Source organism: Thamnophis sirtalis, unplaced genomic scaffold (genome assembly GCF_051295495.1).
Source record: "Thamnophis sirtalis isolate CommonGarterSnake01/CBP01778 unplaced genomic scaffold, rThaSir2_p1.2 scaffold_2, whole genome shotgun sequence".
Taxonomy (NCBI): Eukaryota; Metazoa; Chordata; class Lepidosauria; order Squamata; family Natricidae; genus Thamnophis; species Thamnophis sirtalis.
Genome location: NW_028261382.1, coordinates 11587690 through 11713768, shown reverse-complemented (window position 1 = coordinate 11713768; position 126079 = coordinate 11587690). Strand labels below are relative to the sequence as shown.

The 126079-nt window shown below is 43.2% G+C and overlaps 3 protein-coding genes across 5 annotated transcripts; 2 read left to right on the top strand and 1 right to left on the bottom strand.

Annotated features, from left to right (window-relative positions):
- The first annotated feature begins 31920 nt into the window (after positions 1-31920).
- ZFAND6 (zinc finger AN1-type containing 6) lies at positions 31921-80444 on the top strand. 3 transcript variants are annotated; one of them, XM_087704279.1, is made up of 7 exons: positions 31921-32005; positions 56284-56453; positions 59545-59656; positions 62682-62782; positions 68878-69095; positions 77325-77438; positions 80245-80444. In XM_087704279.1, the coding sequence occupies exons 2-7, from the start codon at positions 56300-56302 to the stop codon at positions 80362-80364; spliced, it is 819 nt and encodes a 272-aa protein (XP_087560405.1). In that variant the 5' UTR covers positions 31921-32005; positions 56284-56299; the 3' UTR covers positions 80365-80444. The 3 variants fall into 3 exon arrangements, with proteins under 3 accessions (XP_087560405.1, XP_087560404.1, XP_013927898.2); XM_087704278.1 differs by having other exon boundaries at positions 68878-69099; XM_014072423.2 differs by lacking the exon at positions 68878-69095.
- A 7177-nt stretch (positions 80445-87621) lies between these two features.
- On the top strand, positions 87622-112611 carry FAH (fumarylacetoacetate hydrolase). Its single transcript, XM_087704277.1, has 14 exons — positions 87622-87777; positions 92321-92431; positions 94215-94336; positions 96853-96902; positions 99774-99864; positions 100873-100970; positions 101776-101828; positions 105227-105326; positions 107662-107792; positions 109558-109633; positions 110713-110759; positions 110868-110969; positions 111758-111875; positions 112447-112611. The coding sequence occupies exons 1-14, from the start codon at positions 87697-87699 to the stop codon at positions 112521-112523; spliced, it is 1257 nt and encodes a 418-aa protein (XP_087560403.1). The 5' UTR covers positions 87622-87696; the 3' UTR covers positions 112524-112611.
- Positions 112612-117157: 4546 nt separating this feature from the next.
- Positions 117158-122161, bottom strand: CTXND1 (cortexin domain containing 1). Its single transcript, XM_087703635.1, has 2 exons — positions 122012-122161; positions 117158-117759 (listed from the first exon to the last, which is right to left on the bottom strand). Exon 2 carries the CDS (start codon positions 117702-117704, stop codon positions 117525-117527), a length of 180 nt encoding a protein of 59 aa, XP_087559761.1. The 5' UTR covers positions 117705-117759; positions 122012-122161; the 3' UTR covers positions 117158-117524.
- Between the last annotated feature and the right edge of the window lie 3918 nt (positions 122162-126079).

The following is a 126079-nucleotide window of genomic DNA, read 5'->3' as shown; positions in this document are numbered from 1 at the left end:
GCCAATTAGTTTTGCAAGGCCAAATGGATCACAGAGTCAAACAGAGCTTCAGAGTTTGAACCGACCAGAATGAACAAAATTGTTTCCTGCAAAGGCTCATGTCCGTTTGCTCCTATTTTATGTCTAATGGGAGGGGCCAATCACCTCCAAGCCTTACTCCCAAGCCGCCCCTTTTGTCTTAACTGTTCTGGCTGCTCTGCGCATGCGCACACTGGGAATAGGCTTACACTGTTCTTCTGCCTCGCTGATGTCAGACTCCGGAGGCTCCAGAGGGAGCACATCACTACCTGATGGCCTTGGCCCCCTCTCTGCCTCTGACACAGAGCCCTCATCAGAGCCTTCCCCAGACTCCAGGACTGGGCCATGTTCCTCCCCAACCTCCTCACTGTCCGGCAGCCCACAACAATACCAGACAGACAAATGTCAAACAATAAACAACAACCTAATCCAGGAACCACCAAGAACTCTCCCATCAACACTGACAGAGAGCACACTTCTTCTAGCACTGGTGATGGTACCTAGTTAGGTAATGAAACGTCTGCAAGAAAACAACCATGCTCAGAGAGAGCACCAAGGATCCCACAATTCAACCTGAGCTACAAATATTACCTTCTATGGGATTGTATTCTACCATTCTCAGCTAAGTGTTTTTATCCTGGGCTCCCCCCCCCCTGCCCCCCAATTAGGGCTATCATATTTGGGCTGAAAAAAACCAGGCATCCAACAGATGGCAGCAAACATTTTCATATCTCTCTGCTGGTATCTAGCACTCATCTAGATCAGAGGGCGCCAACCTTTCAGACCTCAGGGACCACTAAATTCATAATTTTAAATCCCCCAGGTCACTAATATGGATTTAGAAAAAAAAGATAAATAGTATTTAGTGCAAAAAAAATGCAAATAATTTTTCTGCAGACCACCAAAATTTTCTCGTGGACCACTGGTTGGTTACCGCTGATCTAGATATCAGTAGGCCTATTTCTAATCTCCTTTTTGCTTCTTTATAGGCAGGGCTAGAGAGCTTTCACCCACGGCTGGGATACTGTGTTTCCCCCAAAATAAGACAGGGTCCTATTTTCTTTTGACACCCAAAATAAGCACTTGGCCTTATTTTTGGGGAGGTCTTATTATTTTTAAGGTGTAGGAGGTGGCGAGTGTCATCACCTCATGGCTTCTTCTGTGTTGCAATATTATTGGGGAGGGCTTATTTTGGGGGGAGGGCTTATGTTAGCGCATGCGCTTAAAAGCCTGATTGGGCTTATTATCCGGGAGGTCTTATTTTTAGGGAAACAGGGTAACTCTGTTGAAGGCGTTTAAAAATTTGGGGGAAAGGCTGCCAATTTCCCTGCCTGGCTTTGAGCTCTTTGGAACAAAGTCTAGCTAAGGCCAAAAAATAATGCACATCTTGTCTTTTGTGAAAAAGAAATAAACGTGCATGTATATAAAGGATTGCCCCTTTAAATCCTATCTAGCATCTTTAACTTTTGCCCAAAAGGCAATGGAACTTTTTGTTCTTGCTCATTTTGACACGACCAACCAAATCACCCTTTCTAGTACATATAATTTGATGATTTAATGCCACGGGGGAAGTCCCAGCTTGTCAGAGAGGTAATAGAATAAATTTATGACTATGTAGATAAGTGGGTTGCATCCTGTACTGGAAAAAAGCTGAAATAACAAGAAGTTGGAAATTCCCAGTCTTCCCATTTCATATCGGCTGTTCCCTAAACAGCCCTATCCTCTATTTGCTGAAACATCTACTGGAGCCCTGGTGTCACTTGAATCAATAAGCTGTTGCTCCTGCTGAATTAACACACACACACACACACACACACACACACACACACACACACACACTCTCACACACACTCACAAAAAAGTCAGGAAACCATTGCAAAGGAACAAACTCCAAGAACCATGTTCAGAGATGGTTATGACGTTATCTAGATGGTGATGTCAGTAATGTAGGAGATTGCAAGAGCCCTGGTGATGACGCAGTGCTTAGAAGGCAGTATTGCAGACTGACTCTGCCCACAGCCAGGAGTTCGATTCCGATTGGCTCAAGTTTGACTCAGCCTTCCATCCTTCCGAAGTCAGTAAAATGTGGAGCCAGATTGTTGGGGGCAAGAGGCTGACTCTGTAGACCGCTTAGAGAGGGTTGTAAAGCACTGTGAAGCGATATATAAACCTAAGTGCTATTGCTAAGTGGGAAGGAAGGAAAGAAGGAAGACGAAGGAAGAAAGACCCATGGTGGTGCAGTGGCTAGAATGCAGTGTTGCAGGATAACTCTGTTGCCTACCAGCAAATCACTTCCGAACAGCTCAAGGTTGAATCCGCCTTCCATCCTGCCAAGGTCAGTAAAATGAGGACCCAGATTGTTGGGGGCAATGTGCTGATCCTCTAAACCGGCTGTAAAGCACTCTGAAACAGTACATAAGCCTAAGTGCTGTTGCTATTGCGTCACAATCCTTGGGGGGGGGCGCTGTAGAGTAAATCCAAAGTAGTAAATATGTCTAATTAAAGAAGGGACCCTAAAGGACCATTAAGTTCAGAGCTTAGTTATTAACTGCCTTTCCAGTTATGCTGATGCCTTCAAGTTTAGTAAACTACCCTTAAGGTTTCCGAAGTACAATCAGCCATGACACCAAAGTGAAATATTGTGGTGCTGCTTTTTGTTTGTCGGTTTTGGGGGGGATGTAATAATTATTGTTTGTTATAGAATATTGTACATTTTCAGCCATTGTGGGTGTATGTGGGACTGTTTACAGCTTAATATGAACCCCAGTGGTGCTTTAGATTACAAGCCACAATTAAGCAAAACCAGGTTACTGAATGCTGCATTTGTGATTGAGATTTGGTTTTGGTTCAAGCATACCCTTGCCATAATAATGATGATGATGATATGGGCAGGAGGGGGAGATCATCTGTAATTACTTGCATATGTGGATCATTCATCTGTTTGGCTTTGCAGGGTTTAGGCTGGTCTTGCATTCATAGAATACACCGTATATAATTATAGATATAGATAATCAGAACTGCAGAAAAAAGAACGAATACCAACCTGCCTTCCATCGAGGACCTGTATACTGCACGAGTCAAAAAGAGGGCTGTGAAAATATGTACAGACCCTTCACATCCTGGACATTAATACCCTATAGGGCACTGCACACCAGGAAAAACTAGATACAAGGACAGGTTTTTCCTGAAAGCCATCACTCTGCTAAACAAAGAATTCCCTCAACACAGTCAAGGGTTGATGGAACTAAGTGTGCACTACTATTAATCTGCTCATCATTCCTATCACCCACCTCCTCCCACTTATGACTGTATGACTGTAACTTTGTTGCTTGTATCCTTACGATTTATATTGATTGTTTCCTAGTATGATTTGATTGCTTATTTGTACCCTATGACTAAGTGTTGCACCTTATGATTCGTGACAAAAATATCTTTTCTTTTTATGTACACTGAAAGCATCTGCACCAAAGACAAATTCCTTGTGTGTCCAATCATACTTGGCCAATAAATAATCTATTCTGTTCTGTTCTGTTCTGTTCTGTTCTGTTCTGTTCTGTTCTGTTCTGTTCTGCTCCGCTCCGCTCTGCTCTACTCTACTCTATTCCTTCTCCCATTTTATTCTATTCAGTTCTATTTTAGTCTAGTCTAGTTTAGTCTAATTCTATTCTATTCTAATTTTGTTCTATTCTATTCTATTCCATTCCTTCTCCTATTCTATTTTCTCTTCTCTTCTCTTCTCTTCCCTTACCTCCTCTCCTCTCCTCTCCTACCCTATATCTGATACATATTTCAAGCGAAGAGGAATTTTGGCAGCTAGGTTCTCGTTGTCTTGCAGGAGACTGCCACCTAGCAGTAAATGACAACTTTTCAGGCCAGCGAGAGACACTTCCTCTTAAGAGTAACAAATGTCATTTTTTAAAAACAGGGTATGATGGGGCAATGAACAAAAACATAAGGGGAAAGGAGACGTAGTTTTGCAAACCATGAATGTCTTGCCATAGGGTTGTTGGTTCCTGAGAAACAAGGTAAGTAACTCACAATATAAACGGATTTATATGTCAGGGTGGGTTCCAAGTCACGCCCCCAACGAAAGACTCCGAGGCTTATGTTTCTGCGAAGTCCCATTTTATTAGAGATGTCCTATTGGCACATCTGGGAAAACCCAAATCTGAAAGCTTCCAAGTTTTCCCCACCCAAAAGAAAGTCCAAATCCCTGCCCAGCACCCACATGTCCATTGCATGGTCCAATCAGGCACTGTCCAAAACTGGAGGTGCCTCCCAGTGATACCATCGCAGCTGCAGGGCAAGATGTCCTTGACTCTCTGAGAAATGAATGTTATTTTGACTATATGCCTCCCATACTCTATATCAATGATGGCGAACCAATTATCTTTTGTAACTGTGAAGCTGTTTTCTCCGTCGATCTGCCTGGCATTGCCGAGCATCCAGGACCACCTCCCTTGTCTCCTCGTCACTACTCCAAGGCCTGGCATCAGGAGCACACTCCCTTCAGCTCTCACCACTGCTCCATGCCTCAGGTGCCTCCTGGTGGCCAACCAGCGTCTCTGTGCCCTGCTCGGAGTCAGAACCCTGTCCAGGGTCCTCCACCAGAGCCGACTCATAAGGCCCCTCACTGTCGGAGCTCCAACGGCTCCTGCTGGGCCACAGGTATTTATACCTTCTCTTGGGCTTTGCACTTTAACTTCCTGTTCCTGTGCAAGGTCATGTGTTCTACTGGTTGGCTCTGTAGGTTGTCTGAGCTCTCAGGTTTAATAGTCAAGCAAACAGTAGAACAACTTGCCTCCAGCAGCTGTAAATGCTTCAACCTTGGAAGTTTTTAAGAAGAGGTTGGATAATGATTTGTCTGTAGTGGTGTAGGGTTTTCTGCAGGGGGTTGGACTAGAAGACCTCCAGGATCCCTTCCAGCTCTGTTATTCTATATTCTAAACTAATAGCAGTCGGGTACGCCGAGTCTCCTCTTCCATTCAGACAAGCATTTCACAAAAATTTCCAGAGAGGTGAGATCAGCAAATAGAGAACAGGACAGGCTGAATTCAGCCAATGTGTCAAACCATAGTTTGTTTAACTAGAGTTACTGAGTAAACGTTACGGCCTTTAAACCTCTGCAGGGCACCAGGCCAAGCTGCTTGTGCGACCATCAGATCTGACAGGGAGAGTGTATTCTGGATCTCGCCTATTCACCAAATCATTGTGTAGGAGCTCAGAACTGTGTTTTTCGCCTGCCCTATAGAATTTCTTCCCTTCTGAGATTCAGAAGACTTTTTCTGCATCAATCTGGATCCTTGCACTGGGGCAGAAGATGAACTTGGTGGCTTAAATGTCCCCATTCCACTCTACATTATCACAACAGAGGATTTTCACTGTTGCAACACCCATGGCTGATGTATTGTCCCTTTTCTGGAACAAAATGCTTCCTTCTCTGTTTCCCAATATTGTTCGCGATCAACATCACTCTACAGATGACAACACAATTGAAGGCACCCTGACTCACCTTCCTGTAGACTTATGAAGCAACAGGGCTTACAACTTATACAACACCTTCCACATTTCACAGGTCCTGAAATGACTAGCTGGGATGGCTCTCTCTTTTCATTTGGGGTGGGGGGAGAGCAGGTGGATCAGCTGTTTCTCAATTCACTTTGAGTCACCCAACTATCTTGTGGGCATCATGACTCTTCCAGTAGCTCAGGAAGTGGACAGGACACAAATTCTTCCTTCACAGCTGGATGCTCGATTGTTGCTCTTTTCTTTTAAGGAGGAAGGATGAACTCCTATCTTTTGGGGTTGATTTTTTTTTTTAACAATGTCCTTTGCTGGAAGAAATATCCATCTGGTTCAGTTCCAAGTGGGGAGAAAGACACTGGAAACATGGGGGCTGATTGGAAAGATGGTTTCACGATGAAGCAGAACCACCAAGCGTGTGTGATTCTGGGCAGCTGACCACATGGAGTGGAGAGCGAAGGGTATTTATACCTTATCTTGGGCTTTGCACTTGAACTTCCTGTTCCTGTGCAAGGACATGTGTTCTATTGGCTGTTGTAGGGGTCATAGCTGGCTCTGTAGGTTGTTTGAGCTCTCAGGTTTGATTGAAGTTTGGACTCAGATGCAATGTCCTTAGGAGATTGTGTAATGTGGTGAGCTCTGCTGCTAGTGGGTTAATCCTGTTATGTCCTGAAGGGTCATGTCTCAATCCCATCATCCTGGAGCTGAAGGTCTTTTGTTTTGTAGATAGGATGGTCCAGTCTTTCTTAATGGGCAAAAATATCTGCTGGGGGCTAATAGAATAGAATAGAATGGAATGGAATGGAATAGAATAACAGACCTGGAAGGGACCTTGGAAGTCTTCTAGTCCAACACCCTGCTTAGGCAGGAAACCCTACACCACTTCAGACAAATGGTTATCCAACATCTTCTTTAAAACCTCCAGTGTTGGGGCATTCACAACTTCTGGAGGCAAGCTGTTCCACTGATTAATTGTAATAACTGTCAGGAAATTTCTCCTCAATTCTAAGTTGCTTCTCTCCTTTATTAGTTTCCACCCATTGCTTCTTGTCCTGCCCTCAGGTGCTTTGGAGAATAGTTTGACCCCCCTCTTCTTTGTGGCAGCCCCTGAGATATTGGAAGACTGCTCTCATGTCTCCCCTAGTCCTTCTTTTCATTAAACTAGACCTACCCAGTTCCTGCAACCGTTCTTCATGTTTTAGCCTGCAGTCTCCTAATCATCTGTTGTTCTTCTCTGCACTCTTGCTAGAGTCTCCACATTAAGAAAGGTTGTGGGGAGCGGGGGCTGTCTCTTTCTGTCTCCAAGAGCTTGTTTCTCCATTCCTCCTTTAGGGAAATATAATTTTCTACCTTTTTAATATTTCTCAAACTATTTCATTCTTCTAGGAGAGGGGTGGTCGACTTCCCCCACCTTCTTTGGAGAAATGTCTTTTTCAAGCTTGGTAGCAAACCACGGCAGTGTTCAAAAATGCTTAGCAGAGATACCTAGAATTCACTTTAGGAGTGTTTGTATGTGCCCATTCAAAGGGGAAGAAGGTGTGGTATGGGGAGGGGTGATGGTGAGAGGGTCCATCAGATCAGGGGTAGGCTTCAAAAATTTTAGCAACGGGTTCTCTGCCCAGTTGCTGGGAGGGTGTTGCTATGGTGGTCGTGGCCTAGTCGGCCTTTGACACCACAGTGGGGGGGGGGTTGCCCTCCCTGGGTTCCAGAGGCTTTTCTTGAGTCTTCGGGAAAGCGAAAATGGCTTCTCCAGGCTCCGGAGGCCCTCTGGAGGCCAGAAACAGGCGCATTTCCAGCCTTCCGGAGCTGCTAGTAGACCTGTTTGTCACCCTCCCTGAGTGTCCGGGGGCACCCTGCACTTACCAAAACGGGCCACGTGGGGACTCCTGGGAGGGGAGGGGTGGGGTGGGCGGGAGTGGGAATTGGGGGTTCTCCGAATGGCACGGAATCATAGCTAGAGGTTCTCCCGAACCACTGCGAACCCCCCCCCCCGCTCCAGCAGCCGACCCCTGCATCCGATATGATTCAATGAACTGTGATGATTCAATGAAAGTTTTCCGGGTTTATTAGGAGGAACAGATTGCTGATCTGCTGTTGTTTTTTCTGTAGGCTGAAGTGGGGAGGGGGCCGAGGTCTGCAGACAGTCCAACCCCATCAATCCGGCCATGCTTTCAAGCAGAATGGGAAGGGTTGAGTCTCGCTGTCTAAAAAACACCCATGGAAACTGCTTCTCACCGGTTTGATGAAATAATGGAGGCTTCCAAACAGTTGTGGGTTTCAAAAATTTTTGGAACCTACTCTGTGGGTGTGGCCTCCTTTGTGGGAGTGGCTTGCCGGCCATGTGACCTGGTGGGAGTGGCTTGTGGCCATGTGTTCTCTCTCTCTCTCTCTTTCCTTCCTTTTGTCTCTCTGTCCCTTTTTTATTTTTTCCTTTCATCTCTCACTCTTTTTCTTTCTTTTTTCTTTATTTATTTCTTCCTTTCTTTCTCTTTCTCTCTCTCTCTGCGTCAGTCAGTCAGTCAGTCAGTCAGTCAGTGTGTGTGTGTGTGTGTGGCAGTGGTGGGCTTCAAAAATTTTTGGAACCTCTTCTGTAGATGTGGCCTGCTTTCCAGGTCCACTGGTGGAACCTCTTCTAATCGGTTCGGTAGATTTGACGAACCGGTTCTACCGAATAGGTGCGGACTGGTAGGAACCCACCTCTGCTTCCAAAGGACTTGATGCCCTTGTACATTTCAGACCTCAGTTGGGCCAGACTCCGTGGTGCAACCATCTCCTTGAATATAGTCATTAACTGAGCTGCCAATAACAACCAGTGGAGCCTCTTAGGAAAGCTGGTGCATCGCCAGCTATGAAATCAACAGCCTGTATGGGTATGTGTGTTTGTGTGTGCGTGAAATCACTATTGTGTGGCTCTCCTAAGAACAAATGACTGGCTGTCAAGGTATGTACTGAGATCGTATCTGAGGTATCAGAGAACCCACCCAGAATATAAAAGAATCCTAGCCAGGCTGCTCATGCTGGTGTGATGTAATAATAATTGTAGAAGACAACAAAACAAAGACCTGTGAATAGAAATAGAATGACTATGGCAAAAGAAAACGGAGGCAGCACTGTCGGAAGTTAACATCCGTCCCTCTCCTAGGAAAATGAAATATTTTAGGAAACATTAAAAGGGCAGAATATTTCCCCTAAGAGAGAGGCAGAAACGTAGCCTCCCCCACCTTTGTCAATGGGCCATTAAGTCCCGAGTCAGTCTATTCTACATAACAAGGATCTACCTCCTTCAGCCAGAGCCATAATAGGGATTCCAAAGCCTTTTCATTACAGCATCACCCAGCAAGAGTCAACCAAACTTGGGACTCAGGATAGCCTACAGAGTTGCCCCTGCATGGCCCCATGGTGGCTATTTCATGTCTGATTTTACTCTTACGTTTAATTATTTTAGTTGCACTGGTATACTGAATTTAATTAGTCAATAACCACAAATAACCGTTACTATTAAATCCCAGTCTTTTGCCTTTTTAAATAGACCTTGGTGAGTTTTAGTTCTGAAGGACAATACAATTGCACGAAGATGCATTAAGTTCTGAATATAGGATCAGAATATATTGCAATTAACCAGGCTTACATATTTATGTACAAAGTCTATAAGGTATCTGCATTGTGCATAAACGGACATATGTGCCCAACACATGACTTACAGTAAGTGCTTATTTGCCAAGCAAAATCCTTGACCCAGCCTACATACTTATGATGTTGGGATCAGGATCTGTATTGGGTTCTTTCTGAGCTGGGCTGTTTCCATGCAGATGTTTCCTAATCAAGCTATATAATCTCATCAGTGCATGGGGGAGTAGAGTTTGCTGGCTGTTCATAGCCAGTGCATGCAATGAGGTCATGCAGCCTGGCGTATATCTGCAGAAAACAGCTCAAGAAACACCAAAAAGTCAACCCTGAGCAACGTATATTCTTTTCTGTAGGATCTGTAGACCTCTATCCTTGCAAACTCTAGAAAGAATGCAGAGAAGAACAACAAAGATGATTAGGGGACTCGAGGCTAAAACGTATGAAGAACGGCTGCAGGAACTGGGCATGGCTGGTCTACTGAAGAGAAGGACCAGGGGAGACAGGATAGCAGTCTTCCAATATTTGAGGGGCTACCACAGAGAGAAGGGGAGTCAAGCTATTTTCCCAGGCACCCGAAAGCCAGATAAGGAATAATGGATGGAAACTGATCAAGGAGAGATTCAACCTAGAAATAAGAAGATATTTTCTGACAGTGGGAACAATCAATCAATGGAACGGTTTGTCTTCTGAAGGTGTGGGAGCTTCATCACTGGAGGCTTTCAAGAAGACCAAATAAAATAGACCAAATAAAATAGACCAAATAAGAGAGGTGGACTATATATAAGAAATAACTACATCTCTACAGAAATAGAGCACAACGATGAAAACTATCTTGAATGCATTTGGCTCAATATTAAAGTGAGTGGGAGAATGACATTGCCATAGGTCTATACTACAGGCCACCGAACCAAGCAGACAACTTTGTTTCCCAAAGAGTAGAGAAGGGAACAAGGATCTGAAATGCTATAGGGTTTCCTGCCTAGGCAGGGGGTTGGACTAGAAGACCTCCAAGGTCCCTTCCAACTCTGCTATTGTATTGTATTGTAAGAGATTGGACTGCCATCTGTCCGAAATAAGTACAGGGTCTCCTGCTTGAAGAGCCATGGTGGCGCAGTGGTTAGAGTGCAATACTGCAGGCTACTTCTGCTGACTGCCAGCTGACTGCAGTTCGGCAGTTCAATTCTGACCGGCTCAAGGTTGACTTAGCCTTCCATCCTTCCGAGGTGGATGAAACGAGGGCCCAGATTGTTGAGGGGCAAGAGGCTGACTCTGTAAACCACTTAACGAGGGCTACAAAGCACTGTGAGTAAGTCTTAAGTGCTATTGCTAAATGCTGTTGAGCAGGGGGTTGGGCTAGAAGACCTACAAGGTCCCTTCCCTGTTAAGAAAGACAACAAACATCTGAAAAGGGATTCTCGAGAGAAAGCATTCCCCTTCCCTTTTGTTAAGAGAGGAGGAGGAGGAGGAGGATAAGGAGGGTGACCTCACATTGAGGTCATAAAGCTCTTGCTGACATCACCGGCCTGCTGCTTAAAAGGACATTTGTTCACAAGGCAGCCGCAAGAAAGGAAAGAACGTAAAGCTGACGTGAGGGTAGAAAGATGAAGAGGGAGAAGGGGCGAGGTTATAAGAGGGGGCGTTCTAAAGATTTGATGTCCTCAAATGCCTGACAAACACTTTCTGCCGTCAGCTGTACCATTTGCTCTTAAGGTTTTTTTTTTTATTTCCCCTCCCCACGTTTCAGCAAGTGTGATGTTAAGGATCAACAACCATCCATCTAAGTCCTCTCCTCTATGTTCCTTGTATGTTTGCCTACGAAGCCCTGCCTGCCATGTCTGGTGAATGGTTGATGTGAGAAGGGTGAGTTTTCTCTTATGGAGATCATCAACGTTTCCCTTTGTAGAGGGGAAGAAGGGGGTCACACACAGGTTAAGCTCAAGGAGTGGCCTGCTAGCTTGGGGCCTTGCATGTCCTATGAACACGGTCTTGTAAAACAGAGTCAAAGGTTTAATAAAGGAGAATATTTGTAGCTCAGGGTTAATATGAGGAGTCCTTGGTGCTCTCTGAGATTGTTTTCTTGCAGACGTTTCAACACCCAAACTAGGTAACATAATCAGTGCTAGTTAAAAAGGTTCCCCTTGCACATATCTGCTAGTCTTTCCTGACTCATCTGAACCAGTAGGAACCACCACTGGTTAACCCCCCCCAAAAAAACCAAAGGAAAAGACGATTCAGATTATTTCATAACATGGAAACTATTCTATAAATGGTTAAATGACAGGTATTGAGCTTAGAGGAGTGGAATTAGGTGAACTATTGTTTACATGAGAAAGACAAACAGATGAGTAAATTTTTCTTGACGGTTATGTAATCGATACTATAATGGAAGATAATATGATTGACGTTATTGCATACTTGTTTATATATTACCGCATATTTGTTTACATGTATACTATTATAATGGTGATGAAGATGTTTGTATGTTAACACCTTGGACGCCTAGAGAACGCACTGCTCAACATAGAAAGGAAATGTATGATATAAAACAATAAAAAATATTTCATAAACAAAAAGAGAGTTGCTTGAGAGCGAGATGGGCAGTGTATAAATTTAATAAATAATAAATAAATGCAATGCACCGTATTCCCCCTTTTAGAAGGCCAGCCTCTGTTTTCCTCTTGCTTAATGTGGGCAGGTAAGCCACGTGAAAATCCTATGCAACAACTATTACTAATGTATGCAGAGAGAGATCAGGCTGATAAAATTGCATATATATATATATATATATATATATATATATATATATATATATATATATATATATATATATATATATATAAAATTGCATATATATATATATATATATGGCAATTTTGGAAAGCGATGCTGTAAGAATTCCTGTCTCTTTGGCACCGAGGTGGCACAGTGGTTAAATGCAGCACTGCAGGCTACTTCAGCTGACTGCAGTTCTGCAGTTTGGCTGTTCAAATCCCACCAGGCTCAGGGTTGACTCAGCCTTCCATCCTTCCGAGGGGGGTAAAATGAGGACCCGGATTGTTGTTGGGGGCAATATGCTGACTCTGTAAACTGCTTAGAGGGCTGAAAGCCCTATGAAGCGGTATATAAGTCTACCTGCTATTGCTATTGCTATTATGTTTGATGACTTCTACAAAAGCCAGCAATGATGATAGACCTGAGCCTCAAATTAACATAGGGAAAATCATTACATAAAGCCAGTCAACTTGGCCTTCTCTGCTTGAGAATGTCACTTCAAAATCTCAACCATTGAAAATTTGAGCAACCCTGATTTTGTCTACAGGAAGTCCTTGTTTAGCAACTCTTCACGCTTCATTATGAAGGTAATGAAAGAAAGTAATTGCGCGACCAATTTTTGCAATCACCACCTTTGCAGGTCTCTAAAGCAAAGAGAAGCTTAAATAAGGCCATAAGCACAGTTGCGGTTTCTCTTTCTTTAATGACCAAATGGCTGGCTTCAGTTGTGGCTACTTAACGAGGAAAGCAGGTAGTCCTCAATTTATGACCACAATTGAGCCTAACATTTATGTTGCTACGTGAGAAATTTATTAAGCAGAGACTAACTTGATTTTGCATTTAATAATGGCAGCAAGACTGCTGGTGGCGCAATACTGGAAGAAGGAAGATTTGCCTACTATTCAAGAATGGACATTAAAAGTAACAAACCTAGCAGAGATGGCTAAAATATCGGCATATCTTAAAGATCACTCAAATGAGAGATATAAACTGGAGTGGAGAAGATGGATTGGCTATACTCAAAATAAATATGGGACTAAGAAATTCCAGATAGTTTATGACTGAAGAAACAAGGAATGATATCTGTTTAGAGTTAGCCTAGCAAAGAGGAGTTAAAGCTCAAATGAAAGATGATACTAACTTTCTTTAAGTTTATTTTAGAATATCTTTGTTAAAGATTTATACCCTGTATTGGTTCTGGGAAGTCAGGGGGTGGGGGTGGTGGGGTTTGGGTGGGGAGGGCGGGGGGGGGGGAGGTAAACATTTGTAAAGGTTTTTTTTCTAAAATTTTCAATTAAAAAGCATTGTTAAGTGAGTTTTGCCCCATCGTACAACCCCTGGTCTTGTGTTTGAGGCATGTAAAACACCTCTGTGGGGGGAAAAAAGAGTGGCTTGTTTACAACGGGGTGGCCAACTATTAAACCACAATCATAAATAGTAATTTTCAAGGGATTATCCTCTAATCCTGTGCATCTCTATTCAGAAGGCCTCATCAAATTCAAGGACTTGTTCGGCAGCAAGTTAAAAGGCATCATGAACTGAATCAAATCCGAATGCTTAAAGGCGAGCATCTGAAGGATTTGCAATTCTCCAGCAAGTGCCATCACCTAGGAAGGCAGCTTAAATGCTTGATCACTGGGGTTATATAAAGGGCAAAAACACCATCAATATTCTGAAGTGTTCAGTCGCCTTAATTGCACAACTGCCAAACTGAGTTTAGAATGTTTAGTTTGCCGATAAAGGAGGCATCCTAAAAACAACAACTTGGCAAACAAAACGTAACTTTGGCCAACTTTGTCTGCAAAAACATTTAGCTTTTCCTTTGGGCTGGCTGTATTGTGTGGAGCAAGCCATGCGTGATTTGTAAACGATGAGGAATAGCTTTCTTTGTGCATTGCGGGGATCCTCCTATCTTTTGTTGTGCGACCCATTGTGACCCCATGGACGTTTCTCCAGGTCTTCCTGTCCTCTACCATCCTCTGGAGTCCATTTAAGCTCACACCGACTGCTTTGGTGACTCCATCCAGCCACCTCATTCTCTGCTGTCCCCTTCTTCTTTTGCCCATCGTTCCCAGCATGAGGCTCTTTTCCAGGGAGTCCTTCCTTCTCATTAGGTGGCCAAAGTATTTGTGTTTCATCTTCAGGATCTGGCCTTCTAAAGAGCAGCCAGGGTTGATCTCCTCTAGGACTGACCGGTTAGATGGCCTTGCAGTCCAAGGGACTCGCAGGAGTCTTCTCCAGCACCAGAGTTCAAAGGCCTCAATTCTTTGGCGCTCAGCTTTCATTAGGGTCCAACTTTCACTCGGAATTGGCTAAGATCAAAAGCATGAAGCAGACGGTGCTTCATTAAAGCCTCTCTGTAGGAAACACTTTCTGGGCTTACAAGAAGGTGCAAGGATTCACACGCTCATTCAAGTCACCCTCTCTTCTTCTTGTTAGTTTCGGTTCCCAGCCAGAAGTGGCTTATTCAGTCCCATCCCAGCTTCCTTCTCTCCGTCTGCTCAGCCAATTCCCAGATTGGGTAGGAATACAACTCCCATCGTTTAGATCAGCGCAGATGCTGGTGGTCACAGCACAATTCATCCAGGACCCCAACCCTACCTCGCAGGGTTGGTGTTGCATAGCTCTCCCACCCTTGCAACGTCCCTTCAGCATCCTTTTTCCTTCAGCAAGTCTGCATGGACATCTGATCCTCCCCACCCTTCTACCCTCCAGAAGCTCACCATTGCATCCTTTCTTTTGCAAAAGAAAGAAAGAAAGAAAGAAAGAAAGAAAGAAAGAAAGAAAAGGAAAGATAGAAGGAAAGGGAAAGAAGGGAAGATAGAAGGAAGGGAAATGGAAGGAAAGACAGAAGGGAAGGAAAGGGAAGACAGAAGGGAAGGAAAGGGAAGATAGTAGGGAAGGGAAGATAGAAGGAAAGAAAAGGAAAGATAGAAGGGAAGGGAAGATAGAAAGAAAAGAAAGGAAAGGAAAAGAGAAGGAAAAAATAGAAGGAAGGGAAGGGAAGAAGGAAGAAAGGAAAGGAAAAGAGAAAAAAGGAAAGGAAAAGAAAAGAAAAAGAGAAGGGAGACCAGGAGGCGACGGCGCCGCCTTCTCCCGGGCAGCACGTGTCCGCTTTCGCCCGCCCGCTCGACTCCCGCCAATCAGCGCCCGCCCGCGTCGTTTCTTTCGGGAGGGGCGGGGCTTGAGGAGAGCAGGAAGGGAAATAGGAAGAGCTGCGCGGCGGGGGAGCAGTTGGAGCGGAGACGCGGAGAAGAGCGGCGGCTTGCGCGGCGCGAGACCACCAAGCCCTTCCTACCTCCTTCCCTCCCTCCCTCCGCGGCGGCAACGTCAGGTGAGCCGAGAGCGCCTGCGCGGAGCGAGGTCTTCCTTGCTAGTTTCCTTGTCTGCGCCCCCCCCCCCGGTTCATTCCAAGACGGGCCTTGGGAACCCCCCTTTTTCCCCCATGTCCTTTCACTTTCTCCTTTTCACAGCCCCCACTTTCCAACACGCCCCTCCTCCCGCACGCCCCTCTACCCTCCCCCTTGCATGCACGAGCTTAAACAAGCCGACATTCGCGGTTTCTCCTACACGTGCATGCCCAAACATTGACCCAACTCTCTTCCCCCTTCCTTGCAGAGAGTAAGGAAGGGTTTTTTTGGGGGGGGGGGCAGTGGTCTGCATTGCCCTCTCCGGAGAAAAGGCACACACACACACACACACACAAACCTAAGGGGGGAAGCCCAGGCTCTCTTTCCCCTCTTGTACCCCATAAATGCAATTAAATCTGGAGGTGGGGAGCATCTTACTAGGATCCGCCTAAAATCCTGCTGAGCCACTTGGCTAGAGATGGTGTTTTCGGCGCAAGCAAGAGTGAGTGAAACGGTTTGGGCTGGGGAAGGGGGAAAACTTTCTAACATTGCAGTAAACTAGTTGTAGCTGCTAAAGACCCTTGGTGTGTTATTTCGGTTTTGTGCATTCAGAAGGGAGCAAGAATCGGTTGGGATTGGTTTAATTGGGATGTTGTGCAAAGCCCCTTCGGAAATTCTGGATGCTCCCATCACACAGAGGGTTTAAAGAAGAGACTGACCAACCTCTTGTCTGAAGTGGTATAGGGTCTCCTGCTTGAGCAGGGGGTTGGACTAGAAGGCCTCCAAGGTCCCTTCCAGCTCTATTCTGATTGATTGATTGAAACCAAGGCCCGGTTGTAGTAAATACAGCTTGTGACATAGTAAAGCTGATTCTTCCCCTTGAGGAAGTTTTGTGAGTTGTTGACCTTTAGAAACTTGTGCAAGGGGAGAAATCAATTGCCTACAGATATGTCAGAGTCCAGGCAAGGAAAAAGATAAGGGGATATAAGTTGTCATGTGGCCTGCACACATCGCCAATGGGGGAAATGTTTATATGGGGAGGGGGCTGTTTTGGATTGAGCTGTTCTGAAAGACTCTTCATATAAGGCTAAGTGAGGTCTTCTTTTGTTTTTCCTGATCAAAACCGAGTCTGAAGGAAGTGGGAAGGAGAGAGAGAGGGGTGGAGTTGCACCTGTGAAATTCACCCACTCCGTGGGATGAGTTGGTTTTGCTTCGGTTTTCCTGGACGAAGTTATGGTTGGAGTTCAGTACTGATAAATAAAGCTGGAAGAAAAGACAGGGAAATTGAAGGTTGAAATGGGAAATCGTGCAGAGAAGCGAACTCTTCCCATCCCATAATAGCTTCCTCCAGGGCTGGGAAGGGACGTCTCTGAACTTTGAAGATGGTGAAAACCCAACCGAGGGCCAAGGTGAACCAGAACCATCAGGAGTCCTGCGGGATTGGGCGGCATACAAATGTTATTAAACTTTGAAACTTTTCTCTCTTTTGCAATCTGAAAAATTGTATGAGAGAAAGCCCCATTGTTTTCAGAGGGCTCTGCAAGCAGCATTGAGGCTGCAGGTGTCTCTATGATAAGGGACGGTTGCTTCCATAAAGGTTGAAAAGAACCAGAGGATGGCAGTCCGCAGCCCGATGAAGAGGCAAGAAGGTTGCCATCCTTGGCTACTCCTTTCAACCTTCCAAAAGTGGCCATTCCTTGTTACAAAAGTGGGGAAGGAAAGAAGAGGTTGTGTTTTTTTTTAAGGGCACTAACTCAGATGTGATTTGGGAAGGGACAGAGGATGCAACACTCGGTCCCCAACTAATAAACAAGGTGACGGAAGTGAACTGAATCTTAAATAAGTTGTTGTTGTCCTCAGCTGCCCTGCCCTGGGAGCAGATGAGTCAATCAGGTGACTAACATCCGTGAAGCACTTAGCCATGGATGTGATGGAGAGTTTTGTTTGCAAGGAGCAACTTCACCTGTCCAGGCAGGGCGTGTGATTCCTAAGGGCAACATTTTAGGCCCTGTTGTAGTATCTGTTTGTCCTCTTTCATAGAAGTCTAGAACTGGGAGAGGCCCTGGAGGTTGGCTAAATTCAACCTCAGGGGCCTCTTCAGTGGCTAAGATCAGAAAGGTCGGCAGTTCGGTGGTTCGAATCCCTAGCGCCGCGTAACGGAGCGAGCACCTGTTAACTTGTCCCAGTTTCTGCCAACCTAGCAGTTCGAAAGTATGTAAAAGTGCAAGTAGAAAAATAGGGACCACCTTTGATGGGAAGGTAACAGCGTTCTGTGCCACTTTTAGTCATGCCGGCCACATGACCACAGAGACATCTTCGGCTTTGAAACGAAGCACCAGAAGGCAGGACAAGAAACAATGGATGGAAACTAACCAAGGAAAGAGGCAACCAAGGATTAAGGATAAACTTCCTAACACTAAAGAAAATTAACCAGTATAATAGTTTTTGTCTTCAGAAGTTGCAGATGCTTCATCACTGAAGGTTTTTAAGAAGAGACTGAACAATCACTTGTCTGAAATGTTATAGGCTCTCCTGCTTGAGCAGGGGGCTTGACTGGAAGACCCCCCCCCCCCCCAAGGTCCCTTCCAGCTCTATTCTAATTCCTATTTTATTTTTTATGTATTTCTTTTTAGGTATGTTTGGGATTTGCAGACTTCATGGAAAGAACTATGTCTGTGTTATTTTTTGAATCATATCTTGAGAGATTTATTTTTGACTATGCTGTTGAAGGTGTTTATGATGATCTTTTGGGACAATAAGGTTTTAAGGTACCTTAGAAACAGGCTAGTTTATATTTACATAACATTTGAAGGCCATCAGGTAATATGCAAAAGTCTATATTTGTTGTTGTTTTTTTCTCTGTGGGACTTAACAGTGTTAACAGCAGACAATGTCTCAATTCACACACTGCACTAAGCCTGTAATGAGTTTGATTTAGGCTTAGTATATTGTATGAATCCAGCCATTGTGAGTGTGGAAGTATAATGTATAGCTTGTGCAAAGTAGCCGATTGTGTCTTTTCAACAAAGCATCGAAACAAAGCATGTACTTTGAGCATTGCCATTTTAGTGTCAAAAATGATTATTGTTTGCTATTTTGTCGTCAGGCTGAAAGTCTGGGTATATAGATTTTATTCTGGAAAGGTGCATTGAAGCATATAGAAGTCTTCCAGCATCCCAATAAAACATGCATTTTTAAAAAAAGAATTACAGACATGTCCTCCTGTTCTCCTGAAGCCACTTGTTCGGAATCGCTCCTAAAGTGCTACATATACATTGGTTATTTCACAACTTTGTGGGCTTCAGACAAAAGTCTGGAGGATTCTGCCTTTCAGAAACGAAAGCAGGTGGGAACTCAAAGCAACCTGCATTGTTGACTTCCTGATGTTTCTTTTTAAATGAATGTATTAATGATGATAGTTGCAATGGTGAAAAACCAATGCAAACTAAAAGACAAGTAAAACATGCAAAGGAAAAAAGAAAGTAAGAATAAAGTAAAGAAGAAAAGTATTTTAAAAAGTGATTTCCAAACTTCATCTCAAACCATTTTTGTAATTTATCACCTCTTAATTTGCGACCAATGTTCTCTTCATCTCACGTCCCATTGGTCTTCTAGTCCAATCCCCAACTCAGGCAGGAAACCCTATACCATTTTGGACAAGTGGTATGAGACAAACTTTTACATGAGTTAACATTTGAAAAATAAAGGTAATAAATGTTCTAGTTGTTCCCAACTCTAGGGGCCAGTACTCATCTCCGTTTCAAAGTCGAAGAGCCAACGCTGTCCGAAGAAGTCTCCATGGTCATGTGGCCGGCATGACTAAACGCTGAACGCCGCATGGAACACTGCTACCTTCCCACCAAAGTGGTCCCTGTTTTTCTACTTGCATTTTTAACTACTTTCGAACTGCTAGGTTGGCAGAAGCTGGGACAAGTAACGGGAGCTCACTCCGTTACGCGACACTAAGATTCGAACCGCCGAACTGCCGACCTTTCTGATCAACAAGCTCAGCGTCTTAGTCACCGAGCCACTGCGTTCCTGGTAATTGAAAAAATACTAACAGTTTTAAGTTTCATTCACCATTTTTTAAAAAGAAGGTGTGATTGTGATTTTTGGATGTCACGGTTAGAAGTATCTGGATTTGGAGCTCATGTGGATTCAAATCCACGTTTGGCATATTAAGAAATCTCTTAATTTCCCATGTAAGCATTTGCTCTTGTCTCTCTCTATTTCTGCAGTGGAACCTTAATTGGGACATCCAAACATAGATCAGATTCTTTGTCCCGAGTGACAGTCTAAATTATGGGAGGCCTGGAAAAGTTGCTTTTCGATTGGGATTGCCACACTTCTTTCATTTGCCCTCTTTTAGCTCTCAAAATCCGGAGAGGCCCAGTGGGAGAGTAGAAGGAGAAGAGGGTACTTCATTTCCCTTTACTTGCTAGAGGTAACACAACACAAAAGTACCACAAGAGGTTTGCTGAAGACTCTGGGATGGCTGGTGCACATAATTGTGTTATGCTACTGAGCACAATAGGGATGCGATGGCTCAGTGGCTAAGACGCTGAGCTCGTCGATCAGAAAGGTCACCGGTTCAAATCCCTAGTGCTGCATAATGGGGTGAGGTCCCATTACTTGTCCCAGCTTCTGCCAACCTAGCAGTTCGAAAGCACGTAAAAATGCAAGTAGAAAAATGGGAACCACCTTTGGTGGGAAGGGAACAGCTTTCCGTCTGCCTTCGGCGTTGAGTCATGACCACGGAGAGAGACATCTTCGGACAGCGCTGGCTCTTCAGCTTTGAAATGGAGAGTAGCACCGCCCCCTAGAGTCAGGAACGACTAACACATACGTGCAAGGGGAACCTTTACCTTTACAGGAAGCTATTTGTCTAATGTGTAGTCCAAGTGTGATCCACACTTAATTGTATTTTCAGGAGATTTTTTTCCCAAAGGATTATCTTTCAATACTATTCTCAGGTCATTCGTGTCAGGAGGCATTGTAAGATGTTCTTATTGCTCTACTGGAGTGTTGTCGTTTTTAAAGAGATGTTTACCTGGATTTTTGCCATCTCTTGTCTTAGCTTGGCAAAGGGAACACATGTTTATGGAAAAGGAGCACTTCAAAAAATCTCATGTTGAGATGCCAAATCAGTAGTAGATGAAGCATCACTTAATTAAAACAATCAGTTGGATTTAGACATCAGTTGCTCCTGTGTTGACAAAATAACAGTGTAATGAGATATTTTTATTATTATTCTGAAGCGGCTTAATAAGCTGCTTTGTTATTTGATAGCTGGGTTCATGCATCTTGAGGAAGCAATTTTATTTTTATTCTATTTTATGGGTCACCATGATCTTGCTGGTTTTATCTGCTTTCTCGGTGACGAAAACTAGCAAGTTGGAAGTCAAAGGGAACAACATAGGAGGTGCACGGTTTCATTTCTGGATTTTTAAAAAATTTAATGCTGTTGTTTGTTGAAAAAGCAGGTAAATGTTTGCCTTCCATTTATTTTTCTTCCTGGGTAAGTAGCTGGTTTGAGAAGAGGAAATGGGAAGTTGGGAATAGGTTAGAGCTGTTTTCCGCTAAATTATGCTTATGCCCTCTTTTTAAAAGGTAGAGAAACAAAAAATAATTCTGATTTGTTTTTGGTTGGTTGATCATATCTTACAGTACTTTGTCCTCTCATGGTATGATAACCTGGAGCATAATAATAATAACTGTTTCCAGTTTCTATAATTTAAAAAAACGAAATACTCTACTGAATTGAAACTGCTTAAAATTCGTTCAATATATGCATTTGATTTTTTTTTAAAGCAAGTAATTGTCTCTTAGGGTTAAAATTCAGTTTTTAATACTGCTAGCAAAGTAAAAGTAAATAGGATTGACCTGGCATATGTCAGGTCCCAATATCTATGGGGCTGCCACAAAGGAGAGGGGGTCAACCTGTTCTCCAAAGCATCTTGAAGGCAGGAGAAGCAGCAATAGCAATAGCAATAGCAATTAGACTTATATACCGCTTCATAGGGCTTTCAGCCCTCTCTAAGCGGTTTACAGAGTCAGCATATTGCCCCCAACAGCAATCCGGGTCCTCATTTTACCCACCTCGGAAGGATGGAAGGCTGAGTCAACCCTGAGCCGGTGAGATTTGAACAGCCGAACTGCAGAACTGTAGTCAGCTGAAGTAGCCTGCAGTGCTGCATTTAACCACTGCGCCACCTCGGCTCGGATGGAAGCAACGGATGGAAACCAATCAAGGTGTGAACGAAGGTAGAACTAGAGAGAAATTTCCTGACAGAACAATTAATCAGTGGAACAGCTTATCACCAGAAGTTGTGGGTGCTACAACACTTGGAGAGCCATTTGTCTGAAATAGTACTGGGTCTCCTGCTTGTGCAGGGGGTTGGACTAGAGGACCTCCAAGGGCCTTTCCAACTCTGCTATTCTGTTAAATGAATATGTCATGCTAGATCTGTGTTTACAAGATGATTAATATTTCTTGCCTTGAACTTTTAAAATTGATTTAAATGGTTGCAGTTCAGCAGAACATTCTCTAATCTAATAAGTGTTGTTTTTACAGATCAAGAAATATTTGGAATAGTTTTGAGTTTCTTGAGTGTTATATTTGAACAGTATTGGCTGTCATCCCTCTTACTTTCAGGCTGCTGTGTTGGATAAAATAGTTCGAAATTTCATGATACCCAAGGATTGCGAACACTGATGTGGCACTGAGACCTGTTTAGCTTTGTTTTTAAATGATTTTCCTCACCTTATTCTGTGAGATTGCAAAACAAATTCTCTTTATTAAGTTGTGAGGCCTAAAAAATTATCTTGCACTTGTAAGAACTTTTATGAATGCCATTTAAAATGACCGTGTTTCTTGAAAGACCAAAGCTAAGAATGTAACCTAGACAATTTTTCGAGTTTCACCTGTACCTTACATAGCTATAATGTATATTTTTCCTTGCATCATGACAAGGAGCAGCTGTAAATTGACTCTAAATCTAATTCAGGATGTTTTCTCTTGTCAGATTGCTCTATAAGACAAGTTAATATTTGCAACAGCCCAAATTTTGGTGAAATTGACTCTGAGGTGGAGATCTAATCTAATCTTCTTAAACCTTGCTTCAAATCAAGCCTTTATTATGGTCACGCGGACGGCACTGATAGAAACAAGCTTTTAAAAATGAACATATGTAAGGCTAAAAGTGTATAACAAATATTCAGAGCAGATGGTACATACAGTAGTGGCCAAACTTGTGGAAACCTTTTGGGAAAATGTATTTTTGAGGTTTGATGGCTAATAACACCACTTTTTTTTAGGGGGGGAGGGAGTTCAAGATAATCACATTCCACTGCTGGAATGGCCTGGGAATAGTCCAGCCCTTAACTCCCCAATTGAAAATCTATGGAGCCGACTAAAGAAACTTGTTAGTCAGAAGCGACCCAGCAATAAAACAAAGTTAATAGAAGCAATCATTCAATCTTGGTTTCACATTATAACAGCTGCAGAACTAAAATACTTGGTTTACTCCATGGGAAGACATTGTAAGGCCGTAATTCACGCTAAAGTTTACCCAACTAAATATTAACTGACGTGATAATTTTTGTATATCTCATTTCACTTTTCTTCTTTATAACTGCTATTCTAATAGCAAATCCTTCATAAAAGTTATTGCATTACATTCTTTATTCAATTATCTTTCCATTGATATATAATTTTATGGTACTACTCCCCCCCCCAAAAAAAAGTGGTGTTATTAGCTAGTTTTAGAAAATACACTTTTCCTAAAAGGTTTCCACAATTTTGGCCACTACTGTAGAGAGACAGAGAATTGGGCAAGTCAGATATATATAGATTCAAACAATGGTTGCCCAAGAAAAGTGAGAGATCTCATGCTATCCTCCTGGACATTTTTTTTAGGATAGAATAGATCCCTAGAAGTCATCCAGGATTTCCTGTAGTATGAGAGCAGTGAAAATGCATAAGACCCAAGGGCTCTTTTGACTGAGGGATGTGGAGTTTTTGTAGAGGCAATGCATCTAACTTGATTCATAGTCAAGAAAATGTCAGGAAGGTTGATATCTCCATTGAAAAAAGACCCAAGTGTTGGCAAGGCTGGAAACCAGATCTAGATTTGAAAATAAATCACCCAAAAAATACTTTTAAAGAAAGTTTCAAAGGCTTTTCGGTGAGAGGCTTAAGAAGTGATACTCAGGTGTTCTATTTGCAGCTGGGGAGGGCAGAATGAAGAATTACCGTATTTTTCGGAGTATAAGACGCACCCTTTTCCTTCAAAAAAGAGGCTGAAAATCTGGGTGCATCTTATACACTGAATACAGCATTTTTTCCCTCCCGAACCCCCCCCCCCTTCATTAAAATGGCTGTGCATAGCTTTTAGGAGGCTTTCAGAGAGCTCCTGGGGGTTGGGGACAGCAGAAAACGGGCAAAAACCGGGCCGATCTTTGCTCAATTCCCCCCCCCCCCAACCCCCAGGAGCACTCAATAAGCTTCCCAAAGGCTATCCATGCCCTTTTTTAAATGAAAAACGGGCCCATTTTTGTGAAAAACTGGCCGTATTTTGCTCGTTTTTGCCTTCCCCCAGGAGTACTCTTCAAACCCCCTAAAGGCTACTCATGCCTTTTGGGGGGGGGGGAGAATGGGTCCATTTTTGAAAAAAACAAGCCGCTTTTGGAGATTTGCAGAGTGCAAAAACTTTTGTTGTTGTTTGCCTCTTCAAGACCGTGGTGCGTCTTATCCTCCGAACAATATGGTATGTCTTGTTTAATGGAAAGAATAGCAATAGCAGTTAGACTTATATACCGCTTCATAGGGCTTTCAGCCTTCTCTAAGCGGTTTACAGAATCAGCATATTGCCCCCAACAGTCTGGGTCCTCATTTCACCTACCTCGGAAGGATGGAAGGCTGAGTCAACCTTGAGCCGGTGAGATTTGAACCGCTGAACTGCAGATAACAGTCAGCTGAAGTGGCCTGCAGTACTGCACCCTAACCACTGCGCCACCAGGGGAGACATGATAGCAGTCTTCCAATATCTCAGGGGTTGCCCCAAAGAAGAGGGAGTCAAAGCTATTCTCCAAAAGCACCTGAAGGCTGAACAAGAAGCAATGGGTGGAAACTAGTTAAGGAGAGACCCAATGTAGAACTAAGGAGAAAACACTGGAGTTTTAAGAAGAGATTGGACAACTATGTGTCTGAAATGGTATAGGGCCGTGATGGCAAACCTATGGCAGGTATGCTGCAGGTGGCATGCGGAATCCTCTCTGCAGGCACGCAAGAAGGTTTTGCTCCATTGCTCATGCGAGCATACCCCCCGCCGGCTAGCTGATTTCTGCCAAGCATGTACGGGGCTGGGGCACATGTGGAGATGCACGTGCATGCATAGTGGCGGGGGGGGGGGGGAAGCATGCATGTGTAGGCGCTGTGGTGCACACTTTTGTGGTCCCAGAGGGCTTCAGGGAGGCCTGCTAGTCCCAAAATGAGGTGTAGAGTGGGGGGGGGGTGCAGCGCCCCCCTCCTGCAACCCATTTTTGGTTGCCTTTGCTAGGCCCAAAACGGGTGCTCGGAGGTGTCACGTGTGCATGCACAGGGGGGCACGGTGTTTGTGTGTGTATTGTGCACACATTGCATTATGGGTGTGGGGTTAAGATTCGGACAAAAAGTTTAGCCATCCCTGGTCTAGGGTTTCCTACTTGAGCACGGGATTGGACTAGAAGACCTCCAAGGTCCTTTCCAACTCTTATTATTCTGCTTTGTTTGCCTCAGAAGTTGTGGGTGCTCCCATCACTGGAGGCTTTCAAGAAGCGGTTGGACAGCCATTCGTCCAGAACGGTTATGGGATCTCCTGCTTGAGTGGGGGGGGTTGGACAAGATGACCTCCAAGAACCCTTCCAACCTTGTTATTCTACATTCTGTGATGTTTGCCATCAACTGCTTTTTTTAAAAGTTACATTGCTTAAAGGGGTCTTTTAAAAACAGTAAGAGACACATCCTCCTTTTTGCATTGATGCTGCAGTTTTTGTCAGCTGTGCCCTTGTGGGTGGTTGTTTTATTTATCCAGAAAAAAGGAGCTACATTTTCTGATGCAGTTACAGCAGTTTTATTCCTCATAAATTTAAGTGTAGAAAACTCTCTATTCCATTTGCCAGTATGTCAGTGTGCTCTTAACATACCAGCCAGATTTTGGCACGGCCTTCTTAAATCTCCTTTTTCCTTCATCTGTACAGAACCAAGAGGTCAGTTTTGGAAACGTCCCTTCCTTGATCATTCAGCTGCCAAAACCACTTGGGGCATCTTCATTCTTTGCTCCAAGCAAAAGAGCAGCTGACTGGAGCAAAAGGAGAGGAAGGGAATAAAGATATCTGTGTCACAATTTGGGAGAAGACAGCTGCTGTTGCTGCTTGTCATAGTTCTCCGAATCCACTGGCTAATGAAATTAAAGAGCAAACAGACTCATTCCTTTGCCCGGTTAGATTTCTGTTAACCGACAAGAGTTTTAGTTGGTGCTTTGAAAAACAAACTTAAGAGCTGGGATACCAAACAGCCTGGTGTTTCTCCATAGCAGAGGAGCTAGCCTGCAAAGGGGTCTTTGGTGGTCTCTGAGATTGCTCGTTTCCTTGCAGACATTTCATTACCCAAACTAGGTAACATCATCAGTGCTAGAAGGGAGTGGGGTTTGCAGAGAGGAAGAGTAGGAGGAGGAAGAAGAAGATGATGATGATGACTATGGGGTCTTTGGTGCTCTCTGAGCTTGCTTGTTTTCTTGCAGACGTTTTATTATCCAACTAGGTAACATCATCAGTGCTAGAAGGAAGTGGGGTTTGTGGAGAGGAAGAGGAGGAGGAGGAGGAAGAAGAAGATGATGACTGTGGGGTCTTTGGTGCTCTCTGAGCTTGCTTGTTTTCTTGCAGACGTTTCATTATCCAACTAGGTAACATCATCAGTGCTAGAAGGAAGTGGGGTTTGTGGAGAGGAAGAGGAGGAGGAGGAGGAAGAAGATGATGATGACTGTGGGGTCTTTGGTGCTCTCTGAGCTTGCTTGTTTTCTTGCAGACGTTTCATTATCCAACTAGGTAACATCATCAGTGCTAGAAGGAAGTGGGGTTTGTGGAGAGGAAGAGGAGGAGGAGGAGGAAGAAGAAGATGATGACTGTGGGGTCTTTGGTGCTCTCTGAGCTTGCTTGTTTTCTTGCAGACGTTTCATTATCCAACTAGGTAACATCATCAGTGCTAGAAGGAAGTGGGGTTTGTGGAGAGGAAGAGGAGGAGGAGGAGGAAGAAGATGATGATGACTGTGGGGTCTTTGGTGCTCTCTGAGCTTGCTTGTTTTCTTGCAGACGTTTCATTATCCAACTAGGTAACATCATCAGTGCTAGAAGGAAGTGGGGTTTGTGGAGAGGAAGAGGAGGTGGAGGACAAAAAAGACTCCTTGGTGCTCTCTGAGTTTGCTTGTTTTCTTGCAAGCGTTTCATTACCCAACTAGGTGACATCATCAGTGCTAGAAGGGAGTGGGGTTTGCAGAGAGGAAGAGGAGGAGGAAGAAGAAGATGATGACTGTGGGATTTTTGGTGCTCTCTGAGCTTGCTTGTTTTCTTGCAGACGTTTCATTATCCAACTAGGTAACATCATCAGTGCTAGAAGGAAGTGGGGTTTGTGGAGTGGAGGAGGAGGAGGAGGAAGAAAACTGTAGGGCTCTTGATGCTCTCTTGAGCTTGTTTGTTTTCTTGCAGATGTTTCATTACCCAACTAGGTAACATCATCAGTGCTAGAAGGGAGTGGGGTTTGCAGAGAGGAGGAGGAGGAGGAGGAAGAAGAAGACGACTGTAGGGCTCTTGGTGTTCTCTGAGCTTAGTTGTTTTCTTGCAGACATTTCATTACCCAAACTAGATAACATCATCAGTGCAAAACATATTCCCTTCTAGCACTGATGATGACACCTTGTGTGGTAATGAGACATCTGCAAGAAAACAACCAAGCTCAGAGGGCACCCAGAAACCCTCCTTCCACCCTCTGAGCTACAAATCTTCTTTATTGAAACTAACCTGTCTTTTTATCTGTGCAATGGTCAAGCTAAATGTAAACCTGGTCAAATACAGGTAGCCCTCAACTTACGACCACGATAGTAACCAGGATTTCTGTTGCTAAGCAATGACGTTGTGAAGTGAATCACACCTGATTTTACGACACATTTTGCCACAGTTAAGCAAATCCTGCATGAAAAATAAAAGGAATAATAGCAAGGTGTGGCATACAAAAGGGCATTGCCCTCTGATTTGATTCAGCCCATCAGGACAGATGTGAGGGGTTGATCCCAACCTATACTCGATCCAGTTCCCCCTTCTACTTTAATTTGCTTAAGTTTTTTTTTTAATGCAGTTGAAAAGGAAGTTTCACTGAAAAAGAGGAATGGATGGAGCCAAATTATTGTTCCCAGAACAGTAAGAACAAAATTGGCAAATGCATAAAAGAAGACATTTGACTAAATAAACTGTCCTTAATTTACAATGTCAGAAATCTTTGGCTACTGGAATTGTGCAATGAATGTCAGATTTCTGGATATTTTTAGTCTACAGTATGGCAGAATTTCCTGAAAGACGAGTCATGTTTTCCTATGAAGAATATAATGGCCGTTTCTGAAGAGATGACCCTGAATTTAACACAAACTCATGGCAGTGGAGGCCAATGGGAGAAAAAACAAAAACTTCTTGCATTACTTCAGTTTCAGTCAATTTAAGATGAATATTTAAAGGTAGTGTGGGAAGTTATCATCCAGCCCTCTCCCAGAAAAATGAAATATCCTAGGAAATATTGAAAAGGCAGAATATTTCTCTGGATGTGAAAAGAAGCATGTTTTAAAAGACAGAATAGTTGCCTGTAGCTTCTTGCCCACCCCCACTTTGTCAATAGGCCCATTAAGACTAGCCAGACTAGCCCACTTTACATAATAAAGACTTCAGCAGCAGCTACAGAAAGGCATGATTGGCCTTTTACTCAACTCTCCACATGGCATCTGAGAACTCATCTATGGATTCAAAACAGCCTAGAGAGTAGCCCCCTGCATGGCACCATGGGAGTCTGACAACCAATCAGAATACATTTCTTACACAGGAACAGGAAACAGAGAGGTGGGTCTAAACAGGGTATAAAAAAACTAGCAAGCCCCTTCCTCACCCCTTCTCTTCTTCTCCACCTACATTGAAACATGTGATCACCTTTTCTGTACAGGGCTCAAGCCATGTGGCCCTGTCCAACAATAAACCATCTTTCCAAGCAGCCTCCATGTCTGCAGTGTCTTCTTCCCCACTTGGAGCTGAACCCAGAAGGACATTTCTTTCAACAGTAGATTATGTGCAAGGGAAATTGAATTATTTTCAGATAAATGCAGTATCTTCATTGGTTGTTAGTTGCAAAGTCGTGTCCGACCCATCACAGCCCCATGGACAACGTTCCTCCAGGCCTTCCTGTCCTCTACCATCTTCTGGAGTCCATTTAAGCTCATGCCTACTGCTTCATTAACTCCATCCAGCCACCTCATTCTCTGTCGTCCCCTTCTCCTCCATCGTTCCCACCATGAGGCTCTTCTCCAGCGAGTCCTTCCTTCTCATTAGGTGGCCAAAGTATTTGAGTTTCCTCTTCAGGATCCGGCCTTCTAAAGAGCAGTCAGGGTTGATCTCCTGTAGGACTGACCAGTTGGATGGCCTAGCAGTCCAAGGGACTCGCAGGAGTCTTCTCCAGCACCAGAGTTCAAAGGCCTCAATTCTTTGGTGCTCAGCCTTCCTTATGGTCCAACTTTCACAGCCATCTATTGCAACTGGGAAAACCATAGCCTTAACTATACACACTTTTGTTGGCAGGGTGATGTCTCTGCTTTTTAGTATGCTGTCTAGATTTGCCATAACTTTCCTCCCCAAGAGCAAGCGTCTTTTAATTTCTTGGCTGCAGTCCCCTCTGCGGTGATCTTGGAGCCCAGGAAAATAAAATCTGTCACTTCCCCATCTATTTGCCAGGAATTGAGCGGGCCGGATGCCATGATATGTCATATCTTCATAGAAATACGATAAAGCATGTTAAGACACCATCACTGAAGAAATTTAACCCATTTAAATTTTTACCTTCCCATGCTGTCAAATGGAACTTTCTAACTCAAATTGTCTCATTTTTTTTGGTCTTTCTCCCAATTATTTTGCTGCCAAACTCCCAGGCTTAATTTTGTTTCTTAGGCATTTCCCTCCCAAAAAGTTTTTGGATGCGATTCATGTCCCTTCATTATGTCCTAAGCAATAAAAGTAGACATTGAGGTCCATTAAGGAAGCTGTTTTCTTTAGTTATCTGATTCCTTTTTAATGTGTTGATGATGTAGTAACATTTAGGAGTTCTCTTCAAACTGAAGATGCAAACAAAAGTCGAAACTTCTGAAAAGCTGCACAAATAAGGCATTTTTCGTTTTAGTTATTTTAAAAAAGTAGGCTCCGTGTGGAGCCAATTAGAATATTGCTGTACATTTGTAAAAAAAAATTTTTTTTTAAAACTAAAACATGAAAATGAAAAACAGCGCTGAGGTTAAAAGGCAGTTTATTTCGTTTTCACACCTTTCTCAGGAAGTAACTTTTTAATAGAATACAATGCTTTTAATAGACTAGAATGCAATGCTTTTAATAAAATTGTAAAGTACCCGGAAATGGAAAACATCCAAATGGTTTTAAAAGGCTGTGAACTAATCCTTAAATTTTGACTTTGCTTGTCTTACGAATGATTATTTCCTAAGAATGATTCCTTTAAATAAGAACCCTTTTTTTTCTCGGTGATGTTTGTTGGCATAATTCCTACCTCTTTCTTCCTTATAACAAACTTGGGAGGTTAGTCAGTCCGCGAAATGGGACTGGATTAAGGTCACTGAGTGTGCTCCACCATTAAGTTGAAATTTCACCCTGGTTCACAACTGTGAAAAAAACCAACCAATTATCTTTGTTGCTGTTGTTGTTAGTTGGGAAGTCGTGTCCGATCCATCGCGGCCCCGTGGACAACATTCCTCCAGGCCTTCCTGTCCTCTACCATCCGCTGGAGTCCATTTAAGCTCACGCCAATTGCTTCGGTGGCTCCATCCAGTCACCTCCTTCTCTGTTGTCCCCTTCTTCTTTTGCCCTCCATCCTTCCCAGCATTAGCTCTTCTCCAGGGAGTCTTTCCTTCTCCTTAGGTGGCCACAGTATTTGAGCTTTGCCTTTTTGTTGTTGTGTGCCGAAAGTGTGCACGATACCCCCCTGCGTGCCCCACCCCCTCCTCATGCACTCGTGACCACCTGTGCCCCGTTCCTAGTAGCGCTCCTGGGACCAAAAACAGGCCACAGGGGGGACTTCCCCCAAACTCCCCTCCCCGTGTGCATCCATTCCCCCCTCCCTCCATATGCATGTGCACATGTCTCCTGCATACGCCCTCTCATGCATGAGTGGCAGAGACCCAAAACTCAGCTGGCCAGCGGGAGGCACGCGTGCATGCACAGGGCTGCTAAGCTGGGGCGATGACTCACCTGTGGCCCGCATGCCATCGGTTCGCCATCACAGCTATAGTTTGTCCTCAGCTTACAACAGTCCTTTTAATGACCGCTTGAAGTGACAGGATTACAGAAAAAGTGACATGATCACACTTAAAAACCATTGCAAGTGATCAAAATTCAGAGACTTAGCAACTGACTCTTAATTATGACCGTTGCAGTGTCCCGGGGTCCTATGATACATTTTTGCGACCGTCTGCCCGGCGAAGTGAACAGGGGAAGCCAGATTCACTTAACAACTGTGGTGCTCACTTAACGGCTGCAGTGATTCCCTTAGCAATGGCGACAAGGAAAGTCGTAAAATGTGCTTGTTTTACAACCGGGTAAATGCCTGAGATCCTGATGGACTGTATTGTGTTTTTTTTTTCTCTCTCTCAGCTGTATGGAAAATAACAACTTGAAATAGTGTATTTTTTTTTAGTGGAAAGGAACAATCACCTTGCTGGTTGACACCTCCTCTCCCCCCGGGGTAGAGACGTTGAAAACAGCATGGGTGGTGCTTCACAATTTTGAAAATGGGGAAAAGTTGATCTTGTCTTTTAAAATAAACAAGAGTAGAGGCGGTAAATCAATTGCCTTGCATATGGTGTGTTTGTTTTTTGCAATGTGCAAAACTTTGCCTAACAGCCAGCTTCATCATAACAGGCTGACTTCAAATCACACATGTTTATTTCAGGTGACTTCACCTTTGACACAAGCGCCTTAACAACTTCACGGAAGTTTCCCCAAAAACAATCACTAACTTGTCTTTTTCCTTTCGTTTGCCCCTCCGCCCGGCCTGCTTTGCCTATGGGTGTCGCCCGTTGTGTGTTCTGAACAGCCGTTTCCCTATAAAAGTTGCCCTCTTTTTTCTTTTTTTGCCCTGCTGGTTTTCCTGCACTGTCTCTTTAAGAAACCAGCCTGTTCAGCATTGCCTTAACCTGCTGAACCTATCTTGCTAGCAAGGGAAAAGTTCTTTAAATAATAGATATTAGCCTTTACCAATTAGGATTATAAGCTTTGCAAACAGGGTGGAGTTTTCCCAGTTTGGCCAGTCATGTTGCAGAAAGGTGGAGCTTGTTGCAAAAGGATAGGCTGCACTGGAGTTACAGCTTCCAGTGAAGTTAATCTGGGGTGAAGCAAACAGGAAAAAAAAAATTGTGCAGAATTGTTGGGTAGGCTTGGTTCTTTTTTATGTTGTTGTCGTTCGTTCGATTACTTGTTTGTGTCCCACTCGCGGGGGGACCCCTGCGTTTCTGGCTGCCTGTAGCTTCGCTGCTCTCCCGTTGCTTTGGCAGGCTGTGAAAATTAATAGGGGGAGAAGCCGAACAAAAGGGATCTTTTGGAACAGGAAATCAGGTGCCCAGAAACAAACTTTTGTTTTCCCCCTGGGGAAACTTCCTTAAAAAAGAGAGAGAAAAAGTTGAGTCGGGGAGAGGAGAGAGTTGAGTTTTGCGGTGTTGCAAAACTAACAGGTCTGTTATGGGATGACAGGGCAGCTCTCGGATCTGTGCTTTTTAAAGCGTTTCACTTTTTGGGGGGGGGAATCTGGTGGGGTTGTTTTTTGGGGGGTGGGGTGGGATTGGGTGGGATGGGGGCTTTCTTTCCAGAGGGCTGTAAAGTGAAACTCTTCCTAGGGGCTGTTGTTGTTTGTTGTTTCAGCTGGCCTGGGGAATCTTTTGGCCAAAACAAACCTGGAGAGAGTTGAAATAACAGAATTTGTGGAGCGCTTTTGGGGGTTTGTAAACAGCTCGAGTTGTGAACCCAGCTGGGCTGGGGTCATTTCTCCTTTCAAGGCTGATTTCTTTAACGGAGATGGAATAGGAGACCTCCCTTCCTTCAGGTGTATCATTTGGGGTGTTGGCTTTGAAACCTGTACAGGAGTGGGGGAGCTCGGTGAGAATAGCAGGAAATTGCAAGAGGGGGGAAAAAAAGAATATAGAGTGTCTTACTTGAGAGGTGGAGATGTGCAGCTTGGTGGCTGGGCTTAAGTCAGACGATAAAAACTGTTATCTTTTGCTTGGAAATTACCTATCCCTTACAGGTAGTCCTCAACTTATAACCACTTCGTTTAGCGACCCTTCAAAGTTCCCCCAAAAGTGACTTTTCGATTGGTTTTCACACTTCACAACTTTTGTGATATCCTTGTGGTTCATGCGGTCAAAATCCAGGCAATGTATTTATGGCATTTTCCCAGGGTCACATGATAACCGTTGGTCATCTTCCCAGCTGGCTTCTGACTGGTCAAATCCATGGGACGGGTGGGCAGAGCCAGAGTCACTTAATGACCGCACAATTCACTTAACAACGGTTGCGATTTGCTTCACCGTGGCTAAAAAAAAAAAAGAGAGAGAGAGCTGCCACATGGGGCAAAACTCCCCCAACGCCTGCTTTGTTTAGCAACAGTTGTTGTCGTTAAGTTGAGGACTGCCTGTGCTCTTTTGAGTAAAGCTGCCTAATTTGGAAGCGGCAGGAATGTGTAAGAGGATCTACCACCGTGTGAGAAGGAAGTTGCCGGCTTTTTTTCATGCCAGAACAAATGTGTTGTCACGTTTTCACGAAATGGCCTATATTTCAGCTTGCATCAGCCTTGTCTTCTCTGGGATAAAAGTCAGGGATTTGGGCAAGGAAGGGAGATGCCAGCTGTTTGGAGCAAATGTTTTTTTTTTTAAAAAAAATATCTGGGACGGTATCTGGAGGCCATGAAAAGGACCAGCTGTCCTTCAGTTGCCTACCCCAAGGTAAGGAAGTATTAGTGTTGGTGGCAACGGGACATGTTGACAATCAGATCTGAAGAGGGTGGGGCCTTAAGCCGGTGTTTTCCACTCTCTAAGAGGCCTCCCAGTGAAGTCAGTGGAAGATCCCAACGATATTCCTTTAATTCAAGTGATTTTATGATTTGGCAAAGGACGAGGTGGCTCAGTGGCTAAGACACTGAGCTTATCAATCAGAAAGGTCGGCAGTTCATGATGAAATGCTAACACCTAACACTTACAATGATGAAATGAACTAGTTAATTAGTTAAATTTTGAGTACTGTGTATAAGACAAAGTAATAATAGCTATAGTCAAATAAATGATTAATAATAATGATAATAAGGCATTTATATATACTAGATTGATAATATGAAATTTTATGCAAACTGTAAGTGAGGATGATGGAGGTGACGTTGAAAAACCTTTTTATAAAAGATAAACAATTCTATACAGAATAGAATAGAAAGATGTAATATCATTGGATGATTTCAGGATGATGTAATGAAATGCCATAATATAAATTTACTTCAAATTTAATATGTTTCATATAAAAAGGATATGATAATAGCTATGCTTAATGGATGTTTAACAATTATTACAATTTGTATACATGCATATTAGATTGATGATACTAATAATGGGAAAAACATGGAATTGAAAATTATTAGAGAATGTTATCAATGCTAAAATAATAGAATGATTTAGAATAGGATATAAAAATTCTTTATCATTGGATATATTGAAGATGATATAATGAATCATTATAGTATAAATTGATACATATTTAGAATACCTTGTTTAAAATGGAGAAACAATAGTGATAATCAAACAAATGAAGTATAATAATAATGTATACAAAGATATTTGATTGACAATATGTGAATTTTGATAAAGCTCAAGTGATGACTATGGAAAGGACGCAGAAATACCTTGTAACCAATCAACACACTGTATGCAGTTGAAGAGGTTTTTATGTTATATGTTTTGCGTGTTTGTGTTTGTTTGAAAATAAAATTAATTAGATAGATAGATAGATAGATAGATAGATAGATAGATAGATAGATAGATAGATAGATTTTACAACCCCCGGTATGCCCAAATATGGGAGGAATTTATTTATTTATTTATCAGCACAAATATAACATAGATAGATAGATAGATAGATAGATAGATAGATAGATAGATAGATAGATAGATAGATAGATAGATAGATGATAGATAGATAGATAGATAGATAGATAGATAGATAGATAGATAGATAGAAAGGTCAGCAGTTCAGTGGTTCGAATCCCTAGCGCCGCATAATTGAGTGAGCTCCTGTTACTTGTCCCAGCTTCTGCCAACCTAGCAGTTCGAAAGCACGTAAAAAAATGAAAGTAGAAAAAATAGAGACCACCTTTGGTGGGAAGATAACAGCGTTCTGTGCGCCTTCGGTGTTTACTCCTGCCGGCCACATGACCACGGAGACATCTTCGGATAGCGCTGGCTCTTTGGGAACGACTAGCACATATGTCCGAGGGGATCCTTTACCTATGATTTGACAGATAGGACGGGAAGAAAAAAGCCTCTGCTATGTATGGCTTTGGAGTTGCCCTCTCTGCAAAAGCGAGGCCTGGATAGATAAGCAAGCAGCAATGCTCGAAAATTTCCCTCCAGGCGCTGTTGACTTTATCCAACGAATTGGACAGAATAGAAATTGGCTGACTTCTTCCATTCCAGCATACCTTTCCTCTTTTTTTTGGAATCAACGTTTCAAACCTTCGATGCCCTGGGTGAAATGGTTCTTTTGTGTGTTCTGATAAGGAATTTCTCTGTATGTTTTAACGCACATGTTTGAACAGTTCAGGTTTTAGCGGTGGGGATGCCAAGCGGTAACAACAACAATAATGATGATAATAATGGTACGCTTCAGCGGTTGGTGAATGCATGAAGTTGCACGTAGGGGTACTTTGCTCTCCCCCACCTTCCCCCAGGACATTCTTAGGGTGGATTCTCTGGGTAGGATCTACATTAGCAAAGATCTCGTTCTTGTAAGCATTAGATGAAGTGATAAACCTTCAGCTGGGCTACATTCCAGTTGTATGGGTTGTGTGCAGGGGAAGCAGATGTCTTACAGCTGATTTTTTTTTTAAAAAAAGTGGATTTCAATTTGCTGTTATCTTAATTTTTTTATATGGCTGGGGAATTCTGGGAGCTTGTTTGTCAAACATGTACAAGGTAACAGGTGTAAGTATGAACGTGTACACGAACAAAGGAAGTAGATACATATAAATGGGGACAGTAGGACAGGAAGGCACGCTGGTGCGCTTATGCACGCCGCCTTTATGGACCTCTTAGGAATGGGGTGAGGTCCATGGTAGACAGTTTGAGGTTGAAGTTATGGGGGTTTGAGGCTGTAACAACGGAGTCAGGTAGAGCATTCCAGGCGTTGACCACTCTGTTGCTGAAGTCGTGTTTTCTGCAATCGAGTTTGGAGCAGTTTCCCTTGAGTTTGTATCGATTGTTTTTGCCCGTGTATTATTGAGGTTAAAGCTGAAGCAGTCATTGACAGGTAGGACGTTGTAGCAGACAATTTTGTGTACTATGATTAGGTTGGATCTCGGGCGGCGCAGTTCCAGATTGTCCAAGCCCAAAATTTCGAGCCTGGTAGCATAGGGAATTCTATTGTGAGCAGAGGAATAGAGGACTCTTTCCGTGAAATACCTCTGGACCCGCTCAATTGTATTAATGTCCGATATACGGTGTGGATTCCAGGCAGACAAGCTGTATTCGAGAATTGGTCTGGCAAAGGTTTTGTATGCCCTACTTAACAGTTCAATGTTACGGGAGAAGAAGCTTCGCAAAATAAGGTTAACAACTCTTAATGCCTTTTTGGCAGTGCTGTTACAGTGAGCCCACGTCTTAAAAGTTCCTGACGTTGAGAAACAGTGTTGTATTTCATTAATAAAGGAGTTGTCGCCCAACCCACCCTTCCATCTAATATAATGATACTTGGCTTATTCATCTCTTCAGAGATATGCAGGTAGTCCTCAACCTACAGCCATCCATTTAGCGACCGTTCAAAGTTACAGTGGCATGAAACAAATTACTTAGGACTGGTTCCTTACACTTAACGACCCTTGAAGCTTCCCTGTGTGATTTGGAATTGGGATGCTTGGCAACTGGTGTGTATTTACAATGGTTTCAGCATCCTGGGGTCTGAAAAGTATTGTAAAATTAGGCGCGACTCACTTCACAACCTCCTTGCTTAGCAACAGAAATTGTGGTCCCAAGTAAGTTGAGGACAAACTATAATATAGAACAGTGTTTCTCAACCTTGGCAACTTGAAGATGTCCGGACTTCAACTCCCAGAATTCCCCAGCCAGCATTCGCTGGCTGGGGAATTCTGGGAGTTGAAGTCCGGACATCTTCAAGTTGCCAAGGTTGAGAAACACTGATATAGAGGATGAGGTGAAGGAGTCAGAGTTAACCCTTTCCTCTCTTCATTGAAGTTCTTTGAACCCGTGGTTATTGCTCTCATCCTAATCTAATTAGTGGTGCCTATGGAGCTGAGAGAAGAAGGAAGGAGACTCACCGATGTTGATTTGGGTCCTTTTGAAGAATGGAAGGATAGATGGAACTTAAGAATAGTATTGGGCAGCTTCTGTGTTCACAGAACCTTCCTCTTCGCACTTGGCAAACCACTTACAAAGCAGAAAAACAAAGTTGGAAGGGACTTTGGAGGTCTTTCTAGTCCAACCCCATCTGCTCAGGCAGGAGACCCTATACCATTTCAGACAAAAGATTGTCCAATCTCTTCTTTAAAACTTCCAGTATTGGAGCACCCACAACTTCTAGAGGCAATACGTTCCACTGGTGAATTGTTCTCACTGTCAGGAATTCTCCTTAGTTCTAAGTTGCTTCTCTCCTTGATGAATTTCCACCCATTGCTTCTTGTCCTACCCTCAGGTGCTTTGGAGAATAGTTTGACTTCCTCTTCTTTATGACAGCCCCTTAGATATTGGAACACTGCTGTCATGTCACTCCTGGTCCTTCTTTTCATTAAACTAGACATATCAAATTCCTGCGACTGTTCATTGTATGTTATAGCCTGCAGCCCCCTAATTATCTTTCTTGCTCTTCTCTGCACTCTTTCTAGAGTCTCGGCATCTTTTTTTATATCGTGGCGACCAAAACTGGATGCAATATTCCAAGTGTGGCCTTACCAAGGCATTATAAAGTAATATTAACACTTCACGTGATCTTGATTCTATCCCTCTGTTAATGCAGGAGCCTCTACCTGTGCAAGAAATCTGACAAGTCCATTTTTTAAAAGTATATACGATGGCAAATTCATCACATTTATAGATGGGCAGTTGAGGAAGGAGAAAAAGTTGAACAAAATAGAATAAGCAAACACAGTATAATGCATTTATTGTTGGGTTTTTATTTGCTGAAGAAGAGGAATTCAAATGACTTACTGCTCCAAGTTTTCAAGAGTAATTTAGTTCTCTGCAAACAGTTTAAGAATTGGAGAAGAAAACTGCAAATAGGCTTTGCTATCTTATTCCAGCCATTCAGAGGCATGTATGGAAAATGAAGATTGCTTACACAGGGTTCAAAAAAAGCACTCACGTGCTTGAATTTAGCCATTGTGGTTTTCAAACCCTAGCTTATGACTTAGCCTTTCATCAGACCGAATTGTGTGTTGTTCAGAAATAACCCAGTTCAATTTGTTTATCTGGTAAACCACAATTAAATGGTAGCTTAGAATAGGGACACGGTGGCTCAGTGGATAAGACGCTGAGCTTCTTGTCGAGTGAAAGGTTGGCAGTTAGGCAGTTCGAATTCCTAGCGCCACGTAACGGAGGGAGCTCCCATGACTTGTCCCAGCTTCTGCCAACCTAGAAGCTCGAAATCATGTAAAAATGCAAGTAGAAAAATAGGGACCACCTTTGGTGGGAAGGTAACAGCGTTCCGTGCGCCTTCGGTGTTTAGTCATGCCGGGCACATGATCACAGAGACGTCTTTGGACAGCGCTGGCTCTTCAGCTTTGAAACGGAGATGAGCACCACCCCATAGAACGACTAGCACATATGTGCGAGGGGAACCTTTACCTTTAGAATAGTGTATGAGCCGAGGTGGCGCAGTGGTTAAATGCAGCACTGCAGGCTACTTCAGCTGACTGCAGTTCTGTAGTTCGGCTGTTCAAATCTCACCGGCTCAGGGTTGACTCAGCCTTCCATCCTTCCGAGGTGGGTAAAATGAGGACCCGGATTGTTGTTGGGGGCAATATGCTGACTCTGTAAACCGCTTAGAGAGGGCTGAAAGCTCTATGAAGCGGTATATAAGTCTAACTGCTATTGCTATTGTATAAAGCTTGTCATTTTTTTGATGTTCTGACATCTTGTTCAAAATATGAAATATGTACAATTTAAGACACACATGTACAAAACTGGACAAGCTAACATCAGTTCAGTTTCTGGGGCTTGTTCCAGCCCCTCCATCTGTGAAACTAATAAAATCCTGATGCAATATTTTGTTCCACTTTGGTCAGACTTGATCACATTCCAATTCCTTTAATAACTACCAAATAGTTAGTAGTGGCAGGGAAACCATCTCAACAAGTCCCGTGGCTTCCTTTTTAGTAGAACGCTTTAAAACAAGCTGCCCTTGTATGCCCTCTCTTCAATTTTCCCAAACTTTGAATTATTTAAAGTGGAGGGAAGCTGTCAAGTTTCTGATTTGTAGCCCCGATAATTTCCTGTAGTCTAATACATATCACAAAGCTTATCTTGTACTCAGAATAACAGAACAGAGGAACAGAATTGGAAGGGACCTTGGAGGTCTTCTAGTCCAACCACGTGCTCAAGCAGGAAACCCTATACCATTTCAGACAAATGGTTGTCCAATCTCTTCTTGAAATCTTTCAGTGTTGGAGCATTTACAACTTCTGGAGGCACTGATTAATTGTTCCCACTGTTAGGAAATTTCTCTTAGTTCTAGATTGCTTCTCTCCTTGATTAGTTTCCACCCATTGCTTCTTGTCCTACCCTCAGGCGCCTTGGAGAATAGCTTGACTCCCTCTTCTTTGTGGTAACCCCTGAGATATTGGAAGACTGCTATCATGTCTCCCCTGGTCCTTCTTTCTATTAAACTAGACATCCCCAGTTCCTGCAACCGTTCTTCATATGTTTTAGTCTCCAGTCCCCTAATCATCTTTGTTGCTCTTTTCTGCAGTCTTTCCAGAATCTCAACATCATGCTTATAATATGGTCACCAAAACTGCATGTATTTTTATCCAAAACTGGATACAAGTAGTCCTCGACGTATGACAGTTCATTTAGTGACCATTCAAAGTTAATGGCCGTTAACAGTTCATTTAGTGAATTTAACGGCACTGAAATGTGACTTATCACTGTTTTTCACACTTACGACCCTTACATATCCCCAAGGCCATCACATGATCAACATTTAGACGCTTGGCAAGTGACTCATATTTATTTATGACAGTTGCAGTGTCCTGGGCTCATGTGATCCCCTTTTGTGACCTTCTGACGGGTGAAGTCAATGGGGAAGCCAGTAACACACACACACCCTCACCGAAAGAAGACTCCGAAGCTTGAGGTTCCTCAAAGTTCCATTTGATTAGTGATGTCATTTTGGCACATCTGGGAAAACCCGAATATGAAAGTTTCCAGGAATTCACCATCCGAACGAAAGCCCAACCCCTGCACCCACATGTCCATCGCATGGTCCAATCAGGCACCATCCAAAATTGGAGATGCCTCCCAATCACCTCATCACAGCTGCAGGTCAAGACGTCCTTGACTCTCTGAGAAAGGAATGTTATTTAGGCTACCGTATTTTTCGGAGTATAAGACACATCGTAGTATAAGACGCACCAAGGTTTTTGGAGAGCCAAATTTAAAAAAAGTTTTTGCACTCTGAAAACCTCCCAAAAATGGGCCCTTCCCCCCCCCCAAAAAGGGCATGGATAGCCTTTAGGAGGCTTGTAGAGTGCTCCTGGGGGGGTGGGGGCAAAAACGAGCAAAAATCAGCCTGTTTGTTTTGCTCATTTCTGCCCTCCCCAACCCCCAGGAGCTGTCTGAAAGCCTCCATAAGGCTATGCATGGCCATTTTGGTGAAGGGGGCGGGGTTTCAGCAGGCAAAAAGTTCTGTATTCAGTGTATAAGACGCACCCAATTTTTCAGCCCCTTTTTTGAGAGACAAATGTGTGTCTTATACTCCGAAAAATATGGTATATATCTCCCATACATCATATAATTTCCCCCCTCCCATTTCCCACAGTAAAAAATGTGGCAGGCCTGAAATCCCAAAGGTAACAGATGGCTTCCAGATCCGACAAAATATATTTATTTATTTATCAGCACAAATGCAACATATATATATATATATGTGTGTGTTTTATTTGTGCTGATAAATAAATAAAGGGAGACCAGTATAGATCTATTTCAAGCTATTTAGCTCTCATCAGCTAGCCTTGTGATGAGCCGATTGACAGATGATGGAAGCAGTTAGCTTCCTCCCATAATTGGGGCTTACCAGGAGTTGTGACACTAAAAATATAAATGTATATGTGTGTGTGTGTGTGTGTGTGTGTATATATATATGTTTTTTTATTTGTGCTGATAAATAAATAAAGGGAGACTAGTATAGATCTATTTCAAGCTATTTAGCTCTCATCAGCTAGCCATACCCTTACTGGGATTTGAACCTGGGCTATATTACATCCTAGGCAAACTTCTTAGCCATTAGGCCACAGGCTCTTATCCGTTATCAGTGAAGCCAGGGTGAAAGATATCTATTAGATTTTTTTTTTTTTACAACCCCTGGTAAGCCCCAATTATGGGAGGAAGCTAACTGCTTCCATCATCTGTCTATCGGCTCGTCACAAGAGTCCATCACGACAGGAACCCAATATTTTTACTGTTGCCTTTGTTATATTTGTGTTTTTTTATTTGTAAAATAAATAAAATAAAAATAAAAAACACAAATATAACAAAGGCAACAGTAAAAATATTGGGTTAGCTTCCTCCCATAATTGTGGCTTACCAGGGGTTGTAAAAAAAATAAATCTAATTTATATATATATATATATATATATATATATATATATATATATATATATATATATATATATATATATATATATATATATATATATATATATATATATATATATATATATATATATAAGGGGGGGGGGCTTTCTGCCTGGATGGCTCCCAGAGTGAGTCGATAGACAGAAAAGGGAAGCAGTATGCTCCCTCCCGTATTTTGGCATACCAGGGGTTGTGACAACATACCTATTTCCCTGGCATAGCTGATAAAGGAGGAGAGCCTGTGGCTTAGTGGGCAAATATAACTGCCTAATATGTAATACAGCCCAGGTTCGATTCCCAGTAAGGGTATGGCTAGCTGATGAGAGCTAAATAGCTTGAAATAGATCTATACTAGTCTCCCTTTATTTATTTTATCAGCACAAATGCAACACACACAAACACACACACACACACACATTCATCATTAGACATTAATTATGTTGAGGCCAGTTTCCAGAGGGGTCACCTTATCTGTCTGTTGCAAAAAAAACAAAGAGTCTTGGGGCTGTTTAAAAAGCGAGCATGCTGCTTATGGCATGTGCTTTCATTGTTATATCCTGGGAAAACAGAGTGGCTGTCCTAAGCTTAGTATTGTAGAAATCAACAGCTAATTGAAATTCCCAGGGGATCATTGCAGTTTGCATATGCCAGAAAGTAGGTGTTGATTTTGGCTAAAACCGGTCTACAAATTAAGGATTTTTTTTTTTTTTTTTTTTTTTTTTTTTTTTTTTGCTGTGGAGGTATTGTGAGAGTTGATCCAAAATTACACAAGCCCTACACCAAGGATACCCACTTGTGTACATTAGTTAAACAAATTAAGGCAGGATACAGACATAATCTTACAGACAAATAGGTCTGCAAAGAGCTAAGATGTTTCTTTTATTGAAATTTCATATCCTCCTACATCCCAAGGGCCCCAAGCAGCTGACAGCAGTTTTCTAAATATTGACAGATGGTCCTTGAGAGGCTTGCAAAATAAAATAGTCCAAGAGCATAAAAGAACGCAATGCTAAACCTGTAAAATGTAGGAATCTGTTAAGAAAGGATAGTTTTAAAAATTGGGAAGTCTGTATTCCACTATTGGCCCCTAAAACTTATAAAGATAGTGTCCCACAGGTGCGTTTTAAAAAGGGCAACTGGAGTTTCTTTGTCCTTGAAGATGTTTATAGTTTATAGTTTATAGTTTATAGTTAGTTTATTTATTTGTATGCCGCCCTTTTCCCTGAGGGGACTCAGGGCGGCTCACAAGTTAGGGGAAGGGGAGGACAAAACAAGTTATGAACATAAAACAATACATTGTTAAAAGAAAACACAACTATCATACCATTCGGGTGGGGTTAGGATCTTTAGCCCCAGGCCTGCTGGGACAGCCAGATTTTAAGGGCAGTGCGGAAGGTCTGGAGGGTGGTGAGGGTACGAATCCCCACGGGGAGTTCGTTCCAGAGGGTCGGAGCAGCCACCGAGAAGGCTCTCCTCCGGGTAGTTGCCAGATGACATTGGCTCGTTGATGGAATTCGGAGGAGGCCTAATCTATGCGATCTAATCGGTCTAGTGGAGGTAATTATGTTTCGCTTATGTTTCGCTTCTCATCGAAGAAGTTTCTTAAGTTCTGACTTTAGAATGGAAGAAGCTTCCTGGATGAGGAGTGAAAGGTCTTTAAGGAAAAATAAGAAAATCCAGTTGCCTTTTGAAAAAGCGCCTTTGGGACAACCGTGGCCTGGATGATTGACAGCCTCCATAAAAATAAAGACAGTGCTGTTTGTCGAAGCACTGTAGTTTTAGCTGACCTTGGCCGGTTTGAAGAAAGCTAAGTAGGGTCAGATCTGGCTGGCATTTTAATAGGAGACTAGGAAATTCCAGAATTAGAGTCTTAAATGGGTGGTTGAAAAAAAAACTTTCTGGAAGGAGGCCGTAACCCCTCCTATCTGAATGATTACTAAGAAAAACCACACATCGATGTCCAAGGTAGCCTTCGGAGTCAAGGAGAATCTTTTATCAGTGAAATGCTCTTTTCTTTTAAAAATGTTAAAGACTTGAGTGAGGAAAACAGCTCAGTTCCAAATTACAATGTCAACCTCTTGCCCCCAACAATCTGGATCCTCATTTTACTAACCTCAGAAGGATGGAAGGCTGAGTCAGCCTTGAACCATTCAAAATTAAACTGCTGGTAATCGGCAGAATTATCTTGCAATACTGCCTTGTAACCACTGTGCCACCAGGGCCCTCCCTCCCTCCATCCCTTCCTCCCTCCCTCCCTCCCTCCCTCCCTCCCTCCCTCCCTCCCTTCCTTCCTTCCTTCCTTCCTTCCTCCCACTTAGCAATAGTGCTTAGACTTATATACCGCTTCACAGTGCTTTACAGCCCTCTCTAAGGGGTTTAATGAGTCAGCCTCTTGCCCCCAACAATCTGGGTTTATTTACCCACCTCGGAAAGATGGAAGGCTGAGTCAACCTTGAGCCAGTCAGGATCAAACTCCAGACTGTGGTCAGAGTTAGCCTGCAATAACTGCATTCTTACCACTGCATCACGTGGCGGATGCGGTAATGATGGTTTGTTTCGCTGAAACAACAGACATCCATTGGGACTGAGTGTAGAGCACAGTTCCATTTCTGCTTAAAACCCAACGGCTCTGCGTTGTCCGGGCTGTCCTTAAATCAGCTGCTGACTTTTTTGCAGCTTCGCTTTCCAGCTTGTGAAAAGGGGATCGCGATGGTCATCGCAGGATGGTGGGAGGAGGAAATAATGGTTTGAGAGTCTTACTTTGCCTGTAGAGAATGCTGGGTGTTGGAAGAATTGCAAAAACGCTGCTATCAGCAAGCAGAGTAATGTAGTAAAGCAGTTGCAGAGTACTGCCTGTGGATGAGTGGGAGGTCACAGTGCCCTGCGTTGAAATTATTTCCTTTAACATCTAGAGAGATTAGCCCAAGGTCTGCAACTGAGGTTTTTTTTCAAAGTTTGCTCCATCAAAGGACCACGTTTTAAATTCTTATTAAGGAACCCCAAAGTTTCAGGATGAGGCTTTCCAAACTTTTGTCATTGGAATTTGCCAGGGGAGAGCTGCATGTCTGCTAAATTGAAGGTGATTATAGCTTTTTATAAAGTAGCTTATAGCTTTTTTTTAAAGGAGCTAAGATGCTGAGCTCGTCAATCAGAACGGTTGGCAGTTCGGCAGTTCAAATCCCTAGCGCTGCGTAAGGGAGTGAGCTCCCGTTACTTGTCCCAGATTCTGCCAACCTAGCAGTTCGAAAGCATGTAAAAAATGCAAATAGAAAAATAGGGACCACCTTTGCTGGGAAGGTAACAGCGTTCCGTGCTCCTTCGGCGTTTAGTCATGCCGGCAACATGACCCCAGAGAAACGGAGATGAGCACCGCCACCTAGAGTTGGGAACGACTAGCACATATGTGCGAGGGGAACCTTTACCTTTCTGGCTTTTTATAGCTTTCCTCCCCAAACCTTATCACAGCATGTGATAAAGGTTTCATAAACAGCCTGTACTAAATAAAATAAAGCTGGACTCCACCGTTGCTTCGGAAACACCCTATTCGGTAGCCTTAAAACGTTTTCTGCTAGAAGTCCAGGTTGTTACTAAAGCCAGTAGTAACATGATCAAGCTTCTTCGTCTGTTAAGAATCTCAAACCTGCTTTTAACGCATCATTATTATTTTTTAATTCAGTGTGAGCAGCCCCCTCTTTTCTTAACAGTGTGTGGATGGAGAAAGGTGGCAGTGCGGTTTCGTTTGCTTCTCCTCGTATCGGCAGGCCTTGCTTATCTTGTTTTTCCAGAATTTTGCATGTTTAGAAATGCAGAAGCAAACGTCTCTTTGGCTGGTGTATTGCAAAAAAGAAGGAGCGGATTCTTCCCCCACTCCCTCTGGCTTCCTAAGCTAGTTTTGGACCGCCTTTGCTGAATGTTTGAAATCTTGAACTTTGTTTGCAGATCAAAGCGCAGGGATTCTTGGAGTTGCTAGGAGAACGACCAGGCCCCTTGGAGTGTGGCTGTACTTTGCCAAAACAAACCGCCCAGGCTAAACGCACAGTTCCTTTTGCTAGAACAAGGTGATGTTGTTGTTAGTTGCGAAGTTGTGTCCGACCCCTCGCGACCCCATAGACAACGTTCCTCCAGGTCTTCCTGTCCTCTACCATCCTCTGGAGTCCATTTAGCTCACTGCCATTACTTCGGTGAGTCCACCCAACCACCTCATTCTCTCTCGTCCCATTCTTCTTTTGCCCTCAATCTTTCCCAGCATTAGGCGCTTCTCCAGTGAGTCCTTCCTCCTTCTCATTAAGGTGGCCAAAGTACTTGAGTTCAATCTTCAGGATCTGGCCTTCTAAAGAGCAGTCAGGGTTGATGTCCTCTAGGACTGACCGGTTGGATCACCTTGCAGTCCAAGGGACTCACAGGAGTCTTCTCCAGCACTCTAGTTCAAAGGCCTCAATTCTTTGGTGCTCAGCCTTTCTTATGGTCCAACCTTCACAGCCATCCATTGCAACTGGGAAAACCATAGCCTTGACTATATGCAACTTTTGTTGGCAGGGGGATGTCTCTGCTTTTTAGTATGCTGTCTAGATTTGCCATAACTTTCCTCCCCAGGAGCAAGCGTCTTTTAATTTCTTGGCTGCAGTCCCCATCTGCGGTGATTTTGGAGCCCAGGAAAGTAAAATCTGTCGCTACCTCCATTTCTTCCCCATCTATTTGCCAGCAATTGAGAGGGCCAGATGCCATGATCTTAGTTTTCTTAATGTTGAGTTTCAAGCCAACTTTTGCACTCTCCTCCTTCACCCGCATCAAGAGGCTCTTTAGTTCCTCTTCGCTTTCTGCCATTACAGTGGTATCATCTGCAAACTGAGGTGGTTGATATTTAATTCCAAGGTAATGGCTTCAAATAGTGAGAACTGAACTATACAAAGGGCAAGGTAGTCTAGTAATTAAAATGTTCCCTTGTTCACTGGAAGATTGGCCATTCGAGACCCAAGCACCATGTCGCACGGTGAGTTCCCATTCACATTTTGGATGGCAAATTCAAAATGTCACTCTCTTTCTGGCTTGGATTGATGTTTTTCAGGAAAAAAATGTTTCAGCTGCTTAAGGAGCAGAAGAAGAAAGTTGTCATTCTTTTTATTGAACTATGTGATTATTTATTTATTGAACTAAGTGATTAACAAATACCATATAACTACATTAACCTAAATCCAACATGCGTAGTGGGAAACAAGACCCACTAAACAGTAAGTAAAGAAACAAGTACTGTACATATTCTTATCACAGATGTAAAAAATAAAATTGTTATTGAGGGAAATCATAAAATCCATCCATATTTAGCAATAGCAATAGCAGTTAGACTTATATACCGCTTCATAGGGCTTTCAGCCCTCTCTAAGCGGTTTACAGAGTCAGCATATTGCCCCCAACAACAATCTGGGTCCTCATTTTACCCACCTCAGAAGGATGGAAGGCTGAGTCAACCTTGAGCCGGTGAGATTTGAACAGCCGAACTGCAGAACTGCAGTCAGCTGAAGTAGCCTGCAGTGCTGCATTTAACCACTGCGCCACCTTGGCTCTTGGATCTTTTATCATATTTGATAAAATTGTGCTCCTACCCTCTGATGTCTCATTATTTAATGTTGTGGTTTTTTCCTAATGTGGCAATTGAAGAGATAGTAACGTTGCTGCGGTACCAAAGTTTCTTTTTTCAGTAAAAACATTGATGGAGACTTTACAATGTATTAAGATTTTCTTTAAATAAATCACTAAAGTTTGTTTCAGGTTTTTTTTTTTATCTGACCCCTCTGAGGTTTCCACCACAAATGCGCGTATGACAAAAGCGCGTGTGTCTAAAGCGCGGTGACAAAACCGCGCTGTCAAAACCGTGGAGACGAATGAGCGCTGAAGTGCGCCGACAACAGCGCGCCGACAGAAGCGCGCTGTAACATAACCCTAAACCTAACCCTAAACCTAACCCTAAACCTTACCTTAACTTAAATTGCACTTCTGTCGGCGTGCTGTTGTCGGCGCGCTTTTGACATCGTGGTTTTAGTGCCGCGGTTTTGTCGGCGCACTTTTGACGTTCGCGGTTATGTCGTGCCACGCTTCTGAGGGTTGAAAAGCTCCAAGATAGCTTTCTGTACTGCAAATACTACTCTCTTTTTGGCAAATAGCCTTTTTAATTTGGTGTGAAGCTTTACAAATATGTTCCATTTAACTATAAATGTATGCATATTTGCTTTGTTGGCTGCTCAACTGCCAGGTCCTCAAGGCAGTTTACAGAAAGGGTGCAAGGCACATCATGATAGTGAGCTACATAAATAAAACAATGAAGCAGCCATGAGGACAGAACTGAAAACACACAATGGTATGATGGGTTCATAAATGCTCCTAGCCCAATGCCTTTCCCAAAATTCAGGTTTTTAAAGCTTCCCTAGAGCACTATCTGTGTCTCTGTATCTATCTATCTATCTATCTATCTATCTATCTATCTATCTATCTATCATCATCATCATCATCATCATCTATCTCTATAGCTATTATTTGTCTCTCTAATCAATATTTATAGCTACATTATATTGCCAAAAGTATTCACTCACCTATCCACATAATCAGAATCAGTTGTGAATGAATACTTTTAGCAATATAGTGTATCTGTTAATCATCTATATCTCATCTGTCTAATCTGTATCATCTATAACTTGTCTATCTGGATATCTAGCAATCATCTATCATCATCTGTCTCTAATCAATATAGCTATTTGTTAATCATTTATATCTATCTATCTATCTATCATCTATTATCATCTGCCTCTCTAATCAATATAGCTATCTGTTAATCATTTATATCTATCTATTATCATCTGCCTCTCTAATCAATATAGCTATCTGTTAATCATTTATATCATCTATCTATCTATCATCATCCTCCTCTCTAATCAATATAGCTACCTGTTAATCATATCTATCTATCTATCTATCTATCTATCTATCTATCTATCTATCTATCTATCTATCTATCTATCTATCTATCTATCTATTATCATCTGCCCCTCTAATCAATATAACTATCTGTTAATCATTTATATCTATCTATTATCATCTGCCTCTCTAATCAATAGAGCTATCTGTTAATCATTTATATCTATCTATTATCATCTGCCTCTCTAATCAATATAGCTATCTGTTAATCATTTATATCTATCTATCTGTCTGTCTATCTATCTATCTATCTATCTATCTATCTATCTATCTATCTATCTATCTATCTATCTATCTATTATCATCTGCCTCTAATCAATATAGCTATCTGTTAATCATCTATCTTTTCTGTCTGTCTAATTATATCATCTATATCTGTCTGTGAGTTCTGGTCCTGCCTTTGCATGAAATATAGTTGGGTGACTTTGAGCCATTCACTCTCTTTCAGCCCAATCCACTTTGCAGGGTTGTCGTCGTGGGGAAAATAGGAGGTGGGAGTATATAAGTTCATTGCCTTGAGTTATCTATAAAGTAATAAAGGCAGGATAAAAAAAAATAATGAATGAAATAAGATACGCTGAAGAAAAATCAACATATGAGCTATATCTGTAGATATATCTTCTAGAGAATATGGAAAAAATACTAATAAAGTGAATTCAGCAGGATATTTTTGCGTCTTAGACTTAGACTCCAACCTTGGCAAGTAGTGTTGTGATTGCACCTCTCAGAATTAAACACAAATGTTTCTGGAAAACCTAATTTTTGAAGCGTAAAATTGCACTGAATTGCATTCCCATGCTTCTATAGAACACATTCTTAGGCAAAGTGTTATTTGATATACTGGATGAATCCAAAACTAAAACTGAAGTTCTAGGTTACAAAACTAGTTTTCCCCTTTAGAAAATTGAATTAAATTACTCCTTAACCACAGTGTGCCAAACGAGTTTTACATTTTTCCAGTTTTTACGGTATCGGGAAATGATTTCCCCCGCCCCCCCCCCTTTCTGTTCCTACTGTCCCTTTTACTACAGTAGTAACTTCTCTGCTTCCTTTTAGTCTGACGTGGCATCTTGCCGTTTTTTCTTTCTTTCTTTCTGCAGATGACTAATTTGACGTTTTGCCAACTCATGTGAAACCTTTGACCTAGTTGGACTGCCTCTTGATGTCACCAAGTTATTGTAGAACTTCCTCTCCCCTGCTTATCTTAATTTTGTTTTTATTTGTAGAGGTGCTATCTTTCTTCATCATTAAGTAGTCTATGCATCGGCCCAAGCCTTGCCAATATCTGTAATTAAGTATTGGTTGGATGCTGTTTACCAGATGATTGATCTTGGAGTAAATTCATATTGCATGATTTAAATAATTGTTCATCCTTGGATTTTTATACTGTGCTTTAAATGCTGATATTAAAGGCTAATTTACAGAATTCTTTATTGGCCAAGTGTGATTGGACACACAAGGAATTTGTCTTTGGTGCATATGCTCTCAGTGTACATAAAATAAAATAGGCTACTAATAGGCAATCAAATTACACTAGGAAACAAAGTTTTAAAGATACAAGCAACATGGTTATAGTCATGTGGGAAGAGAGATACTGGGAAGGAAGAGAATAATAATAATAATACAGTCTTGTTTGTTTGTTTTGTTTTGTTTGTTTTATTGGGATTTATATGCCGCCCTTTTCCCTGAGGGGACTCAGGGCGGCTTACAACCACAGGGGAGGGGGGTGCAAGGTCAAAAACAAAACAATATGTGCACAAAGAAAAAAATAATAAAACACAACTTTCATTCAGCGATCAAACACTCGGGCGGGTAATTGGAAACCTATCCCCAGGCCTGCTGGGAGAGCCAGATCTTGAGGGCTGCGCGGAAGGTCTGGATAGTGGTGAGGGTACGGATCTCCATGGGGAGCTCGTTCCACAGGGTCGGGGCAGCAACAGAAAAGGCTCTCCTCCGTGTGGTCGCCAGTCGACATTGACTGGCAGATGGAATTCGGAGGAGGCCCAGTCTGTGCGATCTAATTGGTCGATTTAGGGAGGTAATCGGCAGAAGGCGGTCTCTCAAGTACCCAGACCCGCTACCATGGAGTGCTTTAAAGATGGTCATCAGTATCCTGAAGCGCACCCGGAGACCAACAGGCAGCCAATGCAGCTCGCGGAGGACAGGTGTAACGTGGGCGAACCGCGGTGCGCCCACTATCACTCGCGCGGCTGCATTTTGGACTAGCTGCAGTCGCCGGATGCACTTCAGGGGCAACCCCATGTAGAGCCCATTGCAGTATTCCAGTCTAGAGATCACAAGGGCTCGAGTGACTGTTGTGAGAGCCCCCCGGTCTAGGTAGGGCCGCAACTGGCGGACCAGGCGAACCTGGGCAAATGCCCCCCTGGTCACAGCTGACAGCTGGTGATCGAAAGTCAGCTGTGGGTCCAGGAGGACTCCTAAGTTGCGGACCCTATCTTAGTATGTAATATGACAGTGTTGTGGGAATTAGTTCAGGGGTGAAATGCTACTGGTAGTAAAAAAAAAGGATCCCGAGGAGCTGAGCTGCGCGATCGTCGGAAGCTTTTCCCCCACTTTTTAAAGCGTTTTTTTCCTGCCCATTCCCCCAAACCGCTAGGAAAAAAGTGCTTTAAAAAGTGGGGGGGGGGGAAAGCTTCCGACGATCGTGCGGCTCACAGCTAATCGACACGATCATCAGAAGCTCTTCCCCCCTCAACCCCGTTTTGTAAAGCATTTTTTTTTCTTGCCGGTTTGGGCGAATAGGCAGGGAAAAAAATGCTTTAAAAAGTGGGGGGAGGGAGGTTCCATGGCAATCAGCTGTCCCGTGCGATCATGGGGACCTTTCCCCCCAGTTTTTAAAGAATTTTTTTACCACCTATTTGCCCAAACCGTAGTTAAAAAAATATTTTAAAAAGTGGGGGGGGGAAAAGGTTCCCACGATCACATGGCAAAACTAAAACTTTTTTTTTTCACTTCTTAAAGTATTTTTTACTACCCATCCGGGCGAATAGGTAGTAAAAAATGCTTTAAAATTTTTTAAAAGTTCGCCACATCCACCTAGTCACATGACCCGCCTACCAAGCCATGCCCAGAAAACCAGCAAAACTTTTTACATTTCACCACTGAATTAGTTGTTTAGCCGAGTGATGGTGTTTGGGGAAAAAAACACTCCTTCTGTCCAGTTGTTCTGGTGTGCAGTGCCCTAGAGTGTTGTTTTGAGGGTAGAAGTTGAAACCATTTACGTCCAGGATGTGAGGGGTCTGTAGATATTTTCACAGCCCTCTTTTTGACTCGTGCAGTGTGCTGGTCCTCCATGAAAGGCAGGTTGGTAGCCATTGCTTTTTCTGCCGTTCGAATTATCCTCTGAAGTCTGTGACTGTCTTGTTGGGTTGCAGAACCAAACCAGACAGTGATGGAGGTGCAGATGGCAGACTCAATAATTCCTCTGTAGAAGTGAGTCAGCAGCTCTTACCCTTATATGAAATAAGTCTACTCAGCTAGCATGAAGCTTGAACTTAGGTTGAGTTGAAACAAGCTAATTTTTAATCATGATGACTAAGTGATTTTTTTAGCGTGTTTTTTTTTTTTGGAGAAAATTAGAGATTCATTTAATCAGAAGAAGAAAAAATCACATCTTTTCCCTTGGGCTTGGTCCATATTGAAAGCTCGGCTTTGTTTTTATTAATCTTACAAGGTCAGGAGAACGTGGGATAAAGTTGCCATTCAGTTTTTTTTGTTTGCTTTGAATGTATCTTCTTGGGTCATTCTTTTATTTTTGTCCTTTTGTTTTTGTGTATGGCAAACTGTTCATGTTTGTTTTTGTTTTATGTTAATCTTGTGTTTGCTTGAAAACGTGTTAATGAGAACCATCTGTTAAAAACAAATCGTGATTTATGCAGTTGACTTGGTATAGGGGTGGTTATTTGGTCTCTTGTTTGTTTGCTTGTTTCTCCATTAATGTATTAATTGGTAAGCATTATTTTAATCTACCTGTAAACTCAAATAGCTGTCAGTTTTCCTCCCCAGCATCCTTCTCCACAAGTACCTCCATGTCAGGAAGTGTTTTTCTCACTCTTGTTAAATGAGAATGTGAAAATCCAAAAACGTATTTACTTACTTACTTACTTACTTACTTACTTACTTACTTACTTACTTACTTACTTATTTACTTATTTATTTATTTATTAGACTTATATACCGCTTCATAGAGCTATCAGCCCTCTCTAAGCGGTTTACAGATTTTTAGCAAATTGAGTCAGCAAATTGCCTCCACAGTCTGGGTCCTCATTTCACCCACCTCGGAAGGATGGAAGGCTGAGTCAACCTTGAGCTGGTGAGATTTGAACCGCTGAACTGCAGATAACAGTCAGCTGAAGTGGCCTGCAGTACTGCACCCTAATCACTGCGCCATCTCGGCTCCTAAACTTCTAACTTCTAGCTGTTGGACTTTTGAGACCTTCATATATCCTTGTACTTGAGAGACCGCCTCCTGCCGATTACCTCCTTGCGACCTATTAGATCGCACAGATTAGGCCTCCTCCGAGTTCCATCCGCCAGTCAGTGTCGACTGGCAACTACACGGAGGAGAGCCTTTTCAGTAGTAGCTCCGACCCTTTGGAACGATCTCCCCGTGGAGATTCGTACCCTCACCACCGTCCAGACCTTCCGCACAGCCCTCAAGACCTGGCTATCCCGTCAGGCCTGGGGATAAAGATCGTAATCCGTCCCCACCCGAATGATGAATGAATGTTGTGTACTATTTTTACTTATGTATTGTTTTATGTCTTATTGTCTTGTACTCCCCTCCCTATATATTGTAAGCCGCCCTGAGTCCCCTCAGGGAAAAGGGCGGCCTATAAATAATAAAACCATAAACCATAAAACCATTTTGCCCTCTAGAATAGTGTAGAGGTGAGGATGCAGATCAGTTGAACATTGAAACACACAGTGCTTCCTTAATTGGTAAAAGGTTTTTGTTTTTGTTTTAAAAAGGATGTGGTTGCAACTTTTGGATATCTTAGAATTATATCGCAGAGGTGATAAGAAGGCAAGTGCTATCCAAAATTGTGAGCCATATCATACTTCCCTTGGTATTCACTAACTTTCCCGCCCCACCTCAAATTTTAAGGATAATTTTTTAAAAATCAACTCTTGGTCACTGCATGGACATGTTCCTGCTATTAATATAGAAGTGGCTTTTCATTTCTTTCAGATTTTACTAACTCCCAAGCAGTCCCTAGGTCCGTGAAGCTATGGCACGCATGCAGAAGTGGCACACAGAGCCATCTCTCTGGGCACTGCAGCCATCAGCTGTTGTTCTTCTGGGTTCCGGTGCCAGCCAGTTGGTATTCGCGCAAGCAAGCGCCAAAACCAGAAGTCCAGCTGACTAGCATGCATGCCCATGCCGGAAACCAGAAGCTCAGCTTCCCGGCGCGCGCATGCACACCGGGGAACTGTTCTTCCAGTTTCCGGTGCTCCCCCCGTGCATGCGCGTGCGAGCGCTCCCATTTCGGCACTCGGTGCTGAACAGGTTTGCCAACACTGCCCTAGGTTAAAAATGTCCAGATTAAGGTCTGTAGAGATTCTCAGTCATCCAGGTTGTCCCAAAGGTGCTTTTTCAAAAGGCAACTGGACTTTTGTTTTTCCTGGAAGAAAAACTTTCACTTCTCATGCAGGAAGTTTCTTCAGTTCTGAAGAAGTATTTTTACTGAAGTTTTACCCAAGGATTAACCGGTTGTCCAGATTAAGGGTTAAGGCCTTAATCTGGATTTCGCTTGTCAGAAGGTTGCAAAAGGGGATCAGACCCAACACCTTTCCCCCATCTCCTCCCTCTTATGACTGCAGGACTGTAAATTTGTTGCTTGTATCCTTACAATTTATATTGATATTGATTGTTTCCTGATTGCTTATTTGTACCCTGTGACTATAATTAATTGTTGCACCTTATGATTCTGTTCTACTCTACTTTACTCTATTCACTGCTGGAACACTTCAACCATCATAAAATATGAGACAGTTGCAAAGTATCTAAATTTCGATCCCATGACGGTGGGGATGCTGCAATGGTCGTAAGTGTGAAAAATGGTCACAAGTCACTTTTTTTCAGTGTTGGTCAAAACAGCCTCTGAGCAGATGACAGCCATCAGAAATGTGAAGTAACTTCTCTACCTCCATCCCACCAAAGGCTGTTTTTCCTTAACGATAAGAAGCAAATCCTGAATACTTTTGCAATCTAACAACCTCGAGTCGTTCTTCACTTAGTTGAAGCTGTTTCTTGATTGACTTTTCATTACCGCTAAATTCAAAGAATTGAATGAAAATAATCTGTTAAGGCCACGGAGAGTGCAGATAATGTCTTTGGAGCCATTAGTCTGATTGATGAGTCCCAAGATTCATCCTCCAGCTAGGAGAAATCGAGATCTAGTTGAACTTGTACGGAATCCGGTTTTTCTTGTTACGCCGTTCTCTTTCGGCTCTTTCTTCCTGTTTTGGTACATTGGGTAAGATGGAAACCCGTTTCTTCTGTGGCTCTTACTGGTTTTGCACCAGTTGCTCCAGTTTCAGAATGTTGATCTTCAGGGTATGGTTTTGATATGGTAAGACAAGGGATTCAGAGCTATCAATGATGAAACAAGTAAGGTTCTACATTTAGGCAAGAAAAACAAAATGCACAAGCACAGTATATGTGGTACCTTGCTCAATAGTAGTAACTGTGAGAGGGATCTTGGAGTCCTAGTGGACAATCATTTAAATATGAGCCAGCTGTGTGCAGCAGCTGTCAAAAAAGCCAACACAGTTCTAGACTACATAAACAGAGGGATAGAATCAAGATCACATGAAGTGTTAATACCACTTTATAATGCCTCGTTAAGGCCACACTTGGAATACTGCATTCAGTTTTGGTCGCCACAATGTAAAAAAGATGTTGAGACTCTAGAAAGAGTGCAGAGAAAGATGATTAGGGGACTGGAGGCTGAAACATGAAGAACGGTTGCATGAACTGGGTATGTCTAGTTTAATGAAATGTAGGACTAGGGAGACATGATAGCAGTCTTCCAATATATCAGGGGTTGCCACAAAGAAGAGGGAGTCAAGCTATTCTCCAAAGCACCTGAGGGCAGGACAAGAAGCAATGGATGGAAACTAATCAAGGAGAGAAGCAATTTAGGAGAAATTTCCTGACAGAACAATTAATCAGTGGAACAACTTGCCTCCAGAAGTTGTGAATGCTCCAACACTGGAAGTTTTTAAGAAGAGATTGGACAACCATTTGTCTGAAGTGGTGTAGGGTTTCCTGTCTAGGCAGAGGGTTGGACTAGAAGACCTCCATGGTCCCTTCCAACTCTCTTATTCTATTCTATCCTGTGATCCTTACTTGCCTAGCTTTAGATGAAGAGTTGCAGGCAGAAAACTCCTGGTTTATTAATCCATGCCAAGGCTGGTTGTATACACTTTTTGTCAGTCTCCAAGGAAGGAACATGTCATTCTAACCTCTTGGTGTAAAAAAAAATATGGCCAATTTGTTGAATATGGTTGGGGTTGGGCTATTTGGAGTCCTATTTAGCAGTTTGAAAAGACTGAAGTTGACCTGTACTTGCTGAAATCATTCATCCCTTATTTCTCAGGTCACGAGAAAATATTATGGCTCAAGAAACTAATCATAGCCAAGTGCCTATGCTATGTTCTACTGGATGTGGATTTTATGGAAACCCCCGTACAAATGGCATGTGTTCGGTATGCTACAAAGAACACCTTCAACGGCAGAATGGTAGTAATGGTAGAATTAGCCCTTCAGGTAAGTGTGACACAACAAAGGCCTTTGAATTAATGTGTTGTTTCCTTCCTAGAGGTAGAATCTGGGAGCAAAGTGGAATAGAGACCAACCATTGGACAAAGTGGGATGGTGTCCTTAGAGGCTAGAAGAGGGGAAAGGTGTTAAGGGTTCAAGGCTCTCCAATTTATGCTCGGCCTTCCCTTGATGGAAAATTTCAACCAAATTGATTAGGGGGCTAGAATAATTGGTTCCTGCTTATATGCCTTATTCTGGGTGGTCTTCGGTTTCCATAAAAACTCAGCACTGGCCCCATCAGCTATGGGATTCTGGAGGTGATGTCTTTGGATCAGGATGTTGCCCGGATGTCTTTGCATTGGGACATTTCTCTCTATCAAAATGAGGGTAAGAAATGATGCAGAATATCACAGAGTTGCTGTAGATAAATGTATGGATGACAATGGGGTTTCATCACAAAACCGCGGTAGACGAAAGCGTGGTCGACGAAAGCGCGTATGTGATGTCATCACAGCGCGACGAAAAAGATAGAAAAATGTAAAAATAAAGCGAAAACCTTACCCTAACCCCCCCAAACCTAAACCTAAACCTAACCCTAACCCTAACCCTTAACCTAACCCTAAACCTAACCCTTAACCTAACGAAAAACCTAACGCTAACCCTTAACCTAACGCTAAACGTAACGCTAACGCTCTAAACCTAACCCTAACCCTTAACCTAACCCTAAACCTAACCCTTACCTTTATGTGAATCGGCTTGCTGTAATTTAATTTTTATTTCAATTTTTCGATCTTTTTCGTCACGCTGTGATGACGTCACATACGCGCTTTCGTCGACCGCACTTTTGTGGAATGCGGTTTTGACGGGTCACGTGACAATGGATAGAATGAATTGTTTCCCCTTCTGTTGTGACGTAAGAACCCTATTAGAATTGAGCTTGGTGGGATTCAATTCTGTTAAAGAGATGCCTTCTTTAAAAAATAAAAAAATCCTCATGCCTCCATGAAAACCACTCTCCTGTAGTGGTTAACGTGTTGGCATTGGAGCAAAAGATCCAGATTCAAATCCCTTCTCATCCATGTTGACCTCTTAGATTTTGAGATGTCTCTTCTACTAGTCTCTTGTCATTATTACGCTGTGAGCAGGGTTGAAGCACCCGATTCAGCTTCTGCTGAGTTAGCTTCTGTAAATGAAGGGAAGGCACCATCTCACCCCCATCCATAGCTACCTAATATCCTGGGGCTGGTTGGGGTTTTCACTGCACTGTATGTGGAAAATGGAGCTGATGGACAACCTGTTTCCTGCTTTGATCAGAAGCCATGGAAAGCGGGAAGGAAGAGAATCTCAACCGTGATGAATTGTGTGGGTCGTCCCAAGTCCTACATTTAGGATATGATTCAGCTTTAAATGTGGCCTTCTGCACAAATCACATTACCCCCACGGCCTTTTCCAGTATAATTGAAGCCTGATTTCGGTGGCTTGTTTACGTTAACCCAACTCTGATCAATGTGCCTTTGTCAGCAGAAGCTTGCACAACTTAGCTGGAAAAGGGGAGGCATAAATAACTTGAGGAAAGGAAAAACCGGCGATGCTCAGTTGACAGCTGCAGTGGAGTCAACACAGAATTGCAGATGTTCTCATTATAGGGGTAGTTGACTTGCCAAGTTGTGGGTTGTTGCTTAAGGTAACCACAGCATAGGAGCCTATCATGGCAGAGATACTAATGTATTTCAGCGATTTGGTTTTTGTTTAAGACATATTGCAGGGGGTCTTTTCGCTGAATGAGGGTGGTTGACCTTCCCATCCTTAGGAACCTTCTCCCCCCCCCCCCCAAAGCCAAAACAACAACAAAAACAAGGACAAAATCTTGCACCTTCTAGCTATTGTGTTTCCCCCAAAATAAGTACTTGTACTTGTACTTGACGCCTCTTCACCCATCGTGGGTATAGGTGACTTCCATGGAAATTTGACGCCACTGTATCCGTTTGAAGTGACGCAGAGTGGCGATCCATGGAAGCTGTTTCGGCTGGATATACCCAAGGGGACGCCAGTCCCAAGGGTCGACAGAGCCCGATTGGTGGGAACGGGGGGCACCACGTGAAGGCCGGGTTGTCGTTTGATAGTTGAGAGGCTTTGCAATAAGCGTTGCAATGTATATTTTGCGCATCAACTATCCTTGCCCGCCCTGGGTCTTATATTGCTTTTTGCTCCAAAAAGATGCATTGGGGCTTATTTTTCTGGCTAGGTCTTATTGTTTGGGGGGATACATTACTAATTGAATCCATCTGGCTTATTTTGGTGGTAGGGCTTATATTACAAGCATCCTGAAAAACCATGCTAGGGTTTATTTTCCATTTGGGTCTTATTTTCGGGAAAACAGCGTACCTCTTTGAAATGCAGCCTAGGTTAGCCTGCTGCAAATCGGAATAGATTTGTCTTGCCAAACATATTGGCATCTTAATTTGATAACTTTGGAATGGGTAACATTGCCCAATCTACTACAGTTTGAAACCTTTGCAAGCCACTCTGCCAACCCCAAGGAGATATAGGTAACGTTGGCAGTAAGCAGAATCCTGACATAATGAGAAGCTGTTTTGACATGATTTGAAGCAGAGCCTAGGTTGGCTAGATTAGCCTGCTGCTAATCGGAATAGATTTATCTTGCACAAAAAATGTTGGCATCTTAATTTGATGACTTCGGAATAGGTAACATTGTCCAATCTACCCTGTTTCCCTGAAAATAAGGCCTCCCCGTATAATAAGCCCAATCAGGCTTTTGAGCACATGCGCTAAAATAAACCCTCCCCTGAAAATAAGCCCTCCCCGAAAATATTGCAACACAGCAGCAGCCAAGAGGTGACAACGCTCACCGCCTCCTGCGTCTCAAAAGTAATAAGATCTCCCCGGAAATAAGGGCGTGCTTATTTTGGGGGTCAAAAGAAAATACGGCCCTGTCTTATTTTCGGGAAAACACAGTACTACCTTTTGAAACTTTTGCAAGCCACTCCACCAACTCCAAGAAGAGAGGTAATGATGACAGTGAGCAGAATCTTGACATAATGAAAGGCTGTTTTGACATGAGTGTCTCTTCTTCTAGCAACTTCAGTTAACAGCCTAACTGAATCTTTACCAGTTCAATGCACTGACGGCAGCATTCAGGACGTTCCTTCAACTCTAGATTCTACACCTGTACCAGCTACACAGCTAAGGTAATATTACTGGGGTGCCGCTAGAAATTTGTTGAATGTTTTTTGTTGGAGGTACGATCTGCAAAGTACGTGGTCCAGGATGATCTTCCTAATGGTTCACTGACAAATGCGCGCTTGACAAAAGCGTGCCGCCAAAACCGCAGGGAGAAAACCACGAGTTTGAAATCTCGCCAACGAATGAGCGCAGAAGCGCGCCGACAACAGCGCGCCGACAGAAGCGCGCTCTAAACCTAACCCTAAACCTAACCCTTACCCTAACCCTTACCTTAACTGTAATCGCGCTTCTGTCGGCGCGCCTTTGTGGGCGCGCTGTCGATGTCGTGGTTTTATCGCCACGATTTTGTCAGCGCTCTGTTGTCAGGCGTGCATTTGTCAGGTCACGCTTCCTAATTGTTCCTGATAGACTCCTGCTTGTCTATATAATTTTAGGGTGTCTGCTGTCCAGACTCGCTTGTTGAGATGGATAGCTATAGAAATCAGATAGCAATAGCAATAACACTTAGACTTATATACCACTTCATAGTGCTTTACCTAGCAATAACACTTGGACTTATATACCACTTTACAGTGTTTTACTTCCCTCTCTGAGCAGTTTTACAGAGTCAGCCTCTTGCTCCCAACAATTTGGGTCCTCATTTTACTGATCTCAGAAGGATGAAAGGCTGAATCAACCTTGAGCTGGTCAGGATCGAACTGCTGGCAGTAGGCAGAGTTAACTTACAATAGCAATAGCACTTAGCCTTATATACCACTTCATAGTGCTTTACATAGCAATAACACGTAGACATATACTGCTTTACAATCCTCTCTAAGTAGTTTACAGAGTCAGCCTATTTGCCCCCAACAATCCGGGTCCTCATTTTACCCACCTCGGAAGGACGGAAGGCTGAGTCAACCTGGAGCCTGATAAGATTTGATCTGCCGAATTGCAGGCAGCCAGCAGGCAGCAGAAGTAGCCTGCAGTACCGCACTCTAAGCACTGCGCGGCCGTGGCTCATCATGTAAATATTATTAACATAGGAGTATTATTAAAGCAGGAGTGAGGTGGTTCTTACTCTACCTGCCCATAACGTTTAATAAAGACTAAGCAATTGGGCAGCGTAATGCTTTGAACTTTAGTCGGGATGATTTCCTTTGCAAAGTCAGTTTGGGGGAGGAATTAAAAGGCTGGATAGAAACTGGGAGACACTGATTTCTAGGCCTCCCTTAGGCATGAAAGCCAGCTGGGTAACTTTACACCAGCCAACCAAACCCAACTCACAGGGAGGATATAGGGAAATGAGGAAGGAAGGGCAAGTATTATGTGCACCTCCTTGAGCAGTAGAAAATAAAAGGCGGGATATAAATCTAGGGGTTAAAAAAAAATACGCACAACCTCACTCTGGGGAAGCAGCCAGATCTGTTCCTTCTTTAATAAATAAATATAGCAAATTGTGCAAACCATCCAACATTTGGACATTTTCGCCCAAGCATTTTGTTGATCCCGGGAAGGATCAGGCGAAGCTGTGCACCTAAAAATCTTTATGGTTGATATCTTAGCTTTTCTTTGTAACCTTTCAATAGGTACTGTAGCAATAACAACAGCACTTAGGCTTACATACCACTCTGTAGTGCTTTTACAGCCCCCTCTAAGTGGTTTCAGAGTCAGCTTCTTGCCCCCAACAGTCTGGGTCTTCGTTTTACCCACCTCGGAAGGATGGGAAGTTGATTCAACCTTGAGCTTGTCAGGATCGAACTCCTGGCTGTGGGCAGAGTTTGCCTGCAATACTGCATTCTAACCACTACGCCAAGTGGGGCATATTTAATTTGTCTTGCATTGCTTAGCGTTTATGGTGTTCTCTTCCTTCTGCCCCATTCTGAGGATCTTGCCATTCTTCTCTCTAACGCAGTGTTTCTCAACCTTAGCAACTTTAAGTCCTGTGGACTTCAACTCCCAGAATCCCCCAGCCAGCACAGCTGGCTGGGGAATTCTGGGAGTTGAAGTCCACAGGACTTAAAGTCGCCAAGGTTGAGAAACACTGCTCTAGCGATCCTGCAGGTGGGTGGGTGGGTGGGGATCACAACTGCAAGCTTCTGTGAAGGAAGCCAGATTGAAACACTGGCTGGCTTGATGAACTTCATGGTTGAGGAGGGGTTTGAATTGCAATCTCTGTGATGCATAACCTCAACTCCCCCTGCATGCACTTTTAATAAACCATTGAAATGATAGATCTTAGTAGATTTCTCTGATTATTTTCCTAAATGGGGCAACTTGCTGGAGCCAACTTGCCATGACCAACTTGCCACGGGACAATTTAACAATTCTGCTTAATTATTTAAAGTAAATTTAAAAGTATTTTAATTGTTGCCATTCACATTTTATTCTCTCCCTCCTTTTGCATCCTTCCTTCAATGATTCTATCCCACTATTTCTTTGATATTAGTGTAATTGTTGTTCCGTAGCAAGTTGGCCATGGCAAGTTGGCCACGGTGGGTTGGCCATTGTGAATTGTTATAGCAATAGCAGACTCATATACCGCTTCACGGTGCTTCACAGCCCTCTCTAAGCGGTTTACAGAGTCAGCCTCTTGCCCCCAACAATCTGGGTCCTCATTTTACCCATCTTGGAAGGATGGAAGGCTGAGTCAACCTTGAACTCGTCAGGATCGAACTGCCAAACTTCTGTCAGTTGGCAGAATTAGCCTTTAATACTGTATTCTAATCAGTCCTTCCCACTTAACAATAGCACTTAGACTTATATACCACTTTACAGTGCTTTACAGCCCTCTCTAAGCAGTTTACAGAGTCAGCCTCTTGCCCTCAACAATCTGGGTCCTCATTTTACCCATCTTGGAAGGATGGAAGGCTGAGTCAACCTTGAGTCTGGTGGGATTCGAACTGCCAAACTGCAGGCAGCTGGCAGCCGGCAGAAGTAGCCGGCAGTACTGCACTGTAACCACTGCGCCACTGCAGCTCATTATTTACCCTTTTCCTATGTAGCGGGAAATGGTCACCCTTTCTAAAGCAACCTTTTCTTCTCTCCCAGCCCCGTATCCAGCCCATCGTCCCTTTTAGCAGAATCTGTGGCAACATGCGAAGTGGAAAGTTCAGACATCATGGATAAACCTCAAGGAGAAGACGTACAAGGTTAGCACGAAGGGGACCTCGGAATGCCGTTGGCTTCTCTTTTCATTTTGGGGGTGCTTTTCTTCCTCGTTCAATCGCGCACACTTTGCCCCAAAAGCAACACAAGGAAAAGCTTGTTCACTTGCTTTAGGACTGGCAATTGGATCATTCTGCAAAGCTGCTTGTTCAAAATCTGCCACCAGCAGATTTTGGTGATTTGACTCAGAGTTGTGGTAAGAAATGTGTCAGCGTTCCAAATAACATCCAAAAGTAAATCAGAGCCCAAGGCAAAATATCGCTCTAAGTTCCAATTTATTAAGAGAGACATGTTGGCACATCTGTGGAAACCCGAATCTGAAAGCTTCTGGGTTTCCCCACCCAGTTGAGAGTTCAAGATCTTGCCTCCACGCCCACAAGTCCGTCACATGGTCTAATCTTCTACCGCCATGCTGGCAGCTTCCACCCATCCAGTTCCGGTCAGGTGCGGCGGTGCAGAGACAAAGGATGACCTTGGCTTTTTAGAAAGGAAAGTTTTATTTTGACAACATCACATTCTACTCCTTACTATCCCCCCTCCCAGTTCCCCACTAATGAAACAGCATAGTAGGATAGACTATTAGTGTGGCAGGCCGAAGATCCCAAAAGGAACCGGCTGCAGGCATGACAGAATGTCCTTCTGGAGTTGCCATAATAGCGCTCTGTAGCAGGGCCCCCCAACTCCTTTGCCACTGCCGAGCCCTGTCCTATTCAGAATTGGACGACGCGAGTGGTTGGCCGGAGTGCATGCATGCAGTTCAACTTGTGCAAGCAGCGGGCGGGCTGGCAGGCACTCACTTGCATGCGTGCCAGCCCACCACTCACACAAGGATTGTGTGCACATGTGCGCTGGCCCACTGCTCATGCGGCTCAATTCAAAGGTGTGGCATTGCTACTCTGTACTAAAGAGCATTTGAACCGTGGCACGACAAAACCGCGGTCCACTAAAGCGCGCCCGATTAAACCGCGTCGCTGACGTCATCAGCAGCGCGACAACAGCGACCGCGGAGAAAGAAGGGCGCTTTAAAAAGCGCTTTGAAAGCAAGCCGATTCAAGTTAAGGTAAGGGTTAGGTTTAGGGTTAGGATTAGGGTTAGGTTTGGGGTTAGGTTTAGGGTTAGGTTAAGGGTTAGGTTTAGGGTTCGGTTTAGCGGGGTTAGGTTTAGGGGTTAATTTTAGCTTTAGCGCTCACAGCGTGCTTTTTTCGTCGTGCTGTGATGACGTCAGGTACGCGGTTTCGTCGAGCGTGCTTTAGTCGAACGCGGTTTTGTGGTGGAACCCATTTGAACATCCTTATGGTTTTAATCCCAGAAGGTAATATTATTGGAGTTGGTTGTTTTTAGTGTTTCCACCTCCCCCCGAGTAATAATTCTCTATTGGCAGAATGTGACACTGGTTCTCTATGGAGATACAGGAACAAAAAATAAATTGCAGAATTTGAACCCCATGTGGTCTAGTGATTAAGGGACGAGTCTAGCAAGTGTGGAAACCGTGAGTTCTAGTCTCGCCTTAGCCATGAAAGCCAGCTGAGTTGCTTTGGGCCAGTTATTCTTTCTCAGTCCAACTAATCTCACAGAGATGGTGTTATTTTAGGGAAAATAGAAGGAGGAAGGTGTGTTGGATATGTTCGCTGCCTTGAGTTATTTGTGGAAGGAAGGAAGGAAGGAAGGAAGGAAGGAAGGAAGGAAGGAAGGAAGGAAGGAAGGAAGGAAGGAAGGAGAAAAAAAGGAGAGAAAGAAAGAATTAATTAATTTGGAGGGGGGGATAAATAGGCTTTGTGACCAAAAGCAACATATGGTTTAGATTTTACCAAAGTTAATAGTTGTATAACTACTTCTAGTCAGGGGCTAGAATCGCTGGGGCTCCAGCTTTCAGTCTTCTGGTGGCTTAGGAGTATGATGACCATATATCCTTCATTATAAAGTAAAGTCCTTTATTTCAGAAAGCTTTAGCTTTATTTACTTTTTTAAAGGTCACTGTATTATCCTTTATTTTCGTCACTTAACTTTTCGAATACAAATGCTGTCACTTCAGGCACCATCTTTTTGCAGAAATCTCTTTCAATTCTTGCTTTACATAACTTTTATGCTTTGAAAGCATTTTTATTGGAACGTGTCTTTCTCTAATGCTTTTTTTTGGCTCCGTTCTTGAATTTTCCTTTGTAAAAGCCAAGATATAAATATAACAGATTAGACAGACAGACAGACAGACAGACAGACAGACAGACAGGCACTGCATTCCCCCCCCCCCTTTCTGACAATGTAATCTGACTATGTGGTAGCAACTCTTAGAGTCTCCTCTGAAGTTTGAGGGCTCGAGCTAAACATTTCTTCTATAGCAGTGATGGCTAAATGTTTTGTTGTTGCGTGCCACATGTCACCGTGCCTCATTTTGGGCCTAGTAAACCTCCCAGCCTCCTGGGAGCAAAAACAGGGCACGTGAGGAGCGCACTCTCCCCTGCATCCCGTTTTGGGCCTAGTAGGCGTCGCAGCAGCCTCCTGGGAGCAAAAATGGGGCACGTGGGATCCTGTGCTCCCCCCCCCCCCGCAGATGTGCACATGACCCCCTGGCACATGTGTGCATGCCTCCTGCATACGTCCAAAAATCAGCTGGCTGGCAGGACGCACGCACATATGTGATAGAGCTGAGCTGGGCGAAAGCTGGCATGCTTGCAGAGAGGAGTTTGCGTGCCACCTGTGGCATAGGTTCGCCATCACGATTCTATGGTATGATGAGCATGATATGACAAGATGTGAAATAGAGGTAAACCGATGATACAGAATTTTGTTTTCCGTTCCAATATTCGTAATTCATGGAAACTGATTTAGGAAAACAGCACGTTTTGTGACAAAGGGAATGCTTGGAGCCTCACCGCCTTCCCATTGGATAGGATATTCATGTACAGTAAGAGGATTTGGGAGTGTCAAAGGGAAACAACCACTTTCCATCTCAATACAATACAATAGCAGAGTTGGAAGGGACCTTGGAGGTCTTCAACCCCCTGCCTAGGCAGGAAACCCTATACTACTTCAGACAAATGGCTGTCCAACATCTTCTTGAAGACTTCCAGTGTTGGGGCATTCACAACTTCCCGGAGGCAAGCTGTTCCACTGATTAATTGTTCTAACTGTCAGGAAATTTCTCCTCAGTTCTAAATTGATTCTCTCCTTGATTAGTTTCCACCCATTGCTTCTTGTTCTACCCTCAGGTGCCTTGGAGAATAGCTTGACTCCCTCTTCTTTGTGGCAACCCCTGAGATATTAGAACACTGCTATCATGTCTTCCCTTGTCCTTCTTTTCATTAAACTAGACATACCCAGTTCCTGCAACCGTTCTTCATATGTTTTAGTCTCCAGTCCCCTAATCATCTTTGTTGCTCTTCTCTGCACTCTTTATAGAGTCTCTACATCTTTTCTACATCGTGGGGACCAAAACTGAATGCAGAATTCCAAGTGTGGCCTTACCAAGGCATCTCAAACGAACCCATGTTTCCCTGTGCCAATCAGAAAAGGGGGGGAGGGAAATATGCAAATTAGAGGCTTCCCAACATCTGTAGGACAAAACTGATTCAGCAGCAACGACATCATACAGAAGACAGTGTTCTGACCCCCCTTCTCCGTCCAGGAACGAAAGCCACAAGCAAACGTAAATAAGAATACTTTTAATCAGTCCAGACTCTCGTTGGCTGCAAGCCCAAAAGAAACAAAGAGATAAGCACTGTGACAGTAATTCTTACAAACCTAGGCAATGCAAACAAGCTCTCACAGCAAACCACTTCTCCAAGTTGGTTTCTCTGACTCGTGAACGTTGACTCCTGCAAAAACAGGGCGTGGCACAAACAGTCTCTTTTATAATCAGGAGAGGATCTTAATCAGCATCAGCTAAGCGCAATCATCTCCTACAATTACGCAGTTGTTCCTTCCGCCGAGTAGCCCTTCGACGGCGTGCATCCTGAAACAACTCACAAGTGTTTTCCTGAACACTCCCTCTGATCCAAGGCTCTGCCGCCACCTGGTGGCTAACCAGTCTCTCCTCGCCCTGCTCGGAGTCGGCACCCTGTCCAGGGTCCTCCACCTCCTCCAGGGCCAACTCATAAGACCCCTCGCTGTCAGAGTCTGGCGGCAGCTCCAACGGCTCCTTCCGGGCCACAACAGATAGGCAGAGAGAAATCTTGGACTCTCCCAAGTTTTTTCTTGACCTCTTTGGATTCTAACGAAAGGATGTGCGTATTCATTTAGGCAGCAAAACACTGTATGTGAGCATCCCCATGGAGAGCATGTGACGCATTTGCTCCATGGAACCACTTTGGAAAACATCTGTTAGTTTAAAACATTGCTCAAGAGGATCAGACCTGAACAATTCTTGGGTAGGACACAGCCATAGAAAACCTTAGGATTGTATTGATAAACATGATAGAAGAAGACAGTGCCCCCCACCCATATGGACATGGCTATGTGCTTTGAGGTCCATTGGAGTTGGGTGACTTATTAATGCAAATAAATAAATAATCACTAGGAGTCAACCCTTGACTCAAAGGGATCCTTATCTTGTATGTAAAGAACAGTTGCAGGAACTGGGTATGTCTGGTCTTATGAAAAGAAGGACTAGGGGTGACATGCTAGCAGTCTTCCAATATTTGAGGGTCTGCTACAAAGAAGAGGGACTCACGCTGTTCTCAAGCCCCTGAGGGCAGGACAAGAAGCAATGGGTGGAAACTAATCAAGGAAAGAAGCAACTTAGAACTAAGGAGTTAAATCAGTGGAAAAAACTTGCCTCCAGAAGTTGTGAATGCCCCAACACTGGAAGTCTTTAAGATGATGTTGGATGGCCATTTGTCTGAAGTGGCGGAGGGTTTTCTGCCTGAGCAGGGGGTAGGACTAGAAGATCTCCAAGGTCCCTTCTAACTCTGTTATTCTATATTCTATACCTTGGTTGTAAACAGTTTCAGCCTAGCTTTGAATGGCTGAGTATGCAGGTTTGTTATCTTATGCAGTTTTATCTTCCAAGAGGACTCCAGATCTTAAAAGCACCTGTCCTGTCAATCAGAGGCATTCTGCTACAGTCCTCAACTTACAACACTTCATTTAGTGACTTTTAGAACTTACAACAGCACTGACAAAAGTACTTACGACCGCTTTTTTAAAAAAAGATACTTTCAACCGTTGCAGTATCTCCATGGTTATGGGATCAAAATGTGAACTAACTCGTTTATACGACGGTTGCAGTATCCTGGGGTTGTGTGATCCCCTTTGTTGACCTTCCAACATGCAGAGTCAATCTGGAGGAAGCCAGATTCACTTCACAACCATGTTGCTAACTTAACAACTGCAGCGATTCACTTAACAACGATGGCAAGAAAGTCGTAAAATGGGAGAAAGTCCGCTTAACAACTGTCTCGCTTAGCAATGGAAAATTCAGGACTCTCTTGTGGTCGGAGGTTGAAGACCCCCCTGTACTTCCCTGTTAAGCATTCTTTCAATGGACTTATGTTTGTTACAGAAGAATTCTGAATTTGTCATTATTTGGCAAAGCAAGGGAAATTAATCTGGTGGAGTTAAAGAAGTGATGGGGAAAAATAGGACTACATGGAGGGGTAACAACTTCGGGTGAACTTTTCTCCTTTTGTTATAAATCAGTGTTTCTCAACCTTGGTGACTTTAAGTCCTGTGGACTTCAACTCCCAGAATTCCCCAGCCAGCTATGCAGCTATGCTGGCTGGGGGATTCTGGGAGTTGAAGTCCACAGGACTTAAAGTCACCAAGGTTGAGAAACACTGTTATAAATACTGTTATTATCTTCCTTCTACCACAGCAGGGCTAAAATTGCCCCCCATTGCTAAAACAGTCCCTCCTTACTACCAATTTTACCTCCCCTGTTATCTGATGTGTCTCTAGAACTCATTAACTTTATGTTTCACAGACCTTGAATCCAATTGTTTGGGGGGCTGGGGGGATGTTAACAATAAACAAAATTGTTTTTAAAACTGTGCATGCCGCATGTTTTGTTTTTTAAAAAAAACTAATCTAAAGAAAACAAAACACAAAACACATACCTAAAACACATATCCCGTTGAATAAATAGAACCAACATCAGTGGAGCTTGCCGAGACAATTTCAATAGACAGTACCGGAGACGAATTTTCGATGGATAACTCAGATTTACCTGACCCTACCAGGGGCTCAGAAACAGAATGCGATTATGACGTGAACCTAGACAATAATGTAGATGGCCCCGATTTCCTGAAGGAGACCTCAAGAGCCAAAACGAAGAGCTGTGATTCAGATTTAACACTAACCACAGTAGGTAAGTGGGTTTCCTTGTTCAGTTTGCAGGCTATCTAGCCGTGCTTCCCAAGCAGTGTGCTAGATTGCATTAACTTGTCACAAAAATGGTTGAAGTGTGTCTGGAAATGTCCTTCCAGGGCCCCATTTTTGTGTCGTCATCGTCCTCCTCCTCCTCCTCCACCCCCCAGATGTTCACATCGATAACCAAATCCAGCAGCAAAGTCTTAATTTTGGAGTGGTGCATTTTGTTGAGCTCTTTCAGTAAAGCCAAGGCTAAAATGAACCTCCATTAGTGGCTTATCTCTATGTATGTCACTTTCGTGGCACGACAAAACCGCGCTTGACTAAGCCGCGCCCAATTAAACCGCGTCGCTGACGTCATCAACAGGGCGACAACAGTGAGTGCGGAGAAAGAAGGGCGCTTTAAATAGTGCTTTGAAAGCAAGCCGATTCAACTTAAGGTAAGGGTTAGGTTAGGGTTAGCTTTAGGGTTAGGTTAAGGGTTAGGGTTAGGGTTAGGTTAAGGGTAAGGGTTAGGTTTAGAGTTAGGTTAAGGGTTAGGTTTAGGATTAGGTTTAGGATTAGGATTAGGTTTAGGGGTTAATTTTAGGTTTAGTGTTTACAGCGTGCTTCTGTCTCCGTGCTGTTGTCGCCCTGTTGATGACGTCAGCTACGCGGTTTCGTCGAGCGCGCTTTAGTCGAACGCGGTTTTGTGGTGGAACCTGTCACTTTTGCCTTAGATCAAGGGGTCGGCAACCTTAAAAGAATCAAAGAGCCATTTGGACCCATTTCCCACAGAAAAGAAAACACCAGGAAGCATAAAACCCCTTTGACATGTAAAAGGAGGATAACGCTGCATATATCGGGGTTTTATTTTACCTTTATGTTATGTATAAAAGAAACTATAGCATGTATGAAATCAATGAACTGATACAGAGAAAACACCTTTTTTATTTCTGCATACAACAAAAACATTTTGAACTCCGGAAAAAAAGTTGGGTCGAAAAGCTCAATAAATAGCATGCTGGCAGGTGTCACACATTGTTGTGATGCATATTTTGAGTGACAGAGCCGCAGCAGAGGGATGAAAGAGCCACAGGTTGCAGACTCCTGACTTAGATGGTGCCTGAAGTCCACCTGCGTTGGAAAGTGGCCACCCAAAATGTTAACCTTCCCCCCCCCCCCAAAACAAGGTCACTAAGTTATTCCTCCTCTGAATTCTTGAGGATTGCTGTTTAAATGTGGCTTTTAAAATTTACCAGATAAGAGCTTCTATGAGCAGAGTTGACCTTCAAGAAGCATTCTGGAGGACGTGTTCCAAAAAATAAGATAGGTTCAGGCCAAAACTAAATGTAATTTACTTTAAACTTAATTAAAAATGTAATACAATTACTGTTAACCGGTACTATTGATAGCCACATTTGACTGACCTTGGCTAATCTCCCAAAAACACTCATCCGGGGCTGAACGTGGCTAGTATTTCAGCAAGGGACACATCACAGAATCACTAAGCTGGAGACATGACTAGGTGAAACAAATGGTAAAGGAGTCCTTGCGGGTTTTGTTTCGCTAGTTGTTACCAACTACCCTGTTTTCCCCAAAATAAGACCTCCCCGGATAATAAACCCAATCAGGCTTTTGCGCACATGCGCTAAAATAAGCCCTCCCCTGAAAATATTGCAACACAGCAGCCGCCATGAGGTGACTACACTCGCCGCTTTCTGCACCTCAAAAATAATAAGACCTCCCCAATAAGCTAAGGGCTTATTTCAGGGGGGGATGTCAAAAGAAAATTAGACCCTGTCTTATTTTTGGGGAAACGCGGTATAAGGGGGCAGTGCTTATTTCTGTTTCTGCCATTGAGACTGCGCTGTCTGAAGACACTTCCATGGGTCATGTGGCCAGGCATGATGTCATGGAACATGGTTCACCGACAAATGCACGCTCAACAAAAGCGTGCCAACGAAACCATGGGGAGAAAAGCGCGAGTTCGAAATCCCGCCGAAGAATGAACACAGAAGCGCGCCGACAACTGCGCGCCGACAGAAGCGCGCTCTAAACCTAACCCTAAAGGTAACCCTAAACCTAACCCTAAACCTAACCCTGAACCTAACCCTTACCCTTATCCTCACCCTGAACCTAACCCTAAACTTAACCCTAACCCTTACCCTTACCCTTACCCTTATCCTAACCCTTAACTTAACCGGTTCACCGACCCTTACCTTAACTGTAATGGCGCTTCTGTCGGCACTCTTTTGTGAGCGCACCTTTGTGGGCGCGCTGTCAACGTCGCGGTTTTATCGCCGTGGTTTTGACGGCGCGGTTTTGACGGGTAACGATGGAACATGACATCACGGAATGCTGTTACCTTCCCACCGAAGTGGTACCTATTTATCTACTCCCATTTGCCTGCTTTTGAACTGCTAGCTTGGCAGGAACTGAGGCAAGGACGGGAACTTGGCGCTTGGGTCTCAAACATGGGCTGCCCGCTTTCCAGCCGGCAAGGTCCAAAATCTTAAAAACTGAGCCACCAGTGCCGTCTCAGCATGATTAAGAAGTCAATACTTAGTCCAGTCGTGCTTCTGCATCATTGCCAAAATAACAAAATAGACGATCCACCCATCCACCAGGAGTTGGGCTGAACTCAAAGGAAACGTTATCTTTGCTTTGAGGATTCCCTACCGCCGTTCCCAATTTTCCCTTCCCTTCCCTTAAAAACAACAACATTTTGGAAGGGGTTTATCAACCCAGAGGGCCTCGATTGCACACTCATATCCTAGAGCTGCTGAAGAATTTGTTCGCCTAATTGTGATTGAAATATCTATTCCATCTGGGGGTTGGATAGAGTAGTTGTGCTCCAGATTTCACATTTTTGGGAAGCCCTGGTTGATACATTTGATAAAATGGAGCTTAGGACCATCTCACTGTGAGAACGGAGAACATGGAGTCTCCTTACATCAAGGCAGAAAGCATTTGTTAAGTCTTCCGGAGCCAATTGGAGAAAATCAGAAAGGGTAAAACTTACCTAATTGGCGCCCATTCTTATCAAGTGATATCAGACCCAAACATAAAATATTTTCTCACCTCTTTTCCTTTCTTTTCCACGCTCTTTTGCCAGACTGATTCTCCGCTTGCAGATGTGTCTCCCTAACCGTGCTTCTGCCGCCACTTGATTCGTGCATGCCCTTTGTACAAGTAGTCCTCGGCTTACGACAGTTCGCTTAGCGACCGTTTGAAGTTACAACGGCACTGGGAAGAAAGTGCCTGGCGGCCATTTTTCACACTTAATGACCGTTGCGGCATCCCCGTGGTCAGGTTGATTTACCTTCGGATGCTTGACAGCTGACTCACATTTGAGCCGTCCAGAGTCCCTAGGGAGTGGGCGGCATACAAATCTTATTAAAGTCTTATGATTAAAGTTTTATGACGGTTGCATGGTCCCAGGGGACCCCGTTATCCCCTTTTGCGACCACCCGTCGAGCAAAGCCAATGGGGGAAACCAGACTCGCTTAACCAACTGCGTTACTAATTTAACAACTGCAGTGATTCCCTTAACAAGCGTGGCGAGAAAAGTCACAAAACGGGGCAAAATCCACTTGACAAAATTTGTCACTTAGCCACATGAATTTTGGGCATTCGTTGTGGTCGTAAGCCGAGGATTACCTGTAGTTTACTAATGGCTGCCCTGAACTCTGGGTTGCCAATGAATGTGTGCCAGTTTCCCCCCCTCCCCCTTTCCACACCGTTGCTTGTGTATTTCCCATGTCATAATTCTTCTCTAATCTCCTTTTTTTCCCATGTTTCTACTTGCAGCCTTTCGACTTCATGCGGTTTCGCAAAGAACAAAAGGGTTTTCAGGCAGAATTAACGATAAGCGTGACCTTAAATGAACGCTTATTTCTACAGAGTCTTTCATTGTCAACTAAGAAGTTTGCTGTCAGGGGCATTGTTGTATGACGATGCGCGTGTGAGAGAAAACCATTGTGTCCATCTTGTCATAATTGAAGACGTACTTTTGGGCCATTAATTTTTGTGCACATAAGGAGGGAACTGTAACCAAGTACTAGCCTGCCATTGTGAGATTTAGCAACAGCGCTTAGACTTATATCCCGCTTCCGAGTGCTTTTACAGCCCCCTCTAATCAGTTTGCAGAGTCAGCATCTTGCCTCCAACAATCTGGGTCCTCCTTTTTCCCGACCTCAGAAGGATGGAAGGCTGAATCAACCTTGAGCCTGGTGAGATTTATACTGCCAAATTGCAGGCAGCCGGCAGTCGGCAGAAGTAGCCTGCAGTACTGCGCTCTAACCACTGCGCCACCGTGGCTCATTTAATCTTGTTGTTGTGGCGAGCTATCTTCCATTCCCCATATCACAGCGTTACAAAGGTCTCCCGTTGGGTCAGCCACCAGAGGACCAAGGCAGATACTCATAAAACCATGGAAGGGATAACCAGGAAAGACTTTGGGCTTATCTAAGGCACAATCCAATCCAAATTGGACTGTCAAATCCATGATTTCGTGCAGGAATCTTGCAACCATAGCAGATCCTTTAGGCCAAGGGTGTCAAACTCACCGGCTGTCGTCCCCCCGGCCCAGTTTAACAAAGGGGGGGAAGTCCCAATATGTCAGGTGACGTTGCCGTGACGATGCGTGTTGAGATTGATATTGCTAAATGCAGGAGAGAGGTCTTATCATCTCCCCACTTTTAATTCAGGTTGCTAGTGATTAAATTGTGAGCCTTCTGGAGGTTTAAGTATGTGGTTTACAGACCGTTCTCAGTTATAAGGTGTTTATTTTGTGTGTGTGTGTCCGCGTGTGGTTTTTTTTTTATGCTCCCGCCCTTGTTTTGCTCTCATTCTATGCAACTTTTCTTCAGACTCTTGGCTAATATATCAAATGTCACGAATGTTATTTGCCATCACCTGGTCTAACCTGAAGCTGTCATACACATCTATGAAACCAGTTTTTGTTTTTCTCTGTCGGTCAAGAGGTTACTCTTATCACAGTGGCCCTCAACCCTTTTGGCATCAGGGACCGGTTCCATGGGGAGAGGTTTTCCTGCAGACCAGATCCATGCCTGTATCCTGTGAATGGGGCTTCACTTGTTTGTGCGGACCAGTCTGGCACTCCCCGGCCCGGTGGTGGTTCATGGTCTAGGACAGTGTTTCTCAACCTTGTCAACTTGAAGATGTCTGGACTTCAACTCCCAGAATTCCCCAGCCTGCGAATGCTGGCTGGGGAATTCTGGGAGTTGAAGTCCAGACATCTTCAAGTTGACAAGGTTGAGAAACACTGGTCTAGAAGCTGGGGACCGCTGCTGTAGCACGCCTGTCCCTTGCAGACTCTGATTGTGAGCCTTCCATTAGTCTATTGCCATGATGGCGAATCTATGGGACGCGTGCCCAAAGTGGCTTGGGGAGCTGTGTCGCCTAGCACGCGTGGCATCGTCCGTTCCTCTTCTGGGTTCTAGCATGCACGCGTGTGACGGTCAGCTGGCCTTTGTGCATGCAGTCCTAGTCCTAGAAACTGGAAGAGCTGGTCTTCTGGCATGCATGGACGTGCCAGTCATTTTCCGGTGCATGCGTGCCCCCGGGCAGCTCCTCTTCCAGGTAGCGGCCCAGACGAGTGCGTGAAGCAAAGGCGCGCACGCTCCCTTTTCAGCACTCAGCACCGTAAAGGTTCACCATCACTGGTTTATTGTGTTGAGATGGTTATTTTGGGGTGACTATTCTATCGAAACTAGTCCATGGGATTTTTCTGCGTGTGTTAGTTCCTCTGGAATGTTGTCTTGTTTTGGTGCTTTAATATCTCTTTCCTCCCTGGTAGAATGATTTACGGTCTGGATCCACACATTGCATCGATCCATCCTGTGTAAACCTGGTCATGCTTGTTCTGTATGTTGCTTACTAATCCTTGGTATAATTAGATGTTGGATACAGGGTTTCCAATTAAGCAGTCAACAAGATGCCACTTGTAGCTTCTCAGTTAGTTCTTAGCTCTTTTGCATACCATGTTGGCTTGTCCTGGAATTGTCGGTTTGTGTATAACTGTGTGAATCCATGTTGGAACAGTCCTTTCTTGAAATCCTTTCCTGTAGCTCATTTATGTGAGCAGTCAGAGAAAATAACGACAGTCACCTTGTGAAGCCATGATGGGGTTGGGTTGGAATTGGGTTGGATTGGACTTTTCTTATACTTCCAAAGTGAGAGCAGGGTTCATTCTGAGGACAGATGTTAAGAACTCCTTAAGGGATGAAATGAGCATCTTAAACACCTGCAAGAAAGAGAGAAGAAGGGGATAAAAATTTAAGAAGCAATCAGAAGTCTGAAGCCCACAGTGCCTCCAGAGGGCATTTTGGGGGATCCAAAATTAGACCTTCTAATTTGTTTGAATAATTTCAGTTGTTGGTTGACCCCTAAAAAGGTTCATATTTTATTTTGAGTAAGCTACCTTGAGTATCACATGCATAGCAAGGTAGAGTATGAACTAATGAGGATAATGAATAATTGTTTTTTCTAGCAATGTCATAGATACATTCCCTTGTATGCAGAATATGGGTCCTTTCCAGAGGTGGGTTTCTACCAGTTCGCACCGTTTCGGGTGAACCGGTAGGTGTATTTTAGCCTTGGTCGCAGAACCAGCTGCGACCCAGGCTGGCCACGCCCCTGAACCGGTTCCCTGGTTGCTGCTGCCATTGCCGGCATGTTTTTTTAGAACTTTTTTCATGTTCTGCGCATGCAGACAATTTACAGAACAATTTACAGTCAACTGTGCACGCGTGAAGTGAAGTGGCAGCAACTCACCCCTGGTCCTTTCATTTAGCTGCAGTGCTTTTGGAGATGTGCTTTTATCCCCCAAAAACCTGTGTGCTGTGTTCAGAAACCCTTGCGGTGAGAAGGAAAGTAACAGGTTTTTCATGAGGATGGCTTAGCAACCTTTGCCAGCAACGAGTGCTGAAAATACCTACAGTTTTCTTCACTTGTGGGTTACACACAGCTTGCTATTGGTTTGGATTTGGGTTCCTTCTTGGAATTTGGGTTCCTTTTTTGGATTTGGGTAGCAAAACAACGGTGTGTGTGTTTGTGTTGTGTTTGTGCTGATAAATAAATAAAGGGAGACTAGTATAGATCTTAATGGCTTAATGGTTAACACATCTGCCTAAGATGCAATACAGCACAGGTTTTAATCCCAGTAAGGGTATGGCTAGCTGATGAGAGCTAAATAGCTTGAAATAGATCTATACTAGTCTCCCTTTATTTATTTATCAGCACAAATACAACACAAATGTAACAAAGGCAACAGTAAAAATATTGGGTTTCTGTCTGGATGGTCTCTTGTGACGAGCTGATAGACAGAGAATGGAAGCAGTAAAGTTCCTCCAATATTTGGGCATACCAGGGGTTGTGACTCTAAATACATACATACATACATACATACATACATACATACATACATACATACACATGCATACATACACACACAGACACACACATACATACATACATACATATTGCATTTGTGCTGATATATATATATATATATATATATATATATATATATATATATATATATATATATATATATATATATATATAACATAACATAAGTGTTATATGACATAACACTTAAATCATTTCCTTGGCTCAGCTGATAAGGGAGGACAGCTTGTGGCTTAGAGGCTAATACAACTGCCTAACATATAAAAACAGCCCAGGTTCGAATCCCAGTAAGAGTATGGCTAGCTGATGAGAGCTAAATAGCTTGAAATAGATTTATACTAGTCTCCCTTTATTTATTTATCAGCAAAATGCAAAACACACACACCTTGATGGGCTGTTTACTGGTAATCTGAAAAGTTGAGTGAATTCACTGTTTCAATTCTTCTCTCTCAATATTATCTTTATTTTACAATGTCCTTAGACCAACAGGAGGCCTTTTTGTCTCTGGGGTGTATTCTGAAGAAAATGTGCGGCCCCCATTCACAGTAAAAAAAAATGGATTTTCTTACACATTACAGAGGATTAGATTAGATGATCCCTGAGATTCTTCCCAGCTCTACAGTTCTAAACAGGATGTTGAATGGTTCATAGGGGGAAAATGGAGTTAGATGGTTATGATTGAATGGCAGAGGTTCCAAGGTCCATTTCTTGGAATTAAGACTCCCAAGGCTTTGGATTTGAACTGTGCTGAGCTGGCTTCCAATGTCCGGGCTAATGTCCTGATCTTTTCCCATCTTTTCTCTTTAGCTTCAGCATCAGATAGTGCAGAACCTTCCTCAGAAGAACAAGGCAAATCATTTGACAAACCCAAACAGAAAAAAACTCGTTGTTTTATGTGCAGAAAGAAGGTTGGTCTTACTGGTAAGTTCTCTTGGATTCAATCATTTGGAAGTTTGAATTGAACATTGAGTTCTAAAACTGGGATGATAATTCACAGAATAGAATAGATGATTGATCTATTGATCTATGATCATGATTTATCACATAGTTTTTATGTACAATGAGAGCTTATGAACCAATGACAAATTCCTTGTGTGTCCAGTCACACTTGGCCAATAAAGAATTCTACTCTACTCTACTCTACTCTACTCTACTCTACTCTAATCTAATCTAATCTACTCTACATTCTACTCTACTCTACTCTACTCTACTCTACATTCTATTCTATTGGGTTCTATTCCTTCTCTTATTCTATTCTACTCTTTCTCTTATTCTATTCTACTCTACTACTACTCTATATTCTATTCCTTCTCCTATTCTATTCCTTTTCTTATTCTATTCTACTCTACTTCTACTTTACATTCTATTCTATTCTATTCTTCACATAATAATTGATTGATTAGTGAATAGGCGGTATCAGAATAAAAACCGCAAAATGTACAACAATAATAAAAGAATATATTAGAAAATACAGTAAATGGTGTAACTAAAACCATTTTTTTCAACATGTTACTCCTAAATTTACCCCACTCAGATCTCTGTATGTTGTTCTCAATTATGCCCTTTGGTTCAGATAAAATGTATTATATGTAATTTGGGGCTTCTGACCACACATGAAATATGTTTTAATGTAAAGGATCCCATTAGACCATATGTCTAATCTGTGATCGAGATATTGATCTCTCTTTCTTATACAGTAACATTTCAATAATGCATTGTCTTAGGTCCTCTTATCTCTGGAGCTCCATAAATACAATCATGTCCATCGTAAGGGTCTTGGTTAAATATTATCCATTAAATATTATCCATTGTGTCCAGCACAATTGTGTCCACATACAATCTGCCACTTTTGTAGCTTTGGAGTTCCCTGGAATAAGAAGAGGGCATATTTTAAATAAGTAGTTTTGGGGAGAAGCAGGCTTAGTGTCAGGGGTCCAAGTAACACCCGTAACGAAAGAAGATTCTGAGGCTTGAGGTCCCTCAAAATTCCATTTTATTAAAGATGTCATATTGGCACATCTGGGAAAACCCGAATCTGAAAGTACCCAGGTTTTCCCCACCCAAAAGAAAGTTGAAGTCCCTGCCCAGCACCCCACATGCCCATTACATGGCCCAATCAGGCACCGTCCCAACTGGAGTGGCCTCCCAGTCACACCACTCCAGGTGCAGGGCAACATGTCCTTGATTCTCTGAGAAAGGAATGTTATTTTGACTAAACCCCCACATACTCCATACAATCCCCCCTCCACTTAACTATAACACCAAAGGTCTATGTTAAATGACAGAGGCTTCTGGCTAACATTTCATCCTTAAGGGCACAAGACTACCTTAAGCACAAAGCCAGCTGGGTAATCTAGGTTGGGCCAGTCACTTTCTCAAGGCCTAGGAAGGAGGCAGTGGCAAGCTACGGGTAGTCCTCGACTTACAACCAGGGGTGGGTTGCTCCTAGTGGTGGGTTTCAAAAATTGTTCGAACTTACTCTGTGGGTGTGGCCTCCTTTGTGGGAGTGGCTTGCTGCCCATGTGACCGGATGGGAGTGGCTTGCCGCCCATGTGACCGGATATGAAGATACCGACGACACTTGTCAGAACCACCTTAAATTACCTCACACACAGCACTGGCATGCATAAGAATATGATGTAAACTTGTTTTTTAAAAGGCATCTTTGGTTTGTGTTAAAACAACTTCAACACACGGAATGTTCTGATTGCACCACAAACACAGTAGTCATCCTTACCTTTCACAGAGGCACTGAGTTTTATAAATATGAGCATGATAGTGTAGAATAATCATATCCAAGGACCAGTGGTGGGTTTCAAAAAATTTTGGAACCTCTTCTGTAGGTGTGGCCTGCTTTCCGGGTCCACTGGTGGAACCTCTTCTAACCGGTTCGGTAGATTTGACAAACCGGTTCTACCGAATAGGTGCGAACTGGTAGGAACCCACCTCTGGTTGCTCCCGGCACCACTGCTGGTTTGGCGTGCAAAAAATTGGTGCAGTGGTTAGAGTGCAGTACTGCAGGCTACTTCTGCTGACTGCAATTTGGCAGGTTGAATCAAGGTTGACGCAGCCTTCCAACTTTCCAAGGTGGGTAAAATGAGAAGGGAAAGGAGGGAAGGAAGGAGAAAAGAAAGAGAAGAAAGGGGGGTAGGAAGGAGGGAGGGAAGCAAGGAGGGAAGGAAGGAGAAAAGGAGAGAAGGAAGGAGAGAAGAAAGGAGGGAAGGAAGGAGGGAAGGAAGGAGAGAATGTAGGAGAGAAGGAAGGGGGGAAGGAAGGAGGAAAGGAAGGGGGAAAGGAAGGAGAGAAGGAGAAAAGAAAGGAGGGAAGGAAGGAGGGAAGGAAGGAGAGAAGGAGGGAAGGGGAAGGAGGGAGGGAAGGGGAGTAGGAGAGAAGAAACGAGGGAAGGAAAGAGTGAGGGAGGGAAGAAGAAGTAGGACCGTTGTAAGATAAGATGGATCTATGGGATGTTAAGAAAGCAATCTTCAAGTATATTGTCCACTGTAGGGAAAAATTGTTATAAATACATATTATTAATAACAGTTATGATATCATATAATTGTGAATGTATATATGAAATTGATAAAATAAATTTTTTTTTAAAAAAAAGAGGACCCAGATTGTTGGGGGCAATAAGCTTGGAGAGGGCTATGAAGCACTCACTGTGAAGCAGTATATACCGTAAGTCTAAGGGCTATTGCTATTTCATCTTTTGTTCTTTTCTTTCCAGGGTTTGAATGCCGGTGTGGAAACGTTTACTGCGCTGCTCACCGTTACTCAGATGTCCACAGTTGCTCTTACAATTACAAAGCTGACGCAGCTGAGAAGATCAGAAAAGAGAATCCTGTAGTTGTTGGGGAAAAGATTCAGAAGATTTGAACTGCTCCTGTAGCTGGAATATTAAAATGTTTGACCATCTGCAGATGAAAATTGACTTGAGCTTTTTCCTCCCCCTTTCACACACAAGTCTTTCATTTTTCTGGCCCACCCCTGGTAGACCTCAAGAGGACAAGTGTCTCAAATCATGCATGTCATGCAGAATCATAGAATCCCCCCCCCCCACACACACACACGCTTCTTTTAGCACACAACAAACCTTTCTTTTATGGTCCTTTGTTTTTAGTTCCTACAGATGAAGACATAAACTCTACACAACCCATCCACTAGGAAGGTGGGCCTTTGGAAACTGATGGATACCATGGCTATAAAAGTATTATCATCTTTTTTAAAAAAAAAAAAATTGAGTGCAGAGGGCTTTTTCAAAGTTACGTTGGAGGGCATCCGTGCTTTTCCCACTTCTCATATTAAATGTGCATGCATTAACCCAAGACACTTCATTTTTCATTTTGTATATAGCTTTCCTTTCTCTCTCTCTCCCTCTCCCTCTCTCTCTCTCTCTCTCTCTCTCCCTCCCTCCCTCTCTCTCTCTCTGTCTCTCTCTGTCTCTCTCTCTCTCTGTGTCTCTCTCTGCAGCACAATTTCCCTCCTCTATTTCCCCCCCTCTTTGGTAATGCCTTGTATGGCACAACTAGCAATCAATAACTGAATGTATTTAATCATTAAGGCTGCTTGGTTTCCCCTCCCCCTTTAACAAAAATTTATACACACGTTATCATAATAGCTTGTTTGCACCCGCTATCTATTTATGTATGCATCGTTCGTTTTCGGAGCGTGTCAAGAGAGTGCTGAGGTTTTAAAGGCGTGTGTGACTTTTTTGCTCTTCGAGATTCTTTTCCACGTTGTTGGTCGTTTTTTTTGTTTTTTTTCCTTTCCCCTTCTTTGGTTTTTGTTTTTATTATTTTATTTTTCTTCGTTTTTCTCCGGCGTGCATGTTGAGAGTTTGCCTGCTCGCAGATCTTCTCGGGAATTGTGTGCTAATGGGTTCTTTTAACGTGCACCAATACAAAGAATGAAGAACTTTTTAAGTGTATTGTATTTATGTTCACCCACGTCTTTAACTTTGATTAAAATAAAATTTTTAAAAATTTGGGACGGAGGAGAGGCGGTTGGTGCTTTTTTGGGGGTGTTGCTGGTTTTATTCTTTTGGTTTTTTTTGTGAGAAGTTAAAAGAGGCGCATGTATCCATTTGGGAAAAGGGTGTGATAAAGAGAAATGGGATGCAGGTCATCGCACTCCAGAAAAAGCGAATTCGATTTGATTGATAATGTCGGTATTGATTGAACCCACCCTGAAGAGAGCCTATTTAAATATTGGACTGAAAACAGGTGAGTCTGGGTTCAGGTGACAGAAAGACACCGGTTAACCTGCAACGGTTTTCAGCCGTTTAACAAGATGAGTTGACTTCTTTTTAATCAAGAGAAGAACAGAAAAAGAGGAATTTAGAATGGATATGTAACCTGCCCTCCCCTTGGAAACCAATAGACTCTCACCATGTTAAAAACTTACACAGGTGGTCCTCGACTTAACAACTTTTCGTTTAGTGGCCAGAGTTACAATGGCATGGAAAAAAGTGACTTGTGATCCTTTTTTTTTTAGTCTTACGACCATTGAGCCAAGGTGGCGCAGTGGTTAAATGCAGCACTGCAGGCTACTTCAGCTGACTGCAGTTCAGCAGTTCGGCTGTTCAAATCCCACCAGGCTCAAGGTTGACTCAGCCTTCCATCCTTCCGAGGTGGGTAAAATGAGGACCCGGATTGTTGTTGGGGGCAATATGCTGACTCTGTAAACCGCTTAGAGAGGGCTGAAAGCCCTATGAAGCGGTATATAAGTCTAACTATTGCTATTGCTATTGTAGCATCCCCGTGGTCACACAATCAAAATTCGGACACATGGCAACTGGTTCGTCTTTATGACAGTGGCTGCCTCCCAGTCGTGCGATAACTTTTTGCGACCACCTAAGCAAAGTCAACAAGGAACTCCAATGCCCTTAAGCGTGTTGCTAACAACTGCGATGACTCACTTAACAACTGTGGCAAGCAAGGTGGTAAAATGGGACAAAGGTCAGCCATCTCTCTTAGCCGCAAAAATGTGTTTGATTGTGGTAAGTCAAGAACTACCCATAGGTAGAAACAATGTGGTTAATAGGAAGGACTACAGCATTGGACAGAGTTTGGACAGCCCTTCATGGTATTGGACCTGGGTACTTGAGAGACCGCCTACTGCCAATTACCTCCACTAGACCAATTAGATCCCACAGACTAGGCCTCCTCCGAATTCCATCCGCCGGCCAGTGTCGACTGGCAACTACCCGGAGGAGGGCCTTCTCTGTGGCTGCTCCGACCCTCTGGAACAAGCTCCCCATGGAGATTCTAACCCTCACCACCCTCCATTCCTTCCGCATCGCCCTTAAAGCCTGGCTGTTCCGACAGGCCTGGGGCTAAAGATTCGCTGCCCCTTATCTTGAATGGTATGATTGTTGTGCTTTTGTATTGTATTGTTCTGTATTGTTGTTAAACTGTTTGTATTCCCCCTTCCCTTTTTGAGCTGTGAGCCGCCCTGAGTCCCCTCAGGGAAAAGGGCGGCATACAAATGAAATAAAACTCAAACTCAGTTTGCAACCTGCTTTTACAACGTCGGTGCAGGAGTTGAAATACTAACTAGAGGAAAACCCCTTCCTTTAGGATTACCCAGTAGTATCCTTATTTGTTCTCTCCCCCCGCCCCCCAGTTGCATTTCTGCACTGAAAGAGCACGTGGGATAGGTGCAGATTTGATTTATTCCGCCTTCAGTCTCTTTCCCTGCTTTTGTAGACATCCCACCTCTGGAGAGGAATGCCTCTTGGGTTTTCCTGTCTTAAGCATGAAGTAACAAAGACAGAATTCTCTGTTTTTGGAGTTTGAAAGTCATTGAATGCCATCCTCGGAGGGAGAAAGTTCCAAAGTCCAGCGCATTTTATTTCTTGTGAAAGAAAGTCACCGTGGAACCAAGCTGATGCACTCGACAATATTCTCCCAAGCTTTTCCCCCCGAAGAGTTTGCCATGGAGTGCAGCGGTCACCAACTAACTGGTGGTCTGCGAGAAAATTTTGGTCATCCACAGAAAAATTATTTGCATTTTTTATATTATGCTAAATACTATTTGTCTTTTTTTTTTTAAAAAAAAATCATGTTAGTGGTTTGCGGGATTTAAAATTGTGAATTTGGTGGTCCCTGAAGTCCAAAAGATTGGTGACCCCTGATCTAGTGATTTTTAATCCAGGCGTGTCTTCTGGAATGAAAACGAAGTTTGCTCCAATATTCTATTCAGGCAGCCTTTTGAGTAGATCTGCAACATCAGGTGCGTGGCACGACAAAACCACGCTCAACTAAAGCGCGCCCGATTAAACCGCGTCACTGACGTCATCAACAGGGCGACAACAGCGAGCGCGGAGAAAGAAGGGCGTTTTAAATAGCGCTTTGAAAGCAAGCCGATTCAAGTTAAGGTTAGGGTTAGGGTTAGGTTAGGGTTAGGTTAAGGGTTAGGTTTAGGGTTAGGTTAAGGGTTAGGATTAGGTTTAGCGTTAGGTTAAGGGTTAGGTTTAGGGTTAGGTTAAGGGTTAGGTTTAGGATTAGGTTTAGGGGGGTTAGGTTTAGGTTTAGGGGTTAATTTTAGGTTTAGCGTTTACAGCGTGCTTTTTTCTCCGCGCAGTTGTCGCGCTGTGATGATGTCAGCTACGCGCTTTCGTCGAGCTCCCTTTAGTCGAACACGGTTTTGTGGTGGAACCCAGGTGTGGTGCTTGCTTTATATAGGAAGTCCTCGGTTTGCAACCGTTTGTGACTGTTCAACATTACAACAGCACCGAGAAATGTGAAGGATGGCCATTTTTCATAGTTACGACCTTGGCAGCATCCCCAGGGTCTCGTAATCAAAATTCAGCCGCTTGGCAACTGATTCATGTTTATGACCGTTTCCCCAAGGTCATGCTTCCCTTTTGCAACCTGACAAAAGTCAAGGAGGAAGCCAGATTCACTTAGCAACTGTGCTTCTAATCAACTGTAGCGACGCAAGAAAGGCCATAAAGTGGGGGTCAAGCTCACTTAACAACACAAATTGGGGGCTCAGTTGTCGTAAGTCGAGGACTACCTGTATTCTATAATGAACAGCCCAGGCCGTAAGTGCGTTGTTGAATTTGAACTTGTTTGTAATAAAGGGGAATCAAATTGCGTAAGGACTTCCTAGAAGTCATGAATTATTATGTTTTATTCCGTGACCCGTCAAAACCGCGGTCCACTAAAGCGCGCCCGATTAAAGCGTGTACCTGACGTCATCAGCAGCGCGACAAATACGACCGTGGAGAAAAAAGGGTGCTTTAAGAAGCGCTTTTAAAGCAAGCCGATTCACATAAGGGTTAGGGTTAGGTTTAGGGTTACGTTAAGCGTTAGGGTTAGGGTTAGGTTAAGGGTTAGCGTTAAGTTAAGGGTTAGGGTTAGGGTTAGGGTTAGGGTTACGTTAAGCGTTAGGGTTAGGTTAAGGGTTAGCGTTAAGTTAAGGGTTAGGTTTAGGGTTAGGTTTAGGGTTACGTTAAGCGTTAGGGTTAGGGTTAGGTTAAGGGTTAGCGTTAAGTTAAGGGTTAGGTTTAGGGTTAGGTTTAGGGTTACGTTAAGCGTTAGGGTTAGGGTTAGGTTAAGGGTTAGCGTTAAGTTAAGGGTTAGGTTTAGGGTTAGGTTTAGGGTTATGTTAAGCGTTAGGGTTAGGGTTAGGTTAAGGGTTAGCGTTAAGTTAAGGGTTAGGTTTAGGGTTAGGTTAAGGGTTAGGGTTAGGTTTAGATTTACGCGTTAATTTTAAGTTTACCGCTCATAGCGTGCTGTTTTCGTCGCTCTGTGATGACGTCACGTACGCGCTTTTGTCGAGCGCGCTTTAGTCTACCGTGGTTTTGTGGTGGAACCGTTTTATTCTATTTTTAGAAATGCATATTTGTAAGGAAATTATAGTCCTTCGACTAACAAGGATTCAAGAATGACGTAGGATTGACTGTGTATGTCTCTCTGTGTGTATTGAGTTATATGTTGTAAAAATGCTGTATTTTCATCGACAACATTTCTAAGCAGCCCAGTCGGAGAGGTTCCTGTATAATATGCCACAAAGAAAGCTATCTGCATGTACCAAAGAAAAAAAAAGTTGCATTTCACAGCAAGTCTTCATATAATGGGTTTGCTTCTAGCTTAGGTTAGGCTGGGTGAGCTGAATCGTTTCTTGTTTGTAAAGTTTTATTAATGGCTTTGCATTGTTTGTTTAAAACGTTAAACCGTCCAATAGCTGAAGAGCTCTGAGATTAAGAAACACAATCGGGCAAAGCTCATTCTATGTCCTCCCCGAGGTCACCTGGCCTTCGGTAACAATGAGGGAGCAAAGAACAAACCCAGGCTTTTAGAACAAGCCATCCCTCCAGGAGGATAGAGAAATTTCCTGACAGTTAGAACAATTAATCAGTGGAACAGCTTGCCTCCAGAAGTTGTGAATGCCCCAACACTGGAAGTCTTTAAGAAGATGTTGGATAGCCATTTGTCTGAAACGGTATAGGGTTTCCTGCCTGGGCAGGGGGTTGGACTGGAAGACCTCCAAGGTCCCTTCCAACTCTGCTATTGTATTGTATTGTATTACTGTATCACTCAGCTGGAATGAAGCAGCCTCTAGAAAGAATGGGTTGAATCTTGTTTTATTAGCCATCATTCAGTCCATTACACTACATTCAGTTTTGGTCGCCACAATGTCAAAAAGATGTGGTGGAGACTCTAGAAAGAGGACAGAGAAGAGCTTTTCAGAAAGGTGGGACTGGAGGCTAAAACATATGAAGAATGGTTGCAGGAACTGGGTATGTCTAGTTTGATGAAAAGAAGGACTACGGAGACATGATAACAATCTTCCAATATCTTAAGGGCTGCCCCAAAGAAGAGGGAGTCAAGCTATTCTCCAAAGCACCTGAGGGTAGAACAAGAAGCAATGGGTGGAAACTAGTCAAGGAGAGAAGCAATTTTTGTACTGTAGCATTACAAAAAGTTAAGTTCCTTCAACAAAGTTTATTGACAGTTTGAAATGGAGGGAAGGATTTATTGTTAAAGTCCTATGCTGCCCATCTCACTAATCTAGCAGCTCTGGGCTGGATTATTTTATTTTATTTTATTTTTATTTATTTCATTTAGTTTGTCAAACATGTACAAGATAATATGTGCAAGTATAAAGGTGAACATGGACAAAGGAAATGAGTACAAAAAAATGGGGACAGTGGGACAGGGATGGTAGGCACATTGGTGTGTTTATGCATGCCCTCTTTTCGGGCCTCTTAGGAATGGGGTAAGGACCACAGTAGACAGTTTTGAGTTTGAAGCTGTGAAGGTTTGAGGATATAACAACGGAGTCAGGTAGAGCATTCCAGGCGTTGACCACTCTGTTGGCTGAAGTCGTATTTTCTGCAATCGAGTTTGGAGAGATTTACCTTGAGTTTGTATCGATTGTTTGCCCGCGTATTATTGAGGTTGAAGCTGAAGGAATCATTGCCGATTACCTCCCAAAGACCCATTAGATCCCACAGACTAGGCCTCCTCCGAATTCCATCTGCCGGCCAATGCCGGCTGTCAACTACCCGGAGGAGGGCCTTCTCTGTGGCTGCTCCGGCCCTCTGGAACGATCTCCCCGTGGAGATTCGGACCCTCACTACCCTTCAGGCTTTCCGTAAAGCCGTTAAGACCTGGCTGTTCCAGCAGGCCTGGGGCTGCTGAGTTCCATCCCCACTCGAACTGGTGTGCTTGTTGAGACCTTTTAAATTGGTTTTGTATTGTTGTTTGTTTTTGTTGCCTTCCCTTTTGTATTGTTCCCCACCCCCTTCCCTTCGGTTTTGTTAGCCGCCCTGAGTCCCTCGGGAATAGGGTGGCATACAAGTTGAATAAAACCTCTAAACCTCTAAACATTGACAGGTGGGACGTATCTCTCAGCCATTACAAATCCTCATTTTTTGATTTCTCTAGAATGAATCTGCTGGGGAAGGATTTAGAAAGAATTTGAATGAAATAGGGAGGGAGGGAGGGAGGCTACAGCTGGAGCTGCTGTTACGTCTTGTGCAAATCTGGCACTGTTTAACTTCCTGGTTTTGTAGACTGCAAATTCAGTGAGGGTGGGATAGGAGAAACGAGGCTGATTGGCTGTTTCGTATTGAAGAATAGGAGGGGCCCACCAGGGATTTAGCAACACAAGCAACATCTGCAAAACTCTCTCTTTCTCTCCGTGGTGCCTGAAAGATCAAAGCAGCATGTCTTTTATTAAAGTGGGCGAGAATTCCCATTTCCCCATTCAAAACCTGCCCTATGGAATCTTTTCCACACAAGACGAGGTAAGCAAACAAATTACTTTTTTTTTTTTTAACTTTTGAGTTCATCTCTATTTGTTTTCCTTTTGTGTCTCTTGATCCCGATGGGTCCTAGGGATCCAGTTCAGGCACTTTGCCTTGGGAAATTGCAACACTGCTAAGTCTTAACAATCAGGCGAGACACTCATCAACCCTGCCATTGATTCTAAGGGAACGTGCTTGTGAAAAATAACTTTTAAAAACCCACCAAAGAGATACTAATTTCCATAACTTTGTTGAGGTGTGGTAAAGGGAAAGGTTCCCCTCACACATATGTGCTAGTCGTTCCCGACTCTAGGGGGCGGTGCTCATCTCCGTTTCAAAGCCAAAGAAGAGCCAGCGCTGTCCAAAGATGTCTTCGTGGTCGTAGCCAGCATGACTAAACGCCAAAGGTGCACGGAGCTGTTACCCTCCCACCAATTTCCTATTTTTCTACTTGCATTTTTTACGTGCTTTCAAACTGCTAGGTTGGCAGGAATTCAAACGGATGAACTGCCAACCTTTCTGATTGGCAAGCTCAGCATCTTAGCCACTGAGCCACCATGTCTCTCATTGTGCGTGTGGTAGTCGTGGCTAAATAATAATTGGAATCAGAGGTGGGTTCCTACCAGTTTGCACCTATTCGGTAGAACCGGTTCATCAAATCTACCGAACCGGTTAGAAGAGGTTCCACCAGTGGACCCGGAAACCAGGCCACACCTACAGAAGAGGTTCCAAAATTTTTTGAAACCCACCACTGACACACAGACACACACACACAGACACACACACACAGAGACTGACTGACACAGAGAGAGAGAGAAAGAAAGAAAGAAAGAAAGAAAGAAAGAAAGAAAGAAAGAAAGAAAGAAAGAAAGAAAGAAAGAAAGAAAGAAAGAAAAAGAGAGAGATGAAAGAAAAAAAGAAAAAAGGGACAGAGAGACAAAAGGAAGGAAAAAGAGAGAGAGAGAGAGAGAGAGAACACATGGCCGACAAGCCACTCCCACAAAGGAGGCCACACCCACAGAGTAGGTTCCAAAAGTTTTTGAAACCCACCACTGATTGGAATAGTCCCAAAGATGTTAATTGGTTGAGGATGTCAAGTCTAGGCCTAGTATAAGGAGAAACATTCTGACAGTGGGAGCAATTAATGGAATAGCTTGCCTCCTGGGGTTATGAATGCTCCATCACTGGGGGGTTTGGGTTGAATTTATATTTACTGACAAAGAAATGAAGGGAGACTAGTATAGATCTATTTGAAGCTATTTAGCTTTTTTCAGCTATCCATACCCTTCTGGGATTCGAACCTGGGCTAATTACGGAAGCACTATGCTCCGTCCCATATTTGGGTAGACCAGGCTGCCTTGATTGACTGGTCGCACCAGAAAAAACACTCCATCACTGGAGGTTTTCAAAAAGAGACTGGGCAACCATTTGGCTGGGATGGTATAAGTCTCCTGCCTTGAGCAGGGGGTTGGACTAGAAGACCTCAGAGGGTCTCTTCCAGCCCTATGATTCTAGGACTCTAGCGTCATGGAGAGCTTTTCAGAAAGGTGTGCTTCAGTCTCTCCTCCTTGCAGTCTCTCCCCCTTCCCCTGCGTTCAAAGTGTTAATTCATAGTTTCCAGCTGTAGGTTTTCTGCAGAGGGTTGACATCTCTTTCCCACCTTCTCTTAACTGCTTTCTAAGCTTGGCCAATTTGTTCATAAAATACAGGTAGTCCTCAATTTACAACAGTCTACTTCATGACTATTCAACATTACAATAGCAATGAAAAAAAGTGACCATTTTCCACTCTTGGGACCATTGCATCATCCCCATGATTACAGGATTTACATTTGGATGCTTGGGGGCTGGTTCCTCTTTATGACCGTCGTAGTGTCCCGAGGTCAATGCGATCCCCTTTTGCGACCTTCCGAGAACCCTAATTTGTGTAAATTTTAAATCTACTATTCCTCTCTGACGATAACAACTGGCCAGCCATAAAGTTCTTAAAGTGAGGGGCTAACATGGGGAAAATTTTAGCTTCTTGGAGGGCCACCAAAATCAGTAGTGCCAGAGACATTGAATTCTACATCCCAAGTTATACATTAACTTTCCTGTTTGCTGAAGCTTCAGAGGGACAAGCATCCAAGGGATGAGATTTTTCCATTTTTAAAAAAACATTTTATGCTCTCCGACCCCAATTCTCGCTCTCTCTCTCTGTATTTATTTTTGCCAGAACATTTTTATCTTTTTTTATTCTCTTATATACCATTTTAAGTATACATTCACATAATTATTTTTCTTCTTTATATTTATCATTCTTATACATTTGTTATTCCATTTTATAGGTTATAATATAGGTATACAGTTTGGGTTGCTTTGTTTACCATCCCTTCTTCCTGTTGTAACACCACCTTATTTTCCCTTTCTTTTCTCCCTCCATCCCTTCTCTGCTTTCCTCCTTCCTCCTCTCCTTTCCCTTCCTTCTTCCCTTTCTACTCCTACTCTTCCTTTTCCTACCGTCTCTCCTTCTCTTCCTCTCCCTACCATCCTCCTCTCCTTATCTCTTTCTTCTTTCCTCCATCTTTCTTTCATTCTCTCTTCCTTTCTCTCTTCCTTTTCTATTATTATAGATGTCTCTTTCGGGTCTCAGTTTATGTTTGCTTGGGATGGTATTTTGGCAAACCCAAATATAATTGGTATCTTTTCTTGTTCCCTTACCTTCGCTAATCTATCCTAATTATATTTCCCCCTCCTCTTTATATCTCTCTATTATATATATACTTATGTATTTAATCTTTTCTTTTCTGTTTCCCCATTCTCCCCCCCACCTTTTCTCTAAGAGTGCATCGCCTGGGTTCTGTATCTCCTTCCTACTTTCTCTTCTAGTTTGCTTTCTCTAGCCCATCATGTATTTCTCTGTATTTATTTTTGATGGGAGTCATCTGCAGGGAAACAGAATGAGGTTTTCTTTTTCTTTTTTTAATATATTTTTATTCTTTTTTAAACAAAACAACACATACAAAACAAAGCAAGAGCAGAACAAAAAACAATTTTCCTCCATTTCATCAAGCATGTCATTTGGTTACAGGTTTTTGTGCATCAATTCTTAAGCTCAGGGTTAACATCACTGGTTTACATTAAACATAACTGAGTATTTCGCTGTCATTGGGCGTTATGTATTCAAATTACCATTAATATTTTTTCATTTATAACATTCCTTATTTCCTTAAATTCATAATTATCTATCAAATAACAGTGAGTCTTTAAAGTATTATAGTGTCACCTATCTCTAAGGGGGGGAAAGCGAAGAATAGAACGAAGGATTCCCATTAATTTATAACATACATTCATATTTTCAATTGACCATAATGTCACCAATCATCCCATTATTAATTATTAATCCATATAGTGGTTAAGCATTTCAATTCATGTATATATCAATTGTTCCTTACATCATCATTGATCTGTGTAATATACAAAGATCTTTCTCATCTTTCTAACATGGTCACTACATACAATTATACCAAGGTGTTCAAATCATCCCATTCTTATACATTAAAATCATTATTGTACTTTATATATCATGTGAATAGTACTCTATATCATAGCAAGAAAAGAAGAAAAAAAAATTATTGCAACATAAGTAAACAATTTCATTCCTAGGTTTTTTTTATCTAGCCATTGGTAAAACAAGTCCCATACTTTATAATATTGATTTTCAATGCCCCCCTCTCCTTCTCCCCCAATTTACTTTTTTTTACTTACTTACTTACTTACTTACTTACTTACTTACTTACTTACTTACTTACTTACTTACTTTCTTACTGAAAATGTGTTTTTTATTTTCCATTTTTCATTTTCATACAGTCACATATATACTGTGCATAACGGGGGCCATATAACATTAAACAATAAACACAGCCATTCCTCTTGTCAGCAATACCCCCCAAAATAGAAACCCAATATACCTCTTCCAATACACCTCTTTTTTTAATTTACTTACTTACTTACTTTCTTATTAGTTGTCAAATATGTACATAATAGTAGATATAAGTATAAACATGGACATGGACAAAGGAAATGAATACAAATACTTGGGGACAGTAGGATAGGGACATTTGGCACCAGAGGTGGGTTCTACCAATTCAGACCGGTTCCGATGAATAGGTAATAACTTGGCGGCCTGGGTCACTGGAACCAGCAGTGACCCAGGCCTGCCACACCCCCAAACCAATTCTCTTGATGGTGCCATGGGTGCTGCTATCTTGTTTTTCGCTTCCGAAGCATATTTTTAGTACTGGGGGGGGGGGCACATCTCTGAGCGAACCGGCAGTAGCAGCAGCCGGAACCCACCCCTGGTAGGCACACTGGTGCGCTTATTCCCACCCTCTTTACGGACCTCTTAGGAATGGGGGGGAGATCCACGGTAGACCGTTTAAGGTGGAAGCTGTGAGGGTTTGAGGTTGTAACAACGAGCTATGGATAATCAAGATTACTTTGGTAGGCCTGAATAGCAGCTGAGAAACTTCTGCTTCTTCTGTACATTTCTCTTTCTCTTGTAGCCCAGACACAGGATTGGAGTAGCCATTGGTGATCAGGTGCTGGACCTCAGTTCTGTTAAACATCTGTTTGATGGGCCTGTCCTTTCCAAGCAACACCATGTCTTTGAGCAGGTATTGAGGGTTGTTTTTTTTTAAGGAGAACTGTCTTACAGAAGGTCATCTTCAGTCGAATTTAAACTAATGGTGGGTTTCTTAGATTTTTACGGGCTCGCTGGCATATTGCTTCTTCTGAAAACCATAGTAGTCGAAACAGAGGGGTTAGCTATTAAACAAGTTAAATTTTGGTACCAGGGTTAATTTTGAAGATCAATAGAAGAGTCCACCTGCAAAGGTTGTGGGCTGGTCACCTTCTAGAGGTTTTAACAAAGAGGCTGGGGAACTCTTAAGGATGGATTGATGGGTCTTCCTTCGTATTGCAGAAGGTCAGACAAGATGCTTGCCATTCCTTTTAATTCTATAATCCTTTGATTCCGTGAGTAAGTTCAACATTTATGCTAGGCCTTCAGGTCAAGGTGTTGTCCAGGAATCTGGAAGTTAATGTTCATAATCTGAAGGATGATTGTATTGGAGAGAGTTAAGTAGAACTTTAGTAGGCAGTGGTGTACTTCTATATATTTGGATTCTCGATTTAGCAATCTTAGGTGACACCCTGTAAAAAACACAGTACTTATGAGTTAGGTCAGTGAAATAGCTGGTCACCAGGTCCATGTTTGACTCCAAGGAAGACGGGAGAAATGGTGATTGGGATAATTTCAGTTTTTTCTCAACAATAAAATAGGATAGGATAGGATAGGATAGGATAGGACAGTGTTTTTCAACCTTGGCAACTTGAAGATGTCCGGACTTCAACTCCCAGAATTCCCCAGCCAGCATTCGCTGGCTGGGGAATTCTGGGAGTTGAAGTCCAGACATCTTCAAGTTGCCAAGGTTGAGAAACACTGGGATAGGATAGGATAGGATAGGATAGGATAGGATAGGATAGGATAGGATAGAAATAGAATAGGGTAGGGTGGGTGGGGTAGGGTGGAGTGGAGTAGAATAGAATAGAATAGAATAGAATAGAATAGAATAGAATAGAATAGAATAGAATAGAATAGAATAGAATAGAAATATTTATTGGTCAAGTGTGATTAGACACACAAGGAATTTCTCCTTGGTGCCTATGCTCTCAGTGTACATGAGGAGAATTCATCAAAAATAAAAAGATACAACACTTTGTGATAGTCAAGGTTACTAATAAGCTATCAAAGTGTACTAGAAAACAAATAAAACAATATAAGTTGAAAGATACAAGCAACATGGTTATAGTCATAAGTGGGGAGAGATAGATACCAGGAAGGAAGAGAAGACTGATATTAATACAGTCTTAGTAAATTATTGACAGAAGAGAACAAGGTAGAATGGAGGACTGTATTCTAAGAAACAACAAGCTTCAACCCATGGGTTCATTGTAGAAAAGCTAACGAAGACTTTACAAAAGAATTCCAGTGACTGCTCTTTATAGTGGAACCAAACGTTACATTTTGGTATCCTTTTCTCCTGCCCCTGCAGGTAAAGAGCTCCGAGTCCCTCTCTTTTGAGTGGGGGAGACAGCTGGCATCTATCTTTTGTTCTAAAGACTGTTTGATGTAGTATCAAGCTCTTGAGAGAACTGACTGAGATGGAGACTCAGGGCCCACTGAATGTGTGCCTTCCACAAAGAGTCCTTAAGCTACATTCTGCATGCATGGCTAGCAAAGTGACCCATCATGGTTTCCCATTAGTGTTGGGGTGGACAAATGGCTTCCAGGTTGCACACCAGGTGGGACCTGGGACCCTCTTAGTGGCTTGCTGTCCATATCCTGTATCAGAGCCCTGGAAAGACATGATTTCTCTCCTTTTACCTTCGTTGCAGTCAACTCTCAATGCTTTCATGGCATTGGGCTGGGAAGCTTGGACGGAGGCCAGATCATGGCTGCAAAAGATTCTCTCTGACAAAGAGCCAACACTCAGAGATAACGCAGAGTTACGCAAAAGGTACTTCAATACAGAACTAGAGTGTCCCTTTGGTGAATGTATGAGTGATGTGCAATTTAGTGGGAGTGCAGTGACAATTGTTTCCAAAATAGAATAGAATAGAATAGAATTTTATTATTTGTATGCCGCCCTTCTCCGGGAGGACTCAGGGCGGCGAACAATTCAAGGGGGAAAAGGGGAACATAAAAAAACAAAATACAAATAATAAAAGTAAACAACAGTCGCACAACCATACATGTCGAGAGGGGAGGGAACTCATCACCCCCAGGCCTGCCGGCAAAGCCAGGTTTTGACGGCTTTTCGGAAGGCCTGGAGAGAGGTGAGGGTCCGAATCCCTGCGGGGAGTTCATTCCAGAGGGCCGGAGCTGCCACAGAGAAGGCCCTCTCCCGGGTAATAGCCAGATGGCATTGGCTGGTAGATGGCACCCGGAGGAGGCCAACCCTGTGAGATCTAATGGGTCTGTGGGAGGTAATTGGCAGCAGGCGGTCTCTCAAGTACAAATGTTAGAATCAAAGAGATAGCTTGTAAGTTAGCCCTTAAACAGCAATTCACTGGACAAGGTAACAATCTGATCCACTGTTCAATTGACTTATTGACTATCGACTTTTGCCATTAATCAACCCACTTGATTTCTGACTGTGTGTAAAGAATAAGTAAGATGACCTTGATGGAGATATGCAGCTTCTATTAGTTAGGCACAACATTAGCAGATTTGCAATGATGTCAGCCCTACTAAGTAGACCAGATATCAACTCCACAGGAGGGCTTAAACTGCTCTTATTGAGATTGATCATTATAAGAGAATCTTGCAAATTTGATTTTATTGTGCCTTCCCCTTTCTTATACTCCACTGAATTAGGGCAGCATCTGCCTAAGTCACTTCTTGGTGTTATCTCATAGTTCTTCTCGACTGTGGTATAAAAAGCAAAAAAAATATAAAAGCAAAAAGATCTGATAAGGTCAGAAAAAAAACACAATATACTATACATGTATTAAATATTATCAATCACTATATAATTCATGGCAAATAGATGGGGAAGAAATGGAGGTAGTGACAGATTTTATTTTCCTGGGCTCCAAGATCACCGCAGATGGGGACTGCAGCCAAGAAATTAAAAGACGCTGCTCCTGGGGAGGAAAGCTATGGCAAATCTAGACAGCATACTAAAAACCAGAGACATCACCCTGACAACAAAAGTGTGTATAGCCAAGGCTATGGTTTTCCCAGTTGCAATGTATGGCTGAGAAAGTTGGACCATAAGGAAGGCTGAGCATCAAGGAATGGAGGCCTTTGAACTCTGGTGCTGGAGAAGACTCCTGCGAGTCCCTTGGACTGCAAGGCGATCAAACCGGTCATTCCTAGAGGAGATCAATCCTGACTGCTCTTTAGAAGGCCAGATCCTGAAGATGAAACTCAAATCCTTTGGCCACCTAATGAGAAGGAAGGACTCACTGGAGAAGAGCCTCATGCTGGGAAAGATTGAGGGCAAAATAAGGGGACGGCAGAGAAGGAGGTGGCTGGATGGAGTCACCGAAGCAGTAGGTGTGAGCTTAAATGGACTCCGGAGAATGGTAGACGACAGGAAGGCCAGAAGTCCATGGGACCGTGATGGTTCGGACATGACTTTGCAACTAACTAAGAACAAGAGCAATATAATTTAAGAAACAAATGAGAGATTTGGAAATGTGGACATTAACTATTGATCTGTGGAATCCTGGGTGCCCTCTGAGCTTAATTGTTTTTTTTGCAGATGTTTTCTTACCCAACTCGGTAACATTATCAATGCTAGAGGGAGTGAGGTTTGCCTTCTAGCATTAGTGCTGTTACTTAGTTGGGTAACATCTGCAAGAAAACCACCAAGCTCAGAGGGCACCCAGGACTCCACAATTCAACCCTGAGCTACAAATATTGTCTTATCTTGGAAGAAGATATTTATGCTTTAAAAGACAAGGAAACTTTGAAGACATTCAGCCTGGTAGTTCCAAATCAGGGCTATCAAACTCACGCGACATATCAAGACTTTTCCCCCCTTCGCTAAACTGGGTGGGGACGGGGCCAGCAGGTGAGACATTGTCAGAATATTCATGAACTGTAATAGGACGTAGCAACAGGTCAGCCAATGGGAACTATTTGGTGACTGAGAGCCATGCCAGACAGCTCAGAGCCTGGGCGTGGCTTACCTATGTAGCTCTAAGTCTGTGCAAGAGAACTAATCCAGTCTGCTCTCTGAATTGAAACGGAAAACTGTCTTTTCTACCACGTTGGAATAACCTGCTGTTGGTATTGTACATTTATTCGTGTGTTATTATGTACATAAAGAAGTTAATGAATCCTGCTGAATCAGTTAGCTGTGTGTGCTTTCTGGATCTGATTTTTGCAACAAACTCTGATACACATCCATTTGACACCCCTGGCCTAAATTCTTGCATTGGTGGTAGAGATTGAAGGACATTTCAGAAGAGTTGTTTCTTGAGAATAAAATATTTGTCCTGCTTCCTTTCCTTTCTTCCCCAGAGCATTTATATCTCAAGCGTCTGCAATCATGCATCTCCCAGCTGAAATTGGTAAGTTCTTGGAAGGTAGAGCCTCTCTATAGTTCGTAATGACATAGGAGCGAGGTGATCAGATTCTGAAATCTGCCATTAAACTCTTTTATTGTTTGTTTGTTTGTTTTTTATTAGTTTTGTATGCCGCCCACTCCCGAAGGACTCCGGGCGGCTTACAACAAAACAGGGAAAGGGGAATAAATAAGACAATACAATTTTTTTTTAAAATGCACAACATTCACAATTGAAGCGGGGCTGGATATTTCAACAGCCCCCAGCCTGTCGGAACAGCCAGGACTTAGTAGCTTTATGGAAGGCCGGGAGGGTAGTAAGGGTCCAGATCTCCACAGGGAGCTCGTTCCAGAGGGCTGGAGCAGCAAGAGAGAAGGCTCTCCCCCGGGGGATCGCCAGCCGACACTGGCTGGCAGATGGAACCCAGAGAAGGCCAAGCCTTTAATAATAGAAAGGGTAAAAACTACTTCCCTGGGCATAAATGAAGACTTGAACCTCGTCTTATTCTTGTAGGGCTAACGTTTGGCTTGCAGGAAAACTACTGGAGTGTTGTGTCCAGGAATGGAGGGCTGCTTCTCAGATCTGAATTAATAAAACCAGATTTGAAGGTGGCAAAAATGGTGCGCCTTCCTGCATAGCTTTTAAAGTCAGTAATATCAATCCAAAAAGGGATGCGGTAGCTCAGTGGCTAAGATGCTGAGCTTGCCGATCAGAAAGGTTGGCAGTCGGCGGTTCGAATCCCTAGCGCCGCATAACGGAGTGAGCTCCCGTGACTTGTCCCAGCTTCTGCCAACCTAGCAGTTCGAAAGCACATAAAAAATGCAAGTAGAAAAATAGGGACCACCTTTGCTAGGAAGGTAACAGCGTGCCCCTTTGGCATTTAGTCATGCCGGCCACATGACCACAGAGACGTCTTCGGACAGTGCTGGCTCTTCGGCTTTGAATCGGAGATGAGCACCGCCCCCTAGAGTTGGGAATGACTAGCACATATGCACGAGGGGAACCTTTACCTTTAATATCAATCAAACAGAAGAGAATTGGGCTGGGCGGGGAGTGGAAGTGGGGCTGGACATAGATGCAAACATAAACACAAATATAAGAATAAGCAAGAGGTTCCACTGAAGAACAGCAGAGGGCAGTAGAAGAATTGTCTTTATCAAAAGTTCCTTTAAAAGCAAACAAAGGTAATCCTCAATTTACAAACACAATTGATTTCCAAAATTTATATTAAGTGAGACATCTGTTCCGGGAGTTTTGCCCCCATTTTATAACTTTTCTTGCCGCCTTTGTTAAGTGAATCACTGAGATTGATAAGTAAGTAACCAGGTTGTTAAGTGAATCTGGGTCCCCCATGGACTTTGCTTGTCAGAAGGTCTCCCGAGGGGAATCACGTGACCTTGGGACACAACAACGGTCATAAGTATGAACCCCTTGCCAAGCATCTGAATTTTGATCACGTGACCCTGGGGAGGCTGCAAAAGTTGTAACTGAAAAACAGCCGTAAGTCACTATTTTCGGTGCTCTTGTAACTTTGAACAGTCACTAAACTGTTGCAAATCAAGGACTACCAATACATGTCGGTCATTGGAGAAGGGGGGGGGAATTCAAATTTATTTTAAGACATTGATTGATTGATTGATTGGCCAAAACCTCCCTGCTGTCTGTCTGTATCTGGAAGTCCCATAGGATCCTAGCTTTCTTATTTTCCACAAACGTTTGCAGGATCTATCATCTGCCTGCCTGCCTATCTCTATCATCGATCTATGTATGTATGTATGTATGTATGTATGTATGTATGTATGTATGTATGTATGTATCTGCCTGCCTGCCTGTCTACCTACCTATCTCTACTATCTATCTATCTATCTATCTATCTATCTATCTATCTATCTATCTATCTATCTATCTATCTATCTATCTATCTATCATCTATCTATCTATCTCTATCATCTATTTATCTATCTGTCTGCTTATCTCCCTACCCATCCCATGTATTTATCTCTGTCTGCCTATCTACCTACCTACCTCTACCATCTATCTGCCTGCCTGCCTGCCTGCCTGCCTGCCTGCCTGCCTGCCTGCCTGCCTGCCTGCCTACCTACCTACCTACCTACCTACCTACCTACCTACCTACCTACCTACCAGGGGTGGGTTTCTCGCCCCGTTCCAACCGGTTCGGTTGGAACGGGGCCAGTGGCGTCCTCGTGCACGCGTGCGGCGCACGCATGCATATTAGCATCTGTGTGATGCTCCAGCTGCTCCTGGAGGATCGCGCAGGCGCTGTATGCGTCCTGCGCATGCGTGGAAGCGCAGAACTTGTCAAAACTGGGTAAGGAGCGCGGGCAGGCAGGTGGGCCAGTCGCCGTTCCCAGAAGTTACTTACTTCTGGGTTCGCCGACCAACCAGTTCGCAGGGACCGCCGCGAACCGGTTGAAACCCACCCCTGCTACTTACCTCTCATGTATCTGCCTACCTACCTATCTCTACCATCTATCTGTCTGCCTGCCTGCCTGCCTACCAACCTACCTACCATGTTTCCCGAAAATAAGACAGGGTCTTATTTTCTTTTGACTCCCCAAAATAAGCGCTTGGCCTTATTTTCGGGTGGTCTTATTATTTTTGAGATGCAGGAGGAAGCGAGCATAGTCACCTCATGGCTTCTGCTCTGTTGCAATATTTTCAGGGAGGGTTTATTTTTGGGGAGGGCTTATTTTAGTGCATGTGCTGAAAAGCTCTATTGGGCTTATTATCCGGGGAGATCTTATTTTCAGGGAAACAGGGTATCTATCTTATCTACATTCATTCATTCATTCATTCATTCATTCATTCATTCATTCATTCATTCATTCACTCATTTATTATTTCTTTCCCTTCTAGGAGATTACACAGATTTCTACTCTTCTCGCCAACATGCAACCAACGTCGGGGTGATGTTTAGAGGGAAGGAGAATGCGCTAATGCCCAACTGGTCAGTAACTCTCCTTCTTTCTCTGAACAAGAAGATACAGTGGACCTAATTTATTGGCTTGATTGGGGTGAATATCTGCAGTGATTTATTGTCTGCCTTTGAGGTGCTGCAATTTTTGAGGGGGTTGGTCTTTGGTTGGAGCCAGAACAAAAATTGGAATGAGTTTGGTGCAATTATGTAATTCAGACTTAATTGAATGGAGGCTGCATTATTGTTCTGAAAATGTCAGCTGGGTGGCAATTTGCTGTCCAATTTGTGGATCACAAAAATAAATCCAAGAATGAATAAATAAATAAATTTTAGGGTTTTGTGGTCCGCAAATTGGGTAGCTTGAACTAGTTATCTATTGCAGGACCCAATAGTTATCCATCAGTTTGCCTCCTAATGGTTATGGAGTGACCCGCAGCAAAATCCTTTAACAAGCATCCCAGAAAACATTGAAAGCAACAGAGCGTATAAAAACTGCAGTGCTGTTCCGTAAGCAGGACTAGAAGACCTCCAAGGTCCCTTCCAATTCTGTTATTCCATCCTATAATTTGGATATTTCCTTTAAACTGCAGTCCCTCCCCATTGAATTTGGAAGGGCAACAAAGAGAAGTCCATTATCATCCGGGCAAGAGATTGTTCTACAACAAAGGCAAGAATTGGTTTTGTGTACAACCTTCCTTGCCGCAGTTGTTAAGCGAATCACTGCCGTTATTAAGTTAGTAACAAAGTTGTTAAGTGAATCTGGCTTCCCCCATTGACTTTCCTTGTCTGAACATCGTAAAAGTGGATTTCATGATCCTGCATGTCATAAATGTGAGTCAATTGCGTCCAAATTTTGACCACGGGGATGCTGGAAGGGTCGTAAGTGTGAAAAATGGCCCTAAGTCATTTTTTCCAGGGCCGATGTAACTTTGGACAGTCACTAAATCAAGCGTTGTAACTGGAGGACTGACTGTATCCCTCCGGAGATTAGAAGCGAGATGTGCTTTTAACACATGAGTAACACACGTGTCTTCCAAGGTTGCACCTGCCAGTTGGATACCACGGACGGGCTTCTTCTGTCGTCATCTCTGGGACCCCAATCAAAAGACCGGTGGGCCAAATGTGTCCTAATGAAAGTGAGTCTTTTAGGTCTCTACTTGCAAATTTCAACACTTACCGTAGGAGTATAAGACGCATCTTTCTCCCCCCCCCTAAAAGACAGTGAAGATTTGGGTGCATCTTATACACTGAATATAGCCCCACCCACCCACTGACCCCAACCTTTTGGCCTCTGCCTCCCAGTAATCCACCTCCTTGCCGCAAACGGGGCTTGCGGAGGCTGCAATAGGCTATAGCAATCCCTGCAGCCTGAAACAGCTGATGATCAGGAGAAACTGAAAGTGAAACTTGCTCCAGGAGGCAGAGGCAGATTTTTTTTTTCTTGTGCTAATCAGGCTGTTTGCTGCAAGGAAGTAAGTCAACAACTATAAATGCCTATAGAATGTTCATATCTTTAGACTTATTTTTTAAAGACTGCTTTATTATTATTCTGGACAACTTAACAAAATGAAGAAGCTTTTAAAAATAAATGCTTGATCTGAAGAGGCCCAGTGCCTCTTGTTTTAAAAAGTGCTCTTCTTTTAAATAGCAGAGAATAATAACTATACTCCCAGAAAGCACATCAAAATTTAACAGCCTCTGTACAAGTAGAGTCTGAAATATAACACTACAAACAGAGTATATTGTCTGTACTGTTTGCTGTTTGTTGCAAGGAGACAAATTGCTGGGAGGCAGAGGTAGATATTTCCCGCTTGTTTTTCTTCCCCAAAGCTAGGTGCGTCTTATACTTCGGAGCGTCTTATACTCCGAAAAATACAGTAATTGTTCTTGCTTTAATGAAAAAAAACACCCCCACATTTATGAATTCTGTTTAAATCGCAGGTAAGAGCCCGCTTGTCGCTGCTTCTAAACGTTTGGACATTGAATTAGAAATGGTGAGGTTGTATTTTCTTACAGGTTCTTCATTCTTCTTTCGTTGCCACTATCTACATCCCTTTTTGCATTTAGAAATGAAAAAAGAAATACGTTTCTATCGTACCTTTCGGTTAATACACACACAGCAGAGGTGGGTTGCTCCTGGTTTGGGCCATTTCGGTCGAACCGGTAGCGGAATTCAGGCCTGGGTCGCAGAACCAGCAGCGACCCAGGCCTGCCACGCCCCCAAACCAGTTCCCTTGCTGCTGCTGGACCACCGCCATTTTGGTTTTTAGAGACTGCACGTGCGCAGTTCCCTGTAAATTGTTCTGTGCATGTGCAAAGAGCAATCTACATTGAACAGCACGCACATGCGCAGCGTGTAAATATAAATATAAATCCTATAAACAAACAAACAAACAAGAGTTGCGCGTGGGTTGCGAACCGGGAGTAAAACCGGCAGCAATCCGCCCCTGATGCACAGATAGACATAGACACAAGTGCACACATGGCTACAACTTGATCTAAATTAATCAAAGCAAGAAGAGCATTTTGTAAACACGGCAATTTAAAGCAGCGGGAGAACAAAAGTCATTCACTCAGGCGCAAAATAAAATTATATAGTCATTTTCTGGATCCTCCTTTGTATAATTTGCAGTGGAGTGGAGAGGTGTTTGGAACAGAAAAAGGGATTCCAGAAATGCCAAGACCTGGATAATTGATTTAGGGCTGTTTCTGGAGCTGACTAGGCAGGGATTAAAAGAAGAGGATCATAATACACATAATATATCTTCATTATTCCATTCTTGCCTGTGGAGGTTTCTGATCAAGAATTCTCAAGAGCCTGAAGAGATTCTCAGTCATCCAGGTAGTCCCAAAAGTGCTTTTTCAAAACTTTCTGGTTTTTTCTTTGAAGATGTTTTGCTTCTCATCGCATTGATGGATGATCTCTGGAGAGCCAGAGATGAAGGACGTTCCTCCATCCTGGTCCTCCTTGACCTCTCAGCGGCTTTCGATACCATCGACCATGGTATCCTTCTGCGACGACTGCGGGAGGTGGGAGTGGGAGGCACCGTGTTACGGTGGTTCTCCTCCTACCTCTCGGACAGGTCACAGTCGGTGTTAGTGGGGGGGCAGAGATCGTCCCCTAGGCCCCTAAATTATGGGGTGCCTCAGGGCTCGGTCTTATCCCCCCTACTATTCAACATCTACATGAAACCGCTGGGAGAGATCATCCGCAGGCACGGGATTAGATACCATCAATATGCGGACGATACTCAATTGTATCTGTCCGCCCCGTGCCAACTCAATGAAGCGGTAGACGTGATGAGCCGGGGCCTTGAGGCCGTTATGGACTGGATGAGGGTTAACAAGCTTGTGCTCAACCCAGAAAAGACCGAGTGGCTGTTGTGTTTTCCTCCCAAAGATTTGGCTACTATTCCACCAATCAGGCTGGGGGGTCAAATTTTATACCCCTCAGAGAGGGTTCGCAACTTGGGAGTCCTCCTGGATCCACAGCTGTCATTTGACCACCACTTAACGGCTGTGACCAGGGGGGCATTCGCCCAGGTTCGCCTGGTGCGCCAGTTGCGACCCTACCTGAATCGGGAGGCTCTCACAACAGTCACTCGGGCCCTTGTGACCTCTAGGCTGGAATACTGCAATGTGCTCTACATGGGGCTGCCCTTGAGGAGCATCCGGCGACTTCAGCTAGTGCAGAATGCAGCCGCGCGAGTGATTGCGGGTGCACCCCGATTCACCCGCATAACACCTATCCTCCGCGAGCTGCGCTGGCTACCTGTTGATCTCCGGATGCGCTTCAAGGTGCTATTAATCACCCATAAAGCCCTACATGGCGGTGGATCTGGATACTTGAGAGACCGCCTTCTGCCAATTACATCCCTGCGACCGATAAGATCTCATAGATTAGGCCTCCTCCGTATCCCATCGGCCAGCCAGTGTCGGCTGGCAACTACAAGGAGGAGGGCCTTCTCAGCAGTAGCCCCGACCCTTTGGAACGAGCTCCCCGTGGAGATTCGTACCCTCTCCACCGTCCAAGCCTTCCGCATAGCCTTGAAGAACTGGCTCGCCCGTCAGGCCTGGGGATAGGATAGTTACCCCTCCCGAATGATGAATGTATGTTGCTTGCTATTTTATTACATGTTTCTGTCTTAATGTCTGTATTCCCCCTTCCCAGTTTTGTGTGAGCCGCCCTGAGTCCCCTCAGGGAAAAGGGCGGCCTACAAATACTAATAAAATTCTAAAATTCTAAAATTCTAAAATTCATCCAAGAAGCTTCTATAATGGGGAATGGAAAGATTTATATTCCTTGCAGACAGCTGGACATTTGCATCCTTTTAGAGGGTCACTGAAGCACTTGGAGGTTTATCTGTATCAGGATTTCCAGAGGAAAAATTGCGGACTACAGGAACCATTAGCACCACTCAGGTGACTCTGAGGACACAGACATACCTCCAAGTGGCCTCAATGACTCTCTAAAAGGATGCAAATGTCCAGCTCTCTGCAAGGAATATAAATCCTTCCATCCATCACTATCCTGTCAGAGCTGAAGAAACTTCTTGGATGAGAAGTGAAACATCTTCAAAGAAAAAGAGTGCAGAGAAGAGCAACAAAGATGATGAGGGGACTGGAGGCTAAAACATATGAAGAACGGTTCATATGCAGGAATTGAGTATGTCTAGTTTAATGAAAAGAAGGACTAGGGGAGACAAGATAGCAGTCTTCCAATATCTCAGGGGCTGCCCCAAAGAAGAGGGAGTCAAGCTATTCTCCAAAGCACCCGAGGGCAGGACAAAAATAAATGGGTGGAAACTAATCAAGGAAAGAAGCAGTCTAGAACTAAGGAGAAATTTCCTGACAATTAGAACAATAGCAGTAGACTTATATACCGCTTCATAGGGCTTTCAGCCCTCTCTAAGCGGTTTACAGAGAGTCAACATATTGCCCCCAACAATCTGGGTCCTCATTTTACCCACCTCGGAAGGATGGAAGGCTGAGTCAACCCTGAGCCGGTGAGATTTGAACCGCTGAACTGCTGATCTAGCAGTAGCCTGCAGTGCTGCATTTAACCACTGCGCCACCTTGGCTCTATTAATCAATGGAACAACTTGCCTCCAGAAGTTGTGAATGCTCCAACACTGAAAGGTTTTAAGATGTGGATAACCTTATGTCTGAAGTGGTGTAGGGTTTCCTGCCTAAGGAGGGGGTTGGATTAGAAGACCTCCAAGGTCCCTTCCAACTCTGTTATTCTACTCTAAAAATCAAGAAAGTCCAGTTGCCTCCTGAAAAAGCACCTTTGGGACAATTCTCAAAAGCCCTTTTGTTTTATCGCCAGGTCAGTTGTCTGAACATATGCTTTTCTAATATGCCTGATAAAGTTTCCTTCTACCTTTTCCAGGCATTTTTTGTAGGACCTGGAAACACGCTGGGAGTGCCCATCCCCATTGGTGAAGCTCACAAACACATCTTTGGAATGGTACTCATGAACGACTGGAGCGGTAATGCACCATTAATCGTATTCCTTTGATGGTAGATTATAGGCCAGTGGTTCCCAAACCTGGCAACTTTAAGACTTGTGGACTTCAACTCCCAGAATTCTCCAGCCAGCAGAGCTCTGCTGGCTAGAGAATTCTGGGAGTTGAAGTCCACAAGTCTTAAAGTTGCCAAGTTTGGGAACCACTGCTATAGGCCAACATAAGTTCCATCTGCCGGTCAATGCCGACTGGCAACTACGCGGAGGAGAGCCTTCTCGGTGGCAGCTCCGACCCTATGGAACGATCTCCCCGTGGAGATTCGTACCCTCACCACCCTCCAGACCTTCCGCACAGCCCTCAGAATCTGGCTATCCCGTCAGGCCTGGGGCTAAGACTGTAACCCGCCCAAATGGTATGAATGTTGTGTTTTTAATTATGTCTTATGTCTTATATGTTAAAAGTTTGTTTCCCCCTCCCCCTTGGGTTGTGAGCCGCCCTGAGTCCCCCCAGGGAAAAGGGCGGCATATAAATAAAGTTCTACAAAATAAACTTCTACAATAAGGCAGACCTCGCAAAATTTGCTCCAGATTTGACTGATGTCAAATCAGTCAATTATTTGGTTATCCAGATCTGGCTGGAAGGTGTGCGGCAACATCAATGTTTAAATAAACCACAGAACAAAGTGTAACAAAAGACCCAACTTTTATAACTGCCAGATGGAGGTAGAAGTTACTGTAGACACTAATTCCTTTGACATCTTCTCTTTTTTAAAAAAAAATACAATATTTTATTTTAAAAAAAATCTTCTGGAACAGAGAATGGGGTAGGTACCAGGAAAGATAACTAGAGACACAATTCTTTTATCTGTGTGAAGAGTTCAGTTTCAGTTTCAGTTTCAGTTTATTTGTATGCCGCCCTTTTCCCTGGGGGGACTCAGGGCGGCTCACAGTTCAAAGGGGGGGGGGGAAAGGACAAACAATTTACAACATGAAGATACTACATCATTTAAGAACACACAACAGTCATACAATTCGAGTGGGGTTAGAGTCTTTAACCCCAGGCCAGCCGGGACAGCCAGATTTTAAGGGTGGCGCGGAAGGTCTGGAGGGTGGTGAGGGTCCGAATCTCCACAGGGAGTTCGTTCCAGAGGGTCGGAGCAGCCACCGAGAAGGCTCTCCTCCGGGTAGTTGCCAGTCTACACTGGCTGGCTGATGGAATTCGGAGGAGGCCTAATCTATGCGATCTTATCGGTCTAGTGGAGGTAATTGGCAGTAGGCGGTCTCTCAAGTAATGAGTAATTAATGAATGAATTAATTAATGAGCTAATGAATAATTGCCCAGGAAATTTCAGTAACATTTTAATAGCATAGGATACTGAGACATTTAATTTGGGTGTTATAGAATTTCTGCGTATAATTGCCATTCACCGTGTTCAGTTCAAATACCAAGCTATTATCTTGACTGAAGATTTTTAGGTAACGCTTGGCTTTTAAAATGATGGGCTAGCTAGCAATCATGTAGATAGATAGGACTTAGTATCTTCTAAAAACTAACAGAATAACAGAGTTGGAAGGGACCTTGGAGGACTTCTAATCCAACCCCCTGCTTAGGCAGGAGACCCTATATCATATCAGAAAAATGGTTACCCAATCTCTTCTTAAGAACCTCCAGGACTGGCATACCCACAACTTCTGGTGGCAAGTCGTTCCACTGATTAACTGAATCTATGCCATCAGAAGCAAGCATTTGTGAGATTCCCGTGGGTCGACCATGAGGCCAATGTTGAGAAAAGACAGGAGACGAACTTTCTCGAGATGGAGTGACCCAGATTGGGGGTCTGAGAGCCTCTTTTATTGAGATAGGACAAAGGCAGGAGGAGCAATAGCATGTGGTTAAAAACAGCATGTAAAAGTACAATTTCTAATCTACTGCTCAGTCTATATATGGTCAAATCCTGGACGTCAATGGTAGGGCACATCTCAGAATGTTATGTTATGCACTATCAGGATGTTACGGAGTTTTAGGAGTTTGTTTTCTCCTGTGTGATTCAGTGTGACTCTGCAGGCCCTAGTATGAACTAGGCCATGGAGGACACACACCTGCACAAGGAACATTCCCAGATTAAGTGGAACCACTTCCTAGGTATCCATGCAGAGAGTTGGAAATCTTCAAACATTGTAACGTTATGTACTGCTCTCCGTGTGAATCCATGTTCGTTTTCTTTTTCTGGTGTGATGGATTTATGGAGCTCAGAACTCAGTTGCTCACAAAAAAAAATATCAGAGTTTTTAGATGCAATTGTGATGTGGAGATGATTTCATCCAGAAGGTTTCTCTGCTTTTTTTCCCCCTTCCTTTAGCTCGTGACATTCAGAAGTGGGAATATGTCCCCCTGGGTCCATTCCTGGGCAAGAGTTTTGGCACCACTATCTCTCCATGGGTTGTCACTATGGAAGCTCTGATGCCCTTTGCACTGCCAAATCCTATCCAGGTTGGTACAAAGCAGTGGTGGGTTTTGGGGTGGTATGCCCCGGTATGGGATACCGGTGGCAGCTGCTCCTAGCTGCCACCGTACCGGAACGCTGTTTCCGTTGGGCCCACCGACCTGCCCTCGTTTCTTACCTCTTTGTAAGCTAGCAGGCGTACGGCGCCTGCACGATGCTCCGCTGAGCAGCTGGAGTGTCACAGGGTGGTGGGTGCTCAGCATACTGGTTGCGACAGGATCCATAGCATATCACTGGTACAAAGTGTAAACACAGGACATGCCATTGTGAACTTAAAGTAGTCAAGATACCAGACCCTACCACTTTAGGAGGGATGCTCTCTCCCCATAATTCAGTTTAGCTTCATACAGATAGTAATCCAAAATGTGTTCATACATAATACATGCGCACGATACGGTGGAGGTTTCGATATTCCATAATCATTAAGATTAAAACTATTAACATGTAAGTAATAGTGTGATATGGGGACGCGGTGGCTCAATGGCTAAGACGCTGAGCCTGTTGATCAGAAAGTCGGCAGTTCAGCAGTTTGAATCCCTAGTGCCATCTAACGGAGTAAGCTCCCGTTACTTGTCCCAGCTTCTGGCAACCTAGCAGTTCGAAAGCATATTTAAAATGTAAGTAGAAAAATAGGAACCACCTTTGGTGGGAAGGTAACAGTGCTCCATGTGCCTTTGACATTTAGTCGTGCTGGCTACATGACCACGGAGACATCTTCGGACAGCACTGGCTCTTCAGCTTTGAAACGGAGATGAGCACCACCCCCTAGAGTCGGGAACGACTAGCACATATGTGCGAGGGGAACCTTTACCTTTACCTTAATAGTGTGATATGAGTTGCAGCATTTTTTCTTTCTCTAATGTTAGTCTTAACTTTGGATGGAAAATTAAATAATTCTCTGCTTGAAATATTAACATCCTAAATTATAATTATTACTGACAAACCTTTAATGTAGTGCTGTGCTTTCAGTATCTTAAGCTTGTTAAACAATAGAAGGCTAATTATTTATAATAGTTTTATTGTCAGACAAAGAATCAGGACCACCTTTTATGTTTTAGTTAAGCTGATTTATTGCTCATGTTAAGAATCTAGTTAATGGGTCAGCACTCAATTGGCACTCGATAAGGGCAACTGGAATTCAAGAGGGTGTGGAGTTGGATCGCTTGTGGGAATGTAATGATTCCAGGCTGATTCCTCTCTTGACTCCACCTCAGACTCTGTCTGTCCTTCTTTTATATTTATATCACTTTATAACACACAGTATATCAAATATGAAGCAATAGTTATATCACTTCACTGAAACAATCTGACGTATCAAGAGTTACAACAACAATATAATTAAAGGGAAAAGAGGTGTTGGGTTGGATTCTGCTTCTGAGTGTTGCATGAACCATTAGAAGTCCAACTCCTAAAGTTGACATAGTAGGGAAAGTGGGGAGCACATTCCACGTATACTTTGGGCTAGACGGATCTCAGATTACCGCAGCAGACTTGGGAGGGGTGCACCTCATTGGGGAATGTGATTTATGACTCAGACTGAGAGGAGGGAAGGAACGGGAGTAAAGTTCAGCTATATTTCAAATAAGCTAAGATCTGACTGTACAAAACAGGCATTGCCCAAATGCTCCTAATAAATGACCGGTTTCTCTTTTGAAATTTGATTCGAGGCTCGTGAATCAATTAGGGCATTTAATGGAAACCTGACATCCAGTTTACTATTAGAGAGAGTGATGTTTCTTTTATTATTTCAAGGATCCCAAGCCCCTGCCTTACCTATTTGATGACCAGCCGTATACTTTTGACATAAATCTCTTCGTTGCTATAAAAGGTATGTACGCTGTGGTTCCAAGTCGATGTACAACTTGGGGAGCTCCAAAGGAGCAAATTCATGAAACCAAGATAATGACATGTGACTTGACAATGTCTTTAGTCTATGTAGTTTCTTGTTGAAAATGGGGGAGGGGGGAAATGTCCTCTATCCAAGCTGTTGATTTGACCTCAGAGATTAGGATTCTTGCTTGGAGCTATCTCCACCCTGTTACTACTTAGATCAGTGGCTCTGGAGCCGCATGTGGCTCTTTCATCCCTCTGCTGCGGCTCCCTGTTGCTGGTCGGCTCCACAATGGATAGGACTTTCAGTTAGAACAGGTAGAAGAAAAAAGGGACACTGTGCTAGGAGGAGACTCGACAGTGGGGGAACCGGACTTCTGGTCGGCTCCAGAATTGAATGGGGGGGGGCCTTCTGTTTTTGACCTTTGTGTCTATTTGAGTGTTTACGTTTGCTGACCTCTGACCTAGATGTATGCCAGCCCTTTGATGTAATTCAGACAAGTAGCACAAACCATTATCATCACTAACACTGCTTTTATTGTAGGGTTACAATAATAGAATTTTGCAAGTCTGAAAATGTTTCTCCCCACCTTTCCTTTTAATTCCTAGACAACTAGGGAGTGTCTTTTCTGGGGTGGTTCCCATGCCCCTTTTCCTTCTCTGGGCTGGGATTCCTTTTGCATGATGATGAAGGAGTCACAGTGAAGGAAAATATTATAGCGCAGGGTTGAAATGAGGGGTCCTTGGTGCTTTCCGAGCTTGGTTGTTTTCTTTTAGACATTTCATTACCCAACTAGGTAGCATCATCAGTACCAGCTGGTTGACTGTGGCGCTTCCTCTTGTCTCCCAAGTTAATCCCCACACACCAATACACTATTTTAGGCAGTACGTGAATTTCAGATGAAAGTCAACAGAAGGGAGTGCCCTGTACGTATGAAGGGAAAAACACCCTGAAGATAGAATTAATTTGTGCTTATGCAGATTAAAGTTCCCTGGTTTGTGTGTTTGATCATTTTCAAAATGTGGGGAAGGCACAGACTTTCTTTACTTTCCTTAATAATATTTGCTTGCTTTTAGGAGATGGTATGAGCAAGCCGGCAAATATTTGTAGGTCAAACTTTAAGGTAAGAGGAAAAGTTGTTATAATCTAATTTCTCACATCACCTATGGAAAACTGATGTACAGTATGTTCATATGTCTCTATGGCTATCATTCTCTTTCTTGATACATAGCATATGTATTGGACCATGAAGCAACAGCTAACTCACCATACCGTTAACGGTTGCAACCTCAAACCTGGAGATCTTTTGGCCTCTGGAACTATTAGTGGCCCAGTAAGTATTGAATTGATCATATGGTTATCCAAATATTTGCATTAAAATTTTAAACCTGCCGTGAGGAATCTAACCGTCATAGCAATAAAGCCAACCAGGTTTTAAAGCTAGTTCAAAATGCGTTTCAATAGATCCTTTCTAATCTCCAGATTGGGGCATAGCAGAACTTGGGAATCACAGCATTAAGAATTGGATTGTCTTCTGCTCCTTTCAAGTATAGTAGAGAAAGAGAGAAAGTGCCAGCAGAATTGCCTCCCTTGTTATGACTATAGTTGTACATCAAGGCCTTAGACAGTGGTATATCAAGGAAAGATGGCACCATGGGACATGTAGTCCTCCATTTCCAGTATCCCCAGTTGCAGTATATATGTAGCAACAGCCATTGCTGTAGATCCTGCTGTACCTTTTATCAAGATTGGATTCTTGCTAATTTTCCACTTTCTGCTTTGAGAAAATAACATAAAGGATGGAAGATAGAAAAAAAAAACTGATAGGCTACCAGGAGAAGTAGAATTTAGATATAGCTTAATTCGAATTCTTCTTGGCAGCTTTTATTCTATCATGATTCTGAGATTTTATGTGCTTTAGCTAAAAATAACAACACCAAAAGTTCTCTTGGCTCTCTCTCATCTTCCAGAGAATAAAATATTAAATTATGGTGAAGGATTGACAGCAGTTTTGTTCTTCAAATCTCAGAGCAGCCTTCATTTCTGCAAAACAGAGGCCAGGGCAATAGTTACAGAGTCCATTGATGCTCCGTTTTCTTGTTCCGATTTCTGCTTTTGAAGGAACCTGAGAATTTTGGGTCCATGTTGGAACTGTCCTGGAATGGGACAAAAAGTATCGATCTCGGGCAAGGTCAGTCCCGAACATTTCTGCAGGATGGAGATGAGGTCATTATGACAGGTAAGCAGATGTGAATGTAGGCCGTGAAAACAGCTGTGCACCTGTAGCCTGGGCTGCTTTGGAGACTGGATTACTGTAACGCGCTCTACATGGGGCTGCCCCTGAAGAGTGTTCGAAGACTTCAGTTAGTCCAGAATGCAGCCGCGCGAGCGATAGTGGGCGTACCTAGGTACACCCACGTTACACCTATCCTCCGTGAGCTTTTAATGTTGTTTTTTATTTTTTGTATGTCCCCCCCCCCTTCCTTTTTTACTTGTAAGCCGCCCTGAGTCTCTTGAGAGTGGGCGGCATACAAACTAATTAATTAATTAAATAAATAAATAAATAAATAAATAAATAAATAAATAAGGCCTAGAAGAGAAGAAACATCTGGATGGGAAGTCACAAGCTGATGTGAAATCTTAGGAGTTGTTTATTCATTAATATGGATGTTAATTAATGGGAACTCTGGAGGGTGTCCTTGAGATATTTGGGGAAATGAGATTTTAACAGGGGCCTCCATCTGGATATGGAGTGGATCTGTTTTCATGTTGCAAGATTGAATCTGGGTTCTTTCTTTCTTTTCTTTCAGGGTATTGTCAGGGAAAAGGTCACAGGATTGGTTTTGGTGAATGTTCTGGAAAAATCCTTCCTGCCAGAACGATCTAAGAGGGTGTCCTTGACATATCATACAAAATGGAGACGTTTGGAGATATTTCTACCATTGTTTGACATAAAGAAACATACATCAGTTACAGTTTTTGCTCTCTCGCGCTCTCTCTTTAGTCAATTTTTTTGGGGGCACTTACAGATTTCTGATTTCCAGATATTTTCTTGGCAAATATATTTTAGGAATACAACAGTCATTGTGTTCTTTTTTTCAAAAGGCAACTGGACTTTCTTAGTTTTTTTTTTCCGTGGAAGCGTTTCGCTTCTCATCCAACTGAAGAAGCTTTTTGGATGATCAGCGAAACATCTTCAAGGGAGAACAAAGAAAATCCGGTTGCCTTTTGAAAAAAGCACTTTTGGTGCAACCATGATCTGGATGACTGAGAATCTCCATAAACCACAGCAATTGTGCATCAGCGTTGCACTTAGGTCTGGTTTCGTAACTTTCTTTCTAAAGAATTCTATCAAGCTACTGTACATGGAGAGACGTGAATTCATCTTTAGCCATGTAAGCTAGCTAAAAAAAAATGTAGGTATTGAATAGTTCTATAAAGCATTGCATTATTTTTCTATTCTTGTCCCAGATGTATTGCTGTCCAGATATAAACCAGTCAGTTAGGGTTAGTCAAGCATCAGGTGAACATTTTACTCATCCTGATTTATATTCTGATAAATCTTTTAAGTGTCGTAGAATTGCTTTCGTTCGCCGGGTTCTGTCACACACAAATTGTGTATCGTTGCAATCACAAAATGGCTGCCATGGTGGGCGTGGCCAATGGCGAAATACCCATTTCCCAAAATGGAATCCATGCCCACAGGATGCTGTTTATCATCTGAATGAGATTTTTGCTGGCTCTCAAAGACTTTCCTGCCCATACATTTGAAACTGAAGGGTAGTTTGCGTCTTTTGTCTTTCTGTTCTTCAATGAGAGGCATCCCATCGTTTCTAGGGCTTCTGCAAATCTCTGTTCAGGGATTCCCACCTTTTAACCATGAAATAAATAAAGGAGATCCATTCTTTTGGATGTAATGCAAAGGGCCACGACTTCAATTCAGAGTGTTCTAGAATTACCTCCAGACATTTACAAACCAAGTATCTTTGCATCCCTTGATAGGGCCTTCTTTTTTTAAAAAAAATAAAAAATAAACAGAGAGCACCAAAGCAAAGATCTCTACAAGTGGCCTGCAGAGCTGGCAGCAGATTCAGACAGTAAGGAGGTTGGAGAGGAACATGGGCCAGTCCTGGAATCTGGGGAAGGCTCTGGCGAGGGCTCTGTGTCGGAGGCAGAGAGGGGGCAAGAGCCGTATGCCAGCTATCAGCTGCCTTCAGAGTCAGACATCAGTGAGGCAGACGAACAGCTGGAGCCTGTTCCCTGTGTGTGCATGTGCAGAGTTTGCCAGACAAAGGGAGCAGCTAAAGAATGGGTCGACTTGGGAGTAAGAGCACAGGTGGATGTTGAATGGCCCCTCCCAGAGGAAATAAAAGAAGAGTGAAAAGGTAGTGGAGATTGCAGGAGACAATTAGTTCGTTTAATTGGTTCGTGACTCTCCAAGACTCCTTGCCAAGTTCTGCAGATATCGGCCTGGCAGCTCTCCAAGCCAGATGAGGTCTGTGACTGTAAATCCTCCCTTGAAAGACTTCGCTGTATATGTGAGTAGAATTCACAGTAAATTAATCAAAGGGTTTTTTGTCAGGACAAGGAGTTTGCTTCATGCTCTTGGGAAGCCTCAATCAGAGCAAGTTCTCTGAATCTAGAAGCCACTTTTCTGCACGGATTGAACAATGATGTGTGTGTATGTGTGTCAGTGGACAGTGGGCTTCATACCCCTCCTTTCTTTTTGCACAATTGTGCTAAGGTGTAAAAATGGGCTAATCCAGCAAATCAAACTAAGGGCATCGTCCAACTGTCCTCATGAGATCAAAAGTCAGAATTTGGACCTGATCCTTGAATCAGAGTGTCAAACTCTCTCTTTATTGCAGAGGCAATAAAACAAGACTAATAGGCAGGATGGAAGGCCGAGCTGCAATTTTTAAGAGTGCAAATTTCTGCCTGGCTCTTTGATTGATTTTTCTAAATTATGCCAAAGAAATAAAACGAATCTTCCTATCCGGGGGCATTTGTTTGGATAATTCCCTGGCCCTCCTGCAATAATGAACAGAACTGCATATGGATGGGACAGACCTGAAGTTCAATTCATAAAAAGCATGAAAGCTCTTCTCAGCCAAGTTGAGCAATAGCACTTAGCAATAGCACTTAAGACTTCTTTACCACTTCACAGTGCTTTACAGCCCTCTCTAAGCAGTTTACAGAGGCAGCCTATTGTCCCCAACAATCTGGGTCCTCATTTTACCCACCTTGGAAGGATGAAGGCTGAGTCAACCTTAAGTATGGTGGGATTCGAACTGCTGGCAGTGGACAGAGGGAAGGAAGGGAAGGGAGGGAGGAAGGAAGGAAGGAAGGAAGACAAGGGCCTTCTCTGTGGCTGCTCTGACCCTCTGGAACGAACTCCCCGTGGAGATTCGTACCCTCACCACCCTCCAGGCCTTCCGCATAGCCCTTAAAACCTGGCTGTTCTGACAGGCCTGGGGCTAAAGACTTGCAGCCCCACTTCGAATGGTATGATTGTTGTGTTTTTTTAACTGTGTATGGTCTTTATGTTTTGTAACTTTGTCTGTTTTCCCCTCCCTTGAGTTGTGAGCCGCCCTGAGTCCCTTTCAGGGAAAAGGGCGGCATACAAATAAAGTAAAATGAAAATGAAATGAAATGGAAGGAAGGAAGGAAGGAAAGAAAGACAACAGCAATAGCACTTAGACTTATATACCTTTTCACAGTGCTTTCACAGCCGTCTCTAAGCAGTTTACAGAGTCAGTCTATTGACCCCAACAATTTGGGTCCTCATTTTACCCACCTCGGAAGGATGAAGGCTGAGTCAACCTTAAGCCTGGTGGGATTCGAACTGCTGGCAGTGGGCAGAGGGAAGGAAGACAATGAAGGAAAGGGAAGGGAAGGAAGGAAGGACAACAGCAATAGCACTTAGACTTATACATCGCTTCACAGTGCTTTTAAAGTCCTCTCTAAGCAGTTTACAGAGTCAGCCTCTTGCCCCCAACAATCTGGGTCCACATTTTACCCACCTCGGAAGAAGGTTGGAAGGCTGAGTCAACCTTGAGCCTGGTGAGATTCGATCTGCCAAACTGCTGACAGCTGGTGATCAGCAGAAGTAACCTGCAATATTGCACTCTAACCACTGGGCCGCTGCCACAAAATAATATCAGTATCAAAAGTGAAATATACTATATGTTTAAACTGGCAAGGCCTGTTTTATACACAGAAGGGGCCCGTAGGGTGCATTTAATTGTGCAAACCAGAGGTTCTGACCAGTTCTGGAGAACCGGTAGTGGAAATTTTGAGTAGTTTGGCGAACCGGTAAATACCACCTCTGACTGGCCATGCCCCCTTCTATTCTCTGCCTCCCGAGTCCCAGCTGATCGGGAGGAAATGGGGATTTTGCAGTAACCTTCCCCTGAAGTGGGGAGGGAGATTCTACAGCATCCTTCCCCTGCCACGCCCACCAAGCCACGCCCACAGAACCAGTAGTAAAAAGAGATTGAATCCCACCACCGGTGCAAAGATTGCAGCATAAGTTCCTTCAAGAGCAAGCAAGGGAAGCAAATCTGCTATGATGTTGGCAATTTCACTTGAAATAACAACATAAATCATTATGGTTTCGCTTGAAATAACTGAAATCTTTATGATCTCACTTGAAATAATGTCTCAAATCGTAGGCACATAACCTGTAAATCTTTGAAAGTGGCCCAAAGAGAAGCTTTCCATCATTGTCACCAGTCTTTAATTCTATGGAAGATACACAGAGAGTAAGCATCCTAGCTGGGTCTAATTTATATAATCCCATGAATACTAAATGGACAGGAACCCACAAATGTTTTTTTTTCATGGACCCCTTATACTTTTTGCCTCTACTTGGGGGAAGCATGACGTTCCCCCCCCCCCAGGCCCTACTCAAATGCTAAGCAATCTGGATAAAGCTGTACACATTGGATTTAAATGCAGCCAATGTTGCTAAGGACAGATTACTCTAGAGCAGTGATGGCGAACCTATGACACGCGTGTCACTGCTGACACGCGTAGCCATTTGGGGTGACACGCACAGGATTTCATGCGATTCATCCTTGGCTCCTGCACGGCCGCCGAGGATGAAAGAATCTGTGCTGGAGGAATGGGGGGGGCGGGATGTGTGATCTCCCCTGCCCACACTCACTTACTGTATCGCCGCCGCCCCTTTCTGAGCGCAGGGGCTGCTGGTAAGGCGTGTGTGCCGTGCGCACACACGTCAGCGCGGCGAGGGAGGACCCGCAGGAGAGGAGCACAGGAACAGTGCGCGCCTCTCTCCAGTCAGGCCGGCACAGAGAGTCTACTCCTGGGACTGTCGGTTACGACCGCACCACAGCAGGGAACAGCGGAGTGCCAACGGGAACTGTGAGCGCCATTAGCAGCAACTATAAATTGCGCAAAATTATATTTTTGTCGAAGTGACACACAACGCGAGTTATGCTCGATTTTTTGCCGATTTTTGACACACCACGCCAAAAAGGTTGCCCATCACTGCTCTAGAGAAAGCTTGAAGGAGAGTTCTAGTATCTAAAGAGCATTTTGTGCTACTTGATGTAATAGAACCGTCATAGCTCCCCTCTCGTGAAAACCTGGAAGAGAGAGAGAGAGAAAGAGAGAGAGCGTAGCAATAGATCAAAAGGACAAAGTGAAGAATTCAAGTAGATCTGCAGACAAAGCTGTAATCGATGTGCTCTCAAAACTTCTCCGTTGCCGTAAGCATCTTGATGTGAAGAGGAGTCATATTTAGTACTTTCATCCTGATAAGGTGGCCGCTTAATCTGTGCTTTCTTGTGTCAGGTCCATGGGTCGGTCCAAGGTGCAGAGGGCTTGGGAGGGGGGCATCTCCCCCCCCAAGCCCTTGGGTTGGTCAGTCATCCAGGTGTTGTTCCTCCCACGTGGAGGTTGGGATGGCACTGTAAGGGTCCATGATGACTTTGGCACAGCGGATAATCATGACGATGAGGAAAAGGCAGAGGAAGACAAAGCACGCCAAGGTTAGTCCTTTATCCACATCGACAAAGGGAGGTTCAGGAGTTGGTCCTTCCATTGTTTGTGTCTCTCCACATCAGGGTTAATTCCTGCTGCTACCATGATTTTTTTACCTGCAGGAAGTGACAGTATTGAATAAACAACCCAAGCCCCATCTTTAGCATTCTTTTTCTTTTTAGCATGCAACTTCAAGGGGTTCTGCACTGATATTTTATATATATATATATATATATATATATATATATATATATATATATATATATATATATATATATATATATATATATATATATATATATATATATATATATATATATATATATATATATATATATATATATATATATATATATATATATATATATATATATATATATATATATATATAAAGTCACAACCCCTGGTATGCCCAAATATGGGAGGAAGGTCACACTTCCACTCTCTGTCTTCGGCTCGTCACAAGAGACCATCCAGACAGAAACCCAATATTTTTTACTGTTGCCTTTTTGTTACATTTGTTATATTTATGCTGATAAATAAATAAAGGGAGACTAGTATAGATCTATTTCAAGCTATTTAGCTCTCATCAGCTAGCCATACCCATGCTGGGAATCGAACCTGTGCTCTATTGCCTCTAAGGCAAATGTGTTAACCATTGAGCTACAGAGCTCGACTCCTTATCAGACAGCCAGGGTGAGAGGTATATATTTAAAGTCACAACCCCTGGTATGCCCAAATATGGGAGGAAGGTCACACTTCCACTCTCTGTCTTCGGCTCGTCGCAAGAGACCATCCAGACAGAAACCCAATATTTTTTACTGTTGCCTTTTTGTTACATTTGTTATATTTGTGACTTTAAATATATACCTCTAAATAGCTTGAATTTGTGACTTTAAATATATACCTCTCACCCTGGCTGGCTAATAAGGAGTCGAGCTCTGTAGCTCAATGGTTAACACATTTGCCTTAGAGGCAATAGAGCACAGGTTCGATTCCCAGCATGGGTATGGCTAGCTGATGAGAGCTAAATAGCTTGAAATAGATCTATACTAGTCTCCCTTTATTTATTTATCAGCATAAATATAACAAATATATATATTGTTGTATTTGTGCTGATAAATAAATAAAGGGAGATAGATAGATAGATAGATAGATAGATAGATATAATCTCTCCCAGTATTAATAGCAACAGCAATAGCACTTAGACTTATATACCCCTTCACAGTGCTTTACAGCCTTCCTTCCCTCCCTCCCTCCTTCCTTCCTTCCTTCCTTCCTTCCTTCCTTCCTTCCTTCCTTCCTTCCTTCCTTCCTTCTTTCCTTCCTTCCTTCCCATTTGGCAATAGCACTTAGACTTATATACCCCTTCACAGTGCTTTACATCCTTCCTTCCTTCCTTCCTTCCCACTTGGCAATAGCACTTAGACTTATATATCGCTTTACAGTGCTTTACAGCCTTCCTTCCCTCTTTCCTCCCTTCCTTCCTTCTTCCTTCCTTCCCACTTAGCAATAGCACTTAACTTATATACCCCTTCACAGTGCTTTACATCCTTCCTCCCTTCCTTCCCACTTAGCAATAGCACTTAGACTTATATATTGCTTTACAGTGCTTTACAGCCTTCCTTCCCTCCTTCCGCCCTTCCTTCCTTCTTCCTTCCCACTTGGCAATAGCACTTAGACTTATATACCGCTTCACAGTGCTTTACAGCCTTCCTTCCCTCTTTCCTCCCTTCCTTCCTTCTTCCTTCCTTCCCACTTAGCAATAGCACTTAGACTTATATACCCCTTCACAATGCTTTACATCCTTCCTCCCTTCCTTCCCACTTAGCAATAGCATTTAGACTTATATATTGCTTTACAGTGCTTTACAGCCTTCCTTCCCTCCTTCCGCCCTTCCTTCCTTCTTCCTTCCCACTTGGCAATAGCCCTTAGACTTATATACCACTTCACAGTGCTTTACAGTCTTCCTTCCTTCTTTCCTTCCTTCCTTCCCACTTAGCAATTCAGCTTATGTACCGCTTCATAGTGTTTACAGCATTCTCAAAGTGGTTTACAATGTCAACCTCTTGCCCCCAACAATCTGGGTCCTCATTTTATCAACCTCGAAAGGATGGAAGGATGAGTCAACCTTGAGCCATTCAAAATTAAACTGCTGATAGTTGGCAGAATTATCCTGCAATATTGCCTTGTAACCACTGTGCCACCAGGGCCCTTCCTTCCTTCCTTCTTCCTTCCTTCCTTCCTTCTTCCCACTTAGCAATAGCACTTAGACTTATATACCGCTTCATAGTGCTTTGCAGCATTCTCTAAGCGTTTTAAAGAGTCAGCATATTGCCCCCAACAATCTGGGGGCCTGGAAGCCAGGCAGGCAACAAAGAGAAGATTGCGTAGCAAAAGTAAGGACAGCTGTAGAATCCAGGATCCCTCTGTCGCGAAGTGAATGCAAGAACCTTCTACCCCATTCATGAGATTTGAATCAGAAATTCTCTTCTCCTTTGAAAGAAATTTCAAAAGTACTTTTCCTTTCATGTAATTTTGAAGAGTACAGATAGATCAAAAGGCAAGAACATCTTTCTGGAGGGGATGAGGTTTTTTTTTAATATCAGGTCACTGCTGTCAAATTAATTATTTTCTCAGACCATCCCTGGGCTTCTGATTATGCTCACACAGAGAGATGGCTCTGCAGAGAATTCCAGTTCGATTCCTGCGTATCTATGGTTAATGGGGCTGTGGGAAAAAATCCCAACCCCAAAATCTTAGAGGTTTCCTGGAAATCAGTATGATTTAAAGCAGAATTAGCTGGTCTGAAAAAGTGGACCATTGTAAGTCAGGTTGGAGGGATACTTAGTGCACCATAAGCTGGATTGTTTTCTTGCAGATATTTCATTATCCAAACTGCTACATTCACATACATACATACATACATACATACATACATACATACATACATACATACATGTCTCTGTGTGTGTGTGTGTGTGTGTGTGTGTGTGTGTGTGTGTGTATGTTCCAGCATAACTCTGGAATGCCTGGGCTGTTGAAAAATTTCAACCATACTTGGTACACAGATGACTTACTCTCTGGAAACAAATACTGTGGGAGTAAGATGCCCCTAACACCCCTCGGTGTGTTTGTGTCTGTGTGTTCCAGCATAACTCTGGAATGCCTGGACTGCTGAAATGAAAAGGAATGAATTACATCTACACGGTCAAATCACAGTACTTTTGACAGTGATAGTGTGCATTTTGGATTCATGTGTGTGTGTGTGCCTGTGTGTCTGTGGGTGTGTGTGGGTGTTCCAGCATAACTCTGGAATGCCTGGGCTGCTGAAAAATTTCAACCATACTTGGTACACAGATGACTTACTCTCTGGACACAAATAATGTGGGAGTAAGATGCCCCTAACACCCCTTGGTGTGTTTGTGTCTGTGTGTTCCAGCATAACTCTGGAATGCCTGGGCTGCTGAAATGAAAAGGAATGAATTATATCTACACGGTCAAATCACAGTACTTTTGACAGTGATAGTGTGCATTTTGGATTCGTGTGTGTGTGTGTGTGTGTGTGTGTGTGTGTGTGTTTCAGCATTATTTCGACTTGACACTATAGATATAATTCATTCCTTTTCCTGTCTAATATAGGATTAGCATAAATAAATACCCGGGTTATCAGCTATTCTGGTTAATAAAACATCTGCAAGAAGAACCCAGCTCAAAGAGCACCAAGGACCTCTTGTTTCAATCTTGAGCTACAAATATTTCCCCGATAAGTCAGCTTCCCATGGTTGTTAATATTTAAAAGATGCTAACAATATGCAAAATAATATAGCAATAGCAATAGCAGTTAGACTTATATACCGCTTCATAGGGCTTTCAGCCCTCTCTAAGCGGTTTACAGAGTCAGCATATTGCCCCCAAAAACAATCCGGGTCCTCATTTTACCCACCTCGGAAGGATGGAAGGCTGAGTGAACCCTGAGCCGGTGAGATTTGAACAGCCGAACTGCAGAACTGCAGTCAGCTGAAGTAGCCTGCAGTGCTGCATTTAACCACTGCGCCACCTCGGCTCAAAACAATACTCAAAACAATACAAAACAATTATCATTGGAAACATTCTAGCTTTGAGGTAGCATCTACAGAGAATATTAGAAATAACGACTATTGAAGCAGGGCTTAAATTCCAATGGAGCAGTCACGATCCAAAATAGAAAAGGTGGAGAATTCCCCCCCCCCCCCAGCTGAATAATATGAAAAGGCATCTTGATTACATTGCAAGTATAGTTGAGGAAAACAGGTTTGGAAAGTCTGTTATGGATCGAGTCAAATTTTAAGAACTTGTTGTGATCAGAGCTTTTCTTACGAGACTTACCCTGGATTTGGTTTTTCTTGCTCAGTTCCTGGAGGAGGGCAGCTTCACCGAGATTTAGGAAAACCGATTCTTAGTAATAGGTGTAGCATCCCTGTTAGGCTGGATGTTGCTTTCCTTGTCTTTCCTTTCAAATGTGTGTTCCTGCAATGACACCATGTTATGTCAAATATTTTGCAAAGATAACTGAATGGAACGGAATAGAATAGATTGGAACGGAATGGAATAGAATAGAATATAAAAGAATAGAATGGAATAGAAGGGAATGGAATGGAAGGGAATATGGAATGGAATGGAATAGAATAGATTGGAATGGAATAGAATAGAATATAAAAGAATGGAATAGGGAATGGAATGGAATAGAATAGAATATAAAAGAGTAGAATGGAATGGAAGGGAATGGAATGGAATAGGGAATGGAATGGAAGGGAATATGGAATGGAATGGAATAGAATAGATTGGAATGGAATAGAATAGAATATAAAAGAATGGAATAGGGAATGGAATGGAATAGAATAGAATATAAAAGAATAGAATGGGATAGAATGGAATGGAATAGAATAGAATAGAATATAAAAGAGTAGAATGGAATGGAAGGGAATGGAGTGGAATAGGGAATGGAATGGAATAGGGAATGGAATGGAATAGGGAATGGAATGGAATAGGGAATGGAATGGAAGGGAATATGGAATGGAATGGAATAGAATAGAATAGAATAGATTGGAATGGAATAGAATAGAATATAAAAGAATGGAATAGGGAATGGAATGGAATAGAATAGAATATAAAAGAATAGAATGGGATAGAATGGAATGGAATAGAATAGAATAGAATATAAAAGAGTAGAATGGAATGGAAGGGAATGGAGTGGAATAGGGAATGGAATGGAATAGAATAGAATATAACAAAATGGAATGGAATAGAATAGAATAGAATATAACAAAATGGAATGGAATAGAATAGAATAGAATTCTTTATTGGCCAAGTGTGATTGGACACACAAGGAATTTGTCTTTGGTGCAGATGCTCTCAGTGTACATAAAAAGACAAGATACATTTGCCAAGAATCATAAGGTGCAACCCTTAATGATAGTCCGAGGGTACAAATAAGCAATCAAAATCATACTAGAAAACAATCAATATAAGTTGTAAGGATACAAGTAACAATGTTATACAGTCCTACAGTCATAAGTGGGAGGAGTTGGGTGATAGGAACAATGAGAAGATTAATAGTAATAATAATAGTCATGCAGACTTAGTAAATAGTTTGACAGTATTAAGGGAATTATTTGCTAAGCAGAGTGATGGCATTTGAGAAAAAGCTGTCCTTGTGTCTAGTTCTGGTGTGCAGTGCAGTGCCCTATACTGTCATGTTGAGGGTGAAAGTTGAAACAATTTATGTCCACGATGCGAGGGGTCTGTAAACATTTTCACAGCCCTCTTTTTGACTCATGCAGTATACAGGTCTTCAGTGGAAGGCAGGCTGGAAGTTGGTTCACACACATAGATGCAAAGCCCCGGGGTTGTTAACCATAGTTTGCTAAAAAAAAAACAAATCTAATGCGTTGCTTTTCCCAGATCCTGCTATGCCACATTTCTCTTGCAAAGAAATGGAGGTTTGGATTCAGATCTTTAAGAACCCATCCTGCTGCATTTCCAACAGTGCTCACCTCTCCAAAGTGGAGAGGCTATTTCCCTCTTCATTGCAGGCAATTTCTTTGTGGCATTGTGCATTTCCACATCCCATCCAAGTTTTAATGTCTCCCGAGTTTTATAAGGGTTGCTTAATTACCAACCACCCTTTCAATTTTAGACCCGTGAAGCAGCTTCTAATTTCCGTTTCAGGTCCATTAAAGCATCCCGACTGCTATTTAATCATCTTGCAGTAGCTGTGAATACCCAACTTTTTTTTAAAAAAAAAAAACCACCGCATCTCTTGTTTCTCTGATTATGAAGTGATAGAAAAAGCAGCCAAATGACTTCAAATACCCAGAGAACGATATATGCGGGAATTACAATTTCACCCCTTAAAAACGAATTGCCCTTTTTTTTTCAGAAAAGAAATGGGCTTCTTTATGAAGCAGTAGGGAATCCTTTTCATTTGGCTGCAGCTCCTTTTGTGTATATATTTTTTTCTTTTTGTATAGTTCTCTGAATCAGTTCCTTTGGTTAATTATGTAATTAACCAATTTGGAAAGCCACATCAATTTTTATATACCTCATTTAATTCATGGCAGTTCTCTTGCGGCAAGATATCAAGCCTTCCCCGAATGGAGGTTTTCGGGTTGTTTATTTTATTTTATTTTTTAAAAAAAACTGGAGTAAAAAGAGTATTTATAGAACAGTTTCCAAGTGACCTTTTTTTCAAATCAAGGCCTTCAAAAGATGAGCCTTTTGTGATTATCTGGAAATATGTCATAAGATTTGATGACAGGGGACAAAATTATCAAATCTGGAGGATTTTTTTTTGTCCAAAAATATATTCATTGTACCCTCTGTTTTTCTCCTTTCCTTTCTATCTAACAAACATGCATTTTTAAACATAACTATATCTTTATGCATTTTTGTTTTTAAAACATGCACTGCAAAGTTGGCATATAATTGCTCTCTGTCTATCTTCTCCTCTCTCAGTGTGGTGAAATGCAAAATGCATTCCATCTAATTGGAATGATCTCTGTGGCATAGGATGCAGGGATGTGCAGTCAGAGGAGGCAAGGGAGGCGGGGCCTCACCAGTGTCATGAGGAAAAGAAAAGAAAATTTAAAATAATTAAAAAGGCCAAGGTAGTTGCTACCAGACTCCAGAGTCACGATGACTCTGAGTCTGCTTAGTGCTAACTGTAGGGGGAGGCGAGAGAACTATGGGCCTCCTTTGCATAAGGAATTTTTTGCCTTTTAACGCTTGCTCAGAGTTAAGCAAGGGTTAAAAGGCGACAAATTCCTTATGCAAAGGAGGCATGTGATTCTCCCGCCTCCTGATCTGGGAGCAGCAAATCATGCCTTGGCAGCCTTGCCTAAGTAAGTTGCTTTTTTATTTAATTTTTTACATTTTCATCATGGCGGGCGGACAAGAGGAGAGTTGAAATCCACAGCTGGAAAAGGTATGTGGATCGGACGGAGGGAGGAGGGGGGGATTCAAAATGATAATTTAATTTGTAATTTTTTGTGAGGAATTTGTTTGTGTTTGTGTGTATGTGCGCGTGTGTTTCTTTCGGGGGGGCGAGACGGCGGAGCGCGGCAGTGGCAGGGACATTCTTGTTGCTGAGTCCAACAGGCCAGGCATCTCATGTTTATGTTCGCCATAAACGCGAGATGCCTGGCCTGTTGGACACAGCGGTGGCAGGGGGAGGAATGGGCTGGGTGGGCTGGCTGGCTAGGGAGGGGGGAATCATGGCTGCTCAGGCTCCGGCGGCAGGGCTTTAAAGTGCAGGCAGGCACCGGCGGCAGGACTTTAAAGTCCCGGTGCCGTGTCTGCCATAGAGCGGGTCCCGGTCCTGCTCTATAGCGGACGCGGCGCCGGGTCTTCGGCGGGGCTTTTGCGCTTGCCTCACCAGCCATGAAGCTCACCGCACGTCACTGATAGGATGCAGGATTACGCTGCATCTTTCCAAAGCATCTTTCCTACCACATAAAAATAACCCCTTAGATATTTGTACTTCAGCCCACACTGAGAATGTATAGAGAAAAGTTGAAGTTGCAGCTATCAAATTGATCAACTGATAATAGCTGACCGAACGGTTTGATATCTGATATTATGAAGATTTATTTTATTTTATTTATCAGATATAAGACAGCCCAACTCTCTCACAGAAGAACTCTGCATTGGGCCTATTTTGCACAAGCTCTACAGGAATGGAGAAATTGCGTCAGAGGTTTATACCATAGCTCCCTCCAGTCCCCTCATCTCCTCTCTCCTTCCCTCCCTTTTTCCTTTTTCTCCTCTCTTCTCTCCTTTCTCCTTTCCACGTCTCCTTTCCTTTCCCTTCCCTTCTTCTTTCCCCTGTCCTTCCCTTTCCCCTTACTTTCCCACTTTTCTCCATCCCTTGCAAATTCTTTTTTTGCAACTAACGCT

What these genes read in the sequence shown, in the direction of transcription:
- ZFAND6 (XM_087704278.1), top strand. Translation starts at nt 56,300, where the DNA reads ATGGCTCAAGAAACTAATCATAGCCAAGTGCCTATGCTATGTTCTACT. An exon ending in TGGTAGAATTAGCCCTTCAG is followed by an intron (nt 56,454 to 59,544) that starts GTAAGTGTGACA and finishes CTCTTCTTCTAG; the next exon opens with CAACTTCAGTTAACAGCCTA. An exon ending in GTACCAGCTACACAGCTAAG is followed by an intron (nt 59,657 to 62,681) that starts GTAATATTACTG and finishes CTTCTCTCCCAG; the next exon opens with CCCCGTATCCAGCCCATCGT.
- FAH (XM_087704277.1), top strand. Translation starts at nt 87,697, where the DNA reads ATGTCTTTTATTAAAGTGGGCGAGAATTCCCATTTCCCCATTCAAAAC. An exon ending in CCAAATGTGTCCTAATGAAA is followed by an intron (nt 100,971 to 101,775) that starts GTGAGTCTTTTA and finishes TTTAAATCGCAG; the next exon opens with GTAAGAGCCCGCTTGTCGCT. An exon ending in CTGGAACTATTAGTGGCCCA is followed by an intron (nt 110,970 to 111,757) that starts GTAAGTATTGAA and finishes CTGCTTTTGAAG; the next exon opens with GAACCTGAGAATTTTGGGTC.
- CTXND1 (XM_087703635.1), bottom strand. Translation starts at nt 117,704, where the DNA reads ATGGAAGGACCAACTCCTGAACCTCCCTTTGTCGATGTGGATAAAGGA.